We start from the raw sequence: 144,179 nt of genomic DNA, 5'->3' as shown, positions 1-144,179 counted from the left end.
CACCAATGACTTCAAGAATGACCTCATGTTATTGCAATGAATCTTCAATCCACCTAGTCTTCATTTATTTAGTTCATTTCTCATTGACAGACTGCAGCTACTATTTACGGAGTCAACAACTGTCACGCCTGCCTCTGCTTACACACACCCATTCTCTTTTTCTTTCCGCCTTCCTGTGTTGTCGGTGATGTTTGTGTGCTTGAGATGGATGCAGCCCTCTTTATTAGATAGCATCAGTCTTTTGTCTGACGACCAGAATTGCACAGTGGTGGCTGTCTGCGCCGTAGCACCGGGTTTCGCTTCAGCCCTCCGAGGCCGATCGCTCAGAGGCTTTTTTGTTTAACCTGGCGGCCATGTGACGGGGGCCCACTTGGCCTCGTCATCCCGAGCATAAAAGGCGTCGGTGTCGGGCCTTCTTCTCAGACCAAACGGCTGTCCGAGCAGCATTGACTTTCTGTCAGCGCCTGCCCGCTTATTGTTTGTGAGTTTGATTAAAAAAGAAAAAAAAAAAAGAAGAAGAAGAAGCAGGACGAAAAATGCAATTACTCAAGTTGGAGGAAACCGAATGCAGACCTCATAGAGATAATCACAGACTAATGTGACATTCCTCCATCACCACAGCAACCAGAGAAAAGCCTCTGAGCTGCAGAAAAGTAGAAAAAAGAAAAACGCTGCTGTGCTGTATACAGGCACAGATTCCACATCTTCTGTAAAGTGTTTTTGGATGTCCTTCGATGTTGCAGAAGTGTAATGGCTTGTTGTGCACAAATGGATTTTTATGAAGCATCACAGATGCATCTGTCTCACTTTGCATCCATTAAACTAGCTGAAGCTACAGTATTGTGCGCTACATCTGGACGCTAAGAAGGGGTTTCCACCACATGACTGATATTCACACAAAGATACAGCTCCTCCTTCATACTGGAGACGCAGTAAAATTGTGTTATAAGAATGAGCAATATCGGAAAGAAACACACCAAAAATGGGTAGGAAAATGAAAAAAAAAAAAAAACATGTGTTACTTACGCAGACACACACTCACTTACACTCCAAGTTAGTGACTGCGGGTGGTATATCTGTGCGTGGTGCGTCTCTTAATTTCTGCCGAGTAAACAGCTTCCAGATGTAAGAGTTTCCTGCTGGCCCCGCCCAGTCCAGATGCCCGGTCTGCCAGCAGATCTGCCTCAAATTGGGCACATTTGAACAATCATTTAGTTCCCATCTTCCTGAAGGGGAACTTTTATTAATAAAGCCTTTTCATCTCTGTATCTTTGATTAGGATGCGTGGTGCTGGGGGGCGGGGGGATAATGGCTCAGTCATGTGAAAGCAGATTGGGGGGATCACTGTTTTAAAGGGGAACTTGTGTTGAGGGGGGGGAGGAGGGAGGTGTTGTTGTTTTTTAACATGCGTTACAGTACAGTGGAAGGAAACCGGTGATAGGAAAGAAAAAGGACATCCTCTGTTGTAAGTGGTTCCAGGTTAGCCGACCCCCATACTTACTCGAGCATGTTGCCCTCAGCCACAAACTCCAGAAACTCCTACGACGCTTTAAATCACCCGTACACCACCGCCTCTTATCTCAGGCTGGAGGTTTCTAATTATATTTTCGGTGGTTTTGTAAATAAGGCCAGAGGATGAAATAGAGATGTCACAGTGTGTGTGTGTGTGTTTCTATAATCCAGCTCATTACATGCTCATTAAGTCCAGTTACATGTCACTGATATTGTGAAGTTAGTGTATGACATAAATTCATGGCATGTCTTTTCCCCCTCAAAAAAAGAATTTGATCATTAAATGTCTCCGCAGAAAACACTTATTAACCATTAGTATAAATGGTCAGTTCACCCAAATAATAAAACAAAAACAGCATCCCCCCCCATTTACCTCAAGGTTGAATCTCACCATGCAGATCATTTTTTATTTTTCATTTTTGGAGAGTTTCTGGAACGAGATGTTTTTCTATTGAGTTTTTATAAATGTAATTATTCAACGCTTTAAGTGCCACAAATAAGATTCCACTCACCTCAATTGTGCTGCGGTGAAGGCTGAAATCTTAGTGACAGAGGGAGAAATATTCAGATGTTTTTATTGAAGTAAAAGCAGTAATACCAAAAAAAGAGAAAAATAATGTGTTTTTTGAACAGTAAGGAATGTAAACATGTTCAAGAAGAAACCCAAAATACAAGTATGAACCTGAAAATGAGCATGACATGTCCGCTTTAAGTTGAAGTACAGCAGCTTAATATGTTTAAAGTATTAAAAGTAGTCATTGTGTAGAATAGGGCATTTCAGAGAGATTAGTATACTAATGCGTTAACATGGCCGCAGCATTTTGATTTGACCAAGATGAATTCAATTATTTATGTTACTTTACATACAGTTGGGTATAGTTTAATCTATAACAAATCAGCATATATTGGATGCTGATCAAATGTTTTGTATGTAACATCTTAACCTGGAAAGTAACTAGTAACAGTAACGTAAATGTAGTGCAATAAAAAGTTCAATATTTGCCACTAAAATGTAGTGTAGAAGTAAGGTTTAAGGTTCGTTCCAAGTGAGATATCTTTTGTAAGTAAGATGAATTGAGCCTTTAATGGTACTTACTATATTAACACGTACTGTATGACATAGTAAAATCACATGCAAACTCCTCTCTATTTCCTTTATTGCTATGTTCCACACACAGACAGGTAAACAAAGAGAGAAAATGAGAGGCTGGAGGTGTTAAGCAGCTTGATGTTTGATGACAGTGAGTCCCGGCTCAGGCTGACTGTGGGTCAGCTACAGGGATGGCCTCGTGGTGGCCTGATTCCCATTTCAGCCTCGCTGTCCCCCTCCTCAGCCCGCGACCGGCCGTCACTTTCTATTTGGGCCCGGTGTGAAACGCTGACATGCCCAAAGACATATAGGATTCCATTATTTTCACTCATATGAGGGTGCCACACTTGATTCCAGCAGAGCTGTCATGGCAAACCAGGGGTCCCTCCCCCTGTACACACACACATAAACAAACACACACACTTCCCATCAACCTGCTCACCTTGAAACCCTGCGACCCGCCCCAATGAAAACGAGCTAATTCTGATGTGAGCGTATATGATCCCTCTCCATTTAGCCAATGAAATGTTTTATGCAATCGCCGACTTACCTCCTCGGTCTCTATAAAGCAGCCGAGAGCAAGGCAGCTCATAACGCTGCCACTGTAAATCAGACAGATTTAATTTCAATTTCATTTCAAAGGGGTTAGCCATCAATAATTAAAAGGATGTGTTTATGACTTACAAAGATCATAATTAATCTGCTCCGGGGAGGGAGGTTTTACACAGATTATATCCATCATGTTCTGTTTTTGCTCCTTACAGGCCACGGCGTGGCAGAGGGGAACATTGATTAAGATGTGCTTAGTGGATTATAAGCTGCTGTTCCTCGGGCAAGTCATAAAGAATAAAAGCAATCTTTTACCTTTCTGCTAAAGCCCATACAGTTTTAACAGGCTATGATTCATAAGCAGGGCGGAGGACATGGATGTGGGAGATTAGTTTATGACCCGCCTCACATTTGTGTGATTAATTCAGCGGGGATAAGACGAGTGGTTACAGTTTTTGTTTTCATGTTGAGATCTTGTGTTCTACATTGTCATTTATGTTCAGTTCAGTGCCAAATGTGGGTTCCTTCCACAAGTGTAGATTTGGGCATGGACGCTCATGTCCGTACCAATGTCAAGGTGCGGCTGAATTGTTCCTACCAACACCAACTCTTATTATATCTACGTTTCAGGTACCAGGTGTTGGCTACATTTGTGATCATTGCTCTGACATGTCATTTCATTAAATAACTTTATAGAGCATAGTAGGAAACCAGGTCCTTTTATTAATGAAGAACCAACGTGTAATGAAGTAACAGCCGGCCTGTGATCAATCCAAACATTTTCTTTGACGTAACATGTATCATTAATATTTATTGAACGGCATCCACATCAAACCCCTTTTTCACCAGTGGATCAGGAGTTGGGTTTTATTTGTTTGGCTCACTATATCATGCACATTATATATAGAGTAAATTAGCCACAGATGTCAGTGAATGTCATGCATTATTTTATTATACATATATATATATATATATATATATATGGTAGCAGCAGCTGACCACATAGACACACAGGCAGGTGATCTGCAGGCTCTCATGGTGAGCTCTGATGTTGGAATGGTGAAATGTCTGTCTGCAAGTACATACAGTAAGCTGATTCAAAAACAGAAATAGAGAATCTCAGGTGAGGTTTGAACAGCAGATAGTTGGTCCAAACAGATTAGCACATGAGCTACAGATTATTTTATTTTTTGTAAAATAATTTAGTAAAAATCTGTCATATCTAAAAATTTAATTTTTTATTTAAAAATGTAAAATACATGTTTAAAATCTGAGAATTCATTTGATACACATCCTCTTTTAGGCAACAATCAAATGCATATTGATTTAAGTAAATGATTTGCAGAGCTACTTGTGTGTGTATACAGTATATTAGTATTGTGTGTGCATATGGAAAAGAAAATATAGAGCAAGTGCACACATACACAAGCCATCTGACAAATATCCTTATTAAATCTACATCCTTGGTTTCTCTCACACCATAAACCTTGTAAAAAAAGAACACAATCTCCTCTCCCTCGTGCAGACAGGAGATTTTCTTGCATACTGTACATACAATTTTTTTTCTTGCAGATTGTATATAAAATGTTTTTCCTTAGAAGAACATCTCTTTAGTCATTGAAACTTGAATCAAGTAGCTCTGGTCCATTGTTCTTGAGCTAAACAGCAGCCAAACTCTGCAATCTTTAGAAATACATTGAACTTGTTTCATGGTGAGTTGACAGGGGAAAAGCACATCAGCAGTTACCAGTCAAACAGAAAATGGAGAGTGTCAAGCAGTACACCAAATCAAGACAGATCCTGCAGCGAAATGTGTTTAGGCGTTGTACCGATTTCACTTTTCCCGTCTCGCTTCTTTTCCTGCTCCCTGGGCCGGGCGGCGAAGGAATTAGCCATTATGATGGCTCCTATAGCCCGGCGCCTCGACTGATGGGCAGAGAAGTCTGGCCCCGTTTTCGTCACCTGTCTCGGCTTCTGGGATTTAACATGGCTGGGTGTCTGGCAGCAGACAAGGCGAGCCGAGGAGGAGGAGGAGGAGGAGGACGGGGGTAAAAACAAACAAACACAAAGAGAAATACAACATGCTCGTGAACAAAAGAATTAGACGTATGGGCATGGAGAGATTGCTTTCTGTGCTGGGGTCAGTTGATTTGAGGAGCAGCATTTTGCTTGGTATGTATTATATAGACGTGTGTGTACAGCCAGTGGAACTTTAGTATGCAGGGAATAGTAAGGCAGGATGGAAAAAAAGAGGAGGAGGTGCTGGATTGATTTTCCTCCACTCCTCGGTATGAAAAGGTCACTTTGATCAATGCCGCATAATTGGGACTGTATTAGGATCATATCGGGTCATTTTACTGTTTAATGATGAAATATTAAATATTGGGTAGGTAAGATTGCAGTCATTAGCGGCCTCTTTCATTTATAGCCCTTTAATTAATTTGAACCTGACCCCAAGTCCAATACTTTTGAGTGTGCAGACTTAAAAGCACTCTCGGCTGAAACCGCAAGCTCTTAGCCAATTGGATCCACTTACCTATACACATACCTCACTTTGTTAATGGACATGGGAGAATAGTATTAGCACTTTAGTAAATAATATGACTCTACTAATAGTATGCTTGGAAGCCACAAAGGAAACGGTGCTAATTATGTCGCATTTAACCCTTTTTTTTTTTTTAACATTTGGTACATGAAATAAAACAATAACATAAAGTTGAGACGTGGATTTTTGAATTTCCGCTTCTGCAGCTCTAAATGACGTTTTTTCTTGACATATCAAGGAGTCGTGGAGAGTTTTAATCAGATTTTGGACCGACGCAGTTCATCAAATCATAAATATAGAGTTTAACTAGAAAGAAATCCTCCTTCACTGTCAAACTTGACTCCATATTTTCCTCCAGACTTTAATTCATTCATTTCCTTCCTTCTAAAGCTCGTCATTATTAACCATGATTGGACATAAAGACAATATGCGAGGAGTCATGCCGCCGCGTAGATGAGTGCTCTTTCTGTAAATGACCAGCAGCGGGTTGGTAAAACACAGAGTGCATCGGGGCAAAGGGAGGACAGTAGGACGACTAAAAGCACTTTAATGACATGGCTGGACTCGTGTTTCCTAATGATGCAGGCGAGATTAATTATGCTCTGCGTATGGGTCATAATTATACGAGCACTGATCCTTTCCACCGGCCGTACTCGGGCACTCTCCGCCTATGCCTTGAGTTTCAGATAATCCATCAACACATTCACATATTCCTTTCATTATGTCGGTTATTTATTTATTTATTATGGTAACATATTTATTTCTTTATGTTTGACATTAGGAAAGGAAAAGGGGATATTAGATCCTGCAGAGTGATCGCATAACATCGCTCACTGTGATCTTATGAGTTGGACGAGAGGGGAAAAATGCTGCAGTTCTGATAAGCAGAATGATATTAAAAGTAGGATTAAGTGTATTCACTATTTACATCTATTTTCATCACTATTTACATACAACAAATTGCCAATTCCTGATTTTTAATGCCACTTTTCATACATTTCTTATGTGTCATTGATTTGCATGAGAAACGTGGATTTAGTTCACCCATCTGGTAGATTTTTGGAGAACATCAACGTATCCACATACAATGGTTCGTATGTCTTACAAAAAGTTATTCCTCTTTTTCCGCCAATCTCCTAGGAATGTCCAGCAACACGTGTCAATTTTCGCTCTTAACATGCATATGGTCTTTACAAAATAAACCTCCATCTTCAAGGAAACAACTTGGTTAGGTTTAGGGAACAGAACTACTTAGTTAGGTTTAGGAAATAATTGTGGTGTGGGTTAAAATAACTACATGGGGGGCGCCTGGGTTAGCTCAGTTGGTAGAGCGGGCGTCCATGTATCAAGGCTTGGTCCTGACCGCGGCGGCCCGGGTTTGAATCCGGCCTGTAGCCCTTTCCGCATCCACTCTCTCTCTCCCCCCTTTCAAGACTCTATCCACTGTCCTCTCAATAAAAATGGAAAATGCCCCCAAAAAAATAACTTTAAAAAAAAAAAAAATAACTACATAGGTGGGAGTACTTAAGTACGTAAGGTATGTGACAAATAAATCAACCGTGGCTTCTGGTTTCAACAGTTTCAACGGTCTCCTGGTTGAAAGTCTGCTGTTTTTGGAGCCCATCATCCACCCTGACCTCCTCCCTACTACGTCGCTCTTTATACTTCCTGGTTCACGATTAGGTGGATTATATACAAACTGATTTTGTGCATTAACTATGCATAGGTACAGCTATGAATGGTGTATGAGAACAGTTATGACGTGTTAAGATTAACATATCTGACCATATTTCGGGTTCAATTTAATGAACTACAACAAATCATTAAATGATTAATTTAGTCAGTATGATCCACAGGGATGAGACCTGGGATAAACAGATTAAATATGGATGAATACTTGGATGTAACAACTCAAACCCGCAGTGACTTTTGGAAGTTTTCATAAGATTTTGAAGCTTTTAAGAAAGTCAAAACTTGTCAAAACATCTTGAGCAATGCTGGAACATTGTGCATCTATTCTGTCCACATTCGGGTCAAAGTGTGCATAATGAGCATATTAATGCTTCTGTAAGACTACATATTGTCTGTTGACTGTAACACATCAGTGATGACTGGATAATGATAAATTACATAGACATATTCCATGCCCCCCCTTGCTCTGACAAATGTTGCTGAAGAGGCTTATAGGGTTCATTTTTAAATTAACTTTTGACTTTAATTTACCTTCCACTTTGTGATTTAAAGTATTCATCTTTGTCATAAAGAACAAGACGTATCTAAGTTATTAGGTCAAACACAGCTAATGTGAAAATACTGATAAGTCTTTCAAAATAAAAAAAGTGCACTGATATGAAATACTTATGCACCGAGTCATGAAAAGCAATTTACTCTGCAGTCTCTTAATATGCATTTAGGGAATAGTGTGTCTACTGTACTTCAGTCATGGGTAATATTGTCAAGTAATGCTTCGATACAACACTCAGTGGATTTCCTTGAAGAACAGCAGAGTGATCTTCAGGCTTATGTAGAGACCTGAGAGGCCGGATGGAGGAACAGGAGGCAATCTTCTTTGAGGTAAGTAGAGTCAGTACTTGATTTAATAAATCTCTATGAGATGCTCCCATCGAGCATCCTGAGAGGACAGAGCTGGGGGTGGGGGGTGACGGGCTAACAGGGATGTCTTAATTCCTTGACATAAACATACACACAGATTAATGAAGCCTTGGGAGATTGTGAAGAAGGGGGAAAGATTGCTTATCGATCCATATCAAAATTTTCATGCTAATCCGAGCCAGGAGACAGAGTGTCTGGTATCAGAGTTAATAATCTGATTTCTAGGCTGTCCAGGACAATTCCAGCCAGCGTGAGGGCCTAATCACAGCGCCGTTTTCCCATCTGAGAGCAGCTGCCTTGGCCCCTGCAGCACGTCAACCCCCCCTTACCCTCCCCAGCCCCCATCACCCTCCCCTCCCCCTCCGGGCCTCTGGCCCCTGCCACCGGCTCGGACAGTGATGGAGCATATGATAGAAAGACGTTGACAAATTAAATTTTTTAAATTTCAGAGGAGATTTGCAGCGAGAGATTGGTTGGTGACGATGGTGGCTCGCTAAGTGCTGGTGGAGCGGCGCTGACCTTCGTCTGTGAGCCTGCTCATGGGATTCCACTGCATGTGTTGTTTGACCTCCGGAGCAGTTGCTGGTGACAAATCCTCAGCTTGGAGTTATAAGGTTGTATCTGGGTGAAGCACACTTTGGAGACACCAAATGCCTTTGCACACCCAATCCGTTTTTTTTTCGTCCCGAATTGTCGCACGTTTAAAAATAAATACAACCTCATGTTGTGCCAATCACGTTTACACAACGACTCCCAAACTTTTGTCGGTTATTAAAGTTTTCAGAACAGGTTCTATTTTCTGCAAAAGAGGATTGTTTGACCGCTCAGAGCCACCGTCGGTGGAACCTTCATCATCCAAAATGGCATCTGGTAAACTGATTTACGTCTCCCAGCACAATAAAGAAATAAAAGAAAACAGAGATGTGGAATCTAAAGGTAGATTGTGGTAGGACAGCTTGGAATCGGTCGCAAAACAAAAGTTGTATGAAAGATTTGACAGTAGTGATTGTGTTCTAAGCAGCTAAACGATAGCTTCTTGCTAATGTCGTTCATTCAATAGCCCTGTTTTGGACTAGCACTATCCATTGTACTCACGTAATTAATTTAGTTTTGTCTTTTATTGCGAATCTTCGCAACAAAGAGAATAATAAAACGCATCGGACTCACTGTGCGTAACATTTTTTATCAGATGATGATTTAAAAAAATGCATACGAATAATGTGGACTTCAATCCACTTTAAAATATCACTCAAAAGTTCTTAGAAAACCTGCAAAACCTCCAATTTCAAAACCCAAATGGACCCAATACGTAGCCTACCTCAATCATCATATGAAATGCATGTTGTGTAAATACCATCCGGCTTTATTTGCTGCCTGCAACACCTCAGATCATGCGTCCTGGTCATAGTGCCCCCCCCCATCCCCTCGCTGCAACAAGGGATGTGAGAAGACGGGGTGGGGCACCCCGAGGAGAGCCAGCTGATGTGTCTTAGTTAGGCTAATATCCTCGCCACACATTTTTCTCTATTAAATCTTAATCACAGACTTGTCGAGTGTCACTTGACATTTGCATTTTGCCAGGCGGAGCCGCGATGCACACGGCGCTCAGAGGTTCGACAGCTTCCTTCCACTGAGCGCTTTGTTCAATCACCAGCTCTCATCTTCAACGGGGTCGCCGTAGCAGATTGGCGATGATGAGACCGGGTATGTTCCTCCGTAGGCGTGCTGGGTTTTGTTTTCTACAGTAGAGAATGGACAACACTTTAAACCACTAAAGGACGTGAAGGAACATTTGTAAAACACACAAGCTTTCATGCATCTAAATTTTAAGCTTTAATATATATCATAAATGGCATTCTCCTGCTAGCTGTGGCGAACGAAAATGTGAAGAACAACAGCAGAGAGAAATGACAAGGACATGTGAAAAGAAGCAGTCAACACTGCTTTAACTTCTTTCAATAATCAATCTCCTCATCTTGATGTTTACAAAAAAGAGTCGATAAGTGGAGAGGGAGCTTTGTGATTGGCTTTGATTTCTACTTCCAGTCCAAATCAGGTGTTATTGTCTCTGTCTCTGTCTCTCTCTCCTTCTCGATATGACATTGATGACGGCAGACGCCACACACATTGATCAAACAGGCAAACACTTTTTCTGACAGACTATATCATACCTTAATGTAAAGCCTCAGTAGCGTGTTGGTGGCACCAACTGGTAGCAGGTTTGAAACCCAAAAACTGCAACACAGAAATCCTGTAACTTGGATGTGAGGCCAAAGGAGCACTCACATTCTGCTGTTTAGGAGAAGTTCACAATGGTGACCGTTTGTGGGCACAAGTGTCCAAAACCCAACAACAGAGCTTGATTTGGAAAAAATAGCTTCAATCAACTGGATTTTAATTAGTGGAGATGAATCACTCTTTCTCTGCAGCCTCACTTTGTGACTGAGGCTTGTAAAAATGGGCGTATTATGACACAAAACAGTGAAGCTCTAATGAAGCTTTAAAATTACAAATGTGTTAATTTGACACTGTACGAAATGTGCTTATTTGCTGTCTTGAGAAGAGTTTGACTGGAAGTTTAAATTAATTTCTGAGGATGTGCACAACCGACGCTCCAAATGGACGCAGCATACGCGAGGCAGCCATCATGTGCGCTTGAACTCGTAGTTAAAAGGAAGTATCCTATATCTCTATGTCACATTTGTTTAATATGTGTAAAAACGACTAGTCTTGGCCAGGCTCAGTAACTGTCTGAGGTCTTGTTATCACCCCAGATTTTGTCGCCTTTGGTTAGAGCCAGGTTTCTTAAACTAAGCTAACTGTTTCCCCCCCCCCGTTCCCAATCTTTATGCAAATCTAAGCTAACAGGATTCTGGTTCTGGTGACATATTTTCCATGATGATCATCTCATCTGACTCTCGACCACACAGCGAATAAGCTTATTTCCCAAAATGTTGAACTATTCCTTTAAGTGAGTAATGAATAATGATTCCAAAACATTGGGCAGCCTCAATAGGTCCTATTTGCCAGTGGATGAGGTTTTATGATGGGAATGTGTGCGTACATGGATGTGTATCAGCGTAACTGTGTGAGCGTGTGTATAATGTGTGTGTCTGTGGTGTGAACAGCCTCTTGCAGTGCCTGCCAGTAAGAGCAATAATTTGACAGTAATATTGCCAATAAACAAACAAAACCCGGCCTCTCTCATAATCTGTATCTGTTTGGGAGAGCATAATGATGCGTTAGCGTGGCCCGGTTTTCCATTGTGCTGCAGCCTTGTCATGGTGGCTCAGGGGAAGACTTATCCATATGAGAGGCTTAGGGAAGCCTGTTCAGATCCGCCAGGATTAGGCCCAGGCTAATACACTGGGTCAACAGCATGGTTCTCCTAATGAGACAGGTGTACAGTACTTACGACTGTCTCTCCACGTAGCGGAGGCTCAAACAAAAGCTGATATCATCCCTCCCGGCTTAGCCCGACTCATATGATATCCCCCAGTAGTAAATACAGTCGCTGTATCAAGCATCCAACAAGCTCAGAGGTGATCTGGGCTGCACAGCATGCTGGGGGAATTGGGATGCCCATGGCCATTTTTTTAAAATAAGAAATAAAACATTTTAGGAGGATTTAAAATGTCTTTGTCTCTGTTTGTCTCTTCCAAAGCCAGATATACACAATATAGCTGTAGGTAGAGAAGAACTGGGCTTTGTTCTGTGGTACAATGCAGTGGTTATTTCCTCTACTGAACAATGCAAGTATTCCATTACAAGTATGAGTCCTGCCTTCGAAACCTTACTGAGGTAAAAGTACAAATTGATTAATTTTACCTCATTGGGCCCCAAACAGGGAACCACTAGTTTAATCGTTGTACCTGCAATAACTATTTATTTAGGGCCTCTGAAACAAGTTGTGAACACAACATTACATAACATGTTAAAGGTTTCGGTTAAAAATGTCGACCGAAACGTAAGAGACCACGCAGACAGGTAACTTTAACAAAATTTGAGCTTTAATGCAAAGCTGGTGGCAAAAACAAAGCTGACAGGAAACAAAAAGTGAAGGCGCAGGCAGGCTGAGGTAAAACAAAGTACAAAGGAAAAACAGCGGTAAGACACGAGGAACACAGGCAGGATGGCACGATGAAGACCAATAACAACACAGATAACCTGACACTGAAAGAGGGAAAGCACACAGACTAAGTAAGGAGAGCAGGGTGATTAGACACAGGTGGAACAAATCAGGGTGGGGCCGAAAATCACAGGGGCGAGAAAACGCAAAGACAGGAAGTAAAACCAGACATGACACAAGAGGTGGGTGACTTTCAAAGAAAAACAGGAAACAAACTATGGACCATGACGTATCATCACCTTTTATGTAAGTTGATATGGTGAACTTGTACATCCAGAAGTTATGATGTTAGAATTCATTTGGAGTATTGTTTATGGCCACGTGGTGAATGTGAGTCCAATATTCACTCTCTTTTAGCTCTGTTTTTGGTCTCCACCAACTCTTAAAGGAAATATCTGTCTCTTTTGCTCCACTATGTTCACCAGCTAGTTGCTAACTTTGTTATGTCTGCCGTTTGGTGCTGAGCAGGTATTCTATAGTAGGTTTTCAGAACTTTTTCACTGGAAAACAGCTGCCTGCTACAACCAAAAACAACACTATGAGACCGGTGAGAGTGAATCAAAACAGCAAAGTTGCAGGGCGGACAGCTAAACATCGAGCTTTAAAATATAACTTACAGCTGTTCTAAAAATGTATTGTCCTTTATAAGCTCATCATGTGTGTTTATTTTATGTAAAAACTTTATCTGAACACTTAAGCTGTCAGATAAATGTAAAGTAAAAAGGACAATATTTGCCTTTGAAAGGTGGTTGAGTGAACAAAGTAGAGGAAATACTAAACTCACGTACTGCAAAGCACAAGTACATCTACATTGTACTGTACTTGAGACTGGACAGGACTTGACAATTACAAAAACGTGTATTTATGTGAAGCTAAAAATTAATTGTATATTTAAGCTATAGGGGCAAGTAAAAAAAAAGAGAATTAAAGAGAACTTGGTTCAACTTCCGGCAAGGTTATAGTGTCACGTTTTAGCCAATAACTACCACAGATTGTGCTCTTCTCCATCATATGTTATTTGTAATTAATCTGCGATCACAGGATTCATTGTGTGTACGGTTGCTTAGATACAAGTGAGGGGGGCCCACCCCCCCCGCAAATCCTCTGTCATGCTGTGATTTGTGTAGCAGAGATGAGACAATCACCCTTAGTCAAAACTGTTGTGGTGGCTCTCACAACCTCCAGGTATTTGATTTCCCACTTTCTCTTTACCTAACCTTTTTCATGAACCTTGCTCACAAACCATGAATCAAGCCTCTTCTGGTGCCTTCAACAAACGCCCCCCCCCCCCCCACACACACACACCCCTCCACCCTGCACCCCCCACCCTCTCTTCGACCCCTCCTCCTGCCCCCCTGCTTGTCAAAACATTTGTGAAATCCTATTTTCCTTTAATAAAGTATAGTTCTGTCCTACAGACGTATGCTTGGATAACATGTCATACTCTGTCTTTGTTGAGAATGGCGCCCCGCTGATGTTCTTAGGCAGTGAGGAAATTGCCTTATTGAAACACGTTGCTCGGAGTGACTATAATGCCACACTGAGGGCCGGCATTATGCACATGACATATTCAGGACCTTGGAGTGGAAAAACTATGAATATAAAGTAATCACTGAAGGCACCTACATGTTTCTCTACCATGATGGCTTTGCTTTTCCTCTAACCTTTGTCAAATATGATGATTTCATGATTTTAGACAAAAGCGTCGGGGTCCGAGCCGGCACAATGAATTCTTTCTTGCATCTTTGCGAGTCTCTCTCTCTCTCTCTCTCTCTTCATGGCATCAACAGTGTGTGGAAATAATGAAAATTATAAAGATTATTAGATACACCCCCTCATAAATCAATATATTCCTAATTATTAGAAACACCCACTTTCGAAAAAATTGATCTTGTGTTGTGCACGGGCCCGAAAATAATGCTGCTACATTGCAGTCAGTACAAGCACTTTGAGTTTAATGGGCCAGGCTGTGTGTGTGTGTGTGTGTGTGTGTGTTTGTGTGTGTATGTTTGTTTATTTGTGCATGTGTGAGCGAGAGAGCGAATGTTCTGGGGAGCTGTGTAAACAGAAATACTAAGCTACCCCAAGAGTGCACTTTCTCTGTGAAGTTAAGAGCCGGGTACACATGTTTATTACAATTTCAAACAAAATGCAAATCCCATTAAACAAATGGGGTTGAGGCAAATTAGCCAGGAATTTAATATTCGCCGAGTCTATGATATAGGACATCTTGTTACGAGACAGTGGTCTGAAGTATCAGTCGCAGAGCCGAGCCTTTCATCCAGCCGGCTCTCTTGAGGATATTTGTAATTAGCATCATTTGCCTAATACTTCAGGTTAATTAGAATATTTAATTGAATAGCTCTAATCTTCGGAGATGACTATATTATAATCAAATTAGCACCACCACTAGGCTGGCTATTGAACGTGGCAGACTGCCTGGCTCCTGGTCTCTTATCTGCTCCATCTCCATAGAGCATTCTCACATACTTAATGGTCCATTTGAACTATGCTATCAACATTTGATTATTCCTGAACAACAAAGGCAGCCACACAACCAGTAGGCATAAAAAGAAGAGATGATAAAGAAAAGCGCTATGGCTCCCATATGGCAGGTTTGGGGAGAGAGCGCTCGCTCTGTGTGAAGCAGCCTGAGCCAGGCGGCGAGGCCTGCGAGGCCATCAGGGAGAAGGAGTCGACTCGACTCCCACTCTCCTCCATCCGCCCCTCATCTACCCAGCCAAGTGTTTGCCAAGATAAGCAGATGAGGAGACATATGCTTGAGAGGCTTCTGGAGAACTATTGAGAGAGTTTTAGTAGTCAAACCAGATGAAAGGCGGTCTGTAACCCTGTGGTATTCATGCCGCTGCATACAGTAACTGTGTCTTCGCTTTATATACCTTTACGGGGTATGCATGAGCAGCAGAACCCTTAAAACGTGTGATGGGATTCTTCTTTTATTTTTAAATGCATCAACACATAGGAAGTTTTCATTATGAATAATGCACTCAAACTCCATTATCAGCTCTATTGTACTCAAACACTTATGCTCATACACGACGATCTGTCTCGCTGAGAGAAAAACAAACCAATGAAAAGCTAAATATTACAGTGCGTTCAATTGCAACAAACAGATGGCAGCTAAATTAAAAGAAATTACATATACATTATCGTCGCTTTATGGCTTCGCTCTAATTGAGGCGATTATAACTCCTACCTTTCTGCTCTATAATGAAGTGAATTAATTCATTTAGGGTGGAACGTGTTGAAATTGTACTCGCCAGTATTTTGTGTTTAGCGTCTCAAGTGATAATTTTTGACAGTGCCATATGTTTCACTGGCAATATTTCTTCTTGGTTGAGTTTTATTACATAATTTTATTTGTCCCTGCGCCGATTTCTTTATATATCTGCAAATGAACTCTTGTCGCAAATAGGTAGCCATATGCCACGAGGATGCAGAGTAGAGGGTAAAAAATATTCCTTAGGCTTTCCGCTAATTTGTTTTCTCGGCTCTGTCTCGCTGTATTGCAGCTGATTGTGCACTGTGGCTATATTAAAATGATAATGAATAAATGTATCATTAATTCAGCCCCGCCTTCAGTGGATCCATTGAACGTTGCCACCAGGAGGAATGAAAATATAATTGTGTCCTCGGCCCTTTCAGTTGCACAAGGTCCTGGAGTGAAAAGACAAAAAGCAATAGAGCAGGTCATCATGGCACCTTTTATATGGGGAGAAGTTAAAACAAGAGATCATTGCTTCTTTGCAATCAGGGCCTCATCTTTTAAATAACTTCTTTAAGTGTATTTCTGCAGACTTGCATTCATCTGATGATATTTTTAGGCCTTTTTATACAGTAGTTTACTTTTGCTTTTCTTGCTTCTCTTTTTTCTGCCTTACCTTGCAGCTTTGCATCTTTCTTTTCCTTTGTAAAGTACTTTACACTTATTCTTTGGAAATGTATCATTTAGCACTATTATTATAAAATAAGGCTGTCAAAGTTAATGCAATAATAACGCGTTAATGCAAATCCGTTTTAACGCCACTAATTTCTTTAATGCATTAACGCAACTTGCGATTTTTAATCAATACCTTAAAAATCCGATGGGCAGCCAATCTTTCGGAGTTTGTAGCGGGCCCAGTTTTAAAGCTAGAGTGAAGATACTGACATATGAAACTAGAAAAATCTAAGGAATCCATTGGTACCAACCATGTCATACTTGCTTGTAGTGAAGGAGGTGAAATAACGCTCCCAACATATGCACAATTTTGGCGAGGAAAAACTGGCATGGCCATTTTCAAAGGGGTCCCTTGACCTCTGACCTCAAGATATGTGAATGTAAATGGGTTCTATGGGTACCCACCAGTCTCCCCTTTACAGACATGCCCACTCTATGATAATCACATGCAGTTTGGGGCAAGTCAGAGTCAAGTCAGCACACTGACACCCTGACAGCTGTTGTTGCCTGTTGGGCTGCAGTTTGCCATGTTATGATTTGAGCATATTTTTTATGCTAAATGCAGTACCTGTGAGGGTTTCTGGACAATATTTGTCATGGTTTTGTGTTGTTAATTGATTTCAAATAATAAATATAAACATACATTTGCATAAAACAAATATATTTGCCCACTCCCATGTTGATAAGAGTATTAAATACTTGACAAATCTCCCTTTAAGGTTCATTTTGAACAGAAAATACAGCCCTATTATAAAATTATTGTTCTGAGGGATTGATGTCTTCTTGTTCCCATCCACTGGACGATGTCAGTCAAAAACACCCTTGCATTGACTGTCAACCCTTATTGTTGAATATGGGATAAAGACTAATTATATGTGTCTGTGGGTGTCATGTTGTGGGGGGGGGTTAGTGGTGCTGACATCACCCCCTGTGGTGGCGGAGGACAGCCTGGGCTTCAGCTCTGCATAGCAGACCCAACGTCTCTCGCCACAGTTTCCGAGTCGGACCCCCTGGGTTTTAAATTGCCACATAACGGATGCAGAGTCGAGAGGTAAACGTTGCCTAAGCAGCACTCATGCATTTCAATCCATATTGTTGTCATTTTGGAAACAATGGCGCCATGATTGGCATACCTCTTCAGCCTTGGAGAGGACAGTGTATGATTGGCGCCAGTGGAAGCAAGGCAATTAAATCATTTACAAATGCTCCATTAAGGTGTCTGTAATAGGCAGCTTCCAGCACTAAAATTGTATTTTTTTTGCCTCTATTTCTAAAAAGCAATCAATTCTTATTAGGAATTTGGAAACAAGCAGCAAGGCCTCCGATGATTGGGAGTGCCTTTTAAGTTGTTTCTGAAGACACTCACAATGTTGTTGACATTGTAAAGCTCCCTTGTGCACGGTGTGACAAATTTTCACAACATTTTATCCTCCCCACCAGTCGGAAACGAGTGAAGCACGCACGCACATATGATGTGTGTACTTCCTTTACTATACTAGATAATTAGAAGGTTCGACATGTTTGTCCAAGGCTTTCGGGGTTGCGATCATTCCCACAAAAATCCCGTGTTCTCATAAACATTTCAATTTTAGAATATATTTGGGTGATTAAAGATGATTAAAGTCAAGCCAATTATATGAAATACTTAATTATGTCAAAGTAACAACAGTTACAGTTTTATTTGGGAAGTGCGGTATGGTTAGTTGAGATGCTCGGATTAAAAACAGTTCAAAGCGGGCAAGTCTTGATGCCACATGCTTTGATATTAAATACTACACGGTGCAAACGTCTGGAAGATCTGACAGGGAAACTCAATTATATAGACAGAACCAACATAATAATTCTTCTGCAACAAAAGTAAGTGCACATGCTTCACTGCGAGTATAAATAAACCTGAGACTTCTTCTAAAAATGCATCTAAAACTCCTGAAACTCTACAGGGAGAGGCAGTGAGAGAGAAACCTCTGTGATCTATATTAGGATTGTTTTAAAAAAGCCGGCACCGGCCTACTCCGCGATGTCCGAAGCAGTCAGACCCCAGTGTATGGTCAGAGGCGGTTTGATGCTGGGTTTGATGGAGTATGTCAGTCCAATCAGCCCAGCTTCCAGAGTCTGATTGGGTCTGCCAGCCGGAGAGGCAGCCCTGATATTAGCTCTACAGCCAGCTGACAGCCGGCATAGAGAGCAGCTCATACGACACACAACAACAGAGCCGGGCAGCACGCTGACGGGGCCACACTTTGTCTGAGCCATTGTAAAAAGATAGTAGGAGAAATGTAAAGAGGAGAAAGTGGTTTTCAAACGTAGCCAGAGTGACCGGAGAGAAACACTTAACTATCTTCACCCCTCTCTGCTGGATTTTTTTCTATGTCACATACACAGATTTACATTTCATCACCGCAGCAAATCATATAGGAAAGCTTTTTGTTATATGAATGTCATAAACCAAGTCCATACACATTCTTTCTCAGATTACTTCCTCATTTTTGGGGGGTCCCACAGACCTCAGTGCTGTACTGTGTGTGTAAAAATAATAATACAGTGGAAACCGCTTGTTGTGATCAAAAAGCTTGGGACAGAATCATTCCTATACAAATGCTGTTTAAATAATTTGCTTTTAGTAATCAAGTTGTGCGCTTACAGTGTTCATTTTGGGTCTTTTCATACATGACAACACGGAAAAAATAAAAGTAACCCTACGGTAATTCTTTTCTCCCATGGTACTCTGCCTCGCGGTAACCCGTCTGCTTCTGGCTGGCGACCTGAAGCTGGTGCTGCATGCGTGCAGATTGAAATCATGACGGGAAAAAAAAGAAAAATCTAGTCTCCTCGAAGTTTAGGACAAACTGACAAAAACGAGACAACGAGATAGTGCAGCGAAACGTGGTGTTCCTCAGGCTACCCTATGTAGTCTACTGAACAATGAGAAACCAACCCGGTCTCACAACTCGTCAAATACCGCCAACTGGGCAGCAGCGCGCCTCAGCATCGGAAGCTGACAGTCACAGTATGTGACAAACTGGGCTGGTTGGAGCAAGTGACGTAGTGTTGGTAGCATAAGAGTCCTTTCAGGGTGGGAGTGGAAGGGTCAAACAACCACAAGACTTTCAACCAGGAGGCCGGTGTTCGTGTCCCCTGTGAAACTAAAAGTTAACGTTAACTTATTTTGTCATGTCAGTCTTTAGTCACGTGACTCATCGGTATCGCGAGTCCGTCCCGTGAGTCACTATAGTCACACGGTATTTGAAGAGTTGGGAGTGAGAATGTGTTGGAGAAACAGTCATGGCTGCTAGTGATGGAGAAAGCACCTGTGTTTGAAGCAGCTGAAGCCACATTTGAAAAACACGGGTACTGTATTTTGAAACAGTCAATTAAATTCAGTTAATAGCGAAGCTGTCCGATACATTACTTTATGTTCTTGAGATAAATATACAAATTTCAGTTAGATGGTTATCTGCATGAGAAAAAAATTTACATTAAAAAAATGGTTATAATCATCTGCTTATAGTGATCAAGTTGAGGTTTCCACTGTATTTGCAAAATCAATCTTTTTAACAAAAAATACTTATGACATTACTAAAACAAAATGCTGAAATGACCATACAGCATTATTATGACACCAAATAAGGAAGTGTTTCCTTTCCATATGGACTGTGCATGATGTTTAGGATCAACTTCCTATTAGACCTCTAATGGACAAACTGCTATAAACCTTCAATAATGGAAATCAAAATATTTATATTTTTGGGGGATTTGCTGCCAAAAAAGTACAGTCAACCCCAATCACAGATCCAATGTACTAAAGCCCCAAACCAAAGTAATGCATCCTTTTCGTTAATGGACTTCTGAAACAGTTCATAATAAACAATTTTCATAAAGTTAGGGGAAGTCATGAAGTATTAAGGTGATAAAACAATGCTAAGTATGTTTTTGCAGCTGTTAAAGAGAGTCCGGATTCTCCAGAAGACCAAACAGAACGTTAGGGTTCAATTCTCGACAGCCCCATGTTTGCATCCACAAGAGTTAGACATTATGTATCAAGGATTTTGGCACGGGCGAGGTGGGTGATGGGCTGAAACAAGGAGCTGAGTTTGGTTTGTGTAAAGCATCTCTTGCAGGCATGTGGGAGACTTAAAGGCTTTTGCAAAAGTTCTGGGGGAAATTTTCTCTAAGGTTTATGAGCCATAGCAGATGAGTAGATGACCCAAGTTAATTATTATTGAATTTGTTTTCCCTGCTCCACTGATACTTACCTCTATCCTGATGCTACAATGACAGTGGGTACTCTCATTAAAGCGAAGGATGTGGCTTGCCAGAGAGAATCGTCTATTTTCTTTTTTTTTCACGTGCAAATTCCCCCGGCGGGCTAAACCTGTTAAGCTTCATCATTTGTTATTGTGGTTAGCGCTAGATTTTTATGCATCATCATTTCACAACAACAGTATTAATAGTAATATTCTATGCCATAATGGTATGAAGTAAAATAAATAAAGTAAGACAGCATTGTTCAGTGTTTCCATGGCAAAACAGCTATATGTTTTTCCTCCTTCAGACAATTTCTAAGTGCCTGTAAATAAGCGAGTTGACAGCGCTGACATGACAGTCGAGCAGGATGTGAAGAATGAGTGAAAGTCGAGACAAATTACTCCAATCAAACGCATAATCTTGAAATTAGATGGTCAGGCATGTAATACGATATAGGGAAATTGCTGAAAGGTTTAGGGGCAGACTTGCCTTCTGTTCCGTCTTTGACATAAACCGTCATGATATAAAGATAAACCCTCTCTCCTGTCATGATTGAATGCAAAACAGATGAAACACAAGCCATCTGTAGCTTGTCACGCTGGAGTTCACCAACTTAACTGAAGCATGTGTGCTCAGATGTGTGTTTTATGAATTAAGATGTCTGTCTAATGTGTATTGGCGGGGGAAATCTTTGTAGAATGCACTTTTATGTCACATGCTAACAAAGAAAAGTGTGAAATCAACATGCACGGGTTAATTAATATACTTACAGTTATTTGTTAAGTGTTTTCTTTCCAGCTTTACGTTGAATTACTGCGGGCTTCACAGAATTACATTATTTAGACTAAAATAAACAAAGACATGTTTAACATGCTTAGGCATTGGAGGCACACCCATGGTTGAAGTTGTTAGCTAACAATATGTAGTTGTGAATATTAATGTGAATGCATGGTGATGATCAAAATATTTCTTGACTCAGGTCATTCATGGACTAATGACACATTAGCAGCTTGTTGGTAGTTGGGTGGTAAAAATCTTAACTTAATACTGAGCAGTTAAGCAATCATGAAGTAATGACTCATTGTTACAGAAGTAACCAACACCTCACACAAACAATACTAATATGTATATACTGCACAGATGGATTGCGTATCAGTTATGTGTGTTTTTACCCTAATCCTGATTCAGAGAAACAAGTCAACAGACCTTTTTCACAACAGGAAAAAAGGTCAGTTCAATTTAGGTGTGCAAGTAAGGCACCATACATGTTGCCGGTGGGTTGAAGACGCTGATCATGTAGGACCAAGCAGGAAGACAACATCCCCAGTTTGAGTCCGGCCAGTGACATTGTTTCATGCAATTACTAATCCCTGCAAAAATAAAAAATAAAAAAATAAAAAAAGGCATCATGCACTTTATAATGGCAGTAGAACTGGATCACCTACATGTTACTAATTATTGACCATTTCACAGTTGTAAATGTAAACATTCCAAATGTGTCCCAGACTTTCCAACAGTACTCGGGTCATTTTCTCGGCGCCGTTAATAACGTCATTGCTGTCGCACAATTAAAAGTGCCAGATCAACATCTGCTGGTAGACCATCCATGATGAATATTGGATACTGACATGTATTTTTGTGTGTGATATCTTAGCAAAATGCTCTGAGTGAATTTAAGTTCCCCTTGGAACAGTGATGCAACATATACTGTATATCTAGGGCTTTTATTGTGAAAGGGAAGAGTCAACGGTCGTGGTGAATGTGGACGCAATAAACATATTTAATACGCATATTTTCCCAGATTAATAAATACAAAGTACTTTGTGGCCGTTTGTGTTGTGATGTGCTGCTCTGCTCACATTAAATACATTATTTATGGGTTTGTCTCAATCCAGCTGCTCTCTTTCCTCTCGTCCGTCTGCCATTCTTCCTTCAGTGCAATGCATGATGGTAGATACTGTAGTGTTCGGTTAGTGACCATTGTTGTCCACTACTTTTCATGATGCATCGTGGGATACTTTAAGTCCACTATATAGAGTATAATAATTCTCACTATACAGTCGGACAGCACTACAAAATGACAAACTCACTATATAGTGAGTGATTTTCGGACACAGCCCAGGTTTATTTCCTGTTGCAATGTATGTGAATGATAAAAGCTGACAGGAAGTAAACATGAACCCATGCTGTTGGCTAGCAATGCAGTTCCGTTGAAACGGTGTATACCTGTGTTGACAAGTCAAAATGTCTACCGTGATAATAGTCTATTAAAGTCACTACGTGCAGAATGTGAAACTTTCTGACTTTGGAGCCCCCTAGTGGTAATATCAAGAAGACACCGTGCTGGTCTTTGTGATTGTGCCGTCCTCAAACATGTCCACATACTATAAAGCAGTATTAGAAGGACAACTGTGGAAGGAGGACACCATTCTTCCACTTGGAAAGACCAACCACGAAGACAAGCCTACTGGCCTACAGCAGTGGAGGCCAAACTTAGCTGAGAATTGAGCATCATCAGTTGCTCCCATGTCTGTATCCTTCCCTAGCCTGAAGGACGGCCCGATATCATAGTTTCAACCTGGGCTCAACCTCGGTTCCAGTTGGTGAGAGGGGACGCAGGAAAGGCTTTAAAGGTAAGTCAATCTTCGAGCTAAAGGGGAGAGACAGAGGTGAATGGTATGATGATATTAACTTTTTAAAAACACCAGCTGTGTCCAATCATTAACACTGACTACACCTGAGAAAATACCACTACTGACATTTTTCTCCTTTAACATGACAATGGGTAACTTCCCCCACTCGGTGTGAAGGCGAGAAAACGAGACACAGGGCCACCCAGACAGAAAAGCATGACAGAGCATCCTGTTCACTGAGCAGCACTGAATCACTGTCATCCTCAAGAGGTCTAATGTAAGCACAAAAGACTGAGCCTCGGAAGAGCCCAGACTTCACTTCACCCTCACTGTCATCATGGCCAAGCCAAGGAGAAGTGAGAAAAAAAAACAACCCAACCAACAAACCTATTCTGGCGAAGGCTAGGGCACTTGTAACATGCTTAGTGCCAAGACGCATAAACCACTGCCGGTGTGGGTCAACCATGATGACCAGGTGGGAGCAGGGAAGGCAGAGATGTGCGCCGTCTTCTCATGAAGCCAGAGGAAGTTATGTTTTTGTCTACTGAAGAAAAGTCGTAACAGAATGGTTTGGACATTTTAATTGAATAAATCTGACTGGCTAAATGTGTACACGACACAGACAAGCAAAATTACAATATGATAAGGTGAAAAAAAATATCATACTTCAGATAAAATATATGAATGAACAAGTCAGTCAGTCAGTCAGTCTAACTGCAGAGTAACAGATATCTCCCATCCAAACATCACTTTTCCGCACTCCGTCTTTGCTCTGGGACAATATGTAGGAGCTTTTGTCATTGGTTATCAGGGGATGATATATAGTCTAGCCTGCAGAGAAACATGTGTTGTGCTTTAATCTAGAGTGCATAGGCCAGTATTCATGGCCAGCAGCTGGAGAAAATCACAGGAGACGAAGAGTCCACCGTGGAGAAAGGAGACATACTGCCTGCCTGCCTGGCAGATGCTGGTTCTTGTTATCAGCCTTCTCCCCACCTTTATTTATGTGGTGACTTACAACCCGACACCCTCTTTTTCCGCTTGCGCACTATAGCTGCTCCTTTGCCCACACAGACGTATTAATATGAATAAATATTTGTTTTGTTGCTCTTGTTGCCGATAGATGTAGCACTTGACAGCACATTCTGGTGTTGTACTAACACCAACTAACAAACATGTTCTGATGATTGAAGCCAATAGAGAAGGTTGCAGGTGAGATACCGTAGGCTCTTGTGGCAAAAAAAATTACAAAAAATGGAATTCAATCTTAATGTTTAATTGAAATTTTAAACTATTAATATTGCAGCTATTTTTAAAAAGCTAACAACACATCTATTAAAGAAAAAAAAAACCCTTATCAGTATAAAATGAAAGGAAACAACTATGAGTCTACAGTCATGCTAACGTCAATATGTATCAGGTCATGGTTACCGTCTTAAAGGTACAGTGTGCAGGATGTAGCGGCATCTAGTGGTGTGGTTGCAAATTGCAACCAATTGAGTATACCCTCTACTGGCTCCTCCCTTTCCAAGACTACTGTAAGGTGAGCCGCGTACCACAGTTTTGCACTCTGCGGCTCACGTTACCGCAGTTTCACAAGCGTGTCTGAGAACTACGGTGGCCTTCAGGTAACGTAAAACATGAAAGACTCTCTTTGTGTTGTGGGCTACTGTAGAAACATGGCGGAGCAACATGGCGGACTCCATGAAGAGGACCGGCTCCCTATGTAGATATGAAGGGCTCATTGTAAGCTAACGAAAACACAAGGATTCTTAGTTTCAGTTGATTAAACACTAATGGCAACATAGTTACCTCCAGCAAGGCCGAAGACCTAGGAAGGAGGTTATGTTTTCACCGGCGTTGGTTTGTTGGTTTGTCCGTTAGCAGGATTACTCCAAAAGTCCGCAATGGATTTCAATGTCATTTTTTGGAGTTGTGGGGTGTGGCACAATGAACAATCCATTTGATTTTGGTGGCGATCCGGATCATGATCCGGCTTCGGGCATTTTTTTTAATAACTCCGCTCAGCCTGTGCATTAACACAACAGGCTTTAAGACATGCGCAGTGTAACTGATGACGCGTTCATGAAACCTGCCTTGGCAGAGGTCTGCGCTCTCCGAGTACACTTCTAGTTAAGAATATCATATTCTCCATTTCTGCTAATAAGTCTCCCACACTATTCCTTTAAGCTTGTTAGCATGCTAACATTTGCATAAGCAGCACTAAACACAAAGTGAAGCTTAAACTGATGAATGGTATTGAGTCATGAACTAAAAATGGATGAAATGCGGTGCAGGAACCGTATCACGGAAATTACTTAGAAGCTGCGTGACAGGACATATATTTTTTGCAATGATGTTTCAGAGGTTATTTTCAGGAGCATTCCCTGCTTATTCAGGTGCAGGGAGACTTGTTATGTGATACAATCCCAATATCTTTAACAGCTCCCATAGTTTCAGAAGCATCCTCACAAGCTCCTCATCTCCTCTCTGCCTCATATCCATATATTAGTTTCTCTTTTACGCCCTGGTCTCACACTGCTGCTCTCTTATTGACAGTTCCCTACTGTGATATTTATGTCACATATTTAATATGGACATGGGAATGATTATCAAATCCATAGTTGCCAAGAGAGTCCGATCGGCCTTAAATAATGGATGAGCGAGGATGCGACTCAATTTGCGAGGCCGCACAGAAAGACAGGGCGACTCGCAGCCATCGACCCCTCCGCCCATCCCCATCGCTTTCTCCCTCTCCGGAACGTCATTATTCTGGTCGATCTTTTCTCCCCTCGCTTGACATCATTCAATGTAATCATCCTTCAATAAAAAACCTGCTCGTAATAAAAGGAACAACCCGGGTCAATACGCGGAATATGGAGAGGGATGAGCGTGTGGTGGGAGACAGCGTATAAATGGGCCTCTTTATCAAAGCGGATAGCCGCCTGGTGCCTTAACAGGAATTCGACCGTGGCTGGAGTTATCATTACTGTTACCTTTTGTATCATCGCGTGTTTGTCCTCTGTGAATATGAGGAAGAATGATGGCTGCATTAATGAATCAATGGGCTAATGAAGCAGCCATTGTGTTGGTTTATTGAAATACACTGAGGGAAATTGAAGACTTCTGCAGCATGTCTGCACTCAGTGTTCTGCTGTCATATTACTGGATGGCCACACAGAAAAAAGGATTTCAATATTTTCTGAAACATAGTGATTGGCGTCTATCATGTGACAGCTGCTGCACACACACACACACACACAACTGCATTATGTGCAAGGAAAGAAGTGCTGGAGAAAAGAAAAAGAGCAAATAAAGGTCACACTATTGTCACACGCTGTTCTCCAACCACACACAAGCCACTCTGGACCGAGGATTGGTTCGAGGGTCAAATTAGCTGACGGGGTAATTTTGTCAGGACGACATGCAGAGCTGCTGATTATCCCTGAGCTAGCATCATTTTTGTTTATCAAAAAATGTTAATTGCCTGTTTTTACGAGTAGGAAAAGATTAAAAGTTAATAGGAGAGACTAAATAAACACAATGCAATTGCATGAGGCTGTAGAAGATGGTAATTAATTTGTGGCCACCCCTGAGCTAATTAGCTAATATAAAGCAGGAAAAAAGAAGTTAATGAGGCTTAATGTAACTGATACACTGAAAAGTTTAGACTAATGAATTTATGAATGCGTGAGGAAATCAACTTCATGCTCGCGCTCCGACTCTCACGTGGCGAGGAAACCTCCCCCGGAGATGGAAAACTTGGTAACTTGATCACCTTTGATGTGCCATGTAAGAGTTTAACGCTATATAAAATTCCATAGCGTGTGTGAAAGCAGAATCAGAAGTACCGCCGCCATGCCGAGCGGGAGATGGTGGACCATAGGAGGGCCCATACCAGCCCAGCGGTTAGTTTGTTTTGTGAATCCTCGGGGTGTAGCTGGTCTGAGGATACAGGAGCTCATATATTGGGAGGTCTGAGGAGGTCAGTTTGGCTGAGGGACGGGGAAATAATCATCTGCTGCTAGCTTCCTGTGGGGGCTCATGGTGGAGATGGGGATATGTCACAGTGTCAGCTGCTTGTATGCAGATCCCAGCATCTAAACTCCACCTTTCATATCCTCCACTGGGTCCTGAGTGACTGGGATGTCACTTCTTAGCATGTTCATACCTCTAATATCTGTCTCTCGCTCTGTTCACCTCCGATGTTCATTTTAAGAAACAGCTTATTATTTCACTTGCTACTGTGCTGACCGCAGAGGACATTACTTACACTCAATAGGGTCACAATGGCATTTAGTGTTGACACTATGGACTAAGGTTCATGGGTAATTTGAATGAAATTATAGGGCCGTGATGAATCCTGCTAGTGAGTGGGAGCCAGAGCGGCGAGGTAATCAGGTAATTGCAGCTTTCATAAATGTAATTTATCACGAAAGGCAAAGGCCATGCAGTGGTAGTTGACGAGCTAGCGCACGCTCGCCGTCTCTTCACACTGACCTGCAAAGCTTTCACGTGGTGACATATGTCTTTATGAGCTATAGGGAAGCATAATGGGCGATAAGAAAGAAATACCCCCATCAAAGAGTCCCTGTCATATTACATAAATCAGCACTCTTAATGGACATCTTCCCACACAGTTTGCTTTCTCGTTCACGGTTTACAGCGGGTAATTTGTCAATCACGCTTTGATGGAGCGGCACAGATGCTTTTAATAACATTCATATAATAGATTTACAAGTGTCAAAGACTATATTGCAGTCACAACTGGGAGTCTGATGGATGAGCTGGTGTGTCATGTGGTCTGTACAGTAGTCATCACCGGTAGGGAGAATATTCTACTGTGCCGTCGCCGTTACTCAGACAGGCTTGTGGCATCAGAGAAAATGCAACATAACATTTTGTTAAGTGAGCATGAACAGAGATTATACTGCAGGTTATTTATAGGAATTATGTCAATGTTACATTTCTTCACCACAAATTTGGTTTTGTGGCATCAATGGTAACCTAAGTTAATTTTCAGCAAGTAAACAACTGTGGGGTCACTGTTAAATTGGTAAATGGCGGCTTACAGCACTTTTACCCCCACCCCCCACCCCTCCGTGATCAGTGAATGATGTGCTCAGCCGGCCCCTGCTAAATTTAGGTGTTGATTACTAGAAAGTTAGTTCGACATTTTGGGGAAATATTGTCAAACTATGTTCTATTCGCTTTTGTGTTGAGAGTTAGATGGGTAGATTGATACCACTCTCATGCACCGATCATCCACAACATTAAGACCACTGACAGGTGAAGTGAATAACATTGATTATCTCGTGACAATGGCACCTGGCAGTGGGGGAGGGGGATATATCAGACAGCAAGTGAACATTTTGAACTTTGAACTTTGTGTTGGAAGCAGAAAAAATGGGCCAGTGTAAGGATGTTAGCGACTTTGACAAGGGCCAAATAGTGCTGGCTAGATGACCGGGTCAGAGCATCTCCAGAACTGCAGCTCTTGAGGGATGTTCCCGGTCTGCAGTGGTCAGGACCTACCAAAATTGGCCCAAGGAAGGAAAACCGGTGAACCAGCGACAGGGTCAGACCCGAGGCTCATTGATGCACGTGGGGAGCGAAGGCTGGCCCGTGTTGTCCGATCCAATAGAAGAGCTACTGGAGCTCAAACTGATGAAAGAGTTAATGCTGGTTCCGATAGAAAGGTCTCAGAACACACAGTGCATCGCAGTTTGTTGCGTATGGGGCAGCGTAGCCGCAGACCTGTCAGGGTGCCCATGCTGTCCTAATGTTATGGCTGATCAGTGTATATGTCACATTTCCAATCTTTATGCTAAGCTAAGGATTTCTAATTGGCTGCTGGCTGTAGCTTCACATTTAGCACACAGACATTAGAGTGGTATCAATATTCTCATCTAACTCTCAGCAAGAAAGCAAATATATGTGTTTCCCAAAATGTCGAACAGTTTGGCAAGCATTAGGGTTATGGTTGTTTGTTGTTGTCAGTTTAATAAAAGAAATATTATCATGTAGGCTAGTTAAATGGTTCTTTTTTTTATTTAGTGTCAGAAAATGTATGAATGTATATGACATATTATATAACTGACTAAGTAATAACGAATACCTAGTCTGTCTTATTTCAGTTAATACATCATAGTGAGAAATCATGTTTCTTTTATTTTCTGTTCACAGAGCAGCTCCAGGTTCTCTTGTTTTTTGTTGCTATGACTAAACCGGTACAGTACATCTATTTCGAATGATGAAATTTGGGATTCAGCTGGTGTCCTCATATTATTTATTGTATTGGAGAACTGCGATGGCAATCTCAAGCAGAGTGCTCTTGGATGAACAAACATCGCCGTCGACTTAGATCTCTATGAAACGCTGCTATCCAACCTGTTGAGAGGCATGTCGAAAGCTCAGTCACAACAATTTGTCCCCTAATTCGAAACTCTACAGATACATTCGAGGCGGATTCACACGTAGCCAGACTGACAAGCAGGTACACGTCATCGAGACGAAAAAGTGAGGACAAAACCGAGCGAATTGAAGCCGTGCGTGTTGGCGTAATGACCCCTGCCTTATCCTCCTGTAATAGCCTTTGGTGGACGGTCATGGAAAACACAGGCGGGAGATGACAAAGGCTTTGTTTATGGGTCAAACACTCATTTCATAAAAGCCTCCCGTGGAAACATGATAGGTCAAACACAGGTCTAAATGCCTTTTCCAGTTTTCCTATTTTCCCATTTCAACATATCCGTCTGGTGTCCGCGCTCTCTCGCCTCTGTAATGGAAAACTATTGCAGAAGCATTTCTCCGTCAGCCGGGGTCAAGAGGTCATCACTGATGTCACTCTCAAAGTAACCAGTGGCAAATAGGTCCTGACATGTGCTCTCCAATGAGAGAATGAGACCGGACAGCTCCTCTGGCTCTCCGACTGATAAGCCATAGAAAAGAATATGTGAGGCTCGGAGGATCACGGACACCGCTGCTGCCTTTTGAGAGACTAATACCAGCCGCTACATTAAGGCACAAATAACAACCGGGTGATCTGAGGGAGAGATTTTTTCTTTTTTGTTACCTCCCACAATGCAGTTTGACAAATTCACAATGTGGCTGTTGGACATTTGTCTTTATTTTTTAGTCAACTTTAACGTCAAAAGACATCTGATGTCATTTCACCTCTCAGATTTGACTACATACAAGTGACGCTCATCCTCGTCCGTCCTCCTTCCGTCTCCTTCACATCTTCTTCTAAAGTGTTTGAGCGCAACAAATTCCTCTTGTTCCCCGTCAGATGCATGTCGTGTAACGTGTGATTTGCTATGCACATCCCGGCCTAGTACAGATTTCTACGCCTGTTTGTTCTCTACAGGCGTGCAGCGCGTCGCCATGCAGCGTGACCGCTCACTCTCTGCCCCGGCTTCCCATCTTCAACCTCATCTGTTCTGTCAGTCAGAGGTGCAGGATATACTCTGGGAATGACTTAAATTACAAAAAAAAAGGAAACATGGCAAGAGTTAAAATATAAAAGCTATGTGATATTTTAACGAGGGCTTTCTTTATTCCATCACTCCTTCCCATCTCTATGTCTTGTCTTCTCTGTCTGATTGCCCTCTCCAGCAGTCAGAGGAAAGGATGACTGAATGAGCAGCAGAGTGGCGTTTTCTGATAGAGTTACACCCCACAAATGGAGTCAATCAAAGAGGCCGGCTGAAAAAAAAAATCATTTTCTGACAGATGTGTCAGCAAGATTGTCAGGCCTCCATGACAACAAATCCATAACACTAAAAAGAGAGAAAAAAAAGAGTTGAGGGTTAGGAAGGGATGGAGAGAAGAAAAAGAGTTAAGGAGAATCGAGAACCCTGACAAAGTGTAAAACAGGAAACCTCCGAGTGGATTCCTAGTCAATCAGAGCACTTACCTTTCAGCTGTCCATAACGCTATTTCATACCAATTATTACCCCCACTGAGCAGGTGACAGGCTTGTGCGCTGGTGGCAGCGACCACGCAAACCCCCCCCGGTAATCCTGAAATGACGGATTGGGAGGGAAGCCTTGCAGTGATTTGTGACAAAGTAACTGAACGTAGACTTCTGTACTTAGAAACGTGAGAGCAGTTTGTCTTCATGCTTATGCTAACACTCTCCACTTTGATTTGATGCACGGGTTTTAGTCCGCCTCACCAATATACTCCCTCGGCTTACGGTGGGGGGGGGGCATTCAAGGTCTAAATTGAAAAATTGCTGTAGGGTGTCCATTTGGTGTTTACTGTGTGTTAATCGATAAAAGTGATGTAAGGAAATGTCCTGTTTACATCATGATAATTAAACGTCATTTCACTTTGTGGCTTCTTTTTGTTTTAATGCACTTTTTATTCTAATGCAACAAACTCCTCCAGCATTGTCTCTGCAGAGCTGAAGCATATTCACAGACAGACCATAAAGATGGTCGCTTTGTTTGACTGTTACCCATAAAACCCCCCAAACCCCTCTTGCTTGTAATTTTTTTTCCCTGCCAAGCCCCTTAAGTCTTAAAGCTTCCCGCCTGTTATATTTCCTCCACATCAATATGTCACCTAGTTCCGCTACGGCAGGATGTCAACTTAATGCAACTCTGGGGTTAAGAAAACAACCATCTCTGCCCGCTGACTGATGGCCTGTCGCCGCTCACACAAAAAAAAGTTTAGAAATTTGATCCACCTGTCATCTCGCCGGTGATTATGAATCTCTTCCTCCGGTGGCTCCGAGGCCCATTCAGACGCAGTCTAGCTTGGCCTCGGCTCAGCGTCAGTTACATGGATGAGAGAGCAAACTTCAAATCACTCCAAAGTGAGTGAGAGAGAAAGAATCCAGCTCATCTTAATGTAAACAACTGGGCCCAGTGGTGAGCCCACCAAAATAGACATCCACTGTGGGGAGGACTCTGTTTTTTTAAGGAGCTCTTGTAATCGGATTTTACTTATAGGAGGCATACAGCTCAGATTGAAGCGTCCGGATGATTCTTAAAATAATCTCTGCATTTCCTTCAAAATAAAACCGTGAGGACAAATTTAACAAACTACCACTTTAGCGAAGATCTTGCCATCTTTCTCGCCCTCTCCTACCTTTGTGTTTTTTCCCCCCCTTTCATCCCCAGAAGACAAGAGCAAACACAAAAAGAGAATACGTGTTTCTTTATCTCTAACCTCACGGTGAACTGCAGATGACCTTCTGAGTCAACTGCATTAGCTTTGGGGTGGTCAGACTAAAGTGTGTGTGTGTGTGTGTGTGTGTGTGTGTGTGTGCTTGGGGGGTGCAAGAAGAGAGAGGGGGATTTTTCATGCTCTCCATTACAGTTGTTTAGGTTGGAGGGGTTAACTCAATGAGGCTAAGTAAGTTTGAACTGTGAATCACATCAGCAGACTTGTGCATTCACTTATGCACAATTGCAAATGCACAGTCCGGAGGTAATCACATTACCTCAGCTCGGCCTTTATACAAATTGGAGGACTGAGGCGCGGTGAACGGCAGATATTAAGAGGTCTTTAATTCATCGCGCTGTTTTTAGAAAAGACAACTTTATCATTAAGGAGTTGTTTGTAGGGAAAGGACAGCCAGTTCTCATTCTCAGGACGTCAAATACTGATGCTTTGTCACGGCTGTAGGCGTTCGATACCGCCGCACAAGGCGGTAGGAGACACACCAGGCTTTCCATTAACTAGCAACAGTAAACGCTCAGGAAAAGTGCTGCGGTGACGTAGTTTAAAGAGCAAAAGAGACACACCGAGCACGTGGGAGTGGAGGAGGTGGATGGGTCCAACAAACACAAGACTTTCATCCAGGTGACCGCTGTTCATGTCTCATGTGTTAAGTTTCACTTTCACTTTACAATCGGCTGTTCGTTCGTGTGCCGTGTTCACAACGTTCAGGTTGTTTTTCAATTTCACACGGCGACATGAAGTGACACTGTCTCGAAACGTGTGTCTCAAAAAGAGACGGGTCGATGTATGAATGCATTCAGAGATGTTACGGGGTAAAAAGCAGAGTAGAAATGTTTATTTTTTTCAAGTTAGATAGAAATTATAAGACTACCTTTCAGCATTGGTAACGTGTTCCACACAAACTTTGGTGTGTCGGGATCTGGTCACCTTAGTTCAGTCACATCTTCACTGTAAAAACATAGTCATTTTAAGCCCAACCATGTTGTTTTTTTCCTAAACCTTACTAAGTGCTTTTGTTACCTAATACTAAACAAGTGTTTTTGTTTAATTCACAACATTAAGCACGTGTTTAGTGCGACGGAAAAAGTGACACAGATGGGTCTGTATGTGACGAGTTGGGATGAGAACGTGTTGGAAAGGAACTATTGCAGTAGGCTTTACTCAATAATTTCACTCCAAGCTGGTTCTGGGATTCAAACTAGCAACTTTACAATCTCAAAGCCGTTTGTCTAACCCCGCTTCCTTCAAACTGCTAAAGAAAATTCATTGTTTTCACTTTTCAAACAGCGATTTCCTCGACTGAGCTCCCCTCTTTCTTTTTTTTTTCTTTTTCCCAGATAGAGCCTGAGACTGATTTATTATAGATTTTCTGTTTTGATTGTTTTTGCTGAGAAGCAGGATGGGAAGATGGGACTTCCAGCTGCTCTGGATGCTTGGGAGTCCTGGGAGTCCTGGCCCGTCTGCCCTCCCGACTGGCCCGGCCAAGTGGGCATGCGCTGTTGTGGGCCGCGGCGGGGGGTTGATGGGGGCTGCGGAGGCTGGGCCAGAGAGGCCACAGATGCCTTAAATGACTTGGCATGATGGGATAGCTGAGGGTTAGGAGCACGACTCGCAAGTAAATCAAAACACAGTTTTTCAGCGATATCTGAGCAGGTGTCGGGAATGTTGTCAGAATCTACAAAACAATGTACAGACACGGTGGGAGAGTTCAGAGTTCTCTGCATTCTCATCAGCTTTAGACACAATTTTAACACTAACTAATAGACAATTAGATTTTTTATTGTATTGTATGTAAATTTCCCTGCACACCTTTGAGCTGGGATGATCCCAGTTAGTCTTGGCTGACTGTCTCAAACAAAGACGCCCCAGGAAGGGCTTCCAACCTGCGCTTGAATCAAGCACCCATGATACCAGACCACCAGAAGGGCCCCCATTAGATAGTAATTCACGTGGAAGCTGTGGGACCCCAATATCATTATCAAGCTACAGTTCTGCCAGCTTTTCGTCGTGCCACAGTCTGGTGTGTGATGCATGTTGTTTGACTTTGAGGGAAATCATTTTTTTTTTACACTGGGAACAGAATAGCTTGGCTTTTTCTATTTCCAATAGGAAGTTTTGCATTTAAGATCCCACCAGTATACCACATTCAAGTAATTTCAAGAGTAATTTATCTCCCTGATCCTTTACATCCTCATCATGGCTTTTTTATTTTGATGTGCAACACTGGTCCATCAAGTTTTGTGGTCATCATTTTAAACCACAATCAGTCCCACTTGCTCCCACTGCAGCTTACACATGTGGTATTAATACATTATTTTTATAAAAAGTGGCTTTGCATCAGTTTGCAGCCTGCTACACTATAAGACAAGTCCGTAAAAATACGGGCCAATGTACCGTGTTAATATGAAGGAGGTTTCTGTTTTACACACGGCAAAGTTTAGTTCAAATTTCAGATTTGGAGAAACCTTGCTCACACTTCTGTGGTAAAAAATCAACAATTAATATCTAACTAAAATGATTTATGTTGAGGACTTTAACGTTAGCTCAGTATCGTTTTAGTTGGAAAGCTGTTTTGCTGTTTAGTTCAGCTGTTGTCGACCGTTAACGTTACTAGATACGACGGGATTATTTTGTAATTTGTAATTTACGTTTTACCAATGTTTATATTTTAGACTTCAGTAGACGTCAGATAGATTTAGCCCCAGTTTTAGCCTCAGGTGGTTCGGGTAACGTAGGTAACGTACAAATGCTAGCGTTAGCGTCTGTTTTCCCTCCAGAATGTAAAGGTTGGGCCTGCTATTTGGCTCGGTATGAAAGACATCCTGTAAATCAACAGAAATTTCCATCTTATGGTTGAAGAAAATATCCGTAAATTTAACGGAAAATGTACTGGTAATTTTCTGCCAGGACATTATCTGTTTTTCTACGGATTTTTTTCTTAGAGAGTACATCAGTGCTATGCTGTGACATAGGGGAGAGCGGGGTCGGTTGGGACAGAATTGTTCATAGTTCCTATACCTTGTTACAAATCAACAAAAAGCAGACAGAAACAAGATGAAGGCTTTTTATAATTAAATAACACCCACTGTGACGTCACTGAGTGAATATTTACTCAAGTAGCAGCCGGTCAAAAACCCTTTTTTGCCAAATTCCATATCTCAGTAATTTATGAAAATATAATAAATTAACAAATGTTTTCAAAGACGTGTGAATAAGTGACATTGTAAATATAAGGATTTGATTTTTTTTTAGACCAAAAGACCAATCGACCCTACCCACTGTCCCAAATGTCACGAGGAGACAGAATTTGGGGAAAATGCACTCCTTGTACATTTAACAAAATTGTGCCTTTCACGTTTGGGTTGGGCTCTAAAAAAGACACCTGTATCTGTTCAGGGATGAAATTATTTTCATTACTGTTAAAGAATTCAGTGAGTAATGGAAGGTTATTTGGTGTCGATACAAAAGCTCTCTCCTATACACTTTAATAGATCATAGTAACACATGTATTGCATTCACATACATTCACAAAAAAAATAAAACAATTCATCAGTGCACACCAGTATAGAACTCACACATATGCACCATTTTTGCCTTTCTGCATGCGCCTCCAATTACAAACACTCTCCTGTGACAGCGCTCAAGCACAGCAGCTCACACTGTGAAATGCAGGAAAAATGTAGGTGATCAGGTGGGACCCGCGGGGGGAGAGAGAGAGAGAGAGAGAGAGAGAGAGAGAGAGAGAGAGAGAGGGAGAAAAAAAAGCCAAACTAGTCCCTTTAACTTTTTAAAGACTTTTCAGCATTTGTTCTGCACACTTACCTACGCAAACTCCAAGGGGCCACAGTGACTAGGGTCCCATTTCAGGCCCAGCGTGGAGCCGGAGAGCTCCTCAGCTGTAAAATGAGAGCGCCGGAGCGCAGTGTGAAAATGGATTAGCCTCGCTGAGATAAGGGGAGCCCTCAGCGAGCCATGCACGCCTTCAATGGGGAAAAAGAACTGCTGTACAAATTGTTTTTGGTACATTAAGTACCTGTTACTTTATTTCACAGATGGAAAACAATAACACAGGCTCCGGGGTTGGAACCACCGCTGCACCGAGGAATGTGAGAGAGGTTCAGCCCACCTAGCGCCCTCGGAGTTTGCCCCCTTTTTTTTTTATCTTAATATGCAAAGTGATTTTCATAAGGACTTGTGACTGAAAGCATTCAACAGATTGACAAACATAGCATATGATGATAAATGGCAAAGTGCCAGGTTGGCAGGCAGGTTACTGAGGGAAATCATACAGAATATCCATGTTAATAAAAAATAGAATAAAAAAGGCTGAATGTTCCCACTCAGCAAACAGGGCAGGGATTTTTCATTAATAGGCCCGCTGCTGCACCAGGGCCCCCCAAATTAAATGAGTGTGTCAGATCCTGGATGATTTATACATTTGGACTGATCTAACAGCTCTGTGGAACAGCTATGACACCCTGACAAGCCAACAATGGATATGAAAAATGAGCCAATACCACGGCACTAAATCTGAGACTTTCAAAGCCAAACGCACGCGTAGAATCGAAAAACCTCTAACATACTCGCAAGTATAATGAAAATAAAGTGGGGGGGTGAGAAAAAAATCCCCATAAGATTCTCTGCACAATTTTAGCTAAATCATTCAGTGTTTATATGACTGGAGTGATGGAGACAAATTGGTCCGAGTGGAGAGTGGCAGTACTTTGCCTTTCTGATGTCTTTTTGTGGCTGCGTGGAGAGCACATCACTTTACAGCTAAATGAGATATCAGGCCTATTGCTGAGCTTTGACTCAATAGGAAAATGTCAAATCAAGTTAGCGCTAAGGTGCTTTTCAAAAACACCACGATTCTCCTTCTGTTTCTATCAAATTTAAAGAATTGATTGTGTATTTCTTTCCCCCTTTTTCTTTCTTTATTCAAAGAAAACGTGGTATGTTGCTCAGCTGCAGCAGCAGCAGAAACCAACATTTCTCCAGTGAATGGTGGCAAAAGCTGTGTTTATAATTATGTTGTGTGGAAGGCTAGTGGCCTTACTCACTTGTTAGATGAAGTGATAAAAACCAACATGATGGACTAAAGCATTTTTGCTTTTCTTAGTATTGTCCTTTTACCCTCTCATTCTCTGTCTGATGAAAAACTGCACTCGGTGTTCCTCAGAGCTCAGCAGATTTAGAGGAAACAATTACCAGTCCGGTGATCTCTGCTTCTCCAGTCCCGCCGATAAACACCCAGCGCCCTGAGGTATGGTCCGAAAATGATACAGTTTTAAACGGGTTAAATTTCATTGTTTCCTCCACCTCCCCATCCCCTCTCATTTCCCCCCTCCCGACCCCCCTTCTCTCCCTCTGAGGTTTTATTTCACAAAAGTGTGAACACATTTTTTTGTCGATGGAGGCAAAAAAAAAAAAAAGAGAGAAACGATAAAGAATATGAAAGGCCCATCTTCACAGAACATTAGACATCGCAAAACAACCCAAAGCTATGATCGGATATATCAAAACTGACAAGTAAAAGTTGATTGCTGAGTGTGTATTGATTGAGCTATATTTCACTGGGAGAGCACAGCCTCATAGTTGTCTTCACGGTGCACCAAACCCTGCTGCAGAGCCACATTTAATGGAGATGGGCCGCGTAAATACACCGAAATAATCAGCGTGCTGATGCTGGTAACGTTTATTATTATACACACATATATAACAAGTAACATCAGGTAGATGTTTTACTGCTCATAATGACATAATGTTAAATGTATCATTTTTTTTGGCACAACTGAACCTATGATGGCAGTGTGGTGCTAATGTGTTTATGGGTTTCCACCTGTGCATCTATTCACTATATAGAAGTATTTGACCTTTTTCTATGCTAACAGTGTCTTGCAATAAATCCTACATTTACGAAGGTTATAATATTATTTTTTTGTTAAAACTGTTTTAGAGAGATGTTGATTCAACGTATGATCATTAAAGAGGATGCAGAGGTAGACAGGTGTTTCTCTTGTTTTGTCGATACCATTTATTTCAATGTTGCTAGCAGTAGATCGTTACCGGAAAAGAGCCGTCATCTGTAGCTGCTGTAATCCTGTAAAAACGTCTACCGATCACTGCCTCGCGGTCCGCTTGGAAAGAACCAATCAGAGGCCTCCCTGCCTTCCTGCTCGTACTCTTCCCTTGGCGTGCACCAGCCTGAACATAAAAGCACGTCGCCGCCGCACGTTTCCTGGAGAATGGAAGAGAAAAGTCAGCTCTTCAGTAGCACTGCCGCGGTTACTTGTCATGAGGTAGCGTGGTTGAGTTGAGGTCCTCTCTCCGCTCTGTGTCTGTGAAGTAGTTACGATGCGGCGGTGCTCGTGCATGTGTGTGTGTGTGTGTGTGTGTGTGTGGGGTGGGCGTTGCCTTGGAAGGAGCCCCGAGGGGAGGGGGGGGGGGTTAGATGGAGCTCCTGAGGCGATGCTACTTTCAAATTATGCTAGCTTTCCAACATCGTCGACCCTATCTTTAAGCTACGTACGTAAATTACAAGTGAGTGTTGACTTTGGTTTCATGCGGAGCATGAATGGCCTCCTGGGTGAAAGTCCTGTGTTTGTTTGACCCATCCACACCTACACAGACTTCCAAAGACTATCATTTGAAACACATTTGCGATACGTCAAAAACAAACGTAATCTGCGACAATATATGTTTCCCTTGAAATGTAATTTACAAGGCAGTTTCTTTGGATGGGAGATAGCTGATAGCATAAAGCCCAATACCACCAAACCAATACTAATATAAATACTAACCCTATTGAGTATCACTGTATTATCACAGTTTGCAGATCATTTAAAGTTGTAGATTGAAAAATTGGGAAACAAACCTTTTTGATTTTTTGCCCAAATTTTGATAAGACAATCGATCAACATTCTCATGTCTGTACGGTAATATGAAGCTACCATCAAGACTGGAAACCGCTAGCTCGGGTCTGTCCGAAAAACTAAATATAATTTGCCTACCAGTGACCCTAAAGCTGACTGATTAACACATTAGGTCTTGTTTGTTTAATCTACAGAAAAACAGGAGCGTAAAAAGAAAATCACGCCTGTGGCGTTAGCTTCATATCTGGAATACAGACATGAGAGTGGTATCAATCTTTTCATGTAACTCTTAGAATGGCAGCAAATAAGCAAAATGTTGTACTATTGCATTATTATTTGGCAAGGGGTAAGGGTTAAGGTTGTAAGGTGTTGGTCACAGTTTGGTTTTAGAAATAAAAACTGAAAAAATAAAGAATTGTAAAATAAAAAATAAGAAGATATTTCTAATAGTTTTGATATTCAGATTCAAGGGGAGGACACTGATATTGAAGCTACTATAGTGGTAAAGGGTTAAAAAGTAAAGCAGTGATTTATGGGTAAAACTAGAGTCAGGTCATGGGAAAGGTGAGAGTCTTTGATGGTGAAGAACAGGCAAAGATGCATCTTCCGTATGTTTTCTAGATTCAGTTTGTGACATTTAGTTATGACGAGCACACAGCTCTATGATCATCTGTAATGTGTGTCTTTATCCCCAACAAGTAAGAGAATGAGACAGGGGAAAGAAGGGGATGAAAAATAGGAGAGATGCTGACAGCGAGTGAAACACTTGAGCTGTAGAGAAGGCCGAGTGCGGCGAACACAGCGCAGCCTGGGAGTGATTGAATGATCCCATTCTGGGCTCTTTGTTAGACACTAGGCAGCGATGTATGAAGATTGATACACAAGTGCTCGACTCGGTTTGCTGGATCATCAAACGGATTGATATTATACTCCAGCCAAGGATGAAGACAAAGTAAGTGTTATCATACTCAATACTGGGGCTTGTCAGAGGCGGGAAATCATCCAGTGTCACTGGTTATGGGAGCATTTCGCAGACTGTCATGAGAATTTATCTGGGAGATGTGGCGCTCCGTGGCAGCGTGCAGCTGACGGCGAAGGGCCCCGGCCGCACCGTAAAGATCTTAGCTAAAGATTGAATTACAGCGTCGTGCTTTAGACTACATTTATTTCACTACTATCATGTTTGTCCCCACGGACGCTGTAAATCCAACGGTGTTCTTATCAAGCGGCCATTTATTGTCGCTCAAATAACATTATTCATGGTGATATCATTATTTAGATAACGTACGCATTACAGCAAATGATTTGTTTATCTGTTGTACAACAAGGGCTTCCTACAATACCCCTGAGGTTTCTCCAGGCTGCTCATTATTTCTCAGTCCTGGGATCAGTCAGGGGTGCATCTGTTTGGAGGCTCTATTGAAGGTGTTACACGCAGCTTTTTAACAACATTAAACGATTACCACGTTGCATTTGGTGCAATAAAACGGCCTCTTCACTGAATTTTACAATAGGATGTTTGGATTTCGGCTGAATTTCTTTTCAGCGCAAAACGAGAGCATACGATTTTACCTCCGGAGCAACGCTGCTACCTTTTCTTGTAATTACAGGTGTTGGTTTTAGTGACATTTAGAGACATGTTGAAAGTGAAAAATAACTTCAAACATGTTCCTTTTTCCGATAAACCAGAGAGAAAACACTGAGCACAAAAGCTCTGCAAGAGGATGCGGTTTAAATTTTTAGAAACAAGCCCACCGGTAAGTCTCATTGCTTTCATTTCATGACAGTATTCTTATGCACGTAGCATCCTTCAAAGTGTGACATTAGATGTTTAACCATTTAGATGAAGCACTTTAATCATCTGTCACTCCATCCCTTTGCTAATCAGATACATTTATAGCCTACACCTGTCCCTTCCCCTTTATAACAGTGCCATGAAGAAATGGTGAATCAACATCAAAGAGTTAGTTACCAAAACAAGAATATCGCAAGATTTTTCTCTTCTCTTTTTCTTTTTTTCTTAATATATATGTGCTAATGAACATACCTGTTGTTAGTTATTAGAATGTAATATTTCAGCACAGTAGTTTTACTATGAAGTGTATATAGCTCTCCTCATAATCTGGAGCTCACAGGAATGACATGGTTAAGTTTTCCTCTTATTTATTTGCAGCGGTGGAAAAAGTATTCAAAGTAGCAATACCACAAATGGTTTGTTTTGTGCTGTTTTTTATGTATTTTCTTGTCGACTTTTGTGTAATTTAAAGACATGCTATGTATATACTTGTCCCTGTAAAAATAATAATTAAATAGATTAATACATCTAAAAATACCCTGTTGCAAGTGAAAGTCCATTATTCAAAATGTTACTTACATAGGTGCAGTGTGTAGGATCTGGCGGCATCTAGCGGTGAGGTTGCAGATTGCAACCAACTGAAACTCCTCCTTTGTGCCAAGCGTGTAGAAGAACTACGGTGGCTGACGAGAAAATATGAAAAAGCAAATCTCTCTATCTAGATCCAGTGTTTGGTTTGTCCGTTCTGGGCACCGTAGAAACATGGCGGCTGGCTCCGTGAAGAGGACCCGCTCCGTATGTAGATATAAACGGCTCATTCTAAGGTAACGAAAACACAACGATTCTTATTTTCAGGTGATTATAAACTAAAGAAAACATACTTATTAATGTTATATTGCATTTCAATAGATCCTCCGAAATGCTACACACTGTTCCTTTAAGTAAATCAAAATAATGTACTTAAAGTATTGAAAGTAAAAGTGCTCATTATATAGCCAAATGGCACATGTCAGTGTTACTATATGATACAATAATGGATTATCATTACTGCTGCATTAACCTGGCTGACAACATTTTTCATACTGTTGAGTGGTTTATTGAAGCAATGTATCATATTTCATAAGATGATGATATGTGTTGTGTATAAAATGTAAATTTGTAAAGTAACTATTAAATTATGATTAAATCTGACTATGTTAATACCACCAGAAGCTTCCTGCTGCTGTTTTTCTTAAGAGTTGGAGACACGGGGCAATATAAGTACAAGCTTCTCTCTATGGAGCGCTGGTTTTATGCACACTGTAAAGCTGTCAGTTATGTCTGTGCATACGGTGCCCTCGCCATGTCGCCATGGCTCTGTAAAAAGCCATGTATGGGAAACACCGCGGGCCGTGGCACTTATGGATATTTCTCTTTACATTCATCATTTTTACATGTGCTCGCTGGAAGCCGAGGGGGCTGTCAAAAAGACTTACTGCTTCTCATCTTCTTATTGAAATACCACAGGAGGTAGTCGTCCTGCTGCGTGTATTATATAATTTTCTTTTGTTATGATATAAAGTTACACTAGTTATCCCATCCACACACACACACACACACACAGACACACATGCTCACACACATCTAGTCCAAGTGGGATGCTTGAGCCAAGAGGTGCTTGCTATGATTTGGCCTTGTTAAGCTGTTGACCCTGAAGAGAGAGAATTACCTCTGTTGGGAAGCAGGCGGTGCACATGTGTGTGTGTGTGTGTGTGTGTGTGTGTGTGTGTGTGTGTGTTCCATATATACGAATGTCTGGTGGTGATGGGAGCAGGAGGGTGGGGGCGGGTGAGGGGTGCACTAGCTTTGAGTTAAGGGCTCTATCAAGGGACAAACTTCTCCGGCACCACAAAGCCACATGATCCATCTCCCTTTTTAGCTGGTGTCAGGACCATTTTATGTGATGATGATTTGATGCTCGGGCACCGGGCCTCCTTCTCTCCCCCTCTCAGATTGAGCTATGATAGTCAGAGCTGGGGATCGCTGGGATCACTGAGCTGCTGGGCTCCGGCACATCACAAAACAGTAATGTGTCCCTCAGCCGTGGGAGCACACTGACAAATCCCCTTCCTATCGGATTCACAAATCCTACTTGGCTTCACAACTTCACACCCACAGATTCTTATCTTTAAAAGTGACATAACTAGAATTTATTAATCTGCAGCTGAAATGAACGCCCTTTAAAAGGCCAAGCACACCCACACACAGGAGTTTTCAGTTCTGCTTGATTAGGCCTCTAGTCAGGTGTAAGGTGGGTGGGAGCTATGCTGTGATGTCACCAAACTGTGTGTCCCAAATCTCCAAATTTATCATATTGGGTTTCGTTATGTTATTTGGGTGTTATGGTGCCTTCAAATGAAACTCGTGAGCTTGTGTTTACAACACAGGAAGTCGTGTACACGATATGCTTGGCGTTCAAGTGCTTTAGTCGTGAGAACACCGCTGCTAAGCAACGGCAATATTAACGTTACTGTCAGCGTCTAAAGCCACGGAGGCTAACAATTTAGCAAGCTATCAAGTGGGTAACATAATGCAGAAAATGCAAAAGCATAATGACAGAGGAGAAAGATGAGGCCGTTGGGAATATCAACATTTTCCTTGGACATATATAATTACTAAGAATTACAATATACGAACCATAAACTGGAATTATTCGTGTTACGCTGGGTCAACTGGGTCAACTATGTAACACCCCACAGGCCAGATTTTGTTTTTACAAATCTATGATTGTATGATATTGAAAACAACAGTATGAACAAATATGGAGTGATCTTTTCCATCTTTTCCACTTTAGACAGACATGCTTGGGTGTTGTATGTATACAGGATCTGTAAATTATGTTATGTATGTTTGTTGCAAAATAAAATGTCAATAAAAATATAATAAAAAAATAAAAATAATTACAATATGCGACTCAAATTACAATATATCCACTTATTATGTACCGAAAAATGAACTTCCATTTTCCTCTGCGATTTCTGAAAAAGTCAACAAACACGTCATAACTCGTGAACTCGGAAATTTCAGAAACTTTCCACTTACGAGGTCGTGAATATGACATGAGGGGGCGTTCATATGGGCCAAACTCATAAACACGGTCAACACGACCCCATTTGAAGGCACCATTAGTATTCACAGAAGGAAATGTGTCACTATATAGTGCCCTGAAAAATTCCCATGATGTAACAAAACAAGGAGCATCACTGAATGTACAGTACACTACTTTCTGCTCACAGTCTCACAATGCATCACATTTTATAGATGTGAAAAATTGCAGTGTTGAAATCAGTATCAAAGAGGACATATCATGAAAACTCACCTTTTCAGTGCTTGTGTACATACATTTTGGGTATCTGGAGTGCCTAACAACCAGCAAACTGTGAAATAAGATAACCCAGTTAGCCTTTTGTGGGCTGTCTAGATCAGAAAACATGTCACTTGCAGGCTCATTAGAATATATCGTCCACAGCTTGAGAACTACCTTTGCAAAGGTGCACCATATTTTACGAGCAAGCCAATCAGAGCAGACTGTTTTTTTTTTTGGGAGGGCGGCTTAAAGAGACAGGCGTTAAAACATTGAATACAGGTATATTCAGTGTTTTTTTAACATAAAAGCATTTAAAAATGTTCTATTTGAAACCCCAAATATAAGTATGAACCTGAAAATGAGCATATGTGCCTTTTAAAGTTAAATAATACAAGTCAACACGTACTCTGCAGATTAATAGATAAATATTCAACTTAAAATAAACAATGGATGCATTTAATACGCTAATATGTTACATGTAGTTCTTTCATTTCCTTCACAGTTAAAATAATCTTTTATTTAAGGTGAACATGGACAAACAAACAACACACAAAAAAAAAAGTTGAAGACATTTTAATGCGACTTCAGCTGCTGTTGATAAGAGAGCACGACCTGTAGGTCTGACTTCACTGAGAGCTGTTTATCTATCTTGTTTTTATGTATACCAGGGATGAGAGAACCAGATCACACATATATGATTATAGGAACGTGCACAATAATAGAACCATCCATCCATCCTCCACAAGCAGCCACTATCTCGTCAAATCATCTTGAAATTAGATACGTAAATTGAGATTAAAGGGTCAGTTCACCCAAACTACAGAAAAATGTCCACACTAGTTAGGGTAATTATATTCTAGTAGTTTAGCTATGCACATCTTTTTTCCTTGTGCTTGAGATATAAAAGTGTCACCATTACTCAGGATAATCCTGCCTCGCTATCAACTGTTTTCATTGGAACTGCTTTTTTTACTAAAAGTGTAGTTCCTGTGAAAACCGTTGAAAGCATATTATGTGGATTATTCAGAATAACCAGGACGCTTTTTATTTTATATGTCTTTTTAATGCTGCAAGAAGTGGGCAGTAAAACCATCTAAGTTGATACTCTAGGTAAATGAAAATTATAATAATATTTTCTTTTTGTAATTTGGATGAACTGACTCTTTAGGTTCTGTAGTTCCCCCCCTAATGTACATCCCTAGCAGAACCACCTACGCTTTAAGTGCTGGTAATAAACAAAATCCTGTAACGTATTGCTATTATGATCATAAACGTTGTAAATCTACAGTATTGTCCAATTACATGCAGCGTTTAAACAGCGCCAACGTGTTGTGTTTGCGATAGGCTGTGTAATAGTGTAATAACTCTGTCCCTCTGTACGACGGCCAGGGAGGCTGTGTTTAAATGAGACGGTTCTGCTACATTAGCTTCATAACACCATAATCCTTTCTCCATAAACCATTACATGCGCCGCAACATTTCTGATTTATGGGGGGTAGAGAATCAATGGGAAAAAATTAATGCTCGCAAAACGTCCCAGGGACAATATTGAGCAGATTTTAATTGTGATTTCGTTCAAGTGGCTGTTAGCCGGATGATGAATGGGAGCTAACCTTCCACTCTGCCAAGCACTGGAGAGAGTCTTTAATATGACAATTAAGTGTCTGTCCTTTAGATTTTATTGTATCTTTCTCTCTCTATCTTCTGGGGCCACTCTGTCCTCCCTCCTCCTTTTCTTTTACCTCCCACCCACTCTCTCCTTTTCCCCTCTCTCTCTTCACATCACTTCATCTGTACAGTGCGGCTTTTGCGCAGATTAAATTGAGACTCCAGTTTTCTCCATCTCAGAGCACTTACTTATGTTTTATGACACGCACTAAGTCAATTTTATGTTGTTATTGATTTTTCTTCCCCCCTGACCCCCTCGTCTTATTACCCTCTTGCTTAAATCGACACAAACCATTTTGCCTTTTGCTCCCTGATTCTTCTCTGACTCTTGTCTTGTGGTGACCTTAAGTGTACGACCAAGACACAGAGTACCATCTGTGAGGAGGTGTGTGTGTGTGTGTGTCTGTGTGTGTGTGTGTGTGTTTGTGTTGAATCTGAAAAAGTGTGGTTCCCCTCAGAGAAAAAACACTGATGTAAAATGAAAAGGTATGACCAGAAGGTGGCAGGTTCAACTCAGGAAGTGTCACTCAAAACTTCACTTCTCTGCAAAAATGCAAAACCTTACCAAGTATATTTGTCTAATTATTAGACAAAATATGTCATAACGCTTAACATAAGACACAATCACCTAACAAGGCTTATTTTCAGACAATGCATCTTGAATATCTTGTGAAGTGAAACACTACTTTTGAGCATTACAGGTTAATAATGACACAGCCCTTCATGATACTAGTGAAATACAGCTCAAAATGTGTTTTAACAGCTAATTTCAAGATGTCTTTTTTATCTTGAAAGGCCTAAATGTTACATCTTATTTCAAGAAATCTTACCAAGAGAATTTGCACTTGTTCCATTGGCAATTGTTTTGTTTACTTATTACAAGCAAAAACACCTTGTATTTTTTTTAACTTATTTTTAGAGTGGCTTTTTTTTTAAGTGTTGCATTTAAGGATTCAAACACCCACCTTTTTTCACCTGTAGCATTGAAATAGATTGAGTTGCCTTATCCCACTACTACACCTGACAGGATAAAGTTTTTCAGATATTTTAGTGAAAGTGGATAAGGGGGAAAAAACCTTCTCCCTTCCCTCATAAGGCACAGTGTCGGCTCCAAATACTTTCATAGAAATTAATTGTTTTCACGAGTTGTTTGTTGTTGAAAACGTGGCTTGGAGGGATTTTTAATTTCACCTTCATCATTAAGAGTGACAATACCTCTGGCACAATGCAAGCGGTCGTGTGTATTTATTCACAAGTGTCTCCGCGAAAACCGAGCCAACAAGACTGAAGGCCAAAATTTTCAATGATTGTGTGAAGCATTACAGGATTCTCACTCAATAGAAATTAACAAAATGGAGTGAACATAGCCAGTAAACAATTAGAAACAATAATGAGACAAACAAATTATGACAAAGTAAATCTTTTTTATTTAACAGCACCTCTATTTACACTTCCTTTCCAGTTTCATTGCCTTAAGCAGAACTAACTGGTAAGTGCGTGGGGGTTAAATGCAATAAGAGCTGGCTTGATCTCAATCAATTTGTCCCTGTCTGTTGGCAGGTGCCCAGGCTTCGCCGTGTCCCAGTCCCCAGCGTTGGCTCCATCAGGACTCCCAGCAAAGAGCTAAGCGGCAGCATCAATGTGACCATTTAGAGCGTGATCTGTGCAGATGCGGTAGGGAGGTCGGGGCCATTGTGCGGCCCTCCTCCCTCTTGCTTTTCACTTCACCCTCTAGGACGCCGTCCACATCAAAGTTGTTATTGAAGCCCCTCAATCGGAAATCCCGGTTTGGCAGGGAAGCGAGGTCTTTGAGAAAAGAATGAGGGCCTTGACCCAACATGGGCGACTAAATCGGCCCGTCGACAGCCAAGAGGAAGATTGATACTAATAGGGCCTCTTTACACCTGGCGCTAACAAGCATCTCATATCTGGACTGAGTTGAGATTGTGTTTACACCTGACCTTAAAATGCATTTACAGTTGAATCTTTTTTTTTATTATATATTTTTTTACAAAGATTGCCACTAATGTCCCATTGAATATATTTCACACATGCTTCAAAGTTGTTTTTTTCATCCATAAATTACATTTTGATTATTATCAATTTCCCTGAAACCTCTTTAAGGTACATTTTGTTGACAATTTATTTATACTGAATTGCATTTTTTTAAAGTCTTATTGATAATATTTTTATGGAGACAAATATTTTTTTGAAATAATACACGCACAGAGCTTTTAGAAAGGTGCCATATAAAAGTCTTGCTTTTCCAAAGAAAAAAAAATATTATATTATGAATTTGAATTATTATTCATTTTAAAAATGTTGGCGGGTCCAAAATGAATATTTGTTTATCTCTGTGGAAGGTATTTGACGTTCTAACAAGGCTTCTAACAAGGTGTGACATCTAGTGTCTGAATGTTATTATATATTTCTATGTTATATTTGAGGTGGCTTTAGCTCAGAGTGGTCGTCCTTTAACAACAAGGTTGGCGGTTCGATCCCCGGCTCCCACTGTCTGCATGTTGAAGTGTCCTTGAGCGAGAAACTGAACCCCAAGTTGCTCCCTGGGTGCTTTACAGGATGGATTAAATGCAGAGGTCAGATTTAACATATGTACCTGTATACATATGACTAATCTAATAAAGTTTAAGTTATCAATGTTATCAGTTGCACCTTTAACCCCTAATGTTGTGTTTGGGGTCCTGCAGACCCCGGGCCCTCTTTAACAGCTCACACAAACCTGCTCAACATTGTTTGTATCACCTTGATACTTCATGACTTTAACTCATTTTATGAGAGTTGCTTAGAAACACGATTTTGAACCAATGGCATGTTTCTGTCTATTAAAAGCAGCTCAGTCAGTGTGCTCCAGTCCCCTTTGGACATTTGCTGTGAGAAGCACCTGATTCAGCTGCATACTGATAGAACCTGCATGGAGAACCTGGTTACAACTAAACAGCAATTTATCTTTATTATAACCCGTGTTGTAATAACGATGCTTTATGGTTATTTCTGTTTTGTCGTCTTCATCAAATGTGCATGCCCAGTTTGTGGCAAAGGGAAGGGTTACCACTTTATTACTTTTCTACATATTGTATTTTAATAAAGTCAGAAGAAAATAAAAAGATGGGGAAAAAAATGGTTGATTTTGCAATTATGATTTTGACACATACAGCAGGGTCGGGTGGTCTGTGGGACTCTAAACAACAAGGAAGTAAAGCCAATGTCAACAAAACAGAAGGGTTCAAACTTTATTAAGAGTGTTGTTTAAATTTTTGTTTGCACAAATAAAAATAAGCAGAAAAAAAATCAAGAATCTCATAGAGTTTAACACCCTGCTAGTGAACAAGAAACACTCAAGGCTGCAGCATAAGTAAATACAGTGATGACATGTTCCTGAAGTAGAAAAATCTAACATTTAATTAAATCAAACTTACATTTGTCAGGCAACTAACTCCCATAACACTGGGACAAGTTATCATGGACAAATATGTCTGAACACATCTATACTGTAGGTGGTTTTGGTGATTACATTTTCAAGGTGTCTTGTGTCTGATTATAGTCCCATCAGCAAAGACAGGTTCAAGGATACCATGGTTTTTCTAGTTCACCATCTGAAAGGGAAGAGGAAACTACATCATCTCCAACCTCAACAGCGAGGGAGAAAGGAAAGGAGAAAAAAGTGAGAGGGAGGAAGGGAGGGAGGGAGATGGAGGAGAAGGTGGCAGATAGTGGGATGTATGACTTCTTTCCTCTCTCCCTCTGTTTTTAAGCTCATGTGGAAAAAGCTTTTCAAATTATGATGTGGATTGACGTGCAGCAGCTGTCCCCTCTCCTGGGTCCTGTCCGTCACCTCGCCGGTCACCGCTGACAGCACTATGATGGATTAGGAATTGTCATCCAGGACGCTTGTCACTTGTTTACAAGTCGGCCATCCCTCATCTCTCACCACAGGCCTTATAATCTGGCCGACACTCCTCCAACCCCCCCCCCCCCCACCCCCTCCCCCACATACCCCACCCCGCTGCCAGACACGCTATACAAGACAACACCATACATTACAACAGCTTTTTTTTTTTTCTTCTCTTCCCCCTAACCTTTCTCTCCCTCTCCCTCCTACATCCCTGGGCTGAACACAGTCAACACATTTAATGCATTAATATATGTGTTGTGTTCGCCAATCTCCCAGGGACTGGGGCGATGTCTTCTCCTGTCAACCTCTACCCCTGAGAACTGACTGGGTTTTATACAAACATCCCAGTGGGAGAGGGAGGGAGGCTCACATCTAACCTGCATGCTGTTATTTGAAGAATGGAGCTTTTAAATCTGTTGCCCAAAACTATGGACGATATATATATTCTCTATCACTAGAACCTCTGCTTTAGTGATGTGATAGTAGATAAAGATCTGTGTAGGATATAACCTCTGGTTGGTAATAATCAGGTATGTAGAATCACAGCGTTTTCCCCTCTTAAAATATTATTCTAAGGTGGGTTTTTTAATGTTAAAACGATAAGTAGTCAATTGATTTATTGATTATTATAATTGTTGAAATCCTCATTGAAGTTCATGAAGTGAAAAAAAATATTTTAGTTTGTTTTGTTATTATTTTTTATTTTATTTTATTTCCAGCTTCTCATGTGTGAAATTTGGCTTTATTTGTTTAATATAATTTTAAATTCAATATATTTGGATTTTGAACTATTTGTTGGACAAAACAAGCAATTTAAAGAAGTTACCTTGAGATGAGCATTTTTTAAAATTTTTTTTAGCCAATTCAATTTTCATTCCAAATGGTTTATTACATAGAAATAATTGGCAAATAATCAATAAAACGTTGTTTTTAAATAATTTAAAATGTGTGTATTTTGTGGACAAACTTCTCTAATCACTTAACTTTTTGTTGTGTACATTTATCTGAACAGGTTTGCACAGTGGGAAGCGAAAAACAGTCAAGCCAATTTTCCGAAAGCTTTCAGACCCAATGATGTCGAGCCTGCGTCTCAGAAATATGGAGGAAGGAAGCCCCGCGGAGCGCACTTTGATCTCTCTCTACAGCATCTCTGGATCTGCGGCCTGCTGTGGGAATGTGTGAGTTTATGCTCCCTCTGCAGGCATAGTCCAAACTGGAAGAGGAGCTAACCAGCCTGCCTCTCTAGCTTGGACTCGGCCGTGCCAGCTGTGCTCCTGCAGAGAGGATGAGTGGATGCCATCTACCCTGCACTGCTGAGACCCTCCCAGTGCTCCCAGTGTGGCCCTTGAGAGAGACCATAATCTTCTCCTATCTGCCTTAATGGTTCCCTCTGTGGATGCTGAGATGGCAGGCCTGGGAGTGGGGGGAGGAGGGAGGGCGGCACGCTGGATCCTACCACGAGCATATTGTCATTAAATTAAAAATTTCTGAACACTCCCTTGCTCGTGGCATAACCGCCGCCGTGAGAGCGATCATAATTGGCTCTGAAAACACGCATAATTGCCTTCAGCTGGCGTTCTTTTACAGTTGACATTGTTGAGGCGACTGCGGGGCGATTGGTGAATTGAATATGCAGCTTGTTTCACAATGGCGGTCGTAATTGAAATATGGTACGTGTGAGTGGAAGATTACATTAAAGCTCCTAGATAATCACCTGACAGGGGAGTCATTGAATCGACAATCTGCCGCGGAGTTTCGGGGAGCGGGGCCAGAGCGAACAGGCCGAGGGAGGACGGGGAGGGAAGAGGGCGAGGGGGGTGAAGGGGGTGAGGGGTAAAGGAAGGCATCAGGCAGAATTAGAAGAAGGAAAAAAAAAAAAGCTCTTGGCTGGCTCACTTATTCAGAGCAGTCCTGGATTGCCAGGCTGGCATTCCTGGGCTCTTTCTATCACCACATTTATCCCGCTCCCTCCCACCCGCCCTCCCTATTCTCTCTTAGATGCTCACCCCTCCACTGCTTTGAGTAGACCACTTCCCCTTTAAGAGCTAACAGATGGCTAGCCGTTGCTGTTGCATTTTATCCTCATTTTCATTCATATTTTTATTGCTTTTTTTTCATTGTGGCAAAACCGCACCGTTCTCATCACACACACACACACACACACACACAAGACTGCCTACACTCAGCTGAAACAGACGTTGAATTAACTCAGATTGCGTGCTGGTGGTGATCTTCACTTCACCTTTAAGGCATCCTTTTATAGGAAGGAAGTGTAACATCCCATGATTCAACTGGCATATTAATGTTTTGATTTCTTTGAAACTTCCTCACACCATTTTTTTTTTCTTTGTGACCGTCCTTTCACTTCCTCACCCTAATAGACAGCAGGAAGGGAAGTGTTATTTCACAACACACACACACACATTAGGCACATTACTGGAAAACTGATGCACAAAAGTAAAGAAAAGATGCTCCCATTCATCCTCAGTGCACGCTGCAGACTATCAGTGCTGCTGTTGTTGTTGCTGAGGTGAAAAACCTTGCAGGTGCCTCCTCTCTTTAATCTACTTCTCCCTTCACCATTATCTTATATTTGGGTATAAACACACAGACTGTGCAGCCCGATAATATGCAATTAAAAACAAAGATCATTAAAAAGTTATTGGTGTCTGCCTAATTACTATAACTTTACCCCCCTTATAATGAGCGTGCATGGGTATTGATTCGAAGCAAATCTCCCTTTCCTCCTGGAAAAAAGCAGGTAGTTACTTTGTGTTAAATCATTAATATAGTAATGATTTTTCCAGAACACTCTCAATTAAGACCGGAGCAGAAAATGACCCAGGGGAGTTGAAGCTCACGCTCTTAAAAGTGTGATGTTCCAAATATATCCTGGCTCTCTCTCGCCAGAGAATATGGATAGGGCCGAGCCGTGTCTCTGAATCATTTAAAGTGGAGCTGGTTGATTAGGATGTGTGTAAACGTGTTTCTGTGTTAAAGGTCTGCACCTTTAATGTAATACAGTATATGTACTAATACACTGCACCGCATAAGCAAGTAATAACCAAGCGATAGAAAGTGATGCAGTGGTCTGCTTTGACCTCCAGTAGGTGACAAAGACAAAGTCTGCCTGGATGAAAAATGGATGAAATATTAAAAGAAAGGCAGAGAAGTCCACTAATGCTAGCTATGCTAGATTTTAAAGCCTAAAAACAGAGCCATGAGGAGGCGCAGAGGTCTAGTTCTCTCTCAGAACACTTGAATTACAATATGCTGAAAGGTTATTATGGAATTTTTTGCCCAATGATGCCAAAAATATACTGCGTACTTAAGCTTTAACCATATTCACCATTTTTTTAGTGTGTTAGCGTGCTAACATTTGCTAATTAACACTGAACACAAAGTGGGCCTACAGATATGTCACGGTCCTAGTGGTTTTTGTTAGAGTTTGTTTCCTGTTTTTAATTTGAAAGTCCTCTCCTCTTGTGTCTTGTCTGGTTTTACTTCCTGCCTTTGTTTGGGGACAGATCCACCTGTCCCTAATTAGTGCTGCACTCCCCTCACCTCCTGCACACCTGTTCTCACTACCCAATTAGTCAGTTACACCACCTCAGTACCTATATGTTCTTTGTCAGTCTTTCGTCGTGTATGGAGTTTTGTTTTGCTTGGACTCTCAGTTTAGTAAGCCTTTTTGTTAATTAAATATCTTCGTTGAATCTGGTTGCATTTGGGCCTGTTATGCTCCCTGCACCGTGACAAGATGAGGCTGATGGGAATGTCATTTTGACCTATGATGGGAATCACCAAAGGCTTTCCAACCTATCTGAAGAGGAACATGAATATATGTTTTAAATTCCATGGCAATCCATCCAAAAATTGAGGCAATTCAACTTCATAGTGCCGTTTGAAGAAAATGTCAGGTGATCTCCAAAGTTGTCAGGATAAAACGTCTTGGAACAATGAATGTCAGGAGAAAATGTTGTGTGCATTAAGTGAGAAGATTTCATTGGATAAGCGAAATATTGGACCTGCTGGTGGCGCTAGAGCAAAAGACAGAGGACAATTAAACTGAGCTCAAGGTCTCAGTGTAAATCTCCAGGACATAATCGCCCTCTTCACACAGCGGATGATAAGGTAAGAGCAGATATGAAAGACTTCCTGTGTCTGTCATGGTTTTCAGGTTTGCATACATCAACTTGCTCGCCTTTGTAATTCAAATCCTGCTCCTCTGTGATCTCTGAACCTCCACCCAGACTCATCAGACCCCCTACCCCTCCCCCCCAACACTCCACTCTCCCCCAAAACGCTCCAACAATTAGGTCATTTGTCCGTCTATTATCTCAACACCTGCAAGAAAATCTGTCTCAATTTTCCCCTCTGCTTCTGATCTGGTCTCCCTCCCGTCTTCTTCCGCGGCCCCCACCGAGACGCCGGTTTGGCCCCCGAGCAGCTTCTGTCTCTGTCAGGTTGGCTCCTGGGCGCTGCCATCCCACCATGCATTGTGCCCATGCCAAGAGTCTGTGCCAGATCACACCCCTTTAGCACCGAATGCTTGTCGTGACCCTGCCTTTTCTTTTCTTTTTGCTCTTTCTCTGGCCCCTGTGCCAAACACACACACAGGGCTCAAGTAGGGATACACAAAAAACATCTCTCTCTCTCCTTCCTTTCACTCAGACCCATAATATTCACTTAGCGAGGACCAGGAGGGGTTGGAACAAAGGGACCTTTGGGGTTGGGCAGTGAGTCGTTATAGTCTCCATAACCACAGTTTACAGCAGCTTACTTTTCAAATGCCTGACATTTTACTTCCTATTCCTTAGATTTGTTCGGGCGGGTACAGTGCGTCATCTTTGTTTGACTTCATCACACGTAAAGAGCCATTTTCACCCGGTTTAATGTCATCGCCTTGGTAACCAGCAGGTTTTTGGCAACAACGCAGAAACGGCCAATTTGTCAATGGAATGTGTGAAGTGTCAATATAAATCTATCTAACTCCGCCTGGGCCCCATTCAGGACATAATTTTTCATATGCATATGGGAATTTTTGGTGTATTACTTTCTCACACTTTTTTTTTTAACAGCCAATGACAGATTAGACAGAAGCTCCAGCTCAGGGGTCCCAGTGGAGTGAGTGTGGGGGGGGAGTCGAAGGAAGAGAGGTGAGGGCCGAGAGCTGGTTTTGTGGGAGGAAGCAGTTGGGTACCAATGTATGGATGAAAACATTCAAGCTCTGTTCTTACAGTAGGCATTTAAAGCCTCTTGGGTTGTTGCTCCAGTGGTTTCTGAATGGGTGTCCAGCAAAATGAGAAACTGTTTCACCAAATTACGATCCTTAAGAGTTCAGTCCCGGTTGATTTGGTGACTCCTATGGTTAGTGGAAGTACCACAAGTTGGGTTTAATGCTAGAGGTCTCAGAATTATGATGTGACAACGCAATGGTTATCGTTCAGCCAGTGGGGCAACCTCCGGGTCTGAAAAGTGAAGCCAATGCTGAAGTGCCTTACACTTGCATTCTCTCTAACAGCCGGCAGGGGGCGACTCCTCTGGTTGCTAAAAGAAGTCTGGTTGTATAGAAGTCTATGAGAAAATGAGCCTACTTCTCACTTGATTTATTACCTCAGTAAACATCGTAAACATGAGTTTATGGTCTCAATCGCAATCTTTAATACAGCATGATGTTCATTTAGTAAATTATGGTCCCATTTAGAGTCAAATAGACCATAAAGCAGGGGATGCTTTAGGGTGCGGCTACCTGGTGATTGACAGGTCGCTACCACGGCGTTGTCCGGTCTGGGAGTTGTTTTTGTTTTTGTTGTGTAACTTTAACTCTTTCATGAAAGTTAATATTAACATTTTGGTCGCTTAATATGTCTTATTCAGTGTTTAGTTGTGCTTAGCTCCACCCTCTCGTGTCACTTCTGGTTGCAATAAAACCAAGATGGTGACGGCCAAAATGCCAATCTCGAGGCTTCAAAACATCAGGGTGACTGCGTCCATTTCTTATATGCAGTCTATGCGTTTAGCACAAAAGCGGTTAGATTTAGGGAAAGCTCATCTTTTTTGGGTTAAAATAAGTAGATTGGTAAGCTTAGGGGACCTTCATCGTAATAACCATAATACAACTTTAAACACATAGCGGTCTGCCATGTTAAGCCCAATGTTTTGCTGACCCATCCATCCATCCAGACCTCTCTCCACATAGACATTGTCACTGTATAACAATGTCACATAACTTCCTCCTTTGCTCCCAGCATATGGCTGCTAAAGAGCTTTAGTTGTCATTTCAACATTAAAGGGGCTGTTTGTAAGAATCAGAAATTGCTTGTTAACAGCAACACCTGTGGCCGTTAAGTCAAGAAAAGTCAGCGTCCTGTTGCTCGCGCTTGCTCGCTCTACATAGACATGAACGAGCATCGGTCAAAACAGTGAGGCGACACACGTCAGCTAAAAGCACAATATCACTCTATATTTCAGCTGCTTGGCAGTAATGTTAGCTGACCAGACGAAGGTCTCTCCATGAATCAATGCTGATCCTAGTGTTGGCTTTTCCTGCCTCGGCCTCCCGACCGCGGCCGGAGGGAACAGGGGAGACACCGGAGTTTTGGTCGGAGACGATAACGTTTCTCTCTGCGGAGCCCCGTCACTTCACAAGACACAGGAAACCTCTGTTGGTCTGGAGGAGCTGCAGCATTCATTTCTGCACAAACGTCCACTGTACAGTCACTAGATATTCTCAGAGCTAAACTAACTCTTCTGAAGTGTGTAGTGTGCGCGCATGCACGTCAGGGGGAGCAAGCTGAGCGAGTGAGAACGAGCGCGATGTGTGAGTGAAGGCAAGCAGGCAGAGGAGCAGAGACTCCGATCCTGGAGACCAAAGCTATGGTCTCCCCCGCGTCCTCCCCCGCGTCCTCCGACCGCGGCCAACACTGTTTAACAGACGGGCTTCACTAGATAGAACTTTGCGGTTTTGGTGCTTCCGTGTAGTTTGTGTTGGAGTCTTGTCTGAACAGCGTAGCCACACGTGAGCGCGCATGCGACACCGACCTGCAATGATTTATACGTGTAAAAAGTTAAAAACAGTCCCTTTTACATATTTCATTCTGGGGTGCTTGCAGAAACAACTGATTCTGTCTTTCTTCTTGGGTGGTCAGTTTCATATTTAGAGGTAATGTAACGCAACAGAATGTAAATATATTGAATTGCTAATGCTGAAAAAATATGCTGATCATAAATAGTATCAAAAACTCACTTTCATGAACTTAGTTCATGAAAGTGAGTTCAACTTTAAAGACTGAAAACAAACGACTAAAAAGACTTGAGGACAAAGCGCAGGCAGTAAAACTCTAACTAAACCAACAGCAACAAAGATCTCCACACTGCTGCGGCCTCGGGATAAAGACCGATGGGGGTCCATGACCTGTAATGATTTTTTACCTGAGGGTCCGTGACATGAAAATGTTTGAGCTCCCCTGCTGTACATACTTATGATCGCTGAAGAGCAGCGTGTCAAAGCATGGCATTTATGTTCATGTGACATTATCAAAATGCTCATATGACAGCACACCAATTATGAATCCTGACGAGGCGACACCGGAAAACATTTTGCACTTCCACTCTCGCTGACATGACCTTTTACTATGATCCTGCGTTCCTCCGATAGACGTCACCTCCTGTGCTGCACCCCCACACCCCCCCCTCTATTTTTTTTTTCTATTCATAGCTCCGTCCTCTCTGCTTCCATCCCAAGGTAAATCCCATTGGGTGGATGCTTTGTTGTGGAAGCTTGTGAATGTTTTCGCTGCTGTTATTTATTGGCCCGCTGACAGGGCCATGAATTCCGGGCCAAAGTGAAACTCATATTGTTATCAAAAGCATAAAATTCCTATCACTTTAGGTGTCAGAGCAGAGACAAGAAAATGAAACAGGTACTCATAAAGGCAGCGGGCGTCATAAATCAGCCGGAGGGGCCCGAGCACGGAGACGCTTGATTAAATAAGGGGAATTAGGTATTTTTGCAAAAGCGGGAAATAACATTGATCTATGCCCCTGTCAGTGGCGAGGCTTGACACCATTGTGTATTGTTTATTTGTCTTGTGTATTTATAGTATATCAATCTCCCTGTGACTGAATGATATGAGTGAGAGAAAACCCAGCCTCCTTTGGCTGCCATGTGTTCTGCTGCTGGAAAACTAGGGACAGATTTATCCAGGATCTGAGTTTAGCCGTTTCCAGTTTCCTCAGCAATTGAAGCTCCAACCGTATCCTATAGCTTTGTTTACCAGGACACATGTGAAATGAGCCAATAGGACTACTGTTTTTCCTACAGCGCCATAGGCATCAAGAGGCAATTTAAGGTCAGTCAGGGGTGAGACACTGCACTAGTTTATACCAGGGTGCAATCAAATTTCATTGCGTTTTACGGAAAATCACTTTCGGGGAAATCATTTCTATTTTTCTACTGAGTGTCGGATATCTATTTAATAAGAGGAAGTCTTGTTGTTCGGAAAATGCAATAAATCTTCACACCTCACACTGCTAGAAAATTCTAACACAACAAACAATCCTTTACTTGTGTTGCCTGTTTCATTGGCACTTTGTATACTCTCTCTGCGAGAGTTTGAATCTTCCACCATGGAACCAGGATGGCAAAAAAAACCAGATAAGATTTAGTGTGTACTTCAAAACCCAGAAGTAAATATAAAGGGGAACTCCACCGATTTTACACGTCAAAATCTGTTTAAAGGTCTTGGGGTGTACTACTACATATATGAAAAAAATCGTATAAAGCCTTTTGTAGCTCCAGAGTGAGCTACGTGAAGTCTGATAAAGTGATGTCAAGTGATGTCACTTGAGTTAGTGTCGACTGGGTCAGATGACTACAAGTCTGAAAAAGAAAAACATCCAGGGGTGTGGAGTGAGAAAGAAGTGAGCTTACCAGACCTCTGTAGCCTGCTCCTCATCCCTACATGAGGCTAGTGGCTTGAGGCTACGCTAGCAGCTACAAGTTGGCGGTCTAGTTGTATTGTGGGTAATGTAGGCGGACGATTTTGGTAAGGAAGGAGAATGTGTGGAATAAAAAAGAAGATGACTCTGGTGCTTCTGCATCCTTTTTTTTTTTTCTAAATACAGTCCATCTGAGTGCAATGCATAATCTGTGGAGTACGCTTTTAAACACATATACAAAGAGTCAAAAAAGGGCTTAACTATCTAACTATGAAGTGAGGAATCTCTGTCTATCTGTCTGTAGAGAACCGCTCATCCGACCGACTTCACACTTGGCGGGTCTATTGCTATGGACCCACGGGAGTGCAGTGTCGATAATGGTGCAATTTAACCAGATGGTGGCGCTATAACCATGAACATTACATTTTGGTCTGTAACTTATGAACATTAACTCTCAGAAACAAAATATTTTTTTCCATGGATTATGTGGGTCGTGACGTTTCTATCCATATAAACCACGCCTATTTGCATCTAGATTGATTTTCCATTCTTTTGCATTGTGTCCAAATTAGATTTTTTGCTACCCCACCTACAAATTTTGAGCAATCACCACCAAATTTTGTACAGAACATCTCTGGACCGGAAATAGTTACTTTTTTGGATTTTTGTTCTGCCGTATAGTTTTGCTATAGCTGGCCATCACAGTTAGATCAAACGCTATGGGCAGGGCTTATATTACAAAATATGTCATATCTCCTGAATGCTATTGTGACCATATTTGGTGTACATGCGTAGATATGATGTCTGAGTGACCATGACAAATTTGGTTCCAGTTGGCAAATAGATGGCGCTGTAGTAGAATCATCTAACTATAAAGTAAGGAATGTCTATCAGTGTATGTATGTGTGACTGTCCTTTGCACATCTCGAGAACCGTTCATCTGGTCAACTTCACACTTGGTGGGTGCAAGCAGCCAGACTGCAAGCAACACTTCTGGGGGCCAAGCAATTGGCCCGTTACAGATGGACATGCGTTCCGAATATGCACTGCACTAGTAACTTTAAAATGTCCCTCCAGCATGGTTTCCTTGGAAAATAGCATCAGAAATGCTTGACAGCTAATGAAATTCATAAGTATAACGTCTCTCTAGAAGAAAATTTTGCAAAACAGCGCATCCATGTTTGGGGTTTCTCTCCCTAAATGTATAATTTCAGTAACGTCCCCCCATGATGATTTGGAGGTGTCTGCATGGCTGATAGGATCAGTGAACTCTGGAGAGTGGGGTGACGACCTTCCACCTCATCCATCACCCGCTGATGGACATGGGAAGCCGGTCCCTGACAGGTTGGCGGGTAGGCGGGGGTGGAGGGTACAAATGGGGTTAAGGATAGGGCCGGAGAGGGAACTCAGTTACCGCAGCATGGTGGCTGGAAGAACAAGTGGGGGGGAGGAGGAGAGAGAAACGTGTGGCCAGGATTGAGGTCAGCGATGTATGATTGGGGTATTAGATGGACCACAGCTAGCCTGGTTGAATGTTTGTGTGAGGGACGAAGATGGATTATCTGACTGTTTTTGCATGTCTTACATGTGACGAATAAACAGAAGTTCAGTTTCGTCATAATCTTTCTTTCTTCAGCTTTTTTTTTTTTTTTTTACAGTACAGGACATGACTAATTTTGGTACAGTTCTCCAGCTGACATGTGTGAAAGAGCCACCCAGACCAATACAAATGATGAATCTGGTAATCAGGAGCAGTGTCACTCCATTGTCCAAATCTTGCTGAGGTGTAATGAGTCTCTGAGGGCCACTTGTTTCTCTTACACCCACTGAAACGAGGACCCAACGTCATCAATCTTCAGAGTGGCTGAAGTGAAGTTGACTTCTGTCTGAAGGTGCTCCCCTCTGTTGATTTCTTCTCCGGGAGCTCGGTGGGAAAAGCCCACGTTCCCGTCGCACGCCGAGAGAGCGTGCACGCAATAGAGAGAGCGCCGGGTGTGGTTGCACGCTGCGCGGACAATGAACACCAAACCTCCAACTGACACAGCCAGTATTGAGTGAAACCACGCTGTGAAGCAGGGATGCAGCACACACACTCACATGTCAGCGTGGAATGGGTTCAGTGACTTTTGACCCGGCGATCCAAACGCCTGTCAACACCATATACTACCATCGTTTTGTGCGTGACTGTGTGATCATATGTTTTCCTCCGTCTGACCTAAATGCAGTCATGTCTAGACGCTTCTTTTCTTTCTGCTGCTGCATTGCTTATATTGTGCACCTCATGTCAAAAGTTTGCTTTTTTCAGGAAGTTGAACAAGACTCCTTCCCCTCTCCTGTCAGACAGTAGCTTCATGCTTGGCATAGTGAAACCAGGAACAGGCCCGGGGTGAGCTGCCCAGTTCACTCTCACTCATAAATCTGCGGTTTCACTGTTTATTCTTTCTGCGCTGGTTTTGATTTCATTTCTAAGTGCGGTATTTTGTTGTTTTTCCATATGTGTTGTTTTGCCGAGGCTGATGTTTTTTCCATACCATGAGGCAAATAAGGAGGCTATCATGTCTTAATCAGACTAAATCTTATTCTGTAAATAAGGATAAGCTGTTGTTATAACCTGAAAAAACAACATGGATTGACACAGATACTGTATGTTATAATCTTCTGGAAGATTTACTCTGATTGATCCTGTTGTTTCCGACTCTGTTCATCAAAAATATTTACCGCATATGTCTTTATAACGTATGGGGGGTGTGTGATCTGTTGCTACCGTTTCATGTTACACCGTTTATCGGGTGCAACAACAAGCTGCCCTTGCTTGTCTTCTGCTGGCCAGAGCCTCGGTGGGACGGGCAGTTTGTGAGATGACAGGACATGCCAACAAATTGCATCACTTCTGCCTCTGTGGCCGAGGACAATGGGCCACCATATGCCGAAGTGGGGGAAATGAATGGAGCTCATTTGTGCTGGCACCCCGAGCCCCCGCCCCCCGCCTCCCCCCGACCCTGCTGGGGCCTCTGTGGCACCGAGGCCGACACAGACAGACGAGCCCACCCTCTGCCACGCCAGCGCGCTGCTGTCCGCCACACCGTCCCGTATAAGCCAACTCCAACAAATACATTGTTGGATTTGGATTAAAAAAAAAAATCAACTGAGTTATTTTGGTAACACTTCTCTCAGTCGAGCTGAGATGGTACTTTTTGGATTATTGCTATCGCACTTTTTAAAAGTTTGATTATTTTGGAAGGAAGATCATATTAATAACATATCACTTATGCTTCATAAAATTATTATGATATCCTTTTTTTTTTCATAGATGAATATTCAGGACATGTTTGTAAAAGTAGCCCGCGTGCACGTTTGTGTTTATCTGTGTCTTTATTTGTGTGTGTGTGTGTGTGTGTGTGTGTGTGTGTAGGCCTGGGATGATAGCAGATGATTAAGGAGTGGCTGCTCTGTTGACATGAGATACTAATGAGGATGAAATGAGAAGGTCAGGGCTCGTCTCCAGGAGGGGGACACCCACCCCCACCCCCCCTCCTCCTCCTCTTCCCCCCCCCCCACCCCCTCCCCCACCATCACCACTCCCCCCCTCTTCTCTCCTCGTACCCCCCGGTCGCCTCCCTCCTCAGGATGGACGGCTAATCCTCCTCTTAATCGGCGCAGACCAGTACACACACACACACACACGTGCACACACACGTATACACTGAGGCCGCCTCTGATCAGGCACTCTGCATCTTCATAATGGAGGTAATTAGCAGCTCAACGAGGCTACCTCAGCATTATGATTAGCACCTCTTTTTGAGAGCACTCGGAATCTGACCGGCCTGGCCTCTGCTGTCAATCCATTCTGCTCCGCGCTGCCAATAAAGCAGATATCAAACCGTTTATTATAGAGTGGGATTAATTCTATATAGTTGGCTCATAATATTCTAATTTAGAAAATGTTTTATTTTAGTCATTAACTTCGGATCAAAGGTCTTCAAAGTCCCATTAGCGGCCACTGGAGGCTTTGCTGCTTCATAAACCCAAACCGACTTAAGTGGTTTGACCCCAGCGAACAAGTGATGTTTACAGCCCGAAAAACTCTAAATATCCCCTTTTTAAAACCCCAATATTGAGGTACATGCACCAATGTTAATATATGCTTTTAACTTTATTCAAGTCATGAGCATGTTTAGGGCTGCCCGGTGGTGCAGCGGTTAGCGCTGTCGCTTCACAGCCCTTCTGTGTGGAGTTTGCATGTTCTCCCGTGTTGGCGTGGGTTTTCTCCAGGTTCTTCTCCCACAGTCCAAAGACATGCAGGTTTAAGCTTCATTGTTGACTCTACATTGCCGGTAGGTGTGAATGTGAGCATGAGTGGTTGTCTGTCTCTATGTGTCAGCCCTGTGATAGTCTGATGACCTGTCCAGGGTTCACCCAATGTCAGCTGGGATCGACTCTAGCCCCCCGCCGGGACCCTGAATAGGATAAACGGTTACAGATTTTGGATGGATGAGCATGTTACATTTTTTTTTTTTCTAATCTAAAATTGAAAATTGTTTGATTTGTAGGATTCATTGACTTTAGGGTTCTTCTCAGAGGGAATTTAACCATATTGCCCAAGGTCATGGATTCACTGACGACGTTTACACGCACAAAATATTCCAGTTTTTGCCCTTAATCCGAAAATGACAATATTCCTACTAAGCTGTTTACATGGCTAATGAAAATGAATATTCCACTAATATTCCCGTTTACATGCAGCCGCGAATACTCTGATTAACATTACCAGCGGCGGACTTGTTGGACCGTGCGAATGCAGCCTTCCTCATTCATTCCTTCAACCACCTTCTTGGTCGGCGTTGCGATAGTTGCGCATATCCAAACACCTGCTGATATCCAAGACTTTCAGAATGTTTAAAAGTAGGTGTGTTTCTCCTTCTGACCAGAAACTTTTCTTTTGGGCATGCATCTCTGCAAATTGTCTAGGTAATTGGCTAGTTAGTGTGTGTACAACGCACAGAGCTGGCCGTAAACAGGGAAGAGGACGTGTGTCGCAAACTGCCGTAAAAACTACAATTGAAATGCATATTCTGAATGTGCTGCATCCATGTCCAAAGAATCCCCCTACAACCTGAATAATATTGGCATTACCCACATGTCTTGATCGGAAAATGCTCCATTTAGAATAAGGCCTAATTCAGAATATCCAAACGGAGCAGGCTGTTTACATGACCCATATCAAATTGGGAATATTGTAATATTCGGAATACTAGTGGAATATTAATGTGCATGCAAACCTAGTCATTGTTCAACTTCTGCACACTAGCTAAAAAAAAGAAAAAGCTGTCAGTCATCAGCAAAGTAGTCCATGACGTATGCAGCGGTGGAGGAATGTAACGACAGGACATCCAGACAAAGGTAGGAGTGATGGCCGTCCAGCGATGCAGCGAAGCGACCTGTGTGAGTGCAGGGGAGCTCTTATTAATGAAGGTGTGAGGGTCTCCATCAGCACAGTGAACTGTTGACCCCGACAAGGGGAAGGAAGTGCTCGGCCAGCTGCGTGCCATTTTTCATCTCTCTGATAGACCTCAAAAGAGAGGCATGGAGGAGGGGGGGAGAGGGGGGAGACGAGGGGGACAGAGGAGAGAGAGAGGGGCGGGTCCGATATTAAAGACAAGTTGGCCCTGTGAAGTGTGGCGAAGTGCTGGATGGAGGCCTCCTAAGCCGTGACCCCTGCGATTTTAAAGAGTGTCTAGCTCACCTCGTTAATCAAAGGCTGATGCGTATCGCAGTGACTCCCCCCCACACCCTCAGCGCACCACCCAAAACCCCACCTCAGCCAGGTCCTTATTGCACTTTGTCATTTTTCACAGGAGGTTCGTGGGAAGATAAAGATCCTCAGGTTGCCACCCAGTTTCAAGAGAGGAAATTTTGGGGGGGGGGGGGGGGGGGGGGGGGGCGTGTTTGATTTGTGTGCATGTCGATGAAAGGGGAAGACTGGGGTCAACATTGTGGTCCATATAAAGATGATGTTTTGCAACAGTTTTATGTATACAACACATTTGCTTAATGATGCATTATATGAGCACTCATTAAAGAGGAACTCGATTACACACGGCCCGTTTGTCACAGCCCCGGCTCTAAAACTGTGACATGAATGGGATACACTCGGGTATACTTAACAAATAAAGTGATTTATTAAACAAAAAGTTAGTCAAACAAATGGATGGGAGGAATCTGTAAAGTTAGTAGATGCGTGGAAATGTGCTGCATGGATGTTGTGTTTCAAAAACAAGGGAAAAGGAACCAAAAGCCACAAAGCAGAGGTATGGGGTGAGAGGAGATCTGCCAACTGCTGCTCAGGCTTTTATGCCCAGGTGTGTCCCATGCTGCTGATTACACTCAACCAGGTCTGATAGACACAGGTGCGCACAGGTGTTTGGCAGTACTACTGCACATGTGAACAAAGCTGTATAAAGCCTTTTGTGACTCCAAAGGGAGCTGCAGGAAATCTGATTAATTGCGTCAAGCGATGTCACTTGAGTCAGTGTTGGTTCAAGTTGGAGTTGGTGTGCGGAGTTAGAAAGAAAAATAAAACTGTTGTTAATTTTACTCTTGTGTGAATCTGCCATCTTTGTAATATGTAATGTAAAAATCCCCATTTAAATGACCTACCATACTTTGGTGAAACAGAAGTTCCAATAACAGAACTCACGTGCAAATTGGACTCCAGGAGTAATGTGTTTTTGGCGTCCTCCCGGGCATCTGATTTACCTCTTCCTCCTGCAACGAGACAGTGGTAAAATCTATTAGAGAAAGGTTTTGAAAGCATTTTCAGTGCTGCAAGATTTGCTTCATTTTAAAGCTTCAGTAGGCATCATTGGGAAAAAATGCCATAATAACCTTTCAGCATATTATAATTCAAGTGTTCTGAGAGAAAACTAGACTGCTACACCTTGTGTTGTGTTTCTGAAAACATTTGAGGAGAGAAATATACATTACAGTAATAGAATATTGATTCATATTTGATCAGCGCTGCCTAGTTTGACTGTTTGATCGGAGTTCGCGAGTGATTGACAGCCGACTTTCATAGACGACAACTGGACGGCAGACCTCAGATCAGCTCTGACTGCTTGTTTTTCTCCGGTCTGTGAAATCTTGCAGATGCCGTTAGGAGCACAGGAGGACACCGAGGCACATGATTTTTTTCAGATTACCTGTCTCATGCACTACTGTCACGATATAAAAAATACTTTTTTCAATCATATTTGCTCCATTTCTACCCACTGCAGCTTTAATCATGGAAGTGACAAATTGTTAAATGTTCTGCAAAAAAACGTTGCGTAATAATGTTATTTTTTTAACATAAATTCCACAAAGTTTCTCCAGTTTCCATGCCCCCTTACTGCAAATCAAACGGAATATGTTGGAACTTCATAACCATGCCATGTATCGAGTCCTGCTTCAGTCCAGTGTGATTGCTCTAGCCTTCTCTGTTTGATCAAGAGCGCGGGAGAGAGAGAAAGAGAGAGAGAGAGAGAGGGAGAGGGAGAGGGAGAGGAAAAATGAGCCTGCCAGTGGTTAATTGAGCATACAGATTCCTAATGTGTCAGGCGGTGGCCTCGCAGATGAGGGATGGCACTTTTTTTTCTTTTTTTTTTACGATGCATCTTCCTTTGTTTCCTCTTTAAGGCTAATGAAGTCGGCCTTCCAGTCGCCACCTGGGCCAGACACTCAGACACCAGAGACACTCTCACATCCCATTCACAAAGTCTACCAGCGAGTCATCATCATCTTCAACACCACCCTCAGCCCCCCCAAAGACAAATACACACACATGCAATGACACACACACACACACACACAGGCTCAAATGCAGGCATGCTCGTACACATGCTGTATATGAGAATGCGCATACACACACGTACACACTAGTGGGGTTATTAGCTGGACGTTTGTGATAAACTCACACTCTGGGCTGATGTTTACACCATATTCATTATCAAAGCCGCAGACCTGTTTATTTTTACTGTCTCAAAACAGCAAGCATCCATTATCCAAAGATTTTTTTTTTTTCGTCTTTCTCGCTTGTCTTTTTTTCCTACATGCCTTTAGGTCACCCACTAATGAGCTTAACACGGAGGAAACATGGAAGCGATTAGACGAGGCTCGGCTGTTTGAACAACGGGGTGATGATATTGTACCTTATGATTACACGCATTTATATCAACAGAAACAAGGGAGGCGAGGAGGCAGCTTTTCACAGCTATATCTAGATGGGGGACTTCACATGGGTTTCTCCCGTGTGCGAGCAACTAGTGAATGATGTCCACTGTTTGTTGGCAGCCTCGTTCTCCCTTCCTTATCCTTGTTCTGCTTTAGCAAGGTGAGCCTGAACCTCCTTCAGCGCCTCTGTCTCTCAGCTCAGGCCAAGTAGTTGTGGTCACCCAAACATGTTCAAGGTGCTCCACGACCATATGTTTGCTCATTGGGGAGCGGAGCGGGGAAGGGCTGGACTCCATGACCTTCACCCAGGTTGAGCAATGAATACTCTAGGCTCCGCTCGCTTGGGTTCATGCCAGGTGAACACAACAGTAGTCGGGCATCCCAGACATGCAACCGGAGCCCGGCGAGCGTTTGCACGGCTGCAGGCACACAGAAGGCGGAGACTGAGGATGGGAAGGTGGGAGATTGTCAAGTTTTTAGGAGAAAACATCACTAGTTTTCTGCTTCAGTTTGTCCAAACTGGTGTTTAATGGGACTTTTGGAAACCTGCAGAGGGTCATCAGTCCTTCAATTGATGTTAAAATAAGACAATGTAAGTGGCTCGATAAATGTTAAGAAATAAAACATTTTAGATTGATTCTTTGCACAGCAACGAAACATGTTGGATTCATATATACTCAGGTTATCATCTACTGTACAGCTACTGTTTCTCACTAGTTGTGAGATAATTATATGCCATGCATGGCACCACTGTGCATTTTCTTTACTGTAAATCAAAATCCAACTTCCATTTTCACTTGTTTCATTATATGATATCAATTCCTTATTTTTTATTTTTTGGTCATTTCCGACAGCATCGCAGTAGAAATGCCTTAAACTGTAGCAACAGTTCCCTGTTTTAGTTCTGTTGGGGTGGAGGCAAAAGTGTTGTGGTTTTACAAGCACTCTGTGCCAAGATTATAATAATTATCAGTGACTTTAAGTTTCAGTTTTGGTACTTTTCACAGTCAGAGTCAGGGCCAAAAATAAGAATATATAAATATTTATCTTGTTTGAAGTACATATTGTGTTTAATATTTTAAATATAACTCAGAAAACACACCACGTTTTCTTTATAGATAGTGCGACCTAAAGTTTAATCCCTCTATAGATTTTACTGGGAAAAAAATACATAATTTAGAATCACAGTTTTTGATATTTTTTATATAAATTATTTTATATACAATTTTCTTTAGTTTTTATAGACTTATTTTTAATTTCAGTTTACTCTGAAGCTTTTAAAGGTGCATTAGTTAAATACCATTGTTCCCCAATGGAGTTCCCCCTCCACATTATTCCAATTAATTGTTTAGTTTTAACCTCTTTTAACGCACTCTCCCTCTTGAATTATACCATCTGCATGGGTGCAAAATAAGCAACAGATTAAACTTGCGCTGATAACTCAAAAATGTCTGCATAGTCGAGTCAACACGGGATCTTTATGGGGAGGGAAAGGGCTGAAGGAGAACGCCATTACTCTCCAGATAATTTAAACATGTGTTGGCATTTATCTTGGTGGTCCATGTCCGAACACTAATGACAAACTCTTGTTATTAGTGGACTGAATCGGTGCCAAAGGCATGCCCACCCAAAACTTTAATCCGTTAATGTTCCTCGCTCTCTAATTTGGTATTACGGGAAAAAACACACTAGATGCATAGGTATGGTAGTTCTTCAAAGTAGTATAAATACAGAGTAACACAACACGTATTGGACATGGTTTGTTTTTTCTCTCTGTGTGTAGCAGTCAAACTTTATTTTCGTGGGAAGATTAAATATTTCTGCTTGAGAACACCCTTTAAACTATGAAATGACTGCTGTCACTGACACACAGACACCCCCTGTACACACACACACACACACACACACACACACACACACACCACGCTCCCCTGATTTTGGATGGATAGATGGTTGGGAAGAAGAGGAAAGGAGGGGAGGAGGAGGGGGGCGGGGGGGGCTGAAATATATAATCTCCTGAAAAGAATGAGGCCCTCTGGGATTTTCTCAAAGTGGCCCCTCTTTGCACTGGGGCTGGGGGAGAGTGGGTGAGTGCTGGTGGTGCGGGTGTAGTGGGGAGGGGGGGGCAAAAACATGGCCACTCCACACTGTAACCTGAGCCAGAAGGGGGCCAATCTGTCAAATAATTAGCTGTTGCCCAGCACAAAGGTTTTATTTGCAGGAATTTCATCGAGGCCGGATTGAATAATATGTCTGTGTATTGTGCGGGGTCATGGGAACATCATCTCTTACTGGTGGGCCATAAAAGACGGCTAAATGATAATGAGAAAAGGCTCTGGTAATTCAATTCCTCAAGCGTTGGTTTCCATCTTTCTCCCCCCTCCTCTTCCCTCCTCTCTTTCTCTCAGTCGTTCTGTCCTTTCTCTCTGCTCAGCTAATTGCGGAACTTCATGTTGATGTTGAAGTGGCTTTATTCAGTGTGCGGGAAAAAAAACACACGCTGACGTATGATTTTAACTGCACAAAAAGAAAAATGTGTACAGATAATCACAACTTTAATGTCATTTTGTACAGAATTCATGCAAAACCTGCTGTCTTTCCAAGCTGTAATGTGGCAAAAGTAATAAAATCATAAATTAATTCAGTATAAATTATAAGCAGGCACAGAAAGAACAGATTTTTAACAGATCATATCAAAGATATATTTGGTATTTTGCCGACGTATTGATTGCTAAAACATAGATAATCCGTAGCGTGTGCTTCCCACTCCCAAACCCACCGGCTCAGTTGTCTTTTTGCACGTTGACCCCTGACCTCTGGGAGCAGCCAACCAGGAAGTGGATAGTGTTAAAAGGGATTGATTGGTTTGTGGTCTATAGATGATTGTTTATATCATTCCATACTGGAGGTTTGACCTTTGGCGACCCCCTCTGCGGACCAATCCGCTGAGAGCCATGACCTGCATCCATTTGCAACAGCGCTAATTAGCTTTGACGGGCCCCGGGTTTTTTTTTTGCGTCGGGGTTGTAAAATGAAGCCCTGCCGTGCCCTGATTGAAGAAAGACGCGGCGCTCCGGCTACTCCACTTCATGCCTACCATATCCTCCCGCTCCGAATGTCAAACACATTAAACTTAATGTACCAGCAAATCTTACTCAATTATTTGTATGTTGTTGAGGTGTGTGTGTGTGTGTGTGTGTGTGTTTATGTGTGTGTCCCCTAAATGGTGTTCATATGTCAGTGTATGTTCAGCTGTCTGAGCACACTCAAGCATGCTGGTGTTTACATGTAAGAGGGGGAGAGAGAGAGACAGAGTTCCACTGGTATGTCCGTGTGGGATGAGGTTACACATCCTGCAATACATTGCAGAGGGATGAGGAAACTTGCTTTTAAGTAAAATAATTGGATTATTGCATCCTGTGATCGCGCTAATTATAATGAAAGCAAGCTTACAATTTTCCAATTATTATTCGATGCCGATTCTGTTCCTCTCTAATAAAGAGGAGCACTGATGCAAAACAAAATGCCAGGACTCCATTTCCTGGCTGTGCCTGAGAGCTATTCAGAGATGAGGGACGTACACACCCTCCAAATATCACCCCACATAAAACATCTCACTGCAGAACATACACGGCTCCCAAAATGACACAGAAGAGTATGCAAATTGTTGCCATGTACAGTATACTCTTGCTCCGAATGCTTTTAAAAGAGGAATTATTGATCTGATTTTAAAATACACAGAGATCCGACATCAAACTCTTGAAGTTCACAAGATTTATATGTTTGAAAATGTGCAAACTGTAATGTGTGAAATGAAAAGGACAGTACAGTATGTGGTTTATTCACCACCGTGTCCTTGGTTACCAAGCATCAAACCGACATGAGTCACTCACCCTGCCTCTGACAAATCATTGTATTAAATCTCCTCCCCTCACCGTATCTCCCACTCTCTCCCTCCTCCTCCTCCTCCTCCTCCACGTGCACGAGCACACACACGCTATCAGTATCAGTCACTCATACGTCTCTCCGCCCTGCCTGTCAGTCTCCCACCAAATTCCCTGGATCACACTACATCTGACAGTATTTCATCTTGGATTTGAGGATAAGTGAGAGGATTTCGGTTCAAGCTCAGAGCTTAGCATGAAAACGGCGCTCAGTGTGAAAAGCTAAGGGTTTACACGATGTGGGATCCCCCCCACCCTCACCCCAACCTTTTTTTCCTCCTATTTCTCTCTCTTTCTCTCTCTCTCTCTCTCTCTCTCTCTCTCTCTCTCTCTCCTTCCCTCTTTGCGGGGTTGTGTTGATTTAGCTGTGAGTGGCTGCCTGACACAACATTGGCTAACTCCTCAAGGAGCCAACCCCGTTGCATAGTTATTCTATCACTGGACTCCGAGGGGAACACAAAAAGGATGTATTTTAATTAAGCAAAACCCAGGGGCTTCAGTATTACTATATAACCACATGAAGGTGGAGACAGTGAGATGAGGATGGAGAGAAATTGTAATGTTTGAAGTACGATGCGCCTATAGTTCATGTGGGGTGATTGGAAAATAATGCATATTCTCGTATATCGGCTGTGATGATTTGACACATATAAGATTTTGATGGCCACTGGGATATTCTTTGCATATATTTTAATGTAACTATGCCTGTTTTTTGGGGGGGTTTTATTTTTAATTTAGAGCAAAGTCTCTAAATAGCATTCAGACCTATGTTACACCAACTGGTCAAAATCTCATATAGAAATCCCAAAATGTGTATCAAATGTATCAATGCAACTGCCATTTGAAGCAACACCAAAGGGACTTCATCTGAGGTATGTTGTATTTCTGCAATAGGATACGCTATATAATTTTCGTTTTTTAAACAATACAGTAAATTAAATGATAAGGCAAACAAAATCCTGTACTGTTCGTATTGCTAACAAACACCATGATGAAACCGAAACTAACTATGAACTGATCCTACGAGCAGGTATGGTATCTACTGGGTAGCCAAGGCTTAACATTTCTCTGTGCTGTAGAGTTAACAAAAACACACTGTAGTTTATTTAGATTCATTTATTTTATGTCTGTCGTTTATTTTACGCCTGTTTGAGTAACATTTTGCTAAAAGTCTTAGTTTTTAGGAAAAAAATTGCATTCAAAGAAAACAAACGACGACAACCTATAAATTATATATTTCTTACCCTTTCTTCCCCCACCTTACATCTTCAGTAGGAATCAGTGGGATTGGGGCTGAGTGCCACAGGAAAGCATTGAGAGAACACATTGTTGGTTTTGGTCATTTCAAATATTTGGTTACGATAAGGACAATTATAGCCAGACTTATCCTTTAAGTGTGATATGATGGGACCGTTACTGTAAATGAATAGATTATGATGGAGAGCAGAGCAGTGCAGACCATCACTGGTTGGTTCTACAGAAGAAGATAAATATGTTGGAAGTGATTTTCCTCTTTTACTGTAAAGCGTTTTTGTGCTGTAAAGCATAATTGTTTATGTCTGGTTCTTTGCTGAAATCCACAGTTTTTTACATCCAGCTAGAAAACAAGTGTTTTGTCGTTTTCCTCCATCTCTCCATGTGGCTTAGTAAGGTTCCTCTATAGTGACAGTGAAGCAGATAGTTTTTGCATTAAAAAGCAGCTTTTGAGATTTACATTTTGGGCCTAGTCAGCAAAACAATCCAGCAAATTTCCCGCCAAAACCAATCAGGCAACACACACAAGGTGAAATACAGTACAATGACTGATATAAACTGCCAGCATTCTTAGTTATAATGTCATTTATACAAATGATTACAGTAATTATAATAACACCTTCTAATTTTATGATTTACTTTGCGTGGGAGGACTGATAGTGAATTGACTTGTGTGCTGTAGCGTATTCTGCTGTTGCATATGTCTAAGAGACTCTAATAACAGGTGAAGGGTTAGAGTGGACCCCCCCCCCCTAACCCCAACACAAATATCTGCAGCAGGTTAACCCTGGAAATAAAGAAATAAAGGCATTACATGGAGAACCTGAGGAGAATCTTGAATGCCAGTTGCCGGGAGGAAAGATGGATTGCCTGAATTCTCCACCAATCACCAAACAACACATTGGCTGCAGCATTGATTGATGAAGTATTTAAGTCGTCAATCTCACATCACCTGCTTTTCTTCCCCCCCTCCACCCCCCCAAAATGACTGCAGAAAAGCGATGCTGTGTCTGCAGATCGGATGAACCCTAACCGAGGGAGAACTTTGCAGATTTTGGGATCAAAATGGGTTGGTGATGAGGCTGATTATGGTAATATAAGACAAACAAAGTTGTCAACTCTTGTGAGCAGATTGTACTGTACATTGTTCACCACAGAGAGGTGAGGTGAAGGCCTTTCTAGGGACACACAGCTTGGTTCAAACAGAGGTCTGGCATTAAGTCTCTGTGTGTGTCCACCTTCCATATTAAAGCCGTCATTTACCAAACTGAGCATTACGTCTCCACCGCCGCCGCCCTCTCACTGCTTTGTAATAGGCCTCAGTGTAGATAACTCAGCCCAATATTATTGATTACAAATCATGATTAACAATAATTATATTGATAAAAATGGAACATTAGCCCTCACCTCTGACCTTATTTGCAGACCTCTTTGTACTCTATGATGTATTCAATATCATAATCATGCTTGAGTACACTTGGTTTGAAAAACGGGGGGGGGGGGGGGGGGGATCGATGGGGCTGCACTCATAAGCAGAGAGAAAACATCACACCTGCAGATATTATGTTGACGGTGCATCGGAGAGCAAACACAGAGCCGCTGTCGTCTTGGCGTTATGCTGGAGAGGCCATTGATCCGCCGGTTAACCTATTCTCCTGCATCAGTACAGAAGCAAACCCTCGGAGGGAAAGCGACCTCCCCCCCACCCCGGCCATTGTTTCCCTCCACTAATATGATACCCCCTGAAGGTTCTCCACAGACCTCATTTCTAATCAATGCATGTGGTTGGTGGGATCATCCTGTCTCTGCAAATTAATGACTTCACTTTTTTCTGTGGTTTCATTCCATCGATTTGTTTTATTAGCCCATTGATCTCCATGCACCCCCCCTCCTCCCCGCGACCCACCCTCTTCCTCACCCGGCCCCAACCCTCTGCTTCCTCTTTGCTTATCAATACGAGAGCTGATGGCATCAATTCTGCCAAAAAAATGTGCTTCCTTCATCAACCGATGACTAAAACATGTAAGAGTAGGGAAACGTATCCTCATACAACGGTTCGTATGATATCTGATGAAAAGTTATTTTTCATTTTTTGTGCGTTTTCCTACCAACGTCCAGCATCAATTTCCGCTCCATTCTTTTCAAAATAAACCTCCGTCTTCACAGGAAACCACTTGGTTAGGTTTAGGAAAAGGCCGTGGTTTGGGTTAAAATAACTCCGGAAGTGGCGTAACTTAAAGGGCCAGTGTGTAACAATTAGGGGATCTAATGGCAGAAATGGAATATAATATTAATAAGTATGTTTTCTTTAGTGTATAATCAATTGATAATAAGAATTGTTGTGTTTTTGTTATCTTAGAATGAGCCGTTTAAATACATAGAGAGTCTGCCATGTTGCACCGCCATGTTTCAACAGAAGCCCAGAACGGAAAAAAACAAACTCTGTTAACTTTTCCTGCTTGGGCTGGGTTGCTCGCTCCTGTCGCTGCTGCTCTCTCTCTCTTGCTTCACCACTCACTTCCCTCATACACATACACTCTACGCACTGGCTCTGCTCTAAATGGCTCTAGAGAGGGCCATTCGCGTCAGCCACCGTAGCTCTCTAACACGCTTGGCACACGGGAGAGGCTTCAGTTGGTTGCAATCTCCCTACCTCACCGCTAGACACCGCCAGATCATACTCACTGGACTTTTAAGCACGGAAGTTATGCGACAAATAAATTAACGTTGACTTCTAGTTTCACACTGGACAAGAATACCGGTCTCCTGGGTGAAAATCCAGTGTTTTTCAGCATTCACTGCTCTTTATACTTCCTTCTTCATAATTACGTGGATTGATTTTGTGGGATATATATATGAACTACAGTATTACTTTTCATAGGTATAGCTGTGAACGGTGTATGAGAACAACTTGAGTAGGGAGGGGTGCATCCATGATGGGACGAACTCTTGTCGACGTAGATTTTGTGCTATTTTGTGAGCAGAAAAAATATTATATATAATATTCAAACAACCTGGTTCTATTTATTTCATTTTCTTTGGAATTAGCTGTTGAACCAAACACACAGTTGCTAACAACACAAAGGCATATACTTCTAAGCAGGAAAAACTCAATATATTTAATGTTCTCTGGGTCAAAAAATATGAATATCCAGGTTAAAATAATCTGGTTTTATTAGTCTAATACAACTGTCATGGTCTAAATCACTTAGACGTTCATCTGGTCAGGGCTCGGCGCTCTTATTAACAGCCATATCTAACTCTCTCCCCTATAATTCCCTTTGAGATCCGAACAAAAGGATAGGAAGTGCTTTACTCCGACAAGTCAGACTTCACTTCACAGGAGGAATTACAGCTTTTCATTTTCTGTCACTGGAGCGTTTTAGCGAGGTGCCCCACTAGCATAACGATGGTCTTTCTCTCTTGTTTTATGACTTGAACCGATGCACAAAGAGTTGATTCACAGTAATTACATGTGAAAACACAAATGCCTATGTGTATATGTGAACTCGCTGAGAGACGGCCGCAAAAGTACACACGCTAGATATTCTAATGTTGAAAGAAATATATAGTCAGAGCCACAAAGACTTACACCCTGCAGTGAAACAAAAACACACAGAAAACCCCCTGAAAGGAAACAAAATTCAAATGTGTGGTTGTTCAAGTTAGCCCCACGTCCATCAATGCTTCTGTCTGAATCCATTAGGATAAACACGGTTTGCATTCTCTGGACGGCCGCAGTTAAACATTGTTCTCTCATAGCCACGGCTGTATTATTTCTATCCTTCCTGAGCCATCAAATAGTGACACATGCTGTCTAAGAAAACAAGCTGAAGTAATAGTGGAGGCCGTAAAATGTCTGGCCCCACCCATCCTCCTTCCTCACTGATTCCTCCATCCTCCAGCTCTCGAATCTATCCAAGAGATATCACTCATTAGTCTGCTCAGTGAATACTAGTTCGACCAATATAGGCTGCCAAACTGAGGAATCATCAGAATTTTTTCACCTACAATTTGACAGAAAGCATGAAAAGTAAATCCCCAGTGATGTCCAAGAGGCAACAATTTTAATTTTGCAATTACATGCTGTTGGAGGAGGCAATACTACAACATCCAACATGGATGTGTATACCTACTGTGCATTTCTATAGTCAGATATGACCTGACAATGTCCATGTCCAAAGATGAGAAGAGAGCCTGTCAAGCACCCCATTCCCCCACCAAACTGCATGTTTATCCAGCTTGTGGGAATTCCTGTTCCTCAGGATGGATCTGGAGTCGTCACGACTGGCGATGTTCCCGTCCCACCCTGCCGGGCTCTTTCATGGAAATCACATCCCACACAGATAGACGATTACTCACTTTCCCTCTACTTAGACATTACACTGCTGATCTGGCAGTGTGTGTTTGTATTTATAAATAACAGGGAGGTGAGCCCTCACAAAACTATGCACACGGACACTCTATAGGCTGAATTTATATTCAGCCGATAGAGCGGATTACGATGCATGCACACGCTCATACAATTTAATGTTTTCACTTTAACTGATTTTATTCCCAAAGTTCAGTTTACTCATCATGAATAGTTCTACTCAGCCTGTAAAAAGTAGTTGTATAATGTTTTCTGTGGCTCTGGAAGGGGCTTTCCAAAGTTTGAAAAAATAACCGATGATATCTGGAGGATGGGGTGTCACCATTGGAGTTGCATTTTGGGAAATGTAGGATCAACTGTTATTGTAGCTTGAGCCAGACAAAAAAAGCTTCCATAGGAACTCTACACATGATTAAAACTGCAACTTTCTTTGTCATATATATAGCCCAAATAAATTAGCATAAAGCAAAAATATTTACATATGGAAAGACTTCCTTAAAGCATTCACACAAATTTACCTTAACAGACCTCTAACTTCCATCATCTTGATACTATTATCTGTAATTTCAACGTGGGATGCAGGTCATAAAGATTTATTTCTGAGATTAAACGTGGAACACCATTCAGCACATAAAGCAAAGCGGCAGGTATCTTAGGTTTAGGTGGGTCTAGCCAGCGCTACATCCCTACATCTCTGTCCCGTCTTTACATTAATCCTTTCAGGGCTTCTGGCAGCAGTTTCCTGCTCTTTCATCTGGCTCCCTTGTGGTAGGACTATTAGCCCTGCCTGTATACCTGCAAATGTTTGGGAGGCAGCTGGCTCTGGACGCTCAGTGCCTGCACGGGCCCAGGGGCTGCTGCAGGGACCTGGGAACGCTGGCACCAAATACCGATGGGTAATTAGACCTTCATTCAAGAGCAAATGTGGCAAGCATTAGACACAAGGCTCTTTCCGGTTCAATTCATATCTCCATCCTGCCTTCCTTACCCTCCTAACAACCACAATCCTCTTCACTTTTTCCCTTTTTGTCTTGTTTTTCCGGTCTCGGACAATCCCTAGACTCAGGCCAATATCTTGACCTGAAATTGTTTTTTTGTTGTTTGTTTTATAAAATTTGGGGGTCTAACAGAGAGACAAAAAGCTGTCAGTCAGTAAAGAGAAAAATACTCTAATTTCTGTCATTTTGAAAATCGAAGCCTATTAGTTTGAATAGAAAATGACATTTGTGAAACCAGGATGATTCAAAACAGATGGCACTCTCCTTTTTAGTTTTAATTTGTTACGCCAAAAACACTTAATTAACACTGGCGAAGCAATGCAAAATTATAGATATGACAATAATCATCTCCGCTCTTTTAATGATTTTCAGAAAATGGCATTTCAGAGCTTTCTGTGTTTAAAATGTAAATATAAATCAGCCATAAAAGTGCCATCTTCTCTTTCACTCTAGACATGTTCATCAGTAAAAGCTGTATAACAGCCTATTCTCTTATAATAATGCTGCTTTTATCATTTCTAGTTCTTAACACAGTCTCAGTGTGAGAGATTGTCTAGACATGTTATGAACTGAATATGTATATAATATATATATATATATATATATATAATATATATATTAATATATATATATATATATATATATATATATATATATATATTATATGGCTCTGTCGATGTCACGTAATGTGCCACATTGTCTTTCTCAGCTGTGAGAAACATGACAGCGGCTGTTTCTCATGTGAGAGGAAAACTATGAGAGGCCCCGTCTAGTTGTGTGGTGAAAGGTGACATAACCCATAATTCCACTCAAACCACAATGTCCTTTTATCAGATGTTCCTCTCTGATACTGCGAGGGTGGTTCACATGACACTAAGCAGTCGCAATGACAAATGACTGAATCGCTGTAAATGCACAGAAGTATGGAAGCCCAAAGTGTTCGGTATTGAATAAATAAATAAGACAACTATAAAGTCAGAAGTTTACGAGAAAAAAAAGTCATAATATTATGAGATTAAAGTCAGGAGTTTACGAGAAAAAAGGTCATAATATTATGAGAATAAAGTCATAATATTATAAAGTAGTAGTTTTAGGTGTTATTTTAGAGGGGAAATAGAGCAGCATGCGGCCTGTGTGAAAATGAGGAACGTGGAGCATCTTGTGAAGTTCTACTTTAGTTTAGGTTTCACAAATAACCAAATACTTTATCTTTTGGCACACCAGCACCACATTATCATCAGTATCAGGACCTTGATAGATTGTGCAAGAAACTGCGTTTATTCCGAAGAAAGAACCACACGGACCCGATGAGGAAACTGCCTCTTTTGTGGAGGAGGAAATTACTTTTTTTCTAATTAAGTTATGACTTTATTCTCGAAATCTCAGATTTTTTTCCCCCTCAATGTGGCCCTTATACTCTGTTGTATAATGGTCATACATTTATAGAAAATATGTCTATAATTTACTTTATATAAGTTTGTCAAATGTGAGTTATGAGAACTAAGAACTATGTGTATTTTTCTAAATATTTCCCTGTGAAATATTCCATTTTTAAATAATTTCTGTTTGTACTTAATATTGAATGCTTTGGGGCTCCATACAGAAGGGCATAAATGGATATAAAATAGCTAAATTCTACTGATTGTGATGATAAATATTTAAATCCCTCATTAAATCCTTGTGTCACAGGTAAGGGAGGCTTGAATAGGCCGACGCGCTGCTCTTAGCTTTGCAGTGAATGGAATCAGAAGCTGCTTTTATCGGTCAGGGAAAAACACTGGGTCCAAATTAGCATAAACAGGAACACAAAAGAAAAAGGGGGAGAGGAACGAAACAGAAAATAGTGTTGTCAACAGGACCCCCCGGTGAGGAATTTCAATTTCATATATCTAATTATCCCTGTCAGATGGAAAGAAGTGACAAAAAGCCGTCTTTGTTCTCTCTCTTTATCTCCCGCATCTCTCTCAATTAATTTCAGCATTCGAATATGACTAATTGTCTGTGCCGCTCTGCAGCCACATAAATAATAATTTCGGCCCGTGTTGGAAGGGGGTGGGATGATCGCGCATCAATTTATGATATTTGAACACAATGGATTGTGCATAATTCAGGTGAGCGCGTTAGCAGGCCGATGCAACCTCTCTGTAGGCATCACCCCTCTGCCCCTCAGTCTTGTAGCCCGCATAATACCTCTATACTTTCCCTCTTTTGTCAACGAGAGCGTTATGTCTCTCATTTCTGTCATTGGGATTGTTCCTTTGTTTGGAGTGATGATATTAGCATCATAATCAGACAGAAAGAAAGAGGCAGCGGTGATGACTGATTTATGCATGGTTTGTGTGGAGAGACCAACAAAACCAGTCACCATCTACTGCGCATTTTAATCAGGTATGCTCATGTTAAAGTTTATTATTTCAGTCATTCATGTGCTAACTAACTTGAAAAATGTAATCTTCCTCAACACACCGTAATGAGCAATAAAACTTTCTCAACGGATTACCTTATTTTGAAAGTTAGGGTTGGGAGTAAAGGGCGTATACCATTTGACAATAGAGACGTCCTATTGGCTTGAGGTTTTAAGTGGCATGTTAGCTGTCCAATAGAAAACCAGAAAAAAAAGAGCCGTGGTGTGTGTCAGTAATCAACTCTGCTATAACTAAGCCCCCAGGTAGTGCCCAAATGGTGGAATTACAACTTCCGTGTCTGTCACGTGATGCCAAAAAGACTTTTTCCCATAGACTTACATCGGGAAAGAGACTTTTTTTCGCTGTACAAACTGATTGTTCCTTATTTAAATCATTAAAAGTTGTAAAATGCACTAATAGCCAAATCCAGAGTCATTTCCCTTCCTGAGACCCAGGCCGAGCCTGGACCGAGGGGCTAAGAGGCCGAGTTAAAGGAAACACTACTGCACCTGCTCTATGGGCCCAACGGATGTGGAATATCGCCGCATGATGCGGGTACTTTATCACTCGGCAGTCGAGCCATTTTGGCTTCATGTGCCACCGAGCAACTCTCATAGGAATGAACGGGAACCCGCCTCCAACACTGTATCCATTTGTACAGTGAGCTAACACAACAAGACTACATGCTAGCTAGTTAGCTTTTCATATTATGCAAAACTTCACCACTCACAAATCTTCCCCTTTGACTATAGCGGCGGATTAGTAAATAATATATTTTAATGTGCGTCCTTTCGGAGACTTTGCATAAATGTTAGAGGAACTAAATAGTGGAACTGTTGCTGGGGGAACTATTGATGTTGAGAGACGGTGTTGAGGCCGTACATTTCCCCTATTGTTTTTCTCAGTCCGGTTTCACAAAACGTGTTGATTAACAATTTAAAAACGTGCACTGTGAGAAGATTTAACTTCATGTTGAATTACCTTGATTTAGTGTTGAAGTGCTGATGCGGCTTTAGAAATGAAGTTGGTGAAATCAAGGACAGAGGACTTCACAGCTTCTCATGTATCACTGGTTCGCTATTAAGGAATTCATTCCTCTGTAAAAACTTTGACTAAGTACCTACTTGATACTTGAGTATGATGATGCTTTGCTTTACTTTAGAGCCGCACAAAAAAGCCAGTGTAAATAACGGTCAGGTAATCATGAAGTAATGAGGGACTACTTTGTAACTACTCAGTACCACTTTACTTAAAGGTGCACATGAACTTGTGAATATGATCTAATGATTCATATCTCCCAGTTCGTTAGTAACTCACCATTATCTTCTACATAGTCCTGGATTCTGAGATATTCAGGGAACTTATTGAAATGCGTTAATTATCATGTCGTTCCTGATTCATCCCTCACTTGTTTCCTACTCAAAAGTTTGTGTACTGTATTGTGAAGTGTTACCGCTCTTTTTACTATTTGAATCTAAATGGCAGTGTGCAAAGAAACACTCAAACTACTCTGAATCAAAGCAGCGTGCAAGTGTTTTACCCTTCATGCAAATTGCTTTACCATGACCATATTGCACTCTGGTATACATTTAACTCACATCGCAAGGTTTGTGACTCTGACAGTGATTGTATAATTAATTGGTGTCCTATTCACTCCAAGAGACCTTGTCTTTTCCTGCGTCTACAAAAATAAAAAAAAAGAATAACAAAAAATCAAGTGAAAAGGGAAGGCCAAAAATATGCACTCCAGTTGAAAAGATGTTTTATCACTTATTGATACTGGCATAAAAAGCCCTTGAAGGATAGTGCTAAAGTAATGACATTTTCTTTATTCAATCAAATCCTTCTAAAAAAAAAAAAAAAAAAAAAAATACAATCAGCAAAACCTAAACATAATGAGCCAAACATCCAAAACTTGTCTAAACAAAGCTGCAGTGGAGCCGCAGCACTCCAACCATAAAACATACTCACTCATTCACTGGCAGAGAGGGGGACGGGGGGGTTGGTATTGTTACGTTTCATTAGACACATTCCTTCTCTGTGGACTCTTGACCAGTGTTGCCATGTCATTATAGCTGACCACATTTCATATCAACCTCTCTCTCTCACTCTTTCGCTCTCTGTCCTTTTGCCTTTGATCACATTACTGTATTTGGATATTGGATATATTTAATGAAACTTAGAAAAGGACTCGCTATCAACAACAGAACAGGCATAAATGTCTCACTGTTTATGCTCTTATGGAAGCACTTATTGGAGTCTTATGAATAGTTATCTATCCATCCACCCATACTACATGTTTGATCATTTCTTTCTTTAGCCGGCTAACATGGCTTGTTTAAAATTGTTCAAACTAACCTAAAAGATATCCTACGGTACACTAAGTTTAAATTCAAAACTTGAAATTATCACAGTTCAACGCACCACACTTGCATGAATTTAATTGCATTTTTTCGTGAGTAACATGATTGCTAAACTGTTTAAGTTTTAATGTTATGCCTATGACTGTGGAAACGCTGGCTAATGTTGTTCAACATGCTGTCTAATCCTACACTCGACAAAAATTTAATATTGGATTTTAAATTCTGCAAGATTTGGGATTATATTCAGTGCAATACAATATCTGTCTGCGGCAACTGCAATAGTAATTGAGGGTCTCTGACAGGACACAAACTCCTTGACCTTCACAAGCTTACTTTCTGCATCTCTACCAATCCCCCAGGAAGAGCACCGGGCTGTAAAGCAAATTTTCGTGGTGCTCAAACGGCAGTACTACAACTTCCGTGTCCGTCACGTGATGCCATTGGGCCCCAAAGGACTTTTTCCCATAGACTTACATTGGGAAAGAGACGTCTATAACTCAGCGGATCATTTTTCTTTAAAGGTGAATCAACTTCCCAGTATGAACACTTGAATAGCCCTTATTTAAATCATTAGGTGCTAAAAGTTGTAAAATGCACTAATAGCTGAATCCAGAGTTATTTCCCTTCCTCCGTTCATGTGACTTAGACCCAGACTGAGGCTGGATCAAGGGCTGGGGGGGCGGTGTTAAAGGAGCACGCTAGTGCGCCTGCTCTGTGGGCCCAATCGACGAATGATCGGGGTACTTTATCACTCGGCAGTTGAGCCATTTTGGCTTTATGCGTCACCCAGCAACTCTCATAGGAATGAAGGCCTCCAACGCTGTATCCAGTTCTCTGCCTTTTCAACCCGTTCTCATTCCCAGCCCATCGCATACGGACGCTTGGACATGGACCCCTTGGCATCACTTAGGGCTAGGCAACAAAACTACTTGGTTAGGTTTAGGAAAAGATCGTGGTCTGGTGGTAAGTTTTTTACGTAACTTCGGTTACATGCACATAGCCTACATACGTGATGTAAGTTAAGTACTTTATGGAACGTGCAGTACTTAAAAATAAGTCAACGTTGACTTTTGGTTTCACACAAGACATTAACAGCGGCCTCTGGGGTGAAAGTCCTTGGTTTGTCGAGCCCGACATCATCCTTATGCGGACTTTGTCACTCTTTATACGACATCAACAGACTTCTGAAGCAGTTGCTCTTAGCGTCTAACATTGACGCAGATGGGTTTACATTGGAGTTACTTGAGAGCCCGGTGCATCTCATACAGATGCTAAAGGGTGAAATGTGGGTCGGTATCAGATGCTGAGGGCTGTGCCAAAACGTGAGTTTTTTATGCCCTGGGAATGAGACTGGGCTGGCCTGTTATGGCGCTAACACAATTAGCCCCATCTTACTGGTTATTCTAAACACTAGAAAGAATAACCAGTCAGTAGTCTGACCTCATACTTCTAAAACAGTACAGAAAGACAACTAGCTAGCCAACTTTTTTTCCACTGTGAATCTGTATAAACTTCCATTTTACAGGCTTGACATAAAACTTTTAGGATATGTCCAATAAAAAGTTGCAACTACCACTTTCAAGTTTTGCTTTGCTTTATAGTGGCTAAATGGTCACCCCCTCCTACTGAGGTTTAATAAGATTACTTCTACCTCCAGCGTATCTCTTCCTGTGAGAAATATTTGTGGAACATATCCTCCAGCATGCAAAAAAAAAAAAAACTGCCAGGTAGAGGTTGTTGCTGTAATTGACACCTGTTGTAGTCAAAATGGCATTCAGTCGACCCCTTGGTGAAACAGGCTGCATCGTATCAACAAAACGCAACCCGTCACTCAAATCCAGCTGTATAATTTTGTCACAAAACTTTCCATACCTACATTAATTTGCATTTTTCCATCAACAGTCAAGTGTCTGCAAAAAAAAAGCCGATAACAAAAGGAGAAAAAATTGATTTGCATTCGGTGTATAAATAGTTCCAGGACAAGGGCTGTTAAGTTTGAAATTAACATGTAAACAGTTGGAAAGTCTGCCCTCCTCCCCCCCACCCAGTCCCCTTCTCCTTAACCCCCACCCCTGGTTCCCTTTTAGCGCCTTGATAAATATACATAAAGCCCCACACAAAGACCGCCTTGTTCCTCTAAATGGGCTACTTTTTAATGGAGACATATATTTCCAGGATTATATCAGCATTCAGTTGCAAATTTTGAGTTTTAATACTCCAGTTGGGGCAGTCTATGAATAAGAGTATCATTTGAATGCAGGGGAACACCTGGTGCCGAGGGCTGGGCTGTGAGGGGGCTTGGAGCTGACCCGGTGTCAGTGCCAAGGCTTCACTTGTTCCCAGCCTTCCCATTCAGACTCTCTGACTGCCTCAGCCTTCTCTCTGATACTGTAGACCGCCAACTTCATGCTCCTGTCTTACAAATGTTAACGAAGTGATGTGACGAAGACGGCTAAGTTTGGAGTCAGAGTGCAACGCTTTTTATGATGAGATCATTAAAGGGTCTGTATTAGAATATCTTAAAACATTAAAAATGTTATCATAAAGATGTGCAAATCTTAGTATAAAAATTTCATTTCATGTAGCAGCTAAGAAAGACTTATTTTTTTGCAGTTATTTACGCAGATTTTCAGAACTGGTGCATGCCTCAACATTACAGTTTTGCTGAGGAAACACTTGTGAACATTCAAACGGAGGGAAAATCATCTCATCCTTCTCTGAAATTATTTCTGTCCAGATCAGCTGCGCTTTTGTTTACACTGTCAGGTTAAAATGAAGACAAGAGCTCAGAATTCACTACTGTAACCATGAAAAACAACAAAACTACAGAAGCTTTTTTTTCCTCCTCCACATTGCTTACTTGGCTGCATGACAACAGAGAGGGGTCGGCGGCGTCGGGGGAGGTGGAGGGAATGAGTAGTACTATTTGGTGGAGGAGGAGGAGGAGGAGGAGAGAGGAAGGGGTACAGGGTCTATTCGTATGCACCCCACATCCACTCAACACACAATCAGGCCTGTATTGCATTTTGCAAATTTATACCCAGGATGTTGGTTTAGAGTGTTTCCCTAAAAAAAAAAAAGAGAGAAGGATTTTTTTTTTTTTCAAGTAAGTGTCTGCTTTCATGAGCAAGAGTGATTGAGGCACACAAACAAACCTTTGTTTCCGAGCTCACAGATGCAGGGCCCGAGCTCTGATTTACACCCCACCCTGAGACACATTTGCACTTTTTTTTTAATACTTTGAGACTAACACTGTATGAAACAAATACGCCACTACCATGAAAAAACAAAATATATATTACAAGGTGAAATTTAATTTAATTTAATTGAAAGGCAAATGTATTTTTGTTACAGCTACACAAGTGGTAAAAAAAAAATAAAGTATCACCATACTGAGCAGTATATATTTCTACAATACACATCCACCAGCCATTCAAACCAGCCTCTCTCCTTCCTCAAAATATTTGCACAGCCTTATGTTTGCGGTGGCTGGAGAGCTGTACTCGTGACAAGCCAATCTATAGCCAGACACAAAGAATCAAAGTCAAAGGCGAGAAACATTGAAGCTAAGGGACACTGACTTGCCTTTGCCCTGTTTGAGATGGTAGACACTGGCTGGACATGACATGAACATTTATGTTTTACCTTTGACCCTTAAACCCATTCCATGGGTCTTTAGATATCAGGGACCACATTATACCCGGTCTAATTCATTCATACAAGTCCCTATCGTATTCCTATTTGTTTTTGGGTGTCAAATAATAAAACACACATTGTTTTTCCAGTGTTTTTCTTTAAAGTTCCCAGAGTCTTTAGGGGTCTGAAGTATGTATTTTCTTCATGATATGCATGTGGCAGGAAATGTTGTGTTTGATGAGTCTGAAGAAGCTGATGATGAGGATAATCATTTTGTGCCAAGTGATCAATCAGATAATCTAGAAGCAGAATTGGAGCATGGTTTTGCCAAAGATTAACACAGAGGACATGAACTTGACCACAGAACAGTGGACCGCTATGTGTAGTGTATACAGACCACAAGACAGTTAATGTGATTTCTAAGTGGCAGTCAATGAGCAGTTACAGTGTAATAACTCTGTAATAACACAGTATCATATCTACGTATTACATTAAGTATCACAGGCTACAATGACTGTTTACATGCACAAAAAATTCAGATTTTTAACGTAACCGGTGGCAGACTTGTTCTACCGTGCGAAAACAGCCTCCCGCTTTCATTCCTTCAACCACCTCCTTGAAAAGGTTGTTGTGGCGATATTTGTGCATATCAAAAAACCTGTTGATATCCAAGTCTTTCATAATGTTTAAAAGTAGGTGTGTTTCTCCTTCCGACTAGAAATGAGGGCTTTTCTTTTGAGCATCCATCTCTGCAAACTGCCGGCTAGTTGGTTTGTGTAGAAAACACAGAGCTGGATGTAAACAGGCAAGAGGCCGTGTGTCGCAAACTGCCGTTAAAACCCCAGTTGATACGTATATTCCGAATGCGCTGTATACATGTCCAAAGAATGCTCCTAAAACCTGAATAATATCTGCGTATCCCACAAGTCTTAATCGGAAAATACTCCATTTAGAATAAGGCCTAATTCAGAATATCCAAACGGAATATATTGTTTACATGACCCGTATCAAATTCAGAATAGTGTCGTATTCGGAATAATAGTGTAATATTAGTGGGCAAGTAAACGTAGTAACTGAAAGATATTAATATGTTTTGAAAATGGCATTTTTTGGCAATGAAAACAGAGCAAATTGTTCATAAATGTTCGCAAGCAATGCTACTTTTATGTGTTTGTGTCACTTGTGTAACTGGTCTCTAAAGACCCGAAGTATGTAGCAAAATTTGGCAAAAACATCCATGCACATGACTGTCACTGTATGCCTCCTTGTCATCACTCATTTTTTTTTTAAAAGCGCACCATAATTGCTATTTATATTCTACTAATGAAACTTTTTAAACAAAATATGTGTGAGGCTGCGTTCCTGCATTGGATCTGCATCGGACAAAGTTTCACATTTTGACGTCCAAATGATAGGTTTGTAATACGTGCGTGCGCTACATCAGGTCAATGCGTTATATTTGCTGAGCTGAGAACACAGCCAGGTCGGCAGGCTGCTGACAACTTGTTTACGTCAGTCCCAATTAATAATTAGTTTAATGATTTGAGCGCTTGACATGTGCCCCGGACAAATGCGGGCAGGAAAATGCACACACGGCGCTGTTTGCATAAATCTGCCATTTCAGCTCGGGGTTGAGGGGGAACAGAGGGATAGAGGTGGGGGAATTATAGGACTCAGATGTGTGTGATTGGCGGTTCCCTTGGCTCCCAGGGTTAGGGAGTTCAGAGAAAAGCCGATTACTGCTCTCCCTCAGGTCAAGCCTTCATAAATAAACAAGGGGAGAGCCTGAGGCACCGTGTTTTAGTATGATTAGCATATCATACAGCCTATCGACAAGGCACTTATCATATTACAGCGCGGCCGTCCTCTGAGCACACGGAGGTTACATGTACAGGGCTGCTGAGCATACATCTCTGTTCATTAGAGGCGTCCTCGGGGGAGAGAATAAATCATATCAGCACGTGGTTATGGCAGCGCTGGCGGTTGACTCCGCCATACAGTGGATGTTAACCGGGGCCCTTAATAAGCCGGAGAGGAGCTGACAGTTGGCTTCATTGAGAAATGGATGAGTGGAAATGATGCTGAGGTTTGATAGTGGGAGAGGAGTACACTAAGAGGCAGAGCTGTGGTACTTGAGAGTAATATCTGGACCACTTTCCTGACACCTTCATCTTCAATCTACTGTGTTTTTGGACTCAGACTTGCCTTGGTCTCAAACACTTTTGGATGCGCACACAGCCTGCTAAAAGTCTACCTGTAATCCTCAGTATTACAAATTATCCTACAATGACCTCAAAGTTCTACGATGTGAGTTGATATCATATGAGTTCAGAGTGCAGACTGGTAGCTGGAGAGGTGCCGGTGTCATGGTCCTGGGTTTTTGTTGGAGTTTGTTTCCTGTTTTAGTTTGACAGTCCTCTCCTCTTGTGTCTTGTCTGATTTTCACTTCCTGCCGTCGTTTTTTTCCCGCCTTTTTGATTGCCTGCCCTGATTAGTTTCACCTGTCCCTCATTAGTTCTGCACTCCCCTCACCTCCTGTTCACCTGTTCTCACTTCTCCAGTTAGTCAGTCACTATTTATTCCACCTCAGTTCCTTCGCTCTTTGTCGGTTTGTCTTTCATTGTGTGGAGTTTTCGTTTGCCTGTGTCTTCCAGCTGTTGGCTACTATTAAAATAAAGACTTATGTTCTATTAAAATATCTTTGTTGAATCTGCCCATCTCTGCATGTGGGTCCTTCCTGCACTGTGACAGCCAGTTCACCTTCTGGGCGCTACCGAGGTGCCCTTGACACTGAACACCCAACTGCTCGGGGTGCCATCCAATGAGGCAGCTCCCTCACTCTGATATCTCTCCATACATTGATGCATGTGTTCTGTTTGTGCATGTGAGTATTTCAGGCCTGCGTGAAATGAATCTCTCCCCTACAGGGATTATTGAAGTATGTCATCTTGTTCTTGATGGCTAGGGTCGGGGTTAGACTCATGGGTTAGGGGTAGAGGTTAGGGGTTAGACTCTGAAGACAGAGCAGATATGTGAAGCACACTCTGAATTTCCCATTTTGACTTTGAACGAGACTTAGTTTCTCTGATCTTTGGCCTTGACTTAAGTTTCACTCTTGGACTTGCCGATTGTGGTCCTGGCTACCTGCGAGGATGATCCACTGAACAGCGAAATGGAATAAAATAAGAGGAAAGGATGATAGAGTTTGGTACAGCGAACAGACAAAATAATGTTTCTTTGGATGATGAAATTAGCCCAGAAGGAATTATGACTGTGTCTTAAAGACTGCATCCATGATGGAGTGGAAGTCAACCCCCCGACTCTCTGACACGCTGCTCAGATTTCAATTTGGGCAAGCCTTTTCTCCTCAGCTACACAAGCTAAAACTCACAGACCAGGGGCCACAATTAGCAGCTAGCCACTCTGACCAGGGAGAAAGAGCAAATGACATCCGCACCTAAGCCCTCCTAAGCCTGGGGAGCCGGGGCACGGAGCAGCCTCGGTGCTCTCCTCCCTCCAGTCAAGCATGGCCTCTTTAGGTGGTCCACACACTGGAGACGGACGGTATATTTTAGCTGTTATTAGCACTGTTTAGGGGGATGACCAGCTGGGTGGATATACAGTAGGCTATAAGAAGTCACAATGCAAAGAGTGGAATATTGGATGGGTGTTTTTCATGTCTTGGCTTCATGGCGGTGGCACAAAGCTGGGATCAGTCTGGGTGCCATGTCACCTGGATAATCACATCCACCACTGGCATGGATCTTATGCCAAAGAGAGGGACAGCAGACATCAGGAGCATTCAGTTTCATTTAGTTTCAAACTTCATGTTTAAAGGTGCTCCATCTATACGATATCCAGGGCATTAATATAACATCGAAAACTATTTGCTATGTAAAGATATAGAGGAGTAATGTCTACCTGAGCAGAGAATGAAGTCGCTCTCCCTCTGTGTGTGTTGTAATCTGAGCTTCTCCGTGCTTTTTTGAGCCATGCATGCTTTTAGTGCATGTGAGCGTGCCCCACTGGCTTGCTCACAGCCACCGCTCTGCACTGCGCTCGTCCCGACCGACTGCGCCGTTGCGGTAGCATAGCACCCACCCTCTGGTTCCCCTCCAGGTTAACACTGTTAGCTCTGTCAGCACTGTTGTCGTTGTTTTCACTGTTAGCGCCGTTTGCACCTGCCGCTAGCACCAGCCGTTAGCAACGAGCCGCCAGCTCAGCCGTCGTCATGTTGAGAGCCGCGCGGAGGCAATGGAAATGCTTCCAATCTTGCATTTAGCATCTTTAAAGAAGACTTGGAAAATGTCTTAAACAGCCATAGTCTCGAGTATTTTTGTAAACAATCAATAAAAGTATTAACTTGATCCTCCGGGGCTGTTGGGGAATTCCAATATGTACATTTCTGTCTGTATATAGTTCAATAATAACATAATTTCACAAATCATCCTGCTAAATTTCTACCATGTGCGTGTGTGTGTGAACGTGTGTATTCACGTTCCTAAGTGATGCCATCCCCTCGCGCCCACCCCTCAAATTCCCTCCACCCACCCACCCACCCATGCAAATTAGAACTTCACACACGTTGCAGCAAGCTGCCGGGTGCTCTGTGATTTCACACGACCAATTAAGGCCCTCTTGGCAGTTGTGTGAACAGTTTCATTAGAGGAGATAATATTGCAAAGTGAAATGATAAGCAATCATTATGATTAATGCCCAGACATTACATTGCTCGTTAATGAGGTGTAAATGATCTCATTATTTTTTGAAAGAGTACAGATTAGATTAAAGTGGAGTGGACAGCGCTCCTCGGTGTTCAGACAAGTTAGTGTTAATTAGGCCCAATCTCCAGGAGCAAATGAGCCGCAACCCTTTGGTAAACAATTAGGCTCCCATAGCCCCGGGCTAGATGGACAAGGATAGGCAACTGAATGGATAGATCGCTGGAGAGATGGATGGTGAGGGAGTGTTAAAATCTGAATCCAATTCATTGTTCTACATAGCCACGCAAAATTAGGCAAATCATCTTTCTTCTTGTGCTGAACAGTAGAGTCGGGAAAATGTTTGGGGTTGATATTTGGCTTTTATTAAATATCAGATGTCAGATAGTGTTCTGATACGATGCAGTTTCCTTCTTGACTACAGCTACATAATATTTACAGAAATATTGAGAATATGACGTTAAAATGTTCCTTCTACTTGTCTTTTAACTCATTTTACTATGCAAGAATAGAAAATGTAGTAGTGGACAGGAGTGGGTCGTTCTTAAAGAGATGCTCACCATAAAGTTGGAAGTGAACAATAAACAGAGAGGCTGATATCAAGGACAGAAAATGAAAAACAGTTGGATAACATGCTGCATTGTTTCCTGTGACTCCCTCGTGCACAGGTAGGCAATTTGATTCCAGCGTGGGAATGGTGGACTCCGCCACTAACAATAAAAACTAATATATAGAGATGTAATTACAGAATGCAAGCACATTGAATGGATATTGCTGAAGAAATGCCGACAATAAATTTGGTCAAAAACAGGGTTTGATTTTCTTGAAAATCTATTTTTTTTCCCCTCTCTTTTCGGGCCGGCCACCACTAAATTTGTTTTCATTCTTTCTCAAATTAATAGCCAATAGAGGAAAAGAAACGTGATAATATTAATCATAGTGTTAGTCAAACCACATTACTTAAAAAAAAAAAAAAAGGAGGAGCGAATAAGATGGTCATTTTAACGAATAAACAGACAACAACAACGACAAACGTTCAAGAGTGGATTGTAATATGAAGATAATAGTAGTGATGGGGGGGCATTTAGCTCACCGGCAGATTAAGAGGCAGGATCAGATATGAGACATTTTTACTGATTTCTGTGATTTGGTTACTCTGTCATAGACTTGCTCTAGTGATATATGTTCTGAGAGGAGGTTCAACCCATGTTTTATAGAGAGGAGGTGTCTGGATTTCCACTTTAGGCGAATAGTTTTCTTGGCGATAGCTAGAGCCACAAGTAAAGATGTGTTGCTTGGTGTTATTAAGTCGGACTGTCTTGAAAATCTTAAGGCTCGTAGCTTTAAAGGGATTTAATCGGTCTGGCTTTGAGTGGGGATTTTAAGAAACATTGATACAATATCTCAGCAGCCCTGTTATAGAAATATTCATATTGGTAAAAGCCCTTTAATCAAATCTTGCCACGGACATTGTACATTATTAGTGCATATGTTTTCTACTTCACGCAACCATCGACACAATCCATTCAAAGGTGGGAAATTGGCAAATATGATCATGATCATGTCAGACTGCTACACAGATTCAACGAGTGATTCTGTCCCATAGTTTCAGACACGGAGGCCTTGCAGCTGCTCTCAAGGTAACACAACGTACTCTTCAGGTGCTCCAAATGACTAAAAGAAAAGTGAAAAAGAAAGATTTCAGGGAGTTCAGGCTATTGATGTCAAAAGCATTCCATTGTGTGTCTTTATTTAATTCAAACAACAACCTTTTTATTTAAAATTAATCAGAAATTCATCCATTCAACAAGACCAAATTTATTATTGTGCTTTAATGAAATTATTTCATGTTTAATATTACAATAATGTCGCTAAACTTGAGGGCAAATATTTGTTGATGAGTGTGAAGTTTTAAGAGAATGAAGATATTTATTTACCTTAAATTAAAATCCTTTTCCTTGAAACAGAAACAGGAGCACTTTGTCACAAAGACAAATCTTGATGTCTCAAAGGTTAAAACAGTGCTCCTGTATCTCATCTAAAGACAGACTGGACTCGCCACACTGGGAAATGTCTGCCTCTGACAACATTGATTTTACCATCCTCTCCCTTTGTCTGGAAAGATATGCTTAGATTATGACAAGAAAAGCGATGCTGTAATCCCTCTGCCATAGGAGTTATGTTTTAGAGACATCAGGCCCTTATCGGTGATTGATAACGCTTAACTCAAAAACATATAGAAGCATTAGGAACATCAATATTTTGCCAGCGACTGAAGGTGACCCCTGGTTCCCGTGTTTGCAGTGTGTGTGCGCGCGGAGGGCTTTGATGGTAAATTTGTAAGGGTGGTTATGTGGGGAGGCTATTATGGATTTGCTATCTTGGCCTGAAGTGTTTGCGGCTGATTATGTGATTAAATCAATAATAATTTCTGTTTGGGCTCCTTTGCTCCTCTGCTTCATCTTCTTTTTCCTGTGTAGTTGAGCGGAACGGTGGGTGGGGACTAGTGTACACAAATACAAATGCAGGCACAAACACACACACACACACAACCGTGTATACTACACACAGCAGAACAACTGTGCAGCAGATGGCATTAAGGGCAGGGTCCAAAAAGTTTACACGAAGGAATTCATCAATCAGAAAAGGACCTATGAAACGGGAAAGACACTAAAAATCTTAACATTTCTGTTTAATAAAGGGAGGGCATAATTGTATCTTTAACACAATAAGACGTAAAGGCAAATTATTTTCAACACTAACCTAACTTTTACCTAAGATCTGTGACCCTCCACAGTGACGCAAGGCTCCAAACAAGACTAAAGAAGATGCCCAACGCCTCAGCTGTACGTTCCTTCCTCTATACCTCCGGCCCTGGTTTGGTGCCGACTTGTGCCAGCCACTCCTTAGCAACCGCAGCCGCTCCCCTCTCTGGTTCTGCCAGGTTTGTTGTTATGTCTAGACTGCAGGAAATGCAACATTACATTTGTTTACAACCAACAGGAACTAGAACCAGAAGCTGTTACGTGATTAAAGAGTGCTACCCAGAGAGAGTGTGTGTGTGGCTCAACCCTCTGGGTTTGGCAACGATCGACTCGATATAGGTGAACCAAAATGGAGAAAGAGAGCAGAGCTGGCTGTCCGTATCAGTTAGATGGAACTGATTGCATTCAACGCAGCGCTCTCACTAAGATTCCAGGTACTGAAAGTTAAGTCAGAAGCAGCCAAGTTTGTGCGTTTGTGTCCGTGTTGTGCGTACTGTATTTGTGTTGGTGTTTATTTGCGCATGTGACTGTGTATAATATGCATTTAGTGTGTCTGTGGCTGCGTGTGTGTGTGTGTGTGATTGTGCGTGGCTGAGTTAACTCACAATCCCTCAGCACCCTCTTAAATCTATACCCAATAAAAATCAGCGCCGTCTCGAAAAACAAAACCCAAGGAAACATCTGTAAAACATCGATTTTGCAGATTGCAAACCAACTGCATGGCTAATGAGAAAAGAAATCATTTTTGATTAATTAACCTAAAAATTGGAGAATCTAAGCTGCCACCAGGGAGATGACAAGTGCTGCAGGCCTGATCACACAGGAGGAGGTCATACTGTAGAGCTGCTTCCAGCTCCGGCTCGCTCGGGGAGGGAAGAGGGGAGAGGCTGGTATAGTTGAAGTATGGCGCCCATTAACTGAGCCAAAATCACCAAGACTCTTTGTGCCCATTTATTCATGAGGGGGAAAAAAATGTTGGTTAGCTATGAGCATAAGTGGAATTTATTGCTTTTACAGTACTAGGTCTGTTTCTTTTGTGGGTTTTAAGGGGTTGGTTCACCCAAATTAGAAACACACACACACACACACATATTTTATTTGCAGGGGTTATTTCTGCAGACACCCCAAATACAACGGAGATGAGTGGGATTCTTTGTGGTGCTCAAAGTATTGAAAAATTGCATAAAAGGAAATAACAGCGACATTCCCTAAATTGTGTCCGTGTTACTCTGGATAATCCAACACGACGTCAACGTTGGAACTACTTTGTTACTCGTATGTTCAACGCTAATAGCACCATCAATAAAATTCCTTTCAGCTTCATTGTATCGATGCAAATTAAACCAAAATTATCTCCATAACCATGGCTTGGTAAAACTACAATAGTGGCACCCAACTCATTTGGCAGTGCATATGTCTGTGGGTTATGAGAAAGTTGAGGAAAAAGTAAAGTAATAATTATTTGTGTACATTTAAGAGACCTGAAGAGCCATTATTATTATCTGCTTTCCTATGATGTAAAATGTTTCACGACCCCTTAATTCTTTTGCGTGAGCCTTATGGAAACCACTGCGCAAGCTAACCCTGTCTCCTACAACATCACGTTCCCATACAACTAAACTGCATTCTCAATAACGTTTGGAGGAAAAATATTTTCTCCCGAATTATGATTGCAGTTTTAAACACATGGTGTTGTAAATTGAAACAAAACAAAATAAAATATGCAACAACACTACTTCCTTAGGTTTAGGCAACAAAACTACTTTGTTAGGTTTAGTTAAAAAACATCATGGTTTGGCTTAAAATTACTGTGTTTGTTCCGTTATTTAAGATACGGACGGAAATTGAAATAAGTGAACGTTGACTTTTGGTTTCGCACGGGACACAAAGTCCTGTATTTGTTTGACCCATCCATCACCCCGACCTCCTCCTCACACAAACTCTTACGGATTATCATTAGAAATGTATTTATCCACATTTTTGTGGCGGATTACTTCAAAAACATTCCCTCAAAATGTAATTCTCAATGCAGTTTCATTGTATGGGAAGGTCATTTTTAGGGAGACAGGGCTGGCGCAAGAGGTAGTGAGAAAATATGTTCTTTTTTTAGTTTGGGTAAACTGAACTTTTAATATTGTTATCACTTTTTTTATGAACAGTTAAATCAGACAGGTGAGGGCTAAACATAACTCTTAAAACTACTTTTATATCACAGTGGAATACAAACACATAATATTATTTTATTGTCACATGCAAGTCTTAATAAACTGTATATACTCTCAATGTATGCACATAAAAGTTATTATCCATACAGTATCCATAGCATTTTCACTTAAATATGTTCTTATGTCTTAAAAGCTCATATTTAATTTAATGTCACCTTAACATTAGTTTATTTTGATAGGAAATTGTGAGTATTTTTCTACATGTAAGCCCAGTGAGAGAACAGCTACAACACATCTGACCTCTCAAGCTTGTATCCCAAGACTGCAAATGGCCAGCTGGGACTTCTGGGAATTATCAGTAAGTTTGAAGTTTGTTTTTTAACCAATTCAATGACATCGCTGCAGCCATTCATTGTACACAAACACAAAGGCACACACACAAACGCATGCAGTTTGAACAAAAACACACACTCGTGTTCAAGAGCTGTATTTTTGTCATACACACACACACATCATACACACACTCTCACCAGAATTGGGGGGTGGGGAGGGGGGCAGTTTTTCTGCACTCCCAACACAGCTGGTTCTCCAAGGTCAATAAGAAACTTGGAGTGTTTATTTGTTCATGTGTTTTATTTGCTTTCTAATACAGCCGAGGCTCTGATTTGACAGATCTACTTGAAAAGAATCATAGCGTCTAAAGAGCGTGGGAAATTTCCACTCACCAAAGAAAGTTTTTCTCTCTCTCCCCTTCCTCTTTTTCATTCTATTAGTTTTTCATAATTCATTACCATCCTGACTATTTCCCTTTTAATTTCCCCCCATCAAGAAGGCATAATGGTTGTACCCCTAGCAGCTCACTGGGGTGATGCAGTAACAACCTCCTACCCCTCTGATGGCTAGACAGTAGGCCATTGTAAAGCTGAATCGCCATGGATTTATAGCCATAGTCCTGGGTTCCCAGAATGCAATGTCACTCTGTCACGCCGTCATCAATCTGCTGTCCCTGACCAAAGACGAAGAGGGGAAAAAAAATTCCCCTCTGAAAAAGTAGCACAGAGTGATACTTCTTTATGCATGATCTCAGTTTTATCAGCTGCCTGTCTGTCATAGGTAAAACGTGTGTGTGCTCCATTTACTCAAGCTGGTCTGGGAACAGCCACATCAGACATCATTTACTAGTTCCAGATTGCACAATTAACAAGAGGCTGGTTGAGTGCCAGATATGGCCATCGTAGCAAATGAATACACCTTTTTGATGCCAAAGCTTTTCCAAAACATTTAATCTTCATTAAGCTTCATTAAGCTATGAAACCACATTAATATTCACTCATAGCATAAACCTTCAATACAAAGAAATGTAGGCAGAATTCTGCCAATGTATAATAATCTAAACTGCTGTGAGATTTGACATAATTAAGTGACATGTTTATCTGCTGTAGATCAAATCCTCCTTTACACTGCTAACTTTTCTGTTTTCTACTGAAACACACATTCAACAACAAGACACTCCTATCTTCCCTCGCCATGATCTACACACACAGATATTGAACATCGTAAATCAGCTTCATAAAGGACGTCTGAGAGATTCTGTCTTTTTGAAAAAAAAAGAAAATAAAAGAGAAAGAAACCTAAATCCTCATGATTAATGTGCTCTCAAACCCCCTCATAGCCATGGTAACCAGGGCAGTTTGCCATGCCATTTAGAGGACCCAGGCGCTGACATACAAGTAGCATTTCTCCAAGTCTCTCACTGATGCATCTCCTTAGTTCAAAACAGTTGACGTCTTGGGAGAGTTTTCAGTCTACGCTCTTGTTTGAAGCAGGAACCAAAATAATATTCTGCTTAAGCGGTTGCACAACATGATAATTTAATAATAAACATCTTTACAATGATTCTACTTTTCATACCGTTATACACTCATCTCTCTGTTCCTTTTTTTGAAAATGTCTCAGAGCGCAATCAAAATGAAAAGGCCTTGTGTCATACTGCAGTCACAACACATGAATCATAACCTCTGGTAAGAGATGGACAACAGTATCGGGTTTGATACCAGTAATTCTTCTTAATAATCGCACACAGAAACAGACTAAAACAGATGTCCTCACATGGCATTCCTGAGCTGAGGTTTTTAGGGGGAAATTTATAAACGAGGAAAGACGAGAGGCTTTTCACTACAGGGAAATGCTATCGTAAGACACAGGAAGGTCAAATATTAACATGAAGAGGGGTGAAATACCCCTACCTAATTGTCCCATGGCGCTCTATAAAGATGCATCTTTTCTTACAAAACGTATAACAAATTTTCACAAGTATTAATCGACTGTTTTTCAGGTAACAACTTGGAATAAAAAAAGGCAAAGACATACCAATAAAAAATCAATAGATAGTGTAAACTGGTAATATACTTCCTTACAAATACTGATAATTATGCTTAACAAAATAAGAGCATAAATAAATAGGATACTTTATGGTGAATCCAGAAGATTAAGAGCAGTAGTATTTTATCTCTTTTATACACCCAATAAAAGTGAATATTTATGCCCAACAAATGCATGCTTTCAGGTAAAGAGGACGACATATACACTCAATAAAATAGGGCATACTTTTTGTTAGTTGTACATAAAATAGAACGAAGAAGGGAATTACAGACTGTAGAGGACGAAGTAAATGAGAAGTATGGACATAAAATAAAAGAGATGGACTGTGGCAGAGCTGCGATTATAAGTTTGCTGTTGATGCCTCCGATCTGTCAGCTACCTGATGTGTGCCTCCTTTAATTTACTATGTCAATAACGCTACTGTGGAAACCCAGCCAGCGTGATAGATGGACACGTTTTACACGGACCTCCGTCCAAAGTGCCAATTCTTGAAAGTAGAAAGGGGGAAAAAAAATAAAGTTAATAAAAAGTACCAATTGTAAGTCACCTCACATGTCTTTGCTGTGTTTTTATTCATTCTTTTGGGAGCTGGTGTTCACTTTGAGCTCCATTTATGAGGCTTCAACATTCACCTCCAGTAATTACTCTCCACACTCAAGGATGGATGTAATTGCTGTTTGTTTTGTGCTGTACCTGCATAATTCTGTAGTTTGGGCAAAACAGTCAAATTGAAGATCAATTTTAAAACTTCAGCATTAAAGTTTCTTTGCTAATGATAAATTAGGCAGGAAATGTACCAAGGAAAAGCCATTCATTCACAAGTAGGAACATGTTCTTCCAGCCAAGAACTGCCTAACATCAAAAGTTATATTTTGTAGATGCCAACATAACCAGTCACAATTAAATAGACTGAAATTAGCCATGACAGAGAGCAGTTTGAGAAGTTTGATTTACCTCCATTACAGCGAAGGACTTGGATGTTTTCTTAGACAAAAGGTCTCGACAGGAGGCCACGGAGTTCAATTAAAGGAAGAGTGGAGAGGTGAGCGAGCATTGATTTAAAAGACAGTATTTCAAACTGCACCCCAGAGTACAGGCCAGGACCCCTCACACTGATGACACTAATTCTTCAGGGAAATTCATGTTAGTTGGTGTCTAGACATTTTATTACTTGGCCAGAGCACCAAAGAATGGCTACCTTCCTGTTTTTGGAGACTCAGCTGCATACTTAGAGGCATTAAAGATCTGGCAAATTGACATCTTTCAATCACACCAGCCTTCTTTCTGTATTAGGTCAATTTGGCTTATTGCTAATTGATAATCAGAGGTATCCATCTACTTATGTAAGGATAAAAAAGTCCTTAAAAGTATTGTATATGAGCGGCCATTTTGTTGCTTGTTATAAATGTATAGCCAACACGTCTGCAGGTAGACATCTCACATTCCCGAATCCGAATTTCAGTCTTGTCTAGACTGCACACACTTAGAGAGGAAAAGAGGGATAAACATCGCAGGGAAGCATGCTAGAGGATCACCAACAAAAGATGTGTGATTAGCATGTCCATGATAACCCTCTCATGGGAAAAGGGTGACGCTACTCAGGTTTCCATCCGAATGTAGAGCACAGTTTAACAGAAATTACGGAAAATCTGCAACAAAAAAAAAGTGAATTCATGCGCATTTTTTATCCACTACCATTATGCAAATATTAGGAGTTGGTTACATCAAGATAAACATGTTGTTGTTGTGGATTACATTAGTTTTTGACGTATCCTAAATACATTTGTAATGATAGTCCGCAGAGGTCCGCGTAGGGAGGAGGTCGGGGTGGCGGACGGGTCAACAAACACCAGACTTTCACCCAGGAGACCAGTGTTTGTGTCCTGTGTGGAACTAAAAGTCAACGTTCACTTATTTTAATCACTTATTTTAATTTTTTATTTAGTTAGTAATTTTGTTGCATTTTCTTTAGTAGTAGTCATTTTATGCCAAACCATGAAGTTTTGTTTTATTTGACCTAACCCAGTAGTTTTGTTGTCTAAACATAAAAAAGTAGTTTTGTTGTATTCTTAGTTTTGTTTTGTTTCAATTTAAAACGTCATGTGTTTAAAACTGTTTAAAAGTTTGACCGTAATGCGGGAGAAAATCTGTTTCCCTCGAATTGAGAATGCACTTTAGTTGTATGGCAACGTAATTTTTTAGGAGACAGGGTTGCCGTGCCACCACAACATTGTGCGTTGTTAAGAGATCGTGGTCATCTCACATATTTCTGTGAGATCAGGGGAGTGAAAGTCCCGTTTGACCCCAACGTTCCACCCCAACCTTCTCCCTCCTTACGCGGACTTTGGTCACAATGTATTTCTGTTGAACCTGAGAATTTGTGTGTCCATCACGAAAAAGGACCATAACTGATTTTTCCGTTGGCATTGTTTCTGTGGTGCTGGCACGTAAGTTTTACACATTCTGACATACACCTGTCTCCTAATAATTACCTTCTCACACAACGAAACTGCATTGTGAATTACGTTTCGAGGGAAACATATTTTGTTGTGGATTACGTTGGTTTTTGACGTATCACAATGATGATGATCCGCGGAAGTCCGCGTGGGGAGGAGGTCAGGGTGGCGGATGGGTCGACAAACACCAGACTTTCACCCAGGAGACTGCTGTTCACGTCCCATTTGAAACTAAAAGTCAATCGTCACTTAGTTTAATCATGATGTTTTTTTTACTAAATCTAACCAAGCAGTTTTGTTGAATTTTAGTTGTTTTGTTTCAGTTTTATTTTAGGCCAAACCATGATGTTTTTTTACTATCAAACAACAACCTGACAAAGTTGTTTTGTTGCGTTTTTTTTATTTTGTTTCAAATTACAAAATTAACAATTTGTTTAAAACTGTTCAAAAGTGTGACCATTTCCCTCAAAACTTCATTGAGAATGAAGTTTCGTTGTATGGGAAAGTACGTTTTTAGGAATCAGGGCTGCTGTGCCACCATCACATAATGCACTGTTATGAGATCGGGGTCATCTCACGTATTTCTGTGATATCGGGCTGTTTTCTTATTTCCTACTCATATAATGATCTAATCACCCCTTCAATACATTATACGTACCAGTGTATTCTGAGGCGCTCACAAGGACAATTCTTTGGATAGGCTTTTTTTGTATTTTATTTAATGATTCTAACAAAATTTCAACGGTAAAATTACTGCAATGACGAAGATGTTAAGTCCAGACTGATATACTATACATTTTTAAATGTATTGCGTACAAAGTACATAAAAAAATACATACAAACTGCTGTTGTTATGCTTAAACCAAAAACAAAACATCTCTTAGGGACTTATCACTAATTAGATTTAGCAAAAGTAGTCATAGTAAGTAATTTATTAAGAAAAAAGTCTCAGAATCTTGCTTTAAACAGAGAAACTGCCTCACCAAATGCATTTGCTATCATTTAATTTGTATATACAAAGACGCAGACTTCAAAACAGACACACACACACGCACACACATACTCAAGTTGATTAGCAGGGCTCCTGTGAGAGTGTGTCACGTTTTAGTGGAAAATTACAGCTCTTTCAACAATTCCTCAGTCGGAATCCCATTCTAAAGTGGATTTTATCTGCAAATCACAATTATTTTGTTCATGCTCTGTTTTAATGGGCACACCCGCTGGGCTGAAGAAGACACTTCTCTATTCATAAATGTATTACTGCTGGGGAATCATTAACTTATTGTTAGCGGCGCGACTGATGGCTTATTGACATGACAACATTCAACCAACACTTTTGTCTTTGAGCCGTACATCCATATCACTGAAAACAATGTCATCTACCCCATTTTCACCACTCCCCTTGTGTGTTTGAGCTTAGTGGAAGGCTTTTCAGTGACGGGGGGGTTCACAGCAATAGATAAGTGTAGGCTGGGTTTCTGGAAAGACTGGAGTGGTTTTCTTTATGACGAGGAATAAGAAAAACAAAAGCACCAGATGCCACAGTAAATGGGTCCGGGAGGGTGTGAGATGATTTTAGACAGAAATCACTGTTTGCTGAAAATGACAGACTACTTCTGTTTGCGAGGGAACAGCGATAAAAGACTAAATAGTGGCAAAACAGAGCCGAGACGATAAATTGCCATGTGTGTATTATCTGAGAAGTGTCTGATATTTATGGCTGGAGAGATGCAGGAGAGTCATATAGAGCCAGACAGTTTGCACAGATGGTGGCCATCCTTGGTCAACATTCAAATAAAAAAAGGGGAATGAGCGTCTCCCCCTGTGTCCAGCTATTCCTCTCTCTGTGAATGCAGACATAGATAAAAGGAGGGGGTGTAAAAGTGTTTAAGTAGGCAGAAGTTGTAAAGGAAAAAAAAGCAGAATCGCTATTCACTGCTTGTGCAATCCTTTCTGCCTTGTTGAACTTTATTAAATTCTGTCGTTCTCTCCTTCCCGTCTGGCTCCCTTTGTCAGCTTCTTCTCATGCGTAACTCTGATCTTTTTTCTTCTTTTTTTTACAGAGGTGTTGTGGAGGGCATTCAGACTGAAAGAACGTGTTGGTGATAACCATACCACAATGTACCAATAAGAATCCCACTGAGATGATTCACTGTCCAAAATCTGGAGCGGGGACTTTAAAAGTTCAGATTACTGTTAAGAAAATGTGTGAGTTCTACTCATATCAGATAATAATAATGTTTACCTGGGAACTGCCCATTGGAACGAAAGCCCAACAGCCCGTTATACCGAAAACAAACCCCATTATCCCGAAGGCCCATTGCTCCGAAATTACACTCTCCATGCCACCAACAGAAGCACATGGCTAAGAATGGCTTCATCAGACCTTCCCGATTTGTTGTCCTACTGGGGAAGGCGCCACTTATTACTCGACCGTTGCCTTCTTTGGTTGGGGTGGTTAGGTTTAGGCATGAGGAGTGAGATTAGTTAGGTTTAGGGTAAACTGACCAGAGGCAGAGTAGGGCAGGTCAAGCCTTCGCCATGTTAGGGAAAAAAATATTGTGACTGGGAAAGTCCAATGATGTAATTTTTGTATAATAATTAGCCATGTAATCTGCATTGCACGGAGAGTTTATATTTTCGGAGCAATAGACCTTCGGAAGAGGCGCTTGTTTTCGAGATAAAGGGCTTTCGGTCCAATGGGACATTTCTCGGACTATTTGGGTTTCGGAATAATGGGCTGTCGGAACGGTGGCATGGTAATGTTTACCTTAGGGGGAACTGGAGGGTGCGCGCTACACTTCCGCGACAACGCCGTGGGTGGGGACGACGTTTTAACCATGGTATGACCACAGTGAGCTAGCCAGTGGGGCACAACACAGAGACTCACAGAGAAGCTGGGATTACAACACCCACAGAGGGAGAGCGACTTCATTCTCAGGTACACATTACTCCTCTGTATCTTTACATAGACAAGAGTTGTTTGCTGCTATATTAATGCTCTGATTTTCAAATTTAGCACCTTTAAAGATATGTAGAAAAGTTTTCACAGATAATTGTTGAACAAATGTAATATGACTCGATACACATCAAGACACAAACAACAAATGTCAAAAAGGGGACATCCTGGTACTGTACATGTTGGAGACGGGATCTTAACAACCCTGTCTCCTTTAAATTACATTTAATACTGATTTTCAACAACAAATATGTTTCGGGAGAAATGTAATGCTGCCCAAATTGTTTTTTTATCAATATGAGTAGGAAAATTTTTAATGAACGTGTCAGCCAAGTCTCAAAGTGTTAATTGAGAACATATCTAATGTTTTATCCCTAAACATCTACCTTTATGATATTTCTGTTAATAGCAAATAATTGTTTAGGCACTGACAGCACTTTATTAAAGTTAGGGAAAAGCACTTGGTTAGATATTAAAAAAGTCAAAAGTGACTTGAAGTACGAGACAGGACGTGTTTATATTATCAACATTTTACCACAACAACTACCTTTCACTCACCAAAGTGCATTTTGTTGCCTAAACCTAACTACATGAGGATGTAAACCCCGTTCTCCAGCGTCACATCATCAACCCTCACCACCTCTTTGTACATCACAAATTGCGTGACTTACAAAAACATTTCTTCACTGCAACATTTTTTTTGCCACTTAACATAACTGAGTCAAAACATATTTGATAAAACAAACTAATAGAATATAAAGTCACTCTTTAGGAAACTGTGTTAAATCTCAAACATGTTCACATCATGGCCACAAAACAGGAATATTAGAACACATCTCCAAGGTTTTGTGTAAGTCTGCATGTTAAGAGGCGGTGGAATCATTTGTAGTGAATTAGATTACAATGTCGTTCAGGATACCTGTGTGAATCACAGCTGCCGTCTTTCTTTCTTTCTTTTTTTCTGTCTGAGAGACAAGTTTGGTTTCGAAGTAGTCTGGCCATTCATTACAGCAGCTATGAAAGCCAGGCTAATGGATATGAAAGTCCAATCAATTGGCCAGGAAAGGGAGATTAGGGAGGGATGAGTCACCATATTCCTCCTTCTTGACAACCATGTCATGCCTTGCAGCCTCTCCAGAGACGTCGCTGATTGATGCCTATCTTTCATCAGTCCAGCTTTAATCTGACATTCCACGTGCTTTATAATCATATCAGCAGAAAATCTATATCACATCAGCCTCGCTCTCCCTGTTCCCCACCTGTGGAGCAGAATATACTTTTGCTTTTATAAAAAAGAAGAAAAAAAAAACAAAGCTGACAGTAGTGAGAGGCACGTCTTTATCTATTGATCACGTTCTATAAAAAAAAAAAAAAGATTGAGAGGAGATGAAGACGGAGGGTAAGAAAAGGCTGTTCCGTAAAACAAACAGTGATGGTGAAGTGACATTCTGGGAAGAAGTGGCAGGCTCTCTCCTGGTGCCGGCCAAACAAACAAACAGAGGAGCGAGACAAAGTGCAATCACTGACCTTTGTTCAAAGAAGCCATCTAATCTGTTTCCACTTTACTTAATTAGAAAAAGCAGAGGGATTTTTAATGTGCACAGTGTTAATGGGAAACAGCTCACAGGTGCTAATTAAAAAGAAAAAAAAAAACTGATCTCTTTGGTAACTTTGAGTCCATTAATCTAAATATTCATCCATCACAAACTTGGCAAACTTATCTCTGATTTTATGTACACTGTTTTAACACCAAATAATAACCCAAAATACAATGTCAAATCTTGTTGGACAATGTTAAAGTACTCATCAATAAATAAATAAATGTTCTATACACACTTATGAGCCGTGAATTACAGGGTCTGGCCTTTGTCAAACCTGAGAGCACGGTAATATAAGCTCTTTCTCTCCATGGCTGATGGCTCTTCCCCACTGAAGGCTACGGCTTTATGCAGACAGTGATTAACCACTGCTTTACTGGTTCCACTGAGGTACCATGTGTGCCCTTGAGGTGGCGAATACATTCATTTCCTCTTTCACTTTGACTGTTAAAAGGAGCCGGCACCGAGCTGCCAAAACAATGTTTCATGTCACATAATCCAGTAAGCGTTTGATGGACGGCAAAAGGTGGCCAACTTTAATATCAAATAAAAATCAGACAAACTTATATATTGTTATACTAACAATATGATGTTCATGATAATAATAATATTAATTCTTAAACTGTTTTCTAGACAGTTTGAACTGAAAGTTTTAAAGGAAATGTTTGAATGTGTACGTGCACACATACATGTTTATTTAGGTCTCTTTTGGGGACACTACATTGACTTACATTCATTTTCTGGAGACTTACCCTGACCATATCCACTATAAGCCTAATCCTAACCCCTTGCCTTACCCTTACCCTAACCTTAACCAATGACCCAAAGTCAGCTTTTTCCCAAATGGGGACACGGCCTTTGTCCTTTGACAATGTGTATATATATATATATATACATAAATAAAAGTAAGGGTGTTGCGATATACCGGTAGTGATAACTATTGTATTATTGACATGAAATATTGAGTTCATGTTAATAATACACATATGTTAATGTTGTGTATAATATAATAATCCAGCGTCTCTAATCACTTCCGTGTCTTTCCTGTTCTCCCTTTATGTACAGTTATTGTTACAGACTTTCTCTCCACCTCCCTACACTTGTATTTTGAGTGCAATTCATTTGCCAAAAAAGAGAAGAAAAAAAACGCACATTGAACAAAATTGAAGTTGACGTTAGTCACTTTAAGTGATTTTTTGCAGATAATACTTTTGTGTGTACTTAAATACCCTGAGAACATATGTTCTCAATCGGCTTCATACTACGAGTGATTGTAACATTATTTTCTGCCAATGATTTTGATTACTTTATAGGACACATTTCTGTATTTTTTTTCTAGTCTTAAAGGTACTATATGTAACAATTCACATGTATTAATTGCTTTGTGTTGCCAACGTGTGAACAGATTGTAATGTAGCTTAAAAATGTAGATGTTCCCCGACTTTCTCGTTGCCTATGAAAGCCTGTGGAATGATTTCTATGTAAAGGATGGTTTCGCTTCGTAACGTTAGCTGATGAAGTAATTTGCAAATGGCGAGCTATTTAGTGTCATGGAGATTGCAGACATTACAGATAGTAATATTGATATATGATTGTAATGTAATGTCACGTCACGTCACCTCATGTCACGTCACGTCACGTCACCTCACCTCACCTCACGTCACATCACGCTACTGTTTTGGCCGGTGCCCAGGATGATCGCTCGCGCCTACGGAGTGCGAGCAGGTACACAAGCAACAGGATGCCGATTGCAGTTCACTTAACGGCCACCGGTGTCATTAATAACAAGGATTTTTTGAAAGTTACATATTGTACCTTTAAGTGTGCGGGGCTCTGTTAGAATAAGGTGATGTTGTGTACTTCTGTGTACCAATCAGGATTTAGCAACAACAGTTTGAGGGTTGTTTGGTCGCTGTCGGTCAAATCTGATCAAACCGCGTCCACACAGTCCCAATTAAGCAGATTAACTGCTTTTGAGGGTTAAACTCTTAATAAGTAACCCTTCAATATTTTTCTTTGATAGCTGCTTATTTAATCATGAATATTGAATATTACAGAAAAATACTTAAAATTTAAAATGTTGAATGCAGGACTTTAACTTGTAATGATGTATGTACAATATTTATGTGGCAATATTGTTGCTTTTACTTATGTAAAGTATCTAAACACATGATTTCAACATCGGTGCAAGTTATCAGTCAGCTGTACTTTCTTAATTTTTTTTTTGGTTTCCTAAAAGATATGTCAATATAAAAACAACAACCAGAAAATCTGGATCGACTTTCTTTAAAAAGAGTCTTAAAAAGCTCTGATATAATCATTTTCTTTTCGCATAAATGTGTCTTAATATTCACATCAAGAAGATAGTCAGACACAATACAGATTTTTGCTTCCTACGTGATATAAGACCCTGTAGCCGATGAGCTCAGCACCGTGCTATGCACCCGTAACCACATTAAAGCCCCTCTTGCATGGGGCAGTGTGTGGTCTTCCTCTCAGGGACGGCAGGGGGACGCAGGAAACAAATTAGCTTTCTTGACCTTGGCCCAAGTTTCCCTTCCACCCCTTCACCCCCCCTCTTCCTCCTCCTCCTCCTCCTCCTCCTCCTCCCTGCCCTTCATCTGGCCACTTCAAGGGTCAGCTGGATGACAGCACGCCTCTGTTGTCCTCCACAGTGGGGATATATTCAGATGAGAAGCCTCGTATAGGCCTGGCATGGCATTGTGGGAAATGAGGTTTTCGGAGTTCAGTTTATATATGAGGTCAACTGGATGTGGTGAAAATGATTGCCAGCCAGTCTTACAAATGTCTTGCTTGTGATGCGGAGCAAAAGAACATTTTTAAGTTGGAAATGCAGAATGGGTATATAAAAGGAGGTTAATCATGTCTTTTGGGTGTCTGCAGTTTGTGCAAAATGAAACAAACAAGGGTTAAAATAAGGCGCTAAGTGAAGACAGCTAAATTTCAGCATGGGATTAAACAGTGAAATCACTTGAAGAAGGAACATTTCCTGACAACATGAAGCAGACACATAGTCTTTTCCACCCTCAGTCTCAAGGTCAAGATTGCTGTCACACACACACACACACACACACACACACAAACACACACACACACACACAGCGCCACCGTGAATGAGAAGTAGATTTTTTCTAACATGTTAATAAGTTTAAAATCTCTAAAAGGAATGCAATTTTCACGGCCTAAAATGAGAGACCTTTGGCTATAGGGAGTGAAAAGAATCCTTTCAATGATAGATATTGGATTGCAACACCAACAGGCAAATCTAATTCTCCCAGTTCACGCGAAAGCACGTCCATGTGCATCAGTGTTCAGCCCGAGAGCAAAAATAACCTGGGGTGTCCAGGGAGGGAAGTAGCAGCCACTATATTAATGCTCGTGCTCTTCATTGATCTACGAGGACTCCTTAATCTGGCGGGCAGCTTCCTCCTACATATATTTCATAATGTGATACATTGTGCATCGATAACGCTGGTAAGGGCCTATGCTTTCTCATGCTGGCTCACAGCGTTTTATTGATCCCAGAGTGAAGTAAACATGTCTTTAACACACGAGGCCCGTCGCTCTTCGCAGATATAACAAAATTGTCAAGCCACGGTCCTCGTCGTTACACACTTCAGCGATGACGGGAATCAATAGTTAACATGACAAGATATCATCTGCAAAGTTAATAACTGTCTAGATGGAGAGCGGGGAGGTTAAAAGAAAAAAGGCACTTGTGTGTAGTTAAAGGAGAAAAAAAACACACATGCTCGAGACACATGTTTATTGCTCACCTCCTTAAACGCTCCGCGCTGGGGATTATTTATTTGCCGTATGATTCAACTGGTGTTCTGGGAATGGATGACAAAAAAATACATACAGTAAAGTGACTCAGGGGCATGGTTTTGGCAGGGTACCAAATTGACCATATCCTTATGACTAAACGGTAGCTTAAGCCCGAGCAATTTCCTCCGTATTTTCTGCAGGCAGCCATGTAAAAATGATTATAGGTGTGAGCTTTGAGTAACGCTCAGGCAGTGTGGGGTTTCAACAGAAAAAGCTACTGGATGCTGGCTTTGTTTTCTTGGTTTTTGTTTTTGCACTGACAGATGTTTTGTATTTACAGTTTTTTAAGCTAATATTTTAAATTTTTTCGTGATAAAATATAGTATGGGGTGAGACCTTGTCTGGTTATTGTTAGACCTGCCTCTTCTAGACCATTTGAACTTCTCTTGTTGATAAAACACACATATTTTTCATTCGTTGTCATAGATGTTTGTGGCTTGGTTCTCCTTTTGATTGGTCGTTGCAGCCCGTGACTCTAGTAGTGTACAGATGTTGCTGTTTCATACTGTGAATTTGACGCCTGACGAAGGTCCGTGAACCAAAATGCCGTATCTGTAATAACTGAAAGGTGACAGCGTGCAGGTATTCAACCTTTTTCTTTCACATTTCATTATTTTCCTATGAACTGGTCTACCATAGGGGGTGTAAATATTATATCAATTATTAGGTCAAAGATATAATATCTACTGATTTCACAAAGTCTGTCACGATACGACTTTGAGTCGATTCAATGCGATTGATATGAGACAATATCATTTGTCTATTTAACACAATCAGTTACATACAGTTATATCAACTCACGGCAACTGAAATATGATTTGACAATTTTATTACTGACCTACGTGCCATGGGAATTTCAAAGTAAAGGCGTATCTTAAAGATGATATGTATCGATGTTTTCACTTTGCATTTATGATATTAGCTCATTGATCACTGAATCAATATATCGATTCAGATCGATGTATTGTTACACCCCTAGTCTACCAAGTTTGTATTAGACAACACCTGGCATGCCAATCCATGAAAAATATATAAAAAAATTAACATATTCCCCCTTTAAGCAAGAGGAAAAGCACCGTCTCAATCTTCACTAAAACTCTCAACTAAAACCAGGAATAAGAAATTAAACTGTTGAATGAAAATGTGCAAAAAATATAAAAAAATGTAAGGTATATGCTTATATATATATGAATGAAATGACTAGCTGATATCAGATAGTTGTATTAATATCAGCCCAGTGCGCTTCCAGACCTGAGAGTGTGAACTGGTTCATGCAAACTGGTGGGTAAACCATAGGCCACCAGTTGCTGATGACAGTGACAAGTGTGTGTGCGCGTGTGTGTGTGTGTGTGTGGATTCCTCTAAAGTGAGATCACATGGCCGCCACTCTTGAGTCCAGACAGTAGGAAGTGAAAGTGCCACTGCAGCCACAACACAGGTCAGCTCTCCAACAAGGTTTTCCGCTGTACAGTGCAATCACTCTTCTCGTTTTACTCACAAAGCTGCGGGAGATATTGTGAGACCAAGGACAGAGGATGAACCCGGTTTTAATGATGTAACAAGACGACGAGGAATTAGAAACTGTGAACACGCACTTTTAGTTCAAGATCCGGCATGAGGAATGACAAGAAGCAGGGGGAGTTTCCTAGCATAACCAGCAGTTATAATAAGATAAGATAAGATTAGATAGGAATACTTGACCAAAAATAGTAAAAAAAATAATCATTATAATTATTATTATTTTAAGTTTTCTACTTTATTATCAATCAAGCTTAATTCTAGCGATGACAAATAAGTCATGGAGATCATATCATTTGGAAAGAACACAATGTCAGCATCTTTTAAAAAATAAAGTGAAGTTTGTTCTTAATTGTTGAGCATGTTTGTGTTATAAAAATACTGAGAGCTTGACGCTGTGCTCACTGTTGCATCAGAAGCCCTGATTTTTTATTTTTTTTTTTCTGCAGTTTAATGAGCTGAACCTTGGAAGTGTTTTGGAAAATAAAGGTGCACACACTACGGGTTACTCAATTTGATTTTATTTTGTCATTGTGTCTGACATCGAGGGAGGGGAGAGAAGGGCAAACGTGAGGTTTGACAAAGACAGTGGCAGATGTGGAAGTGTGGAAAAATAAAACGAAGAGGGGGATAGCTATTTGTGTGCAGTGAAGAAAGACATAAAAAACAGCCTCGCACTGAGATAGTTGCTCTAAATGAAATACCTGGAGATTGCATGTTGCTTTGCATTTGCGGGGGTATTCAATTTTAATTAGGGTTTTGGAGACATCTTTTATCAGACTGTCACTAATCTCTCTCTGTCTCTCTCCCACCCCCCCAACCCTCTCTCTCTCTCTCTCTCTCTCAAACACACACACACACACACACACACACACACTCGTCCTCTTATCCCAACGTTCAGAAATGCTAATACACAGCCACAAGAAGAAATAAAAAAAAAAATGAAGAAATAAAAAGATTTATGGAATAATTTGTCTGATACACACATTATCAAAAAGCAATGAATTGGGAGCATTGTCCCATTTCATTTTGAAGAAAAAACCATTACCTCCACTTTTTAATTGCATTTTCTTTGGGGCAAAGGTGATAATTAATTTTGCTCAGGGAGACACACATGAAGCAGAATATACAAAAAAACACTAAATAGTATTTTTGCCTTCAGTCCCTGAATAACTATCTAAATTCCAAAATGGTAACTCCATGAAAGCATATTGTGGGACAAGGTGAAAGCAAATAATACATTATACTCTGCTGCATTGTTCACAGACAAATACCTGCTTGTTTTCATCTCAAATGGCATCATGATTTAACATTTAACGCTGGAGAAAAGGGAGAGAAAATACCAAAGTCCTAGTGGATTTCTTGTAAATTAAAAGTTGGATGATCACACTTTTACCTCCAAATCATCTGAAACACAAAATCTAAAATATTTTCAGAAAAGCGCATCATAATTACCCTCAGAGGATCCTTTCCTCATATTACTTAATTAAGTATGATTATTAAATTTACAGCAACTTTATTCGACAAATTAAAACATCTGTTTAGTGGGCTTTATCACTCAATACATCTATTGATAAACTTAAAACAATTTGAAATGTTATATTTATTACATACCAACAAGTAAAAGCAGCTCTTAAACAACACTAAAGCACATACTTTTTCAAAAAAAAAAGTGTCAACGTAGCCGTAAAACAAAAGCAACTTGTATAAAATGTCCTCTCTGCCCCCCTCCCTTGTTTCTATCTGTGTGTGGTGTGGTGGTTAGCCTGTCTCCCTCTCTTCATTCCTGGCCCTCTTCCATTGTTAGTCACCTTGTTTATTGGCTGGAGCAGCCGTGGCGTACTGGACATCATCTGAAACTACAAACGACAGGATGCAATAAGCTGGAGAATAGCAGCAATCTGAGGAAAGTTCTCCATTCACCAGAGCTCCCTAACTCTCTGTCTTCTTATCCTGGGCAGAAAATAAAAAAATCAATACGGGCTCACGGGGCTTGATAAAAGTGCTGGACAGGGAGAGAAGCAATGCTGGATATAGTAAATTAAAGTGATCAAAATTTTCCAGTCGACTCAGCCCACAGCCTACATAAACTAACAACCCTGTCTCCACAACTGTCCGTCATCCTCCTCCACCCACCATCTTCATCCTCTCCTTTAACTTTATTTCAAGCTTTCCGTTTCACATGGTTTTCCGTGCTATGCTTTTCTATTATGTCGCTGTAAAAATGTAACATTATTAATTAATGGAACAATATAAGGGCTTTGTTTCTTTTCTAGTTTTCATAGTGAAAATACATGAAGCACTTGGGAAAATATGGGAGGTTGACAACAATTTTCCCTCTTTCTACCCTAAGCTGGTTAAATGTGCAAGCAAGAAAGATACCAACAAATTTCTCCTCGTGGAGGTGCAATGAGTATATAGGCAAGAGTGTTGTGCATTGCTCACTGATCTGGAGGTTAATACAATGGCGTATTAGGGTATTTGTAGGTTTAAAAAAAAAAAAAACATAATACAAATTACAGAGAATTTAAGAGAAAAAAACATGGACATTCTCTGGGATTAAAGTGGTAAACTTGCGAGAAAAAAAAAAAAAATGCACAAGAAAAAAACTTGAATATTCTCTGAGATTATAAATCCATAAATTTGCAAGAAAAACAATTTAAATTCACTGAGATTTATGTCACAATTATACAAGGAAAAAATCTGGAAAATGTAGTTTTTGTTTTGTTTTTGTCAACGAACCACATCGCTTCACTTAGATCAACCTCATCCCACCACAGACCCCACCGTTAAAAACGGCAGTAATGTGAGACACTGAGTGCAATATCTATTAATTACATTAGTATTTATTTATGTTCTTAAAAGAACACAGAAAGAACATGAAAAAAATGCTTATATGTATCCGTTAGAGAGCTATCAGCTAAACAGCAATCTTTAGGATTTATCTGATAACCCATTGGCAAAATATAAAACTGACAACAGCTCTAACATGAGGATAAAGTACAATGCATAGCGATGTCAGCATTATGTTCATAAAGTAACCCAGAAAGAAAACAGGACCTTCACCTCGCTCAGAGGCCATCCATACCGTAATAACACTACTTTAGGTGCCACGAAAATTCAGACGATGGCTGGCGTTACCACGGGAGTCACGTGTTAATTATCTGTAGGTCATTTTTACATTGTTAATATTAAATTACACCCTGGTAGCCAAGACAACTCACTTACACACCAGTGGTATTGCTAATGCTAGAGCTCCTCAAAATGAAGACCATAAATCCTGTAGCTTCTCCCTTCCCACCCTCCCCGTACCTGAAAGGAATAAAGTCTTCTAGCTTCCTTTTCTTTCTTTTGTGCCATAAAGCATTACAGCTGATTTCCCATCAACACCTGACCCTGACTCTCTACTAATGCTACTAATGCTACTCAAAATAATAACGTAATTTAATGCTATATAGTCAGTAATTGAATGTTAAAATGCTTTTACATGCTGCCCAGAAGACAAGTTGAACGATTAGCCGAGGTAACACACTGCCATACATGCCTTCACCTGCACTGTTAGAAGTGTGTCCGACCACACAGACACTAATTGAATTACAGTAATGCCGGCAGCAGCTGACTCACTCTGCTAACAACACACACCCCATGCCAGCCCTGCACCGGGCCCCCCTTGGCACCTTGTCCACCTAACAGTAAGAAGGGATTAATAGGGATTGGCCAATCCAGTCCAGTCTCAAGCATGTGTGTGTGAGCTTTACCACACAGCTAAGCTGATATGCCAGAAACACTGATATCTAAGTACTGTAGTGACGTTCCATCCAGTTTCTTTTAACCAGTTTCTTTTTATATCCAGATTATGAAGTTAGTTGAGGGATATTGGGGGTTTCCTAATGCAATTTACTTCTTTAACATAATTGTTGGTGGCTGGAGCATCAACTACATCTACTGACTAATCACTAAAAATGTCTTTTTATTTGGATAACTTATTAGATATAGGTCACTGGGGCTAACCACACGCACACGTACCAACCCTGACTGACACCCAAGCAGCCTCGGCTGACCTCCACTGTGTGTTTACGCGTGTGTCTTCCTGTTTGTGCCAATGCGGCGGTGGATATGTGTGTCAGGGATCAGCTCAAAAGAAGCACTCGGGCCGGCCTCTCGCTGTGGCCTTATATCCTGTTGACCCCGCAGGTTTGAGAGCAGACAGCCTTGGGACACTTAAATCCAGCCGTAACCCCGAGCAACACGCACATGTCCTGTTAGCTCACGTCACAGCTTGACTTTCCAGGGGACCCACCACCGCGGCCTTCAGCCAAAAGCATGCACAGTCCATTCATTCTCCTCTTCAAATAGTTTGCACTGTGCAACATAATACTAATGTAGAGAGGCGATAGTACGGGAGGATATTTCCTGAGATGCAAAAATAACAGGAAAGTAATTCCACTTCATGTCATGTATACTTACTTACAGTTTAACATACCTTGCTAATATGGCGGTCAGTTGCTTTCACTGGAACTGTTAGATGTGTTTAGCTATGTATCATTAATATATTCAAATTAGGGCTGTCAGTCGTTTGAAATATTTTATCGCAATTAATAGCATGGTTGTCCATAGTTAATCGCGATTAATTGCAAATTAATAATTTTTTTTGTACCTTAGAGGGATATTTGTCATGTATTTATTACTGTTATCAACATGGGAGTGGGCAAATATGCTGCTTTATGCAAATGTATGTATATATTTATTATTGGAAATCAATTAATAACACAAAACAATGACAAATATTGTCCAGAAACCCTCACAGGTACTGCATTTAGCATAAATAAATGTGCTCAGATCATAACATGGCAAACTGCAGCCCAACAGGCAACAACAGTTGTCAGTTGTGAAAATGGCCATGCCAGTTTTTCCTCGCCAAGATTTAGTGAAAGTTTGGAGCGTTATTCAGCCTCTTTTACAACAAGCTAGTATGACATGGTTGGTACCAATGGATTCTTTATTTTTTTTAAGTTTCATATGATGCCAATGTCTTCTCTCTAGCTTTAAAACTGAGCCCGCTCCAACCTCGGAAATATTGAATAGCGACTGGGCCCGCTGGCGGCCCGTCAAATTTTTAAGAAGTTTTAAAAATCGCAAGTTGCGTTAATACGTTAAATGTTAAAACAAATGTGTGTTAACGCGTTATTACCGCATTAACCTTAACAGTCATAATTCAAATTATTACGTTTGTCTCCGGTACTGAGTATAAACCAAAACATTATATATTTTTATAAATGCACTTGTTCCTTTAAGATGGACAGGAAAGGTGGAGAGGTGGAAGTCTACAGATTACAGGTCAAATGCACTAGTTCAAAGTAGGATTAACACAGAATCCTGTTTATCTATCTGTCTTATTAATCTTGTGTTAGCCATGCACATCCTGACGGTGAAACTCTGCCTGTCTGTTTCTATATTTATCTATTTGAATCTCTTTATAAAGGAAAAGGTTTCCGATTACAAATGCCACAAGAGTAAATCCAATTGGAAAAACAGTTGGCAATCTTGTGTTTAACACGTAAAACCCTAAGCAAAGGTTACAGAGGGGGCCATCGCGTGCATATTGGAGATGCGATGACTTAAATGCATCACTCTGGAACTATTTGCCCTAAGTGTTTGTGTCACTCAGCCAATTAATCGCAGGTCTTTACTGTATGCTGCGGAGTAGTTCAGAGAATCAGCCATACTGTAAACCCCCTGAAGCCAAACAAGAAACCTGTAACCATGCAAGAGTGTGAAGATTAGGATTACTACATTCAGCCTGCACAGTATATTGTGTTACACTGTAAAGCAAAATGTTTTAAATAGGGCTGTCAAAGCTAACGTGATAATAACGTGTTAACGCCACTCATTTTTTTAACACATTAACGCCAGTTGCAATTTTTAGGTTGTAGCGGACTCAGTTTTAAAGCTAGAGAGAAGATACATTCATCATATAAAACTATAAAGCCTAAAGAATCCATAGGTACCAACCATGTCATACTAGCTGGTTATGAAGGAGGTTAAATAACGCTCCAAACTTTTGGTGAGGAAAAGCTGTGATGGCCATTTTCAAAGGGGTCCCTTGACCTCTGACCTCAAGATCTGTGAATTTAAATGGGTTCTATGGGTACTCACGAGTCTCCCCTTTACAGACATGCCCACTTTATGATAATCACATGCAGTTTGGGGCAAGTCATAGTCAAGTCAGCACACTGACACACTGACAGCTGTTGTTGCCTGTTGGGCTGCAGTTTGCCATGTTATGATTTGATCATATTTTTTATGCTAAATGCAGTACCTGTGAGGGTTTCTGGACAACATCTGTCATTGTTTTGTTTTGTTAATTGATTTCCAATAATAAATATATACATATATTTGCATAAAGCAGCATATTTGTCCACTCCCATGTTGATAAGAGTATTAAATACTTGACAAATCTCCCTTTAAGGTACATTTTGAACAGATAAAAAATGTAATTAATTTGCCATTAATCGCGATTAAATATTTTAATCAATTGACAGCCTTAGTTTTAAAATTATTTCAAAAATCAATATGACCTTTGTTTGCTATAATATTTCTTACTAGTAATCCACATGATTGTTGCTCTGTGATCTTCTGTATCTGCTTTGTTTTGCAGCAGGTGCTTCTGAAGCTTAGCTCATCCCTACAAAGCATGATCGATGAGCACGTTGCCATGTAAACACACGCATGCATACCTCCCCTATGCATCACACACACAAAAACATGAAGACACACACACACACACACACACACACACACACACCAAGCTTGAGTTTGAAGGGTCCTTAATCACAACTAAGCAAATGACTGATCAATGACAGATATGAGGAACAACTGTGGAATGCAAACAGGACTGCGTTCGCCTTTTTATCAGTTTCTTTACTTTTATCACAGATTATATTCCTCTCAGTGTTAACAGGCTCCGAGGCCCCGCCGAGGTATTAATTAAAATCTAAATACTAAATATTGATTGATACGTTATCAGGGCATAGCAGTTGGTCCGCAGGCTATTGATCCGGCCTGTGATTTATTATCATATTTAAGAAAAATCATTTTGCGTGATTATACGAGGTAATGGATTTTTAGCGAGGGGGTGTAATTCTTTTTTTCTTTTTTTTGTATCACGTTTGTTATGTGGAAGGTGGAGCAGATTTCTCAATTGCATTCGGAGATCACTGATATCCTTGGTGCTGGATACCCCCCCTCTGGCCTGTGAGGGGGCTAAAGCTTGTGTAAGAGAACGATCCCCGCTCTTGTCATTGGGAATAATGGGTATTGGGATTACCTCTTTAATCACAACAAAGATTAACAGATGGTATGAGAGCAGTTATTAGCAAACATCTTGCACTCATCAAATCAATAAGATGATTTGTAATCAGGCTGTCGGTGCAAAGTGAAAAGGGAGCCGGGGCCGTTCCCAGTGAAAGATCCTGGCAATCAGAGGCTACTGTGTAGCAATTACCTCTCCACAAAATAGGTGCTCTTCCTCCACTGGCTGGCAGTCCTCCAAAACACACGCCAGACTGATAGCAACATCGGGCATTAACACGGCAAAACACAAAACGCTGCACGGGTAACCTTGTATTTGATCAGGTGTTAGGTTGCTCCGTGATTTCATTTCACTTTGTGCCTTTTAATTTGGATGTGGGATCTTGCCGTGTACTTGAGGGGGAAAAAATCTAAATGTTTACACATGCTGTCTCTCACTACAAAAGACCGTATAGCTCATTAGCGGGTTGCCATAAATAAGTCAGAGTAGGGGACAAAGAGGGAAGAGCATGTAGAGAGAGGGGTTCACTGCGCAAATATTTCTCCGTGGAGACGGAGAGAGAGAAAGGCTGAAGGAGTGTAGACATCCAGCACTGTAAACGGAGGAATGTCAAATCTGTGTGACGATAACTTCACTTTATGCTTCGCACACAAGCACACTTCTCTGTGTTTTTCAGCCATATTGCACGCAGGTATCTATAAGAATCTGCAAATTGTCCTGCGGTCCATAAATCTTTCATTTCAGTTGCTTTTGAAATCTGTGCGTTTTCTATTATTGTGCTAGTTTCTTGTCTCACTCAAACACTACGGCTCGTTTTCTTCCGTTTTGTTTTGCTCATTGAGTCAAAACCGGTAATTCCCGGCCTACAAAACATGATCATGCACAACCTGGTCACCTATTTTTATCATTCGATTCCACAACAAAAGTCAGAATTGGCCTTTTCTGTTTCATTTAGGGGCAAAACAAGCATTCAGAGACCCTGACTGAATGTATCACTTTAACTCTAATTGCTGCTCTTAAAGCTCACACTGCAGGCCTTCTGCAATCGACCTCACCTTGTTCGTATTGTGTGCATCTTTGTATAGTGGAGAACAGCGAGATCAAACCGATGCTCTGGGAGATAGCGTCGACTGAGAGGAAGCAGTCATTTCAGGAACAAAATGCAGAAAACACACATTTCTGACCTTAGCGAGGATGTTGCATTCGTTAAAGCTTGGCTGCTTTTAAATATCTGAGGAACCTTGTGAATGCTGAACGTTATTGTCTTGGTGTTTTGTTTCCTCGTCTTTCTCTCTCATTTTAGATGGCATCAAGCACACTCGCATGCTCATACAGGCGCGCACATATGGCCCCCTGCCTGCACACACACACTCCCACTTCTTCTAATGGGAGTCTGATCACTACAAAGGGCATGCTTACCGTACATTCATCAGCGTGCTAACTTAGCTTTGAATCATGATGCAACATATCTCTTGACACACACACACACACACACACACACACACCTCTACACTGTCAGTAAGACAGTGTAGATATGCACTTACCAGGATTAAGCAAGGCAAATGGTGCCAAAACAACGACAGTACGAAGTAACTGATGCTGTTTAAATATTCAAAAGGCCTCTATTGAACAGACAATGTGGCACACATATCACTGGGCCACAGATCCCTGCAGCCCACTGGTCTGGCTGCTGGCTGACTCTTGTGCACATGCATAACCCCCCCAACCCCACCACCACCACCTCCAGCCACCTCCATGAGTGCTAGACCACCATGCAAATACAGGGAAGGTTCTCTAACAGAAGGGATCACCGTGCGTCCACTGACGGTACAGTTATACATCTAAAATTGCTCCACATTTCACCTGTTTACTTCAGAAAACACAGACACACAGACACAACTTGCAATCACATAACTGCCGACAGAGACACACAGGCACCTCTCCCCTCCCACACACACACAGAGTCACTTGTCGAGTGGCTAATATCTTTCCAAGGTCAAACCTGACAAGGAATTCCAATGAGATTAAGTGTCATCAGTGCGACTTTAGCCCCGTTCTGCTCATTGTTCTTGGAAACGGCATTACAGCCACAGATGACCGAGGCCTCGCAGAGCACTAAAACCTCTTCCCTTCCTGTGAGTGGCCAAACTGATATATCAGATATTTGATACAGCTAGGGGCATTTTCGATTCAAACATCAAGATGTGATAATGTTCTCACATCTGTATCTAGAAGGCTCCGCAAGTATCAGGGTTTTATTAAATATCGTTACGCACTTCTGACTGCAACACAATCTTATTTGATTTGCCTTCAATTGTTTAAAGTGTCGTTTATCAGCTCATTCTTTATTTATTACATCCTGAGTTCCTCTGCCATAGATTAAGAGGGTCATTCTTTATTTAAGAGCTGCTAACGTTATAACAACTTCAGTATTTTGAAGTTCATTTAGGAGTTTTAGGTTCCTGCAGGAAAAATATTCTGGACTATAAAAGCAACACTTTGGATGCACTGTATATACAGTAAATATGTTCATTTCCACACTAACATGTTTACACACATGCGGGTAGATCTGTACGTATTGTTTCAGTCAGGCAGATAATCTGATGTTTTTTTTGTTTGTAGACTCTTCTAGGGAAGCACCAGCCTTGTCAACGTGTCAGCCAGCATTTGGTGCGCTGCCTTTCACACTGGATTAGACACATAAAGTCCTTCGGTGGCAGCAATGAGCATTTTGTCATCTCCTCTCTCTCGAGTGCCAACTCGATGTCCAATTACACCCCAGCTACTAATTTAATTACAGTAGCAGAAGAAATTGGGTTGATTCAATTCATTTCAATTAGGCCTGATTGGAGCAGTCAGATCACATTTTACTCATCTCAGGTACGGGCGCGTCTGTCACATTCTATCGGGGCTCGCCTCGTTTGAGGCGAGATAAGCAGGTCATGATATGATGACTGAAAGTGTATGGTCTGGTTCACTGACATCTGATGTGAAAACAGTTGGACGGATCACACGGATTCGAACGCCTCCTAATCTGTGACTCTGTGATAAATGTGAAAACACTCCACTTTCAGTGCAGGATCACAGCCAGTTGCCACTTAGTCGAGCCCCAGCTACAACAGTCATTACTTATGCATGATGTCCACAATTATGTATCAAATTGTGTGTGCATGTGTGTGTGCGTGTGTTTTACATATCCAACTAATGGGTGTGTAGCGCAGAGCAAAGCTGGAAAACATGTCAGGAAAGAAAAACACACTCCTATAGTCATGTCATCCAGCTGCTGTAGTTTCGTTTACAGACAAACATTTAGAGCGGCTCCCTCCTGAATACCTTCACTATAAGACCCAACACTAACAAGTCACCCATGCCAACACAATCCTGATAAAAACAACTCAAGGATACTATTTCAAATGACAAAACAATATTTCCTTATATTAAGATAAAACCCCAAAGTAAGAGTATTATAGGAATATTATAAAAATAAACTACTGCACAATAAGGAAAAAAAATGTCACTTTAAATTCACTATATGAACTGACAAACACTTTACTGAACACACTACCCTAACAACCATAATCACAAAAGAATGCTATGAAATACAGGACAAAACCTCACGTTCAATAAAATAATATAATTAATAATAATTATAGGAATATTACAATCATAGACACATAGCACAGAATAAAATATGTGACCCTTTCAAAGTCAATATCAAGTCCTGTTGATATATTATTATCATATAATGATTAATGTGATGCTTAAGACATGAAATCCATAATAAGGCCACTATAAACCCATTAATTTGGTATATTAATCTAAAGGAATTTCACAATGAAATCATATCAACTTCAAGATAGTGTAACATTGATTGCCACAGAAACAGTATGTGAGTATTATAAAGTCACATGCAGTGCCAATGTCTGTAATAATAAAGTCATCATCAACCCAATAATGAGTTACAGTCCAACAGGAATATTTCAGGAGGATTACTGTCATTACTATGATCATCCAATAGCACAAACTAAAGTTACAAGTCGCCTGTGATTGGTGCAGATAGAAGCCTCAGCGGTATGCCATAGGCTGCCATAGGCTGCTATATTAGCCCGCGGTGTGTGCGCGTGTGCGTGTGTGTGTAAATGCGTCTTGGCACCAGTTGCGGCGGCGCAAAGACGTCTGATTGGACGCTGACGCGAAGAGAAAGAGCTGCGCTATTCTGGCGCTCTGATCACTTCTCAGTCCAAACAACAATATCACATTATTACGGCCAAGTATTTACACATATCTGATGGATAACTTTAAGGCTGACACTTTTACAATGACGCACAGCGATAAACCAAAAAATAAAATAATAATACATTCAAACCGCGAGCGTCATTTATTTACCTCTCGGTGTCTTCCTCTCGCTCCGGCCTCCTCCGCGGTATCCGCAGTGAGAGACAGAGAGGCTGGCGGCAGACTGCAGAGTGAGAGAGAGACAAGGAGAGGAGGAGAAGGAGAAGGAGAGGAGTTCTCACAGAAAGTCAGCCGCTGCTGCAGTGTGTGCTGCAGAGAGAGAGGGCCGGTGGAGGAGCCCTTTTCTTACCTTGCGACACAGATCCAGAGGGGGCGAAACGGGTAAAAACGGTTGTTTGGGTGATTACACGTTTCTCCCTCTACTCTCCCTCCCTCCCTCCTCACTGCTTCCTCCAAACCCCCCCCCCCCCTACACCCTCCCCCACCCTCACCCCCCTCTCCCGGTGAATAGAGAGAGTGGCCCCGTTGAAACAGCCCTCTATGGGGCTCCAGCTCTGCAGCAGAACCAGCCTGTTCTTTAAGGTTAAGAGATGCCTGTGGGCCGCATCCGGTATCAGCTGATCATAAAACAAAAGTTCCCCACCGCAGTCAATTAAAGAGCGATTAAATTGGTCTTATTAGGTTTTCTTAATTCATAGTTCATTTTAATAGTTTTCCCCTCTAATTCACTGTCATATATCAGTTATAGAAAAAATATGGAATTAGTGTGGAGAGCCTTAAAATCAGACAAAACCTTTCTGTCAATCAAAATGTTCACACCAAAATGAATTCCCAGAATTTCAAGCTGTTTGGCAACCTGATCACTGTGGATCTTCCTCTCTCTCTCTCTCTCTCTTTCTGTGTGTGTGTGTGTGTAGTCTATACCGGATTAAATGGCACCTCGTCTTAAATGGCACCTTGCCTCGTTTCCTCTCTCCTTTCATCATCAGCAAAATAAAGATTAGGCCTACAGAGGAGATTGTAACGGCTCGCCTTTGGAGGCGCGCGGGATCTTCATTCCTCCCGCCTTTGTGATGATATTGATGATGATGATGGCCAAGTGGACAGTTTGATTTTTGTGTGGCGAGCTAGTTATAAAGAATCAATATTATATCAAGGGGGTAACTTTGGTGATAAAGGACCGCAGCCACTCCGGCTATTCATCATAAGTCTGTAGCAAGCAGATAGGTCAAAAGAAATTATATTGCTCTAAAGAGTGTGTCTCCTTATCTCTCAGCACCAGGGGAGTGGAGGACACGCCGATCGATACAGTAGCTGCCGTATACTCCTTGCAATTATCAATAGCTGATTTTGTCTTCCTGGGGGCTGCATCTATTAATACCAGATAATAACAGCCTTTTGGACATAACTTGTAAGGGGGATGATGGAGGGAGAAGGAGAGGAAGAGGAAGAAGAGGGGGGGGGAGAAAGTTTGTTCACAGGACGACCTTGTTGTCAACAGATTTGTCTCTCATATGAGGTGCACACAGGGGAATAGACAAGTCAAACAGACAGGAGGGAGAAGAGGGAGAGGGAGGGGGAGGGGGAGGGGGAGAGGGTGACGGGGGGGGGGGGGGCTCTAACTGAGCTCCCCCCCCCTGAAAACAGCTCAGGATCCATCCGTACAGTAAAATGGTTTCTAATTTAGCAATGCGCATGTTTCACGCGCTGGAACAACTGAACAAACGTAGCATAATATTTTCAGCATCATTTTTTTTAATAACTTATAATATTGCAACAAATAATCATGTAATTTAAAAACCTTTCTTATGACATACTATGACGTTTGTAATAAAAAAAAATAACAAAAAAAAAATAACCATAAATCATGTTTATCAATACAATTATTACGCACGTTTTTCCTGTCTTATTTCCATGCCAGTCGGCCTCGCACATCTTAATCCTTTAAGTCCCCTCCCCATTAATGTGACCCCATGCATCCACACATTTTAATGCAAATAGGAATTTGCAAAGTAAAGGGTTAATGTGTTTATTCAGCGCCACAATGAGCTGACATCACATCGTTTCTCATTTTCATGTCTTTTAGGTTTAAACATAGTGTAAGAATAAAGAGGAAAAAACAATATATAAAAATGTATATTATATCATGTTTATATGATGTTTTATATCTTTATAATAATATAAAAAAAAATTAAATCACTAGAATGTGATTACTGTCAATAGCCTAAAGCACAAACTACATTCCCAGTGGTTGCCACCGTGCGTAAAATGTTGCATAGCTATAAAGTGAACATAAAAGTAGGAAGATGTGAGGTAAAGCCTACCGTGGAGCCACAAAATCACCACTCATAAAAAAAAATTAAAAAAGTGTGCGTGATTAATATGACAGTGTGTGTGTGTGTGTTTCCTTTCCAGGCAGCGGCTGCTGAGAGCTGACAGATATTATATGATGGGAGATATTCTATGATGGGAGGTCAGATCTGGGTGTTGACACACTGGAGTGAGAGGACGATCCATTGAACAGTAACGTGGTGGTACATCCTAGTGGTGGCTGAAAGCAATGGGCTGAACCTGTGCTTGGGGGTTAACTCTCTCACACGCAGCGCAGCGCACAACCCTACACACACCGAGACATGCACGACGCACAGACACCGACAGCAAGACTGGTCCGCCACAAGAGAACTGCAAAGTTGGCTTCGATATGAGCCCGCGAGCCGACGGAAGAGGAACACACTGACTGATGCTTTAATCTGGGAAACCAGCGGTGTTTGAGTGTTTGAGTGTTTGAGTGTTTGGACACCACAGATCCACAAAAGACACTTTTTTTGGAGAGCGCACCGAGGCGAGGGAGCTAAACACGGCGAGAGGAAGAGGAGGAGGAGGAGGAGGACTTCATCGCGATCACAAATACTGAAGCGACTTCTCTTTCTGCGGGACAAATGACTTTTTGATCACATCGGTGCTGTGACTGAGAGGAGGAGGACTGTTGCTTTCTCGGAAGACGCGCGTCAAAGTTTGGAGAGCGGAGCTGCGCCATTAAGAGAGAAAAAAACAAGAAAAGAAAAGAGAAAGCACCCCGGTAACAATTTATTACTATTGTCAAGAACTTTACTCGTCCCGTCCACTTCTCCGGTTATCGATGTCCGTGTGACCAGGTCAAACCCGCAGCTATACTTTACCGGAAACATGTCCATCAAGAGCAAACTTTAAACCATCTCAGAGACTGTAAACAGCGCTGCATTTCAGTCCAATTCAGGAGGACGTGTTCAGACTCACACACACATACACACAAAAGTTACCGATAGAGAGAGAGTGAAAGTGCTCTCGAGATAAAGACTTTATGAAGAAGACGCAGTCTGAAGTTGTGAGGTAAAAGTGGGATCACGAAGGTCAGAGTGATGAAGAGGAGAGATACTTGGAGGAGGAACGCGGCGGTGAATCGTCTTCACTAGTGAGTCAGTGCGCTCCGTGAAGGAGAGGAGGAAAGGAGGAAAGGAGGGGAGGAGAACCGGTCCCTGTTCAAGACCCCCCCGTGAGCCGGGCACAACAAGAGCTCTGCCGTGTTGTTGCTGTGTTGTTGCTGTGTTGTGTTGTGTTGTTGTGGAGAGGCTGGATAGTCTTGAGAAAAGAGCCGGATAAAGTGTGAGAGTGAAGCAGCTAATTGCTCAGTCCGTCCCTCATTAGCATATCCAATGCGCGTCCGCTGGACTCCAGCCAATCCTCCCCACCTTCACACGGTGCCATTAATCCAGAGGCATTATTCACTATCGTAATTATTATACCGACATGCGCAATCCGACGCACAGCAACAGCAGCGGCAGCAGCAGCAGCAGCAACACCACCGGCTAATTTCTGACTATTTTTTTAGTTGTTGTTGTTGTTTGTTGTCTCTCCTCCTCCTCCTCCTCTCACTCCTCCAAAGCTATCAGACTATTTGCGAACTTTTTTTTTTTTGTTGCGTGTTGATTCATTCGCTCTTCGCTGATGTATCTGCTGCAAAACGCAGAGGCATCACGGAGCGGTAAAGCAGCAGCAGCAGCAGCAGCAGCCTCCCCAGCACTGACTCCAGCAGCAGCACCAGCAGCAGCATGTCCCGACGCAAGCAAGCCAAGCCGCAGCACCTCAAGTCCGACGACGAGCCCGCAATAGCCGGGGTGATCTCCGAGCACGGTGAGTGGATCCGATCACTACTTCCTCCTCACAGCTCTGCTTTTACACTCTTTCTTCATTTCACTCTGTTTTTTAAACTTATTTTTAAGTTCCACCTCAAATGGAAAAGTCGTTTGGATTTATTTGGATTATTGTTGGGTTGCCGATAAGATTTATTTCTTAAATTATAGATGCAATAATTTGTAATAAATGCATTATGATGCAGTTAGACATCTCTCATCAGTGTATCCTTTAAGAAGTTGTGTGTTAGTTTTATCCGCCTAACAGCGTGTAACCTGCAGCTCGTCCAGGCTGCATCACTCCAGCGGCTGCTGGCTGATAGGGGACTTTTTTTTAAGATTAATGCAACTAATATATATTCATTATTCATTCACAACACTTAAATAGCATTTATATTACGAGCTGGAGGCCTTTTTTTGAAAGACCTGATTTAAAAAATTGAGTTGGTTTTATTTACTGAACCATGTGCCAAATATCGCAGCTGTTTTCTTAAATACGTCTTTGAAATCTCATACAGTTGACTTTGGATGTGCATGCGCGCGCACTAAAACACACGCACAAACGCATACACGTGCACACGCAATTTGAGAAGTTGAACAAATATTTGACATTCTCTCTTACAGCTATACAATTCTTAATTCCCTGGTAAATCGTGCAATAATGTTTATTTTTCATTATATTTATTTAAAAAATAAATTTAATTTAATTACATTTTTTTTTATTTTGCATCAGTGTCTTTTGTCCCTCAGCGCCTGTCTGGCTCTCCGAGCAGCAAAATGCGGATTGTGCTGCAGGTCGAAGCCTCGTTTTGTTATGGAAATGTTTTTGTTTACCCCCCCTCACATAAATTTAGCACACTTGATTTGTTCCCTTTTGCCCACAATGTCGACAAGATCGGTTGACAGGGCTCGTCCTCGCCATGTGGAGGAGAGAAAAAAAAGGCTCATTCATCTTTTTTATTCTGTACTCAGCCTTTTGCGCAATAAAACGATCATTATATACTAAAGTCACATCTTAAGCAAGGCGAAGGAATTATAGGAACAACACGACAACTGTGGGAACATTATTCTTCTCACTTTATGGTGCAAAAAAATCCTATTGTGCATGATTGTTTTTCAATTTAAAATTCTTTTAAATTGTAGTATTTTTAATTGCTGTATTTTATAAAAACATATCGCAACAAATGTAAAAGAAAATCATATTTTATCTATGAGGATTAACAAATTAATTTCATAATTTTTAACACCAATAACAATGCAATTGTATTATTAAGATCATCACTTTTAAGATGTATTTCTTTTTGGGTATCCATAAAGCTCCCAACAAATCACTGCATGCTATTATTTATACCTCAATCTAGGCTCATGTTGGCCAACACACACTCCCAGTCACACGCACACACTCACACACACACTTTGCAGGGCTTCTTTACAATAGAAATGCGTGATGTAATCTCTGGGGAGCAGCTCTCTTTGCATGGGGAAATGTTGGTGTGAGGGCTGCATGGGGAATCACACTGATGAGGACTCTTGGCTCTTTTGTCCGATTTACTCGGTGTGGATTTTTTGTTGTAATTTTTAGGGCGTTTAGCATTTGAACACAAACATTGTGCCTGTGTTAATGTTTGAGATAACCTTTTGGTGAGAGATATGAAACATCCATCAGGTTGCTCTCCTGTAGGATGATGGAATGAAAAGCGAGCTTCCCTTTTCCTGTCGTAAAAACTGGATGATTTTAAATGCAGGGAGAAATTCATTTAAAAATGCAATTTGGTGATACAGAAAACTGTCTAAAGACGGATCTAGAATAAGGAAAAATCCACACACTCTTTTTTCCATTTCTAGCACACACATTTCTACATGGATGTGTGGCTTTAAAATAAAAACACACACACTCGTACTGTGTCGTGGGTAACCTATAGCATCTACGCCATTGTGCTTGAGACTGGAAGTGGCCGTGGAATGTTCCTGCCCGTCCTCGTTGGAGCACGATTACTGGCTCGCTTGTTTGTCAGGGCAGACGTCGCAGTGAAACAATCCCAAGCCTCTGGCAGGGCACAGTGAGCCCATACACACTTAAATAAACCTAATAAGACCATGTCTCATCCAAAGCTTCCTTATAGACAAGCTACAAATGTCACGACCGTCGCTGTATCATTGCAGCATGATCAGATTCTCCGCTGCCGTGGTGCAGCTCCTGACGACACCATCGATCGCCCGGCCCTGACAAATCATTGCATATAATGTCGAAGGAATTCAGAAGTTCCAATCGTCGGTCGCTGCTTGATTTAGACTTAAAATCCATACGATGTTGGGCTGGTGGCGAGGGGAAAGTCGAGCACTCGAGTGGCGTTCAAAATTGTGCCGAAGGACACACTCTCACTCTCTCTCTGTCCGTGGCACATTTTATGAGAATAGCCATCAGACAAGAAAATAACCACATGATCAGGCAGCACAAACTTCTTCTTGTATGTTCATTTCTTTCCAAATCCTCAATTTGATCTGACCTTTTTGTTTGTTTGTGTGTGTGTGTTTGTGTCTTTGTCTGCTGTCCACTGCAGCTCAGTTAATGTGCTGCATCCCTGAAAAGATGAAAAACTAAAATCAAGTGCCAACAAGCCCTTGTCTGGCATATCATCTCCCCCTCAGGCCTTCCGGACACTTGCCCCCTGGGGGCATGGGGGGTTGTATATGTGTGTGTCTGTGTGTGTGTGTGTGTGTACGATGGGGAGTGTAGGGGGGGTCTGCTTAGGAGTGCTTTTATAAAGCTTGCTGACTTAACCTTTGCCTACAGCCCCGGCCCAGCCAGGTCCTGCCGCTATGATGTCAAGCTCCTCGTACAATTAGAACATGTGTGCCGTTGACCTTGGCAGCACAGCTCGCTCGTGTCCTAGAAAGTGTGAACGGCGACGGGCTTTTTTCACCTCGCCACCGCCCTCCTCTGCATCCAGTGTCTTTGAAGGTGTGCATGTGGAATGAGTGGGAGGCGGTGGCGCATGTATGAGCACACTTGTGCCTACTCCTATTTAGAGGAATTTCTAAAAGTAAATATCCCCCAGCTATGGACGAAGACATACAGGATCAATTTAAAACCAAGAAACGCAAATTTTCCCGATATTATTGGTTGTAAAAGTGATATTTTCTAGAAGACCCCTCAGGAATCGGTCATGCTTTCACTGAACAGGTGGACGACCACAAATGTGGTTTTATTTATTCACAGAAATATTCATTTCTCAAAAACACTCACAATGTTTAAGTTCTCCTTTCTCTACAACATAACGCTTGAGGCAGGGATGTACGTAGTTATGAGGTGCAAAAAAAAATCTATAATACAGTGAGGAAATCCCCGCTGACAGTCACAACATGGTTCCCTTGCAGTGGGGCTTTGTTTGGCTTTTGTTTTAATCCCCTCTCACCATTGGGTGCAGGCCTCTGGACCACCCACATAGTTTGTGCCAAAGAAGGCACTCAAATATGGCCGTGTCCTAATTACTTCTCAGCACCGAAAACACACACAAACAAGTAATATCCTGATTGAGAGGAAGAACTTGACAGGACTCTTTTAAAATAAAACCAAACAGCAAGATTTTGGCGGATTTAAGAGAAGGTTAACAAGCCATCAGCTGAGGAGGTGCATTTTTTGTCATTAGTGGCTTTTCTTAAGATGATTTTGTTTGTGTTTGTTTAGGTGATTTCAGCACTGATTTGTTCAGAAGGTCAAGTCACAGTTTGACAGCTGAGATGTTGTAGTTTGGTAAAGATGGTGCTTTGCTTGTTGGGTGTAAAAAAAAAAGAGTGTTTTTTTTTTTAACTTGAAAATTAAAATCTAAATTTCGCTGAAGCAAAGATTGCCATGTTAAAAAGACAGAATCTTTTAAATATGTCTTTGGCCTGCTGAGGATGAGCATCCATTAGATATCCTAAAGCCTCCCTCCTCGTCTCTGTGGAGGACAGAGAGACATCTTGACGGGTGACACAGTCATCTGGACAGAGTGCCGTCATTGAATACTGTATTGCAAATGCTTACACAAACAAATCGTTAATGTTTTGGCTGCTCCACATCTGCAGGCAATGACAAAGGCCTCTCTGTTAGTGCAGATATGACTGTACCACTCTGCAGCGGGGCTGACCAGGCCGATGACACACACACACACACACACACACAGAGAACAGTGCTGAGGACGCTCCAGCCTCTGCAGGTCTGAGGATGCGTGGGATCATTTGAGAAGATGCTTTATGTATTTATATCCACAGAGACGTTACTGTCCAGGAACTGTGCAGAAAAAAGTATTATTTTTTGAAGGATCTGCTGGTTTGAAAAAATACATGTAAATATGAATAGATAATGATAATAAGATTTGTGTTAAATGGGAACAAAAAGTGTAGAAACCAAAGTAAAATCAGAATGATTGATGGTCACAATGATCCTGTGCTGACTTAAATTACCAAATTAAAACGTGGTACACAATAAGTCAAAATAGTTGTCTTTAAAATAAACCTTAATATTTAAAAAAAAAAATCTTTAGTTAAATATGTAATATCTTAGAGAATAGAGTGGTGGATGTGTGATGAAAGAATTCCAACATTGTTGAACCCAGCAGGCCTCTTTTTATTTGTGTGCCATCCCCTCCCAACTTGGGCAGGACCTATACTGTAAAGTGATGCATCTCTCTTTAAGGGTCCTAAGCTATCCCCAGATGCTTGACAAGAATGCATGTTAAAGGGGCAGAAGGAGGGGGCGGTCCTAGTGAGGCTGTGACTGCAGGCCCTTTTTGGAGATAACTGTCCTGACTGTCAGAAATTAAAAATCTCACGATGTGACGAAGAGGTTTTAAGCGGAAAATAGTTCAAATTAAGAGATACGATACACGTGAAATGACCCCTTTTTTTTAAAATGAGATAGCGACGACTTTACCTTAACACGGAGTAAATGTTACCAGTGTCATTGTCTGTTGCTCGTGTGTGCTCATTAAGTGAATCTGGAAATTGTTAAGAATGGGAGAATTTGTAATTGCCCGATGCTCCGCTCAATGCTCGGCTCTGTGGCTTTCACAGAATCGGTGGAAAGCATGAATACCTCGTCTGATATAATATGTCAGATTAGCGGTTTCAGTTAGCGTGCCAAAGATTGCTGAGCGAGATAGCGGACACACAGATTCAACGTCTACAATCCCCCCTATTGACTGCGTCCGGCTTAATATTTGCATCTGAGTAAATGAAGACTCTTAAAGGAATGAAAAACGGATTGGATTTTTTTTTTTTTCTTCATCCTTTCCCTTTCTCATGCTATAGGAAAATCAATACCCCCCCCCAACCCCCCCTACACACACACACACACACACACACACACTCTCTCTCTATCTCTCTCTCTATCTCTCTCACTCTCTCTCTCTCACTGTCTTGCAAACACATAAAAAACACAAAATGTCGCCTTTACACAGCTGCACAACACGATGGCACCCCGCTGTTTCAGGAGTGAATGGTGATTGTGAATGCAAACGGTATTATTTTGAGCTCATTGTTATAATATTTCCAACAAAAGCATAACAATAATCAAGTGGCACACTGGTGTGGCGTGTATTGTAATATTGAGTAATTGTAGCTGTGTTAAAACTGCCAGAAAACCACAGCAAAATCCCTCCTCTGAATCACTGCATGGTTTCTCAAATCTTTTTTTTTTTAAGTGTGCACATTTTTGAATGATTGTTAAGCTATTAAGGACGTAATATTCTTCACAATATACATCTGGTTATGTCTACAATGTAACAAAACTGAAAATGCCAAGAGGGAAGGACATTTGCAAATAAAAATTATATTCACAAAATATAATTTAAAGTAAACAATTTCTCTATTTTTAGGTCAGAAAACTTGAAAAGGCTGGCCTGTGCAAGCACACTTACTGTATATACACTGCCGTTATTTATTCTCCAGTAACAGCAAAAAGCATGTGTCTGTGTGTATATGTGGCATTTATTTAGGTGTTTATCTCTACACATGTGCACGTAATTTGTGTTTGTTCTTTGTCTGTCAGTGTGTGTGTGTGTGTGTGTGTGAGGTCAGAGGCATACAAAGGCCCCCACTTGTAATTGTATGAATGAATAAAAGAGATTGACAGTAATACCATTCTAATAACTAATCAGCTCAACACAATGCCTACTCATTTGCGTTGACCTTTCAACCCTCAATTATGGAAATGAGCTCTGCTGTCCGCTGCTGAGGCTAAGGAGATTTTAAGCCTGCTGTCACGTGTCGCTGACGTTTTCCAGTCCACTTGCTCCTTTTCACTTGTGATTTACAAATATGGTATATAATAGAAATGAAGATTTGTTTTTGTCTTAAATGGATTTTTTTTATACTGATATACTTTGTTAACTTGTTACTGGAAAATCAAGGAGAGGTGTGACGTAAATATTGCAAAGTGGAAATAATACAAAACTTAAAATGAAAAGCAGGATTTAACATTTAATTTTCCTTTATCATTTTTATTTCTAATTTAACCTGGAAATCTATATGATTAAGTAAAACAATATCTTGTTTTGTCAGCCGTGCTCTTAGTGAGAATGAGAACACGGAGCCTGTCCAAAGCCTTTTCTGTTGATAATTAATGAAGTTACAGACACCAGACCTCGATAGCTCATGCCCCCCCTTTGGCCAGAAAATTACAGGAGGAGTGATGAATTTCTTTACTAATGAGTCACTGTAATTGGCACAAATGTTTCATGTCTGCCTCACCGTGGCTCGCTCCATTTTAACCTTTGAAATGAGCGCAAGCGCCGTATGAATCTCACGATTACTCACTCGCAACACATACTAAGACCTTTAATGTTGAGTAAACATGTGCAGTCGGTATAATGTGCAGTATTTTCTAGGAGTTTTTAGAGGTAGCGTCACTCTTGACGTGTCTTTTTACCTCTTACAGTCAGAGCCCAGGCCTATTGGCCTGTTGGGTGAGTTGCACTCCTATGATTAGTGGAAGCAAATTTGCATTAATGTAATTACTTACTTTATTCAAGTGTGTGTGTGTGTGTGTGTGTGTGTGTGTGTGTGTGAGTGTGTTTAGATATACAGTCACATACATACTTTACAAATGATTAAAACCCCATTTGTTTGTATTTTAGTAGCTCTGAGGCCCTTTTTTAAGAAGTATTAACTCACCTAAGAACTTAAACCTTTTTTTATAGCAGCTCTTTTAGAGTGGCCATCTTTTTGTGTAATAAATCACTTTTATTTGCAATAATGCTTACTTACAAAATTGTCCTTTTTTTTTTGTAGTGTGAAGCGTATATATAATAGTTTAATTTGTAGATAAATAGTTATATTACCAGATATGTGCCGGGTCTTTGAGTATACACTGAACAGGGTGCTGTGGCAGTGATTGAGCACACTTCCTACTTGTAATGAAAGGGAAATGTGTACAGCACATACACACACATAGAGTATAACTATGAATGAACACAAAAAAAATAAACGTACAAGGGAGGCCATTTTTTTGACATGGTTTTGATCAGGTGTGAATCGGGCCCTTGCTCGGAGCTTGCGTCGGCTTGTTTGACTCTTGATGGTTGCATGTGGAAGAGGAAGTGGCTTCCTACAACTGTGATTAAACATGTGTAACTAATCAGTGACTTTGCTGCCATGGCACTAGCATGTAATTTGTTGAGTCTTATTTCAGAGAGCATGAGAGAAGGACAGAGAGAGAGAGAGTTAGTAACACACACACAATTTCTTAACTGAAAGGTTGTGTTTTGTATTTCAAAACATTTCAAAGTGGGCATAATTTAAACTTATAGATATGTATATTTTGGTTGCACACATTTTAAATGATCCAATTTGACAGTGAATGTTGCAGTAAATGTATAAGTGCTATAGATTCAACAGATATCGGTTTTTACTTTTGACAACACAATTTTCCTGACGTCATATACTAAAGAGTATTTCAGTACAGAGTCCCTTGCTTAGATTCAGTGCTAGAGTATTACCTTTGCAATGCTAAATGAAAAAGGCCCAGGCATTTGAAATTCAGGTGGAAATGACTGGGCTGGATAGCAGAGGGGAATCCTAATGGGGCCATCAAAGCCCTGATTTGTACCCAACAGATGAGGCAGCTGTGAATTGTATGAAATATTGGAAATCAATAGGTTCTATGGAATTTCATTAAGCGGCAGTATCCACAATTGATAGGCCCTCATAATTTGATGGATTGCACTAAGAAAATTATTAGCTGGCTCTATGGAGAGGGTGCGAATGCACAGACCTGGGTCTTGAGAATTGGTGAACTAGGGCAATTTGTTCAGAGTAAAAAAAAATAAAAAGAATATTGATTTTGGTTATGTTAAAAGAGAGAAAAAAAAATCAAAGGTTAAATCTTTGCAGCACTGCACTGCAAAATATGTGTGGATTCTTTATTGATTATTTATTCATTAATTCTTCTTTTTTTTTGTTCCCTCCTCCCTCCACTCTCCCGACCCCCTCCCCTCCCTTTAGCCCGAGGTGAGGTGGTGCTGGAAGACGCCGACAGCGGGAATGAGAGCCGCAGCGGCAGCGAGGAGACGCATGTGTGTGAGAAGTGTTGCGCTGAGTTCTTCAAGTGGTCAGACTTCTGTGAACATTTAAAGAGTTGCACCAAAAACCCCCTGGTGCTCATAGTGAATGACAATGAGAACACGCCTGACCCCTCCCAAGAGTACCCGACAGAGCTCTCCCCTGTACCCAGCTGCCCTAGCGAGCTGGCTGACAGCGAGGACCCCAGGGAGGGCAACCACAGTCCTGCCGGTGAGGGGGAGGACATCCCGGAGACGGCAACATTGAATGGGGTCAATGTCCTAGAAAGGGAGGACGAACCGATGGAGCTAGAGCTATCACCAGAAAAAAACATGGATCCTGAAGAGACAGACGTGACATCCCCCGAGCCAGACGGCTCCCTACCTCAGCTCAACGATGTCGTTCCCTCCACTGCTACAAGCTACGCCATGCCAAGCACCAATGTTACCTTGGAGACCCTGCATGGCACCCGGGTTGCGGTTGCCCAGTTTTCACAGAGTGTGAAGGCAGCAGCGGGCAGTGGGGTTTCCACCATGGCTATTCCCATGATCCTGGACCAGCTGATGGCCCTCCAGCAGCAGCAGATACACCAGCTGCAGCTGATAGAACAAATACGCAGTCAGGTGGCTATGATGAACAGACAGTCTGCCTCACAGCCTGCTCTAAACCACCATCACGGCAACGCTGCCGGAAACCAGGGGCCTGTATCCTCCTGTGCCCCTCCTGTCGCAAGTCAGCTTCAGCTACACAACTTCATCGCTCCCCCTGTCCATCAGCTGCCTGTTAGGTTGCCGGCCACTCTCGGTGGTCAAGGCCCTTCACCCCTGACCTCAGCGACAGAAGGGCCTCTCTCTCAAACACCACAAAGTAGCAGTCAGCAGTCTAGCTCTTCAATACCCAACACATGTTCCAATAACTCGGTGTTTTCCTCGCCTTGTGGTACTGGATTGTCATCTCTACTTCCCTCCTGCTCATCTTCAGTCATGAACAACATTAGCACTAGTAGTAGTGTAACAGGAGGCGGTGGCATCAGCAGTAGCTCGGCTCTCCCCAGGAACTCCACCACCCCTCCCTCACTCAGCCACAGCAGCCTCCTGAGCTCTGCCTCCAATCTACCGCTGATACCTCACAGCTCATCCAGCAGCGTTATCTTCCCCAACCCGCTGGCCAGCATAGCGGCCACAGCCAACGCGCTCGACCCCCTCGCCGCTCTGATGAAGCACCGCAAGGGGAAGCCCCCGAATGTGTCTGTGTTTGACACTAAGCCCAGCTCTGAGGACCCCTTCTTCAAGCATAAGTGTCGGTTCTGTGCCAAGGTGTTTGGCAGTGACAGCGCCCTACAGATCCACCTGCGGTCGCACACTGGAGAGAGGCCCTTCAAATGCAACATATGTGGCAACCGTTTCTCCACCAAGGGAAATCTGAAAGTCCACTTCCAGAGGCACAAAGAGAAATACCCACATATTCAGATGAACCCCTACCCCGTGCCAGAGTACCTGGACAACGTGCCCACGAGCTCGGGCATCCCGTACGGAATGTCTTTGCCCCCAGAAAAACCTGTAACCACATGGCTCGACAGCAAACCTGTCCTCCCCACGGTCCCCACCTCAGTCGGACTCCAGCTGCCTTCCACGCTGCCGAGTATGATGGGAGGTTTTGGCGAGTCTCCCAGCCTAACGCCGCTCAACAGGTCCCCTCAGAGGCCATCTCCACCATTAAGCGAGTGTGCATCTTTGTCTCCTAATATTTTTATTGACTCTGGCATGACCCCTACTTCACCCTCCCCAAAACCCAGTCCAGGGAGTGAAGCACCTCCCCTCTTGAAACCTGAAGGTGTTCTCCTTCCTCCGAGCTGCTCTAGGTCAGGAGAGAACACCACCACCACAACCACATTAACTCAAGTGGCCCTCTCCTCTACCGTAAACTCCACCACATCGTCCAGCAGTGGCCAGGCCACTGAACCCATCATTAGCCCCAACTCTGTTTCTAACCCCGTCTCCCATCCTGTCCTTCCCATGCTCTCGGACCAGTTTAAGGCCAAGTTCCCTTTCGGAGGCCTCCTAGACTCTATGCAAACCTCAGAGACGTCAAAGTTGCAGCAGCTTGTCGAGAACATTGACAAGAAGATGACCGACCCAAACCAGTGTGTCATCTGTCACCGCGTTCTGAGCTGCCAGAGTGCTCTCAAGATGCACTACCGCATCCACACTGGCGAGAGGCCTTTCAAATGCAAGATATGTGGGCGGGCGTTCACCACCAAGGGGAACCTGAAAACACACTTTGGTGTCCATAGATCCAAACCCCCGCTTCGGGTCCAGCACTCCTGCCCTATTTGTCAAAAGAAGTTCACCAATGCCGTCGTGCTGCAGCAACACATCCGTATGCACATGGGAGGGCAGATCCCCAACACCCCGCTCCCCGAGAGCCTTCAGGAGATGGACACTGACCTCTCCTTTGACGAGAAGAGCTTAGACGCGATGAGTAGTTACGATGATGACCTTCTGGACGAAATGGAGCAAGCTATGGAAGATGAAGCCGACCTAAAAGAGGGAGAGGTAGACCCATGTAAACCTTATTCACCTGGTTGCTCCCCACCAACTTCCATCATCTCCAGCATCGCTGCGATGGAGAACCAGATGAAGATGATCGACTCTACTGCCAACCTGAGCCGTTCGTTTGGTCAAAAGCCCACGCAGAACGGCATCAGCTTTGGGCTAGAGACTGATTGCTTTGCCACTGATTCCCTGTCTGCAGTAGGGGATGCTGAAGGTCAAAGCTTGGGGAGCCCTGCGTTGTCTGAGTCCTCTGGCTCTATGCAGCATTTGTCCCCAGCTCACAGCCACTCTGAGAGCCAGCGATCCAAGTCCCCAGCTATGTTCAACAATAACAACAACGGCAGTGTCATGACAGTAGACGAGGGCCAGGAGAACAATACATCTGCCCTGGCAACGGTGAAGTCGGAAAAATCAGAGACCCCATCTCCGCTTTCTGCAACTGAAGGCACCGGGGCCCTTGACCTGACTGCCACTCAACCTGGCAGGCACTATATCAAGGAGGAGAGCCACTTCAGCATGCTGTTTCTAAATAGAGATCGAGGTGTGTATGTGCAAAATCAACTAGAAACTGAATGCATTGTATAAAGTGAATTAAATATCTATGCAGATTTAACGTGCAGTTATTACGTAAAATAATGTACTCATAAAGAAAACATCTACTCAATATACTGTTATATATCAATAGATGTGAGGGAAGTATTATAAGATATGATAGCCAGAGAAGGAATAAATATAGTTGAAAATATTATTCACTCATTTTATAAATTTATAAATAAACAAATAAAGACTTATTAGCCTAATTAATGCAGTGGGGCTTCAGCAGGGAAGTGTAATTTGTAGGTTTAAAGTCTGACAAATTCAAGCAGCTACCTTGCAGCCATATATGGGTCTCCCAGCTAAATTACTCTGCACTTTTAATGTTTCACCATTCTAATATTCATTTGAACTCTTTTTTTTCCAGGGCTGAGCACTCCTAATTTGGCCAGCACCGCCTCAAACATGATCAAAATGGAAATGAATGGACATGGCAAGTCGGTGTCTCTGAGCGACAACTCTCACCTGCCCGTGGGCATCCAGGTTCCTGCCGCGGCGCCCCAGAGTAACATGAGTCCCAGCATCAACCCCATGTTGGCTCCCCCGCCACCACGACGCACTCCCAAGCAGCACAACTGCCACTCGTGTGGGAAGAACTTCTCTTCGGCCAGTGCTCTGCAGATCCACGAGCGCACGCACACCGGGGAGAAACCTTTCGCCTGCTCGATTTGTGGAAGGGCTTTCACCACGAAGGGCAATCTGAAGGTACGAGCCAGTTTAATGAAGCATCAATTAGAATTTAACATACATGGGGTCATTGTGGTTGAAAAGATGCATGTACCATGTAACACTGTGGGATCGATTCTAACTAACGACCTTTGGAGTACTGCATGTCACTACTCTTGCCATCACTTTTCATGTTTCTGGTTCTGGTCTCGTAGCTGCTACCTTAATGGTTTTGTGATATCTGTGCATTTTATGTCAATTTAAAACAGTTTCCAAAATATAAAATCTTAAAGTACCACAAAATAATTAAAAAAATGTATGCATGTTTGTTTTTACATTTAACTCTGGCCTTTTCTCTCTCATTCCCATCCATAAAATGTTTGTTTGTATATCGTATTTGCCTTGGCTGTAGGATTTACGACTCACGATGACACACTCATGATGTTTCTTTTTATTTTCTTGCCAATTTTAGGTTCACATGGGAACACACATGTGGAACAACGCTCCAGCCCGAAGGGGTCGGCGGCTGTCCGTGGAGAATCCCATGGCCCTGCTGGGCGGGGACGCCATGAAGTTCAGCGAGATGTTCCAGAAGGATCTGGCGGCGCGAGCCATGAACGTCGACCCGGGCTTCTGGAACCAGTACGCAGCCGCCATCACCAACGGGCTGGCCATGAAGAACAATGAGATCTCCGTGATCCAGAACGGAGGCATCAACCAGCTGCCCATCAGCCTCGGCGGCACAGGAATCACATCACTGGGACCCATGCCGGGAGGAATGGACCGCCATCACACCGGCGGCAGCCCTCCCATGACGGGTATGGAGAAGGCTGGACTGGATGTCGGGGCCGGCCGCCCCTTCTCCAGATTTATGGAGGAGAACAAAGAGATTGGGATCAATTAAAAAGACTTTTCTGTATTGCTCCGAGGTATGCGTTTGGCAAAGACTCAGAGTCTAACAACAAGGAAAGAAACTGCTGATCCAGTCTGAACTCATGCGTACTATATTATGTACAGATTAAATATTTTTTTGTTTGGTTTTGGAAATATAGTATTTAGTATTGATTAGAGGTCTTTGCCTTTCACCCATTCCCTCCTCACTTGATATTTCGCCTATACGAAGAATACTTTGTCTCTTGTTTGAGAATATGTCGTCTTGCAAGATTTGCATGGTACTTATTGGTTTTTATCAGTATGTTTGACTGCTTTTATGAATTCCTTTGAAAACCAGGATCCTGCCTCATTTATGATGGGCACGCATCTTATCTGGACAGGACTAAAAACAGAAAAGTTTAAAGACAGTCTGGCCTTTGTCTGGCAACCCTGTTTAGGATTGCTCTTTTAAATATAAAAGGGCCCTGGATAGACTGAAGAAAAGACTGAAGTATAGCGTTTCTGTGCTCGCCTGATATTTTTTTTTTTCTCATGAACTAGAAAACTTGAAAAAAATAATGTTTGAACTATTTTAATCTTTACATTTAGTCTCCCAGCATTGTCTTATAATATTGTCCTGTGTCTTTAGTATTTATGATATTGACAAAAAAGCGGGTATACAAAAATATATTTAATGGCCCAAGCATTTTATTGATCCATTTCTTTTCTAAACTGCAGGCTTCACTGAAGAATATCTCTTTCAATAAAGACAGTATGTCGTTTGAGTTGAACAACAGAGAAAAACGGTAGGTTTTATTTGGATATCTGTTGAGACTATGTGTATCTCGTTCCATGGTAAAGAGGCTAGAGATATCCGAAGCTGCTATGACCACAACCCTGCTTTTAACCTTTGTAAAAAGAAAAAAGAAGTGATCCTTTTGAAGAAATATCTATGTATAGAAATACAGACAAATCTAAAAACAGGTATGCATATTTTGTATCACATAAAAATAGACATCATGAGTTGAGAGTATTTGTCATGTTTGTGAATGCACTTTTTAAAAACAAGACGTTTTGTCTGTGAGTTCCCGTTAACCTTTTGACTGAGCTATCTATCACGTGCTGTTTTCATTGTTTCCAGCGTACCACTCCTACAATTTGCAGAGTCGGTTCTCTGTTGTTGCATCTGTGCTACTCGTCAGAGTGCAAACTCATCACTCAATCAAAACCTTCTTAAATAAAAAAAAAGAGAACAGGTGTGTGTTTGAATGGTTTCCTTATCTGCATCACGTCTCCCCTTTCTCTGTCACCCTTTTATTTCCATAAATTAAAACTGAAATACCAGATACATATGATCAAATCAACAACAAGGTGTCTTGATTATCATTATCATTATTATTGTTATTTAAATTTCCCTAAATCCTTTTTTTTTCATTTATGCATTTTTCAATATGTTGGAGATGAAAAGAAAAAGGTCCAGGCAAGATATCTTGTATTGTAGTGTTGATTTAACTGACAACCAGAGCGCCTTAACTGATAGGAAAAAAACAAAGTAAAATTAAAAAGTATTATTATGTCAATTATTTTAAAATCATTCCTATTTAACTTTTTATTTAACAACTTTTGTATTTCACATTTCACTATTAATACGATAGATTAATTAGTTCGAAATTTTCAGTTTTCTTTCCAAAATCAACTGATTTTGCTCCAAAATTATGGCCAACTTATTTTCAGGTAATAAATATGTCTTCTCTTTTGGGACACGTTGCTTTTCCCTAGATATTTTATGGTGGCTTGCCTAGGAGGGAAAAAAATCCCTTAAAAAGACCCATCATTTTAAAAATACACATCCTTTTCTGCCCTTTGTTAAATTGTTTTTATTGTTGTTGCACTGCATCGCCCTTTTTTTAATTTGCAAAAAAAAGTGTTTTTATATTAGATTATTTCTGTGTGTGTGTGTGTGTGGTGTATGTGTGTGTGTATGTGTGAGTGTGTGTGTTCTCCTGTATAGATCAGTCTATACATTAGTAAAAAAAAAACACACACACAGCTGATGATTTGTCGGCCTTCTCTTGCATCCTGGAAATCCACTGATATGCACGTGTAATTTAACATATCAGAACCATAACAATATGTATATATATAAGAAGTACTGCAAGATTTCTTCTTAAATATGTAATGTATGTATATATAATGCTGTACTATGAAAAAAAAATGTTTTCCTGAAATACACTGATGAGGTTAATCCAGGTAAAAGCTGTTATCCGTAATGGAATTTGTTTATTGTATCTACAACAATCATAAAAAGAGCTTGTATATTTTATATGAGGAGAATCAATATCTAAATCGTGATTTTCACATCATAATACTAGAAATAATTAATGGCTGGCAGGAATTAGTGTTCAATTGAGCTCATGTAAAATCTGATGAAACAACGTCATAATAACCTTTAACTTGCCACGGCCGTTGTGTAATAGAATAGAAGATTAAGAAATCACATGTTAGTGTGTGAGACAATCTGTGTTTGTCCAGCATTTCACCTCAGAACTAAGATGCCTTTCTGCTACGCCGCAGCAGCGTGTGTGTGTGTGTGTGTGTGTTTGTGAACGCCATGCACGGTAAAGCGATGGTGGCCTCCTCCCAGCATTCAGCCCTCCCGGTGCAGTACGCGTTGACACATGGTCAACATGTGTGCGAACACACATTCTCACACTCCCACACAAACAAATACGCATGTTCTCACTTTCTCCAACGGAAAAAACAGACAAAAAACAGAATTAAACCAAATATTCTTAAGAGATTGTAGAAAAAATGAACTGAACGTGCAGCCACATCAGGTGCAAGATGAAAGTTACCACCGCTAACTTTAATCACTGAGAACAAAAGAGTTTTCCACTTCTTATCTGTGGCAACTGGACTGGCAGATGTGATTCACTTGACTTTGGCCCATTCCTCACTATATAAAGGAAGATTAGCATGACTTTAAACTCATTTTCATGTCAGTCTGCAGAGCACGGCAATAAATCATTCTTGGAGGCAAAAATAAAAAAGCCAATCCAAATCAACAAATCTGAATGTGTGATTGCAACGTTCCTCAGTGTTCCATCCTGTCAGTTTAAATGAATGCCTGCATGGTTCCTACCAGGTGTTTCTGCAGCTATCAGCTATTAGACATGCTAATTACCTCTGGAAACCTTAAAATGTAATAATATATATTAGGAGAAAGGGCAACAATGTATACAGCATGACTCCTATTGCAGTGGGCACATTATCCACTGCAGCTGAAGCGCTGATTGGTCCATCAGAGTCCAGCTTACGTCAGCTTTCACCACCGAGCCATAAGTGTTTATTATTTGTCTCTTGACTTTCACACACATATTACTTTTCATGTTGATGAACGGGAGTGGAGTCTGCCCCTCGGGAGCTCTCCCGGGCTGATTCGGTAATGCGTGCTTGCCGTTTGTGAGCCCATTGTTTGACATTGCACTGTCAGCTGATAGCGCAGGCTTAGTCAGTGGAATTGTCTTAGTAATGAAGAAATTTCATACTGACTGTTTTTCTCTATGAAGGCACTTATTTTGCTCATATCTGAGCGGGGAGCAAAATACATTCCGCTCATTCTTCGACTCATGCGCTCGCGTTTAGCAAATGATTTTGCAGACAGCCAGTATGCGTGCATGTAAAGACTGTTGTTTGACACCATAATGGCGATTCTTCTCAAATTTATAATATATAATTCAATAGTGTGTTGCTGCAGCTTCATAGAAAATACTCTGTTTTACCTCAAGTGATTTCAATTATGAGGCCTTTCCAGCTCAGGTTAAATGAGGTTGTTGATTGTATTTCCATAGCAAAACCTCAGCATGTTACCCAGATTTTATTTTTGCTGTAGTTATGCTATTGTTTTTTCCATTAAGCAATACATTACAATGTAATGTCTAACACGTGAAGAGCAATTTCATTTTACTGGTCAAAACAGGATGTTTATGAGCAACGAGGGGAGCGCAGACAAGGGATTAGGTGTGAGGTGTGTCCATTTAAGAGGATTTTAACAAGTATAATTTCAGAGTGGGTTACAAGGCTAATTATCATAACGTGCCGTTCCATCTCTCTTGGATATTTTTTTTTTCTTTTCTTGAAATGTGGCAGTGTTTCCTCTTTGTTCAGCACACCCAGCAAATTGCTTGGCCTTTTGTTTTATCTGCACTTCACTCGTGTTTGTGCGCTACCTGTTTTGAAGTGAATGTGTGTGACATTTGGGGCATGGCACAGTGTGAACAGACAGGCCATCATTGGGACGGGGCTGTCGGCTGTTTGTTTAATGCCCTGCCTACTGTGAAAGTCTCCCTGAAACAGGCGCAGTAAATATCCCCATTGATCCAGAGGCAGGGGGCCCTACGATGATGTAGTGGCGAAGAGCCACAGGAGTAAATCTAACCGACAGTAATCCAATCCCATTCTCAAGGCTCTGGGATCTGAGATAGGTGCTTTAAATCCAAAAGTATGCCTTTTTTTTTTTTTTGCACAATTTCTCTGCCTTTGTTGGTGCTCCTCTTGTTTTTTTGTTTTTTTTCACTTCCATGCCTCAGCTCTTGAGTCAATCCATAGCTTGCTGGGGTGCTTCGCTTGCT

At 41.5% G+C, this 144,179-nt stretch overlaps 1 protein-coding gene across 1 annotated transcript; it reads left to right on the top strand.

Moving 5' to 3' along the window:
* Positions 1-53,646: 53,646 nt before the first annotated feature.
* Positions 53,647-140,803, top strand: sall3a (spalt-like transcription factor 3a). The gene is made up of 5 exons (XM_037785147.1): positions 53,647-54,200; positions 124,566-126,320; positions 134,804-137,956; positions 138,377-138,714; positions 139,148-140,803. Exons 2-5 carry the CDS (start codon positions 126,239-126,241, stop codon positions 139,577-139,579), a joined length of 4,005 nt encoding a protein of 1,334 aa, XP_037641075.1. The 5' UTR covers positions 53,647-54,200; positions 124,566-126,238; the 3' UTR covers positions 139,580-140,803.
* Positions 140,804-144,179: the final 3,376 nt, after the last annotated feature.

The sequence above is a fragment of the Sebastes umbrosus genome, chromosome 11 (assembly GCF_015220745.1).
Source record: "Sebastes umbrosus isolate fSebUmb1 chromosome 11, fSebUmb1.pri, whole genome shotgun sequence".
Classification (NCBI taxonomy): Eukaryota; Metazoa; Chordata; class Actinopteri; order Perciformes; family Sebastidae; genus Sebastes; species Sebastes umbrosus.
Note: the sequence above shows the minus strand (reverse complement) of the source record. Positions and strands in the feature narration are given on the sequence as shown.

Coding starts and splice junctions, on each gene's coding strand:
- sall3a (XM_037785147.1), top strand. CDS start 126,239: ATGTCCCGACGCAAGCAAGCCAAGCCGCAGCACCTCAAGTCCGACGAC. Junction 137,957..138,376: donor GTTTCTAAATAGAGATCGAG/GTGTGTATGTGC, acceptor TTTTTTTTCCAG/GGCTGAGCACTCCTAATTTG. Junction 138,715..139,147: donor CCACGAAGGGCAATCTGAAG/GTACGAGCCAGT, acceptor TGCCAATTTTAG/GTTCACATGGGAACACACAT.